Source organism: Chiloscyllium plagiosum, unplaced genomic scaffold (assembly GCF_037043375.1).
Source record: "Chiloscyllium plagiosum isolate Xiang-an unplaced genomic scaffold, Cpla_swu_hap1 HiC_scaffold_45, whole genome shotgun sequence".
Classification (NCBI taxonomy): domain Eukaryota; kingdom Metazoa; phylum Chordata; class Chondrichthyes; order Orectolobiformes; family Hemiscylliidae; genus Chiloscyllium; species Chiloscyllium plagiosum.
In genome coordinates this window covers 24,120,575-24,264,753 of record NW_028270183.1, presented here as the reverse complement: position 1 = coordinate 24,264,753, position 144,179 = coordinate 24,120,575, and the positions used below count along the sequence as shown (strand labels likewise).

The following is a 144,179-nucleotide window of genomic DNA, read 5'->3' as shown; positions in this document are numbered from 1 at the left end:
AATGTGGTGGAGGAACTCGATTGATGTCCAGACAACAGAGTAACGAACAACAATTGTTACATCACAAAACCAGGGAGCATTGAACAAGCCATACACACATCTGAGCATAAAATACCAGAAAATGTTCTTTAAACAGCTAAGCACAGTCACTGCTCCCAGAACCACAGCCACCGTTTTTTCACTGCAATATTTACTTTTCAGGTTTTGGCAACAAATGGCCACAAATCGATCAAAGGTGAAAGTGACGGTGAACCAGACAGAACAGTCAGTGGCTGCATAAAGCAGGACAGCGTGGACATTACACACACAGATGTGTCTCAGGAAATAGAACTGTTCCTCATAAACGATGGGAATGTGTCTCAATATCAGGTCGAGGATGACGACCAGTAGATCCGCAACTGCCATGGACACCAGGTAGCGGCTGACACATGGAGACAATCCACAATCTTTGTAAAGAAGGACGTAGACCGTCACTACGTTAACTGTGAGGAAGGAAGAGAAACAAATTATTCATCAACCTGGAGACAAAGTTACCAGTTTGATTGGGGACATTGTGAGATTTTCTAAGTAGTTGTAGTATTCAGAGATTTGTTGAAATAATCTCTGAAGAGCTGAAGTAACAAATTACGATGTTTGAATTACTAACAAAAATGTGAGCTAAAACACCAGAAACCCTCCCTTCCCAAATACAGAGAGGCGTATCCATAAGAACAGATAATTTCTAGAAAGATCTCGCACACCCGATGACTCGAAAGCAGGCACAGGTCACTCTTTACTTTTCCTAATATGCAGATTGAAAACATTACCCCCCTGAAGAATTTTCACCCAGTACGTTGAGGACAACTGGCGGTTGCCACTTTCTGTCTTTTAGTCCAAATTGTTGTTGATCCTCTACCATGAATAAATGTAAATGGAGTGAAAACGTATTCACCTCCTTAACAACCTGAGGAGACTTCTAAACAGTCTCTCCTTCTGCCTGGAATGGGCTCTCTTCCCTCGGGATCTTATCTTTTATGCAATTAACGGATGCCCGGCTGTTCAGAAGTAATGTCGGTTATAGAATGTTGTATAGAATGTCGGACACAGAATGTTAAAGAGAATGTCGATTATAGAATGTTATGGGCAGTCTCGGTTACAAAATGTTCTGGATAATGTCGCTGTTCGGATGTGATAGAGACATAAATATCTACAGACAAACGATTTTCCATCCATCATACCTTCCCCAGTCAAAAGCACTTACACAACCCTGTCTAATCATCACCCAGGATCAGGAAAATGCCACATGAAGAACAAAGAGGCAAAACGTGAAAATTGCAGATATAGGAGATCAGTGTCCAGAGTGTGGTCCTGGCAAAGCCCAGCCAGTATGTGAGAAGCAGGAGAATCGACGTTTCGAGCACAGGCCCGTCGACCTGATGTACATCGTATGCTCGAAACATCGATTCTCCTGCTCCTCGGATGTTGACTGACTGGCTGTGCTTTTCTGGCACCACACTTTCGACACAAGAAGTGGAGACTTTTTGTTGCAATCACAGGAACATAACGATTGAGTTGCATCAATTGGCCATTCGGCCCTTCAACCCTCCTCAACTATAAAGTCTGGTTATGGCTAATCTGATTGCATCCTGTGCTGCGCATTCCCACTGACTCCTGGATAAACATTGACTTCACTGTTATTCATTAATTTATTTTTCTGTACCCCAAAAGTATCTCAATATTTCTGCTCCCATTCATCGTCTGGCAAGTGAGGTCGACATGCACATAACACTCTGAGAAAATAAGATAAACCTCCTAATCTCTGTAAAGAAATGAAGATGCCTCTTGCAAAACAAGTATTCAATCCCTAGTCGTCTCATCACTTTGTTAGCTTCAGTTTGCGATTGGGAATTCTCCTTGATCACATTTGTGAACCACAAGAGGCTAATATTCTCAGTGAAGTCTTCCTTTCAGACGAGAATAAAGTTTGGGCTGAGTTTAGTGAAATATTTGCTTAACTATCTGTCATCAGACGCTGCATCAGAACATAATTTCAACGAGCCAACACACACACTGCAGCACAGAGGAACTACGCAGAGGAGAGAAAAATCACCTCTACCGTGTGTTCAAAAAAGAATGGTTAACCAATGAACACAGTCCGCCGATTTCTCGGCAACAAACACAAACAAGCAGACAAAACACGGCCAGAACTCTACCCACTCTCCTCTACATCAAAGCCATCCCAGAAATGACTGCCAGACTACTCAGATCTCTGGGCATCGTGGTAGACCACAAACCCACCAACACGCTAAAACAGCAGCTGATGAACTTGAAAGACTCTATACAGACAACCAGCAAAACAAATGCCATCTACAAAATATTGTGCAAGGATTGTAACAAAGACTACATTGGACAAACAGGCAGAAAACTAGCCACCAGGATGCATGAACACCAATTAGCCACAAAAAGATATGACCCTCTCTCATTGGTGTTCTCACATACAGATGAGGAAGAGCACCACTTCGATTGGGACAACACATCCATCCTACGACAAACCAAACACAGTCACGCACGAGAATTCCTAGAAGCATGGCATTCAAACTGGAACTGTATCAACAAACACATCGACTTAGACCCCCATCTATCACCCCCTGAGAGAAGGACCAGGAAGTGTCTGCACCACCGGAAATAGCATCATCACAGGAAATGACATCATCAACCCAAAAGAAACCCAAACATAAAAATAGAAAGCAGGTATTTTCAGCATTGCTTCGCCTGAGGCCCACTGTAGATGTTACCACATACGGTAACGAAACGTCTGGAAATGAACCTTGCAGCTCAGCGAGCAAACCTACATCCAAAACCTCAACCTGACTTACAAATCTTCTCAAAACTCGCTAATATCTGTCACTTTTAATAACTTAAGATACTGGATAAGAATTCAGCCATTCGGCTCCTCAAGGCTATCTCACCATTTGATCATGACTGAGATGCTTTTTAAAAATCACGCTCCTTCCTTCTTCCTGTAACTCCACTGATCTTCTCCTGAGTATATTTTCACAGCTATTTTTAAACAAGATGACAGTCTATAGCTGCAATTTTATTTTGGCTCTTTTCACATCTTCAGTCTGGGCTTCCCTGTGTGGCTGAAGACACGACTAGTTGACAGTGTCTTCCCGTTTCTCTATCTCTATCACATCTATTCAGATGATCGTGAATTCCAGTGGGTAACTCCGACATGACCTCCTTTTCCCTAACACAAAATTTCCACAGTCTCCCGCACCCAACCCGCAAACTATATTGAACAGGTCTTTAAGCTGTGACTGACCCATCTCCTGCAGTTCTGCCCTCATCCCTTTCCCTCCTGTACAGGTCAACTAATATATCAGTACGCAAAATACTTGTCTGTCTAATATAAAACAGTGATTTGGAGATATGGGAGATCTGAAACAAAACCTCTTCTAATGAATATATACCAGATTTGAAGTGTTCCTGTGCTTTCTTGCTGCAGATGCGGCCAGACCCGCTGAGTTTGACTGGCAAAATCTGCACCACGTTACCCTCATTTCTTGTTTTTACAGGCAAATGAATTGTCCTGCAGTTGTGACTTCGCTATGCAACTCCCGCTAACATTGGCTTCTCCTTGCTGTTTCTAAGCTCCAATCAAACGTTTTCTTTGTAATCTGATCGATGTTGGCTGTGGTGAGATTAATAATAGATTTGTCAAGCTGCATCATGAGGTCCATCACCACGCTGCCACTTTTTTTTGTTCTTCTCAGGAGGAATAGTGAGAATCTCACTGGGTCTCCCCAGTGCAGTAACTGAGTGGAGAAGGGCAATGATCTCCTCTGAGCATTCCTCCTGATGGGTGACAAAGCTCTCATCTGGGTGGCAGCTTCAGAGCTGGCTGGCATTGTCTGGTGACACGACCTCAACTACTGTTCCTGGGGAAGAGGACGTTCTGCTTGTGCACCTCGCCACCTAGGAAGAATTCCATCCATACCTGCAAACCGGTAGGACAGCAATTTCCCCAAAATGCCACATGCGTGCTCAATATTTGGAATTATAGAGGGAAGCTGTGCACGGACTGGCCTTGTTGAAGTACACTACGGCCTTTCAAAGTTGGCTCTCGTGCCCGGGAAGCTGGTTAATTCCAGGATTGTCAATGATTGGTAAGTTGCTCTGGGAATAGTGTACAGCAAGAAGTGATAGAAACACAGACAGTTTCTGCGAGGTGTCAAACGCCAATTAATTTGTTGAGATGCACTCAGCCTCATGTTGGAAATCTATCCACAAACTCGACTGAAGTAGCACTTCACACACCAAGTGAATAAGGTAAATACGTTGATCGTTTGACTTAAGAGCAGATGGGAAATGTTTCATGAAGCACCATCATCATCACTGCGCGTGTTCTCTGTCACCGTCAGAACAGGCACACTTGTGCTGGTGATAAAGTGGTGTACAATCAGGAAAGTAGCTCCCCTGCAAGTCCCCAATGCTGATACCAGGACCAAGAAATCTCATCGATGGATTGATTGATTGTCATGTGTACGGAACACATGAAAAACATTGTTTATGAGCAGTACAGGCACAGATATGCAGATCATAGGGTGAGAAAAAAGAATCTTAGAAGCATACAGGTTGGTCCCACAGTTTGTGCACTAGGCGAGATCAACATCAGCACTATCAGAATAACTTTAGGTTTGAATGTCCATTCGTCAGTCTAATATCAGACAGGAAGAAACTGTTCCTGTACTTGCTCGTGCACGTATTCAAGGTTCTGAATTTTCTGCCAGATATAAGAGGTTGTAGGAAAGCATTACCAGGGTGTGTTGTGTCTTTGGTGATTTTGGAAACCTTTCTGCGGCAACGGGCCTTGTAATTTGAGTCCATAGATGGGAGGTTGGCTTCTGTGATGGTCTGGGCTCTGCACACCACATTCAGTAGGTTTTTACGGCCCTGGGCAGAGCAGTTGCCACACCAGGCCTTCATGTATCTGGACAGTATGCTTTCAATGGTACATCTGTCGGATTTGGTGAGCTATTGAATAGGACCAAGCATAGAAGGATATAAGCCCTTCCTGATGAGGGGCTTATGCCCAAAACGTCGATTCTCCTGCTCCTCAGATGCTGCCTGACCGGCTATGTTTTTCCAGCACTACAGTCTTTGAGGGATATGACTTTGTTAACTCTGCTTTATTTTGAATTTTGTAATCCTGTTTATGCCAGAGGTGTTTTTTTTCGGTGGAAGTTGGAATGGGAGGAGCGGCAGTGAGCACCTGAGGGTCGACAGGAAGGTACATTTAAAATATAAATACTTACCTCATGCATAGCTGGAAAGCATGGCGAGCAGGAGAGGACACCAGACTGCTGGGTCAGTGAGGCTTTATATTGCGGCAGTTGCTTTACCTGAGACGCTTCTCGGTCAGTGTCTCACGCCAGTCCTCCTCTCCCAACCAAAAAGAAGGTTCTCTGCAACTGATTGGTAAGGTAGCTAGATTTCTCTTTTTTTTAGTTTTTCTGTCGTCTCGTTGTGAAATTAGAAGAGTGGAAATGGAGGTTAGGGCAGTTAAGTGTTCCTCCTGCAGAATATGTGAGGTGAGGATCACCACTAGTGTCCCTGCCGACTGCCTCTGGAGGAAGTGTACCCAACTCCAGCTCATCGAATACCATGTTAGGGAATTGAAACTGGATGAAGTTCAAATCATTCAGAAGGTGGCGGGGGCTATTCAGAGGAGTTACAGGGAGGTAGTCACACACCTCAAGTAAAAGTGAAAGGTAGATGCGTTACCGTCAGTGGATGGAAATGGAACCAGCGGTCAGTGCAAGCACCCCCTGTGGCCGTTCCCGCAACAAGCATACTGCTTTGGATATTGTTGGGGGAACAACTAATCAGAAGTAAGGAAAGGGGAACTGTTCTCTGGCACTGAGTCTGTCTCTGTTGCTCAGAAGGGAAGAAGGAAGAGGAGCAGAGCATTAGTCATTGGGAATTCCATAGTTAGTGGGAAAGATACGCGATTCTGTGGGATTCATTGTTGGAATGTTGTCTCCCATGTGCCAGGATTTACAATGTCTCTAATCATGATCTCAGGATCCTTCGGGAGGAGTGAGGAGCAGCCCCAAGTTGTGGTCCAGATAGGCACCAACGACATAGATCGGGAAAAGATGCGAATTTAAGGCGGAAAACCAAGGGGATAGAGTAGAAGCTTCGATCTAGAACAAACAGAGTTGTTATCTCTGGGTTTTTGCCCTTGCCATGTGCTGTCGAGGCGAGGAATAGGAAGAGAGATGAGTTGAACACGTGGCTATAGGGATGGTACAGGAGGGAGGTTTTGGATTCCTGGATAATTGGGGCGCTTTCTGGGGTAGTTAGGTCTTCTACAAACCGGACGGTCTTCACCTGAACAAGAGGGGTATCAGTATCCTGTGGGGAAATTTGCTAATCCTACTCCAGAGGGTTTAAGCCAATTCAGCAGGGGGTGGGGAACATAAATTGTCGATTGAGTATGCAGGAGTTTAACAGTAGTGAGGTCAGAAATAAGGTTTCAAGGTCTCAAGAGGGCACCAGCAAGGAAGAGGTTGATTTGAAGTGTGTCTACTTCAACGCCAGGAGCATCCGAATTAAGGTGGGTGAACTTGAAGCAAAGTTTGGTACCTGGGATTCAATGTTGTGGCCATTTCGAAGACATGGGTAGAGGAGGGACAGGAATGCTTGTTTCAGATTCCAGGATTTGCTGGTTCAGTAAGAACAGATGTAACGGCAAAGAGGGTGTTGTGGGATTGTTACTCAAGGACACGATCACAGTTGCAGGAAGGACGTTTGAGGACTGGTGTACTGAGGAATTATGGACTGAGGTGAGAAACAGGAAAGGACAGGTCACCTTGTTGGAAGTTTTCTATCAGCCTCCAATAGTTCCAGAGATGTAAAGGAGAGAATAGTAAAGAAGATCCACAGAAGGACTGAGAGTAACAGGGTAGTTGTTATGGGGGACGTCCCTTTCCAAATATTGACTGGGAATACTGTAGTTCAAGTATTGGTCAATTTTCGTCCAATTTGTGCAGGGGATTTACCTAACACAGTATGCAGACAGGCCAACAAGGGGCTAGTCCACAATTGAATTGCTACTAGGTAATGAAACTGGTCAGATGTTTGATTTGGAGGTAGGTGATCACTTTGGTGATATTAACCGTAATTTGTTTATGTTTCCTTTAGTGATGGAAAGGGCTGGGTGTATACCGCAATGCAACAGTGATTGCTTGGTAAAAGACAATTACAACAGGGTTAGGCAAGATTTCGGATGCATCGGATGGGGAAGTTGAAATGTGGAGCATAGGACTTTCTATAGGAATACCAGGAATAAAAGAATGACCAGAGTAAGGTTAGGGATATTCAAGGACAGTTGTGGGAATCTGTGCGTGGAGTCAGAGGAGATAGGGTTGAGTGATCGCATAAAATGATGTAGTTAACATAACTCGATTGGTTTGTTTAATTTGAATAAAGTGAGGACTGCAGATGCTGGAGATCAGAGCTTAAAAGTGAGTTGCTGGAAAAGCGCAGCAGGTCAGGTAGCATCCAAGGAGCAGGAGAATTGACGTTTCAGGCATAAGCTCTTCTTCAGGAATGAGAAAGGTCTGCCCTTGAACCCCGCCCCTCCAATCGCCACCAGGACAGAACCGCACTCGTCCTCACCTACCACCCCATCAACCTCCAGATACATCGTATCATCCTTCATCATTTCCGCCACCTCCAAACAGACCCCACCACCAAGGATATATTTCCCTCCCCTCCCCTATCAGCATTCCAGAAAGGCCACTCCCTCCTCGACTCCCTCGTCAGGTCCACACCCCCCACCAACCCAACCTCCACTCCCGCACCTTCCCCGCAACTGCAAGAAATGCTAAAACTTGCGCCCACACCTCCCCCCTCACTTCCCTCCAAGGCCCCAAGGGATCCTTCCATATCCATCGCAAATTCACCTGCACCTCCATACATATCATTTACTGCATCCGCTGCACCCGATGTGGCCTCCTTTACATTTGCGGAACATTTCAGAGAACACCTCTGGGACACCCGCACCAACCAACCCAACCACCCCGTGGTGGAACACTTTAACTCCCCCTCCCACTCCGCCAAGGACATGCAGGTCCTTGGTCTCCTCCATCGCCAGACCATGGCAACATGACGCCTGGAGGAAGAGCGCCTCATCTTCCGCCTAGAGACCCTCCAACCACAAGAGATGAATGCAGATTTCTCCACCTTCCTCATTTCTCCTCCCCCCCCACCTTATCTCACTCCCAACCCTCGGAGTCAGCACCGCCTTCTTGACCTGCAATCTTCTTCCGACCTGTCCGCCTCCAACCCCTCTCCGGTCTATCACCCTCACCTTAACCTCCTTCCACCTATCGCATTCCCAACGCCCCTTCCCCAAATCTCTCCTCCCTAGCTTTTATCTTAGCCTGCTTGGCATACCTTCCTCATTCATGAAGAAGCGCTTATGCCCGAAACGTCGATTCTCCTGCTCCTTGGATGCTGCCTGACCTGCTGCGCTTTTCCAGCAACACATTTTTCAGCTCTGGTTTGTTTAATTTGTTAATATGTCATTTTACTTACATGATATAGTAATCTTTTGCGATTTTTTTGTCTTATGGTCCTCCTCCACAATCTCCTGGAGGAACACTAGTACTCCAAAACGTAATGATTCCAAATAAACTTGCTGAACTAAAACATGTTGTTATAACTTTGTCCGCCTCAGTCCAACACTGGCTACTCCACATCATCTGAACGAAAAGGCTGTGGATGCTACCAGGCCAGCAATCAGCAATCAGCAGCATGTAGGCTTCTGCATGGTCACACGACCGCGTTAAATCGAGTGAGAGTTTGGAGCTTCCAATTCTACCAATAAAGCCATGAAATAAAAGTGAGTTGCTGGAAAAGCGCAGCAGGTCAGGTAGCATCCAAGGAGCAGGAGAATTGACGTTTCGGGCATAAGCTCTTCTTCAGGAATGAGAAAGGTCTGCCCTTGAACCCCGCCCCTCCAATCGCCACCAGGACAGAACCCCACTCATCCTCACCTACCACCCCATCAACCTCCAGATACATCGTATCATCCTTCATCATTTCCGCCACCTCCAAACAGACCCCACCACCAAGGATATATTTCCCTCCCCTCCCCTATCAGCATTCCAGAAAGGCCACTCCCTCCTCGACTCCCTCGTCAGGTCCACACTCCCCACCAACCCAACCTCCACTCCCGCACCTTCCCCCTGTTGTCAGAGGAGATAGAATGGTTAGTTACAACATGCTCTCAATCCATCTCACAGAATCAGCCCAGACCACCATAAATCCAGATGAGGTATCTGCTTATAATGAAGTACTGTGCAAATATGGCTAGTGTTCTGCACAATGCAACGTGGCAATCTTCACAGAATCGGAAAATGTGGCGTTGTAAAAGCACAACAGGTCAGGCAGAATACGAGGAGCAGGAGAATCAACGTTTCTGGCATAAGCCCTTCATGAGGAATGTGGAGGTGGGCAAAGGGGGCTGAATGTGGAGGGGGGGGGGGGGGCTGTGGAAAGGTAGCTGAGAAGGAGATAGGCAGATGCAGCTGGCAGTGATGATGATAGGTCAGAGTGGATAAATGGGAAGAAAGATGGACAGATAGGCCAGTTCAAGAGAGCAGTGTTGAATTGGAGGGATGGATGTGGGATGAGGTTGGGGACTGGAGATCAGATTCCATTTCAATGAATGTAATTTCCGCTCCCACGTAGTCAATAATGCCCTCCAGCACATCTTCTCCACTTCCCCGTACCTGCGCCCCTTGAACCACACTCTTGCAACTGCAACAAGGATAGAGCCCATCGCCCACCCCCCAACCACCATACCCTGGTCCTCACATTCCACCTCATCAATCGACGGATCCAGGACATTAGACTCCGCCATTTCCATCCCCCCAGTCAGACCCCACCAGCAGAGATATATTTCCATTTGCAGCCCTATCAGCATTCCATCAAGACCATTCAATCTGTGAGTCTCTCGTTAGGTCCATGCCTGCCACTGACGTGCCTTCTACTCCCAACACCTTCCCATCCTGCCGTAAGAGGTATAAAACCTGCACCCACACCACCCCGCTCACCTCCATTCAAGGTCCCAAAGGATCCTTCCACATCCAGCAGAGACTTTCCTGGACATCTACACACCTCATCTGCTGTATCCGTTTCTGTTGATGTGTTCTGCACATTGGGGAGACAGGACGCCCGCTCACAGAACATATCAGGGAACATCTTTGGGACACATGCAGTAAACAGCCACACTGTCCTGTGGCCGACGACTTTAACTCCACCTCCCACTCTGCCAAGAACATGTATGTCCTCGTCCTTTTCCACCATGAAAACCTAGCCATCCGACGTCTGTAGGAAGAATGACTTATCTTCCACATTTGGACCTTCCATCCTCATGGCATCATCGTTTATGTCACCAGTTTCCTCATCTCACCTCCCCTCACCTCATCCAAGAACCAACCCTCCAACTTAGCGCCACCTTTTTGAACTGTCCTATTTGTCCATCTTCCTTCCCACCTATCCGTTTAAATATCAACAGCTGGGAAATGTTTCGGAGATAGGCAGACAGGAGGAGATTGAGAGACAGTGTCATGGAAGGATGTGTTCTCAGATTTAACAATGTCAATATTGAAACATTTCGAGATTATCTTGCAGCATGGGACATCATTTCCAGGATAGATGTGTGAATAGGTGTTTGGTGTAAGTTCAGATGGAGAATTTTGAATGAGCATTTGTTCTGCAGCTTTGTAACTGGGTGTGGGGTCAGCAGCGTCTTTGACTCATTGGTCTGAATCTTACAATAAGTTGTATCAGTGTCATTTTCATCGAGTGCGATAAAGGAACTATTTGCATGAAGCTGTGCTAGTTTCCTAGTGATATCACATCAAACACAACTTAGTTAACGAATGACCTCACCTCATGGCATCCTTGTTATTCAGTGCACGGCAATTCTCCAACCTAGCATGGCTGGATGCACTCGCCATTGCCCGGTATCCCTGAGTCTGAATATAGACAAGTCCCCTGGCCCAGATGGGATCTATCCTAGGATCCACTGGGAAGCAAGGGAAGAGATTGCCGAGCCTTTGGCATTGATCTTCAAATCATCATTGTCTACAGGAATAGTGCCTGAGGACTGGAGGAGAGCAAATGTGGTTCCCTTGTTCAAAAAGGGTAGTAGAGACAACCCTGGTAATTACAGACCAGTGAGTCTCACTTCAGTTGTTGGTAAAGTGTTGGAAAAGGTTATAAGAGATAGGATTTATAGTTGAAACTTTATTGCTGGAACAGCACAGCAGGTCAGGCAGCATCCAGGGAACAGGAGATTCGACGTTTCGGGCACAGGCCCTTCTTCAGGAATCTTGAAGAAGGGCCTGTGCCCGAAACGTCGAATCTCCTGTTCCCTGGATGCTGCCTGACCTGCTGTGCTGTTCCAGCAATAAAGTTTCAACTTTGATCTCCAGCATCTGCAGACCTCACTTTCTCCCCATAGGATTTATAACCATCTAGAAAAGAATAATCTGATCAGAGACAGTCAGCATGGTTTTGTGAAGGGTAGGTCGTGCCTAACGAAACTTATTGAGTTTTTTGACAAAGTGACCAAACAGATAGATGAGAGTAAACCGGTTGATGGAGTGTATATGGATTTCAGCAAGGCATTCGATAAGGTTCCCCACAGTAGACTATTAAGCAAAATGCAGAAGAATGGGATTGTGGGAGACATAGCAGTTTGGATCAGTAATTGGCTTGCTGAAAGAAAACAGAGAGTTGTGGTCGATGGAACATGTTCACCTTGGTGTCCAGTTACTAGCGGCGTACCGCAATGGTCGGTGTTGGGTCCACTGCTGTTTGTCATTTTTATAAATGACCTGGATGAGGGCTTAGAAGGGTGGGTTAGTAAATTTGCGGACAACACGAAGGTCGGTGGAGTTGTGGATAGTGACAAAGGATATAGTAGGTTGCAGAGAGACATAGATAGGATGCATAGCTGGGCTGAGAGGTGGCAAATAGAGTTTAATGTGGACAAATGTGAAGTGATACACTTTGGACGGAGTAATCAGAATGCAAAGTACTGGGCTAATGGTAAGATTCTTGAAAGTGCAGATGAGCAGAGAGATCTCGGTGTCCATGTACACAACTCCCCGAAAATTGCCACCCAGATTGACAAGGTTGTTAAGAAGGCATACAGCTCCTTGGCCTTTATTAATAGAGAGACTGATTTCCACAACCAGGAGGTTATGCTGCAGCTGTACAAAGCTCTGCGACGGCCACACTTGGAATATTGTGTACAGTTCTGGTCACCGCATTATAAGAAGGATGTGGAAGGTTTGGAAACGGTGCAGAGGAGACTTACAAGGATGTTGCTTGGTACGGAAGGAATGTCTTACAAGGAAAGGCTGAGGGCCTTGAGGCTGTTCTCGTTAGAAAGAAGAAGGTTTAGAGGTGACTTAATAAAGACATGCAAGATAATCAGAGGGTTAGAGAGGGTGGACAGGGAGAGCCTTTTACCAAGTATGGAGATGGCAAACACGAGGGGACACAACTTTGAAGTGAGGGGAGATAGGTATAAGACAGATGTCAGAGGTGGTTTCTTTACTCAGAGAGTAGTAAGGGTATGGAATGCTTTGCCTGCAACGGTAGTAGATTTGCCAAGTTTAAGTGCATTTAAGTCGTCATTGGACAGGCATATGAACGTACATGGAATAGTGTAGGTGGGATGGGCTTCAGATTAGTATGACAGGGCGGCGCAACATCGAGGGCCGAAGGGCCTGTACTGCGCTGTAATGTTCTATGTTTGATACTCCGTGATCCCTGATGCTGATGCAATCTCAAAAGACCAATGACAGCATTGTTGAGCTTTCTCGGTTTGGAGCTGAACTGCACTGTTTATCCCGAGCTTGGAAGATAAGCGGCAACTGCACCATTATGTTTCCACAGACGTCCAAATTCCTGGCAGATAGGCTAGTACAGAGGCCGACCATTCTGTTCCAAGAGTATGCCACATCGTCAGACTCAACGAGCATGATCTGAGCTCACTCCCCAGGTCAGTCCAGTATTAATGGTCTGACGAAATGATCAGCATCATTAACGTTTCCCGCAATGACAGGTTAACTGCCACCGTATTCTGTCTGCTCCCTCACACTCACTGTACATCTGTTACATTACCTACTCCCAAACAAGTCTTCTGCTCCACTACACTCACAGATGCTTGCAGTGGGGATGCTTGCATTCCCCCCCCATTCTCACTTACGTAAAAGATCCACACGGTTATAGAATGTACGGGAAAAAGAAATATACAGCAAGTTCTGGAGTATGGCACTTCCAGACATTTTTTAAATATGATGTCATTTGTTGAATGTTCCAATTAAAGTTTGAACCAATTCCCAGGGTCAGGATAATTCAGTCCTTCAAAATGTGACACTTATGGGCAAGGGTGGGACACTGCAAGAACACAGCAATTCAGGGAGCTTCCGGAGGTGGAGAAGTCGACGTTTTAAGCATCTGTATCTTCCAACTTCCCATCTGTCTACATTGGATTCCAGCATCTGCATCTCTAGCCTCATGCCTGTCTACTTTGGTTTCCAGCATCTACAGTTTTTGATTGTCTGTAACATAGGGGGAATGAGCCAAGATGTATTTTGTTATGAATGAAATACGAATAAACTTCGTCATGAGGCCAGTGAATCCGTCAAACCTTCTCCACCTTTCAATGATGTTGGTGCAGATTTGATTATGTCCTGAGCTCCACATTACAGGAACTTTCAGTCATTCAATCCCTTGTGTGTCTGTCACTGACCAGATGAACTGCAGACACTTTTAACATTGGTTTTCCTCAAGTATGTGATCAGGAGCCATTTCCCATGAGGATGGAGTCTGCAAACAATATATTTTATCAAATGCATGCTCTTACATAATCATAGGGGAATTTTATATAGACGAATCAAAAATACATACTAATGGTTATCAACATCCAATCACAATCAGTTATTTTGTTTATTTGACTTACCTTGCTTTACTACGTTCGGTGAAATTCAGCATCTCAAAACTTGTGTCATCCTCTGTCATTATCTGGAAAGTTATCTGACTTGCACCTTCTTCATTGCTATCAAAGTTTTTTTACTGTATTTTGTCTTTACTATTTCTGTTGATAGCAGTTTCATAGTCTCCCACTCAGTTGGCTGGATGGCTTGATTTTGGTGCAGAGTAAATCCAATAGCACAGGTCCAATCGCTCAACTGACAGAAGTTACCACTAAGGTCTACTTTTCTCAACCGCATCCCTCTTCCGAGATGTGGTGATCCTCAGGTTTATCTAGCAAAAATGGTCCTCTGAGATGGTAGTGACTTTCCTTCGACCACCGTTGGTATTGTTCTCCATTATAATTTTGTTTCCCATTGTATACTTGGGCTTTCTGGGTATCAAAGATATTTTCCCCACAATGCACACACCTTCCCTCTCCCCGATAATACTTGACTTCCTTATTTTTCAGTCATCTGTGCCTCAAACGTATTCAATGTTTCAGTCTCCATGGTCTCGGGGGAAGAGATTTCCAAACACTCAAAACACTCTCAGAAACGAAAATAAACCTCATCTTTGCAATTAGTAGGAAATTATTTTATATGAAAACAAAAGACATGAAATGTGCCCGCTTTCTGTACTTTCAATCAACTTCGTAGGATGGGTGTGATGTTACAGCTGTACCCAGTCTGACCGAGAACACCCCTGGAGGACTGTTTTGAAGATGTATTCATCTGCTTACCTGAGAAAGAATGTAACTGCATTGGACGCCCTTCAGAGATGTTTCACTTATTCATGGGACGAAGGGCTCATAATACATAGTTTTAATAGGTGACACCTGGATTGATAAGTGATGGCATTGCATCATACCAGATCGTGAGGTAAGTGGATCAGATAGATAGTCGATGTGTGTCTGTCTAGTCCAAAGTTGTCATCATTAGGCTTTATCCCTTTGAATTGGAAGCTTAGTTCAGGAATAAACCAGTTACTGGCAGACCACTAAAGAACTTTGCCTGACTTTTTCCTATCATTGAACCTGATCTAGTCTGAGACCAAACACATTGGCCATATTACTGACCTGGTTACATTTAAAACTGTTGTGACCAGTGGAGGAGTGGGACTAGAAAATGAAACCGTGACTCATCCAATCTCGTTCAGAATAAGGATGAGGAGAAATTCACAAAGTGGGAAATTCTTTTCCCAGAAGTTTGTTATTCCTGGATCTTTAAATTATATTTTGTGTCCTTTATTCATTCACTGAATAAGGGAATCGCTACACATGCATCACATATTGCCCATCTCTAATTGCCCAGAAGGCAGTTAAGAGTCAACTACATTGTTGTGGGTCTGGGGTCATATAGAGGCCAGATCGTATAAGGAGGGAAGTTTTCTCCCTGAAAGAACATTAATGAACCAGATGAGTTTTACTTGACAATCAACAATGGATTCACAGTCATCGTGAGGCTCTTTAATTTAAGATATTTGTTGGCTTCAAATTCCACCATCTGCCACGGCGAGATTCACACCCGAGTTTTCAGAACATTATCTGGATTTCTGGGTTAACCATCCAGTGATAATTCCACTTAGCCATCATCTCCCCTTTCGGCAAGGCGGACTTTGTTTGATGTTTGATAGGTAAGTGTATCAGGCATAATGGGTTATTGACGGAAATGTGCTGCTGGGACCAGAATGAGATGAGCCATGATCTTACTTACTGTTGGGTAGTGTCAAAGGTTTGAATGGACCATTCGTGCCCCTGAATCCTCTGCTCTGATGTCCCATTCAGCCCTTTGAGATCGACAGCACTTCAATGGTTAGGTATAGTTTAGGAAAATATACTTGCAAAATCCAGGCTGGATTGGGAAGTAACACTCTCCCCACCCCAATCCCTGTTTCCAGACTTCCCCGCTCTGCAACTTCTGCTCCAGATGTGGTACATGTTCCAGACCCAGATTCACTGTGACTACACCCCTCATACCTCATCGAAGGGTAGCTCAACCAAACCTTCTGCTCTCCCTGTATCCACTTTGCACAACATGACATTAAGAATAATAACCAGTTACTTTCCAATAACAGAACTTAAGAGCATAATAAATTGGAACAGAATTAAGCTGCTCCATCCTTCAATCCTGCCCCGTCTGACTTTTCTGCTCAAACCATCCTGATGACAAATATAAAATAGCTGTTTAATTTACCTGTCATTTCTCTGGTCTCGGCAATAAATTACCCGGTCCCTGCTTTCACTGTTGGACATTTGACTTTGCTTTTATTTTCCTTTCAAATATCGATTGAATTTGTTCAGCAGTTTTGATCTGTCTTATCAGTTTGCTTTCAAATTCTCTTTTCGATTTCCTTATCATTTTCTTACTTTTCCTCAGCTGGGTCTGAATTTCTCTCTGTCCATCGCTTACCACAATATCTGGCATTTTTCTAAGGCACTTGTTTTGATCAAGCACAATCTTTAACTTCTTTTGTGAATCATCACCGAGTCACTTTTCCCTTTTCCTGTTTGAACCTTGGAGGGATATATCTGTATTGTATACCTCACAGTGTTACTATAAATACAAGGCATTGCCTGTTTTCCATCAAAACTATTTCATGTAGGTTTCCAACGCACTCAAGCCAACTTGTCCCTCATACTTTCAAGGCTTGCATGACTGAGGTTTATAACCGTAATTCCAAAAAAAAACACAAAAACCGTTTTGCATTCAAACATCATTTAAATTCAAAATATTATGATCACTATTCTCAAAAACTCCTTTACAGCGAGGTTTTAAATTTAGTATTCTGATCACACAAGCAATTCCAAAATAGCCTGTACGTATTGTTGAAGCAAACCATCTCATATATGCTCATGAAATCTAATTTTCCCAGCATTAGCCTTCACATCCGGAGTAGTGTGTACAAATTTAGTCTCTTCGCTGAAGAAAGCATACGGTTAAATTGGAAGCAGCTCAGTTCACTCAACTGATTCTTGCAATGAAAGCGTCAACTTTCAGGAGGGGATGATCATTTTGATTGAAAACTCATTGGAGTTTATAATAAAGAAAGATGATCTTATTTTTACAATGAAAACCGACAGGAGTCAACAACATAAGCCATCCAGAATGAAATTGGAGTAGTCTGATCCACTTCTCAAGCCTGTAATGCAGGGCGATGCAACTTAACCCCTGGAGCTTGATACATAGTTATAGGAAGTCAAATAGCCTTTCGAGCATTTAACACTGCACCCCGAGTCAGCCATGCAGTGCCTGTATCCTGTTACACAACAGCAGGATGGGGCAATTCACCCTCCAAAAGTCTGTAACACTCAAACTGGAAAAGTCTGCAAAGCGTTTGAGATTGGTACACTGGAATAAGAGGAGACCATTCACACCTGATGTACGGGAACTAGAGTCAGAAAAGAAACAATTTGACACTTTTATGGGAAAGAAGCAGGTCATTCATCAACGTGTCTCTTGCATGCAAATTGAAGAGGACTAATCTCTCCCTCAATCCCATTTCAGGGACGCAGGAGGATACGGTTCAGCATTTCAAGGTTGTTTTCGAGGAATTATAAAGAGGCCGTTCAGCCACTCAAACTGTTCAACAACAAAAGAAGGAGGACAAGCAGATCTTGAGCCTCTTATTCAAGAGCAGGAGCAAGAAATTCAGACCATCTAGATCCCAATCTGAGAGCATCAGGACGACATTCAGCCCATCGAGTTTCTAAACCAGGAACAGAATGAGTTTACTCAGTCACTAATGCGATTTACACAGCAATTGGAGCAGGTCTTTTTAATGTTTTATGTGCACTATACAGGAATTGAAAGGAGACGTAGATGTCATAGAAAGGGGAGAACTTAGATTAAACCTCTTTACGAGGGGATAAAACTTTCTGAGCAAACTATTGTGATTGAAGACAAATTGTTGGAATCTCTTGTCAATGAATTAATAGCAGGAGATTTGCAAAGTTAAACCACAATCCAACAGCGTTGAGCAAGGTTTTATGAAGGATAAATCGTGTTTGAATTATTTACTGAAGTTATTTAACTTGACAAGGTGAATCAAGTTTTGCGTGAAAGTTTGGAGCTCGGGTGCCAATTGTCATAGTTGTGGGCATTATTATGAAGTTTAAGAGAGTTGAATGACTTCGCAAGCACACAGAGTGCTGGAGAATTTACAATGTAGCATTTCATCCAGCAGCAAGTGGTACCTGGGTTGCTATGAGATATAAAAAAAATTCAAGTTTGGCCAATCAGTTTAAAACATGCCCCAAGATACTGAACTGCAATTAAGATTGCATTTGTTTTTTGACAGTATTAAGACCAATGAAACTATCTGATGCTTTGGGGTATAAACATGAAACAAATTGAACAGTTGGGGAAGATCTGCCAAGCCACCAACATATGCAGACTACCCTGAGAATAGCTCTCTTCAAGATACTTTTAGCTCTCAATGACCTGGGAAACAGAAATCTCTAAGAAAAAGAAAGGACAGAGGAAAATACAAAGAAAAGATTCGACAGTGGTTGGTTTTGAAATTTGAACGTTTTGGTAAATCTTAATCAGGGGTTTTATTGGACCAGCGTTCTTTCCTTTATGTTAAACTTAAAGAATAATGTTCTTTGAATTTTTGGACTTTAAATAGCGACTTTTGGGAACAGCTCTTTGCCTCTCGAATTTTAACAGATTACAGCACGGGTTAAATCATTTTCGTGTTGCAGGTTTAAATTAGCGGGCTGAGGGGGAGAGTGTCGGGTTTACCCGGTGAAGTAGCAGTATGTTCTCCGAGCTAGAAGTTAATTTGCAGCCGTTGCGTCCCCTGTAGAACAGACATCTTCAGTGCCTTGGCGCCTCCTTTGAAGCACTGCTGCAATAGACTTGTTTCCGTTCCTGCTGCTACCAATTGCTGGTTGCGATTGTTCGTGGTAGAGGTTGGTACGTTGGGTATAAGTCTATGTGTTTGTTGATGGAGTCCGAGGATGAGTGTCACGCTTCTTTAAGTTATCTGGCTGTCATTTGTTTAGTTTGTCCGATGATCGCTGTGTTATCCCAGTCGAATTTGTGGTCCTTGCCATCTCGGAACTGAAAGCCGAACTTCTCCAACCAGCCAGATTCATGGAAGCCCATTGAACGACAGCCAACAACTCACCAGAATGTTAGACCCATCATGTGCAACACAAACATAATTTACAAGATTCTATGCAAAGACTGTGCCAACCATTATATAGGACAAAGAGGCAGACAATTAGCAATCTCCATCCATGAACAGCCACTAAATTCCACGACCAGCTGTCCCGAGTGACCATGCACACAAATTCGACTGGGACCACATAATGGTCAAAGGACAAGCTAAACAGAGGACAGCCAGAGAATTTCTAGAAACATGGCATCATCTACGGACTCCATCAACAGACAGATAAACCTATACCTAATATATTTTTCATTACAATGGACAACTAAAACTGGCAAATGGAAGCAGCAGGAACAGAGCCAAATAAATTCCAGAAGACACAGTCGAGCAGCGCTTCACATGAAGCTTCAAAGCATTGACGAGGTCACCCAGAAAGTGACGTCTGCAAATCAACTTCCCAACTCGGCCAAATTACCCAAAAGTACGAAAAGTATGGTGGATAATGGGGATCCTGCTGATGTAATATTACTGGCCTTCCAAAAGGCAGAGAATAAAAGGCTGAATAAATGTTTAATCCGTAAAATAAGAGCGCAAGAGGCTCGGAGAAAATTATAAGCTTGGATGGGGTATTGACAAAACTACAAAATGCAGTGACAGAGAGTGGATGGTACGTTTCTGAATGGCAACGTTTGAAGTACCATTAGAACAATCCTTAAGCCCCAACTATTTTAATCTGCATTATTACCTGAATAAAGGGACGGAAGATACCATACCCAAATTTTCACATGACACGAAAATTGGTGATAAAGTAGATTGCAATGAATATGGAAGAGACTTACAAATGGATGAGGATAGCTTTGGTGAATGGACCAAATTTTTAATGATAGCATTTAATTTGGAGGTTATCCATTCTGGTCAGAGGAAAAGGCATGTAATATCTTACCTAAATGGAGAGAAACTTCAGAGCTCTTTGATGCTGAAGGATCTGGATGCTGTCGTACATACCGCAGAAAATCTGCATGCAGATTCCAGGTAATAAGATATGCAAGTGTAATTTCGGCATTTAGTTTTAAAAGAAGAGAGTACAAAAGAAAAGATGTATTGCTTGTCATAAAGCTCGTCCCTTTTTCTTTCTAAAAGCTGCTCCTTGGCTCAAAATATTCTGTCCTTGATTTTTTTTTTCTCTGAAGGTTAATAAACCAGGCTGGGCTCTGATCAGTCTGGTTTCATACAGAGGTGAAAAGAATTTTGAGAGGCCTCTCTTTCTGCTCTTCAACTCCAACCTGTAAGCATGTGTTCCATTTATACAGGTATTCAAAGGGTTTTTGATTATTGGGACTGCAGTGCATATTCAGAACAACATAATTAAGTCTAGTTTGGATAGATGGAGGGCTTCTTGAATCTGTTCTTTGTGTTTCCACCTTACCATACATCAAAGAAGTTTCAGAAATGACAGCCAGACTACTGAGACCCCTCGGAATCCTAGTAGCACACAAACCCACCAACACTCTCAAACAAAAACTAACAAACTTAAAAGACCCAGTACAACCCATGGACAAGACTAACGTCGTCTACAAAACTCCATGCAAGGACTGCCAGAAACACTACGTAGGACAAACAGGAAGAAAGTTAGCCACCAGGATACACGAACACCAGCTAGCCACAAAAAGACACGACCCTCTGTCCCTCGTAGCCCTACACACGGATGAAAAAAAACACCAATTCGACTGTGACAACACATCTATCCTGGGACAGGCTGAGCAAAGACATGCCAGAGAATTCCTAGAGGCCTGGCACTCCAACCACAACGCCATAAACAAACACATAGGTCTAGATACCATCTCTCAACCCCGCAGAAAACGAACAGGAAAAGACATCACCACAAATCTCAGGAACCCCATCCAGGACAAAGATATAAATAGAAAGCAGGAGACAACAGCTTCGCTTCACTTGGAGGTCGCCACTGATCATGTTACCTAGCCAGGTAATGAAACGTCTGGATATCAAACCTACAGGTCAGCGAGCAAACCTACACCCTAAACCTCAACCTGACCTACAAACCTTCACAAACCTTGCAAAAAGTTTCATTGTGCAATTTTGTGAATAAATTTCTGATTGTTTTAAAATCTAGTAGTCAAATCAGCTAACATACTCCAGGTAATTTTCACTGTACACTTACCGCAACAAATTGCAAAGTTATTGTCTGAGCTGCCTGTTAAAGAGCGTTTTTAGTGGTCAGGCTTAGTCAATAACATGCTGTAGCGATGCAAGGCAAAAGTGAGGTTACAACTGGACTAATGTGTACAGTAACAATAAGATGGGTGTAGTTGCTTTGCAGACAGTCAGAAGGCATTCATTTGATTTCAATGATAAGGAGTTTGTCTTATGAAGAGAGATTAAACAGTTCAATCTCTGGAGTTAAGGAGAATGAGAGGAGGTTTCTTTGACGTTTGTAAGGTGCTAAAGCTGACTGACAGTGTAAATGTGGGGTGGATATTCCCTCATGTGGGACAAGAGGTCATACTTTTAGGATGAGGCAGAGCAGAATTAAAACAGGAATGACAAAACGTGCTTCACTCAAAAAGTACTCATTTCTAAAATTTATTACCCCAGTGTGCAGTCGATACTGGGAGCTTGAGTAAACGATAGGTATGGAGAGCGAGCAGGAAAGTGGACTGAGGCCGAGATGACGTCGGCTATGAAGAGTTGGCTTTAAGAGTTGAATTGTCACTTCTCCCCGACTGATGATTCTCACTCTTATTCAGTGCTTCAAATGTGTTAAACAGGAATGGTAGAGGATTGGTTATTAAACAGGAAACAGGCTCTCGGGAGAAGTCAGTCTTGATCAGATTGATAGATCGTAACCAGTGGAGTAACATGGTGTTCAGTACTGAGCCCTCACTATTTGTAATATGTATCAGTGATTTGGAAGTTTGGATTGGTATTGTCACTGTGTTTGATTATGACACGAAGATAAAGAGGAACTGAAATTATCAAGAGAATGAAGAGAGTCTGCAAATGGATATAGTCAGGTAAATTCAATGGATAATAGTTTGAGTGGTGGGATGGAATGTGATATATAACCTTATCACAGGCGGAATAAAAGGCAGTAATGTACTGAAGTTGAGAGGTATTATAGGGTTTAGTGATACACAGTGTCCCGGAGGGTTCACTCTTACCCATTCAGGCATCAGATGTGTTGCTCCCTCTCCCTGATGGTCAGCTCCCTGATGGACACAGTGGCCTCATAGCTCTCAGTGCACACGGGACATTTGATGCGATTGGTTGGCGGTGGGAAGTGGTGACGGGGAGGGTGTTTTGACATGAGTATCAATCGGAGAAACCGTCCTTTCTTTCTGCATGAGGACCAGAAGACAATGTGAATGGCTGGCTGCTTCTGAATGAAGAGGCTGTGGCTGCTGCTAGGATTGTGGGTATTCACCAATACAACATAAGCCGTTTGATCTTTTTTCCCTTTTGTCACAATTATTGCAGGTTTCATCAGTTATGTTTAGCTCCAAACAAAAATTGGTAAAATGAAACAATCTCCTTCAATTATTCCTTCAACTTACACTTGCTGTCTTCATATGTCGGGGAAATTATCTGTGTCTTCTTTTGCGAAGGCAGAACTAATATATTCGATGAAGAGCGCTGACACTTCCTTGTTTTCTATTATCAATTTGCGCCATTTCATCTGTAAACATTAAGAATCTTGGAGAATTTGTTTAAACTATTTCTATTAGATTTAAAATAGTGATGGAAAAGGATTGTCCAGATCTAAAAGTTGAAGTTCTCAATTAGAGAAAGGCCAATTTTGATGGTATTAGGCAAGAACTTTCAAAAGCTGATTGGGGGCAGATGTTCTTAGTTAAAGGGACGGCTGGAAAATGGGAAGTCTTCAGAAATCAGAAAACGAGACTCCAGATAAAACATATTTCTGTTAGGGTGAAAGGAAAGGTTGGTAGGTACAGGTTTTGGTTAAGAAAAGGAAGGAAGCATATGTCCGGTATAAACAGGATAGATCGAGTGAATCCTTAGAAGAGTATAAAGGCAGTAGGAGTCCAGAACTAGAGGGCATAGGTTTAGGGTGAAAGGGGAAAGATATAACAGAGACCTAAGGGGCAACTTTTTTCACGTAGAGGGTGGTACGTGTATGGAATGAGCTGCCAGAGGATGTGGTGGAGGCTGGTACAATTGCAACATTTAAGAGGAATTTGGATGGGCATATGAATAGGAAGGGTTTGGAGAGATATAGGCTGGGTGCTGGCAGGTGGGACTAGATTGGGTTGGGATATCTGGTCGACATGGACGGGTTGGACCGAAGGGTCTGTTTCCATGCTGTACATCTTTATGACTCTATGACTCTATAGTTAAGAGGGATATCAGAAGGGCAAAAAGGGGACACGAGATAGTTTTGGCAAATAAAATTAAGGAGAATCAAAAAGGTTTTTTTTGACAAATACGTTAAGGACAAAGGGTAATTAGGGAGAGAATATGGCCCCTCAAAGATCAGCAAGGTGGCCTTTGTGTTGACCTGCAGAAATTGGGGGAGACACTAAACGTGTATTCTGTAACAGTACTTACTATGGAAAAGGTTCTAAAGACATAGAATGTCGGGAAATGGATGGTGACATCTTGAAAAAATTCAATGTTACAGAGAACGAAGTGCTGGATGTCTTGTAACGCATAAAAATGGATAAATCCCCAGGACCTGATCAGGTGTACCTTAGAACTCTGTGGGAAGCTAGAGAAGTGATTGCTGGGCCTCTTGTTGAGATATTTGTACCATCAACAGTCACAGGTGAGGTGCTGGAAGACTGGAGGTTGGCTAACGTGGTGCCACTGTTTAAGAAGGGTGGTAAGGACAAGTCAGGGAAATATAGAGCAGTGAGCCTGACATCGGTGGTAGGAGGGAATCCTGAGGGACAGGATGTACATGTATTTGGAAAGGCAAGGACTGATTAGAGATAGTCAACATGGCTTCGTGTGTGGGAAATCATGTCTCACAAACTTGATTGAGTTTTCTGAAGAAGAAACAAAGAGGGTTGATGAGGGCAGAGCGGTAGATGTGATCTATATGAACTTCAGTAAGGCGTTCGACAAGGTTCCCAATGGGAGACTGGTTAGCAAAGTTAGATTTCACAGAATACAGAGAGAACTAGCCATTTGGGTACAGAGCTGGCTTAAAGGTAGAAGACAGAGGGTAGTGGTGGAGCATTGTTTTTCAAACTGGAGGCCTGTGACCATCGGAGTGCCACAAGGGTCGGTGCTGGGTCCTCTACTTTTTGCCATTTATATAAATGATTTGGATGCGAGCATACGAGGTACAGTTAGTAAGTTTGCAGATGACATCAATATTGGAGGTGTGGTAGACAGCGAAGAAAGTTACCTCAGAGTAAAAATAGACCTTGATCAGTTTGGGCCAATGGGCTGAGAAGTGGCAGATGGAGTTTAATTCAGATAAATGCGAGGTGCTGCATTTTGGGAAAGCAAATCTTAGCAGGACTTATACACTTAATGGTAAGGTCCTAGGGAGTGTTGCTGAACAAAGAGACCTTGGAGTGCAGGTTCAAAACTCCTTGAAAGTGGAGTCGCAGTAGATAGGATAGTGAAGAAGGCGTTTGGTATGCTTTCCTTTATTGGTCAGAGTATTGAGTACTGTAGTTGGGAGGTCATGTTGCAGCTGTACAGGACATTGGTTAGGCCACTGTTGGAATATTGCGTGCAATTCTGGTCTCCTTCCTATTGGAAAGATGTTGCGAAATGTAAAAGTGTTCAGAAAAGGTTACAAGGATGTTGCCAGGTTTGGAGAATTTGAGCTATAGGGAGAGGCTGAACAGGCTGGGGCTGTTTTCCCTGGAGCGTCAGAGGCTGAGGAGTGACCTTATAGAGGTTACAAAATTATGAGGGTCATGGATTGGGTAAATAAATAAAGTCTTTTCCCTGGGGTTGGGGAGTCCAGAGGCTGGTACAATTGCAACATTTAAGAGGAATTTGGATGGGCATATGAATAGGAAGGGTTTGGAGAGATATAGGCTGGGTGCTGGCAGGTGGGACTAGATTGGGTTGGGATATCTGGTCGACATGGACTGGTTGGACCGAAGGGTCTGTTTCCATGCTGTACATCTCTATGACTCTATAATCATTTATTTTTCACATATGTTACGACACGAAAACCCCCTCTCCCCCCAACCCCCGCTAATTTATGCCAGCAACACAAAAAAGATTTCCCCTTACGGAAATCTGTGAAAATTCGGGAAACCAAGAACTAGTTAAAGTAAAAATGAGCAATTTTGTTTCTTAAATTATAACAGGGAGCAATTAAGTGTACATATATATATATTAAATAAGTACAAATCTTATCTTCTATCAGTCAAAGTTTGTCAGTTAAATCCATAATAACACATCTGTGATTACATTCTTATGACCCACAACATGTACAATTTCTAAATTAAAAGTATGTAACGTAAAACTTCAATGAAATAGTCGTATTTTCCTGTCTTTAAAGCTTTCTAAGAATGTAAGCAAATTGTGCTCCGTGTACGTAACCATCTCTAACACATTGTTCGTGACATGCATATTAAAATGTTGTAAGGCCAGTACCAAACTCAATAGTTCATTTTGATCATGGAGAATTTCCTCTGGCGGATGTTGATCTACTTTGAAAAGTAACCAACTGGCAGCTCAATCCCATCCTCATCTTCCTGTAGAAGTACAGCTCCAACTCCTATGTCACGAGAATTGATGGTGACTTTAAAATGTTTTGAAGAGTTTGTTGTAGCTCACACTGGTTTGGTGGATAATATCCATTTCAAATGTCCGAATGCGCCCTGGCATTGTTCTGTCCACCGAAACTTTGTGTTATTCTTTAGCAAAGTTGTTAACATGATACTACACCGCTGAAGATTGGAACAAAACTACTGATAAAATCCTCAGTGTCCTAAGAATAGAAGCAATTCTTTCTTAGAGGTTGGTTGTGGAAACTCATCCGTGGCCTTCGTCTTTACATTCTGTGGGTTCAACCTTCTATGACCGAGTTGTGTCCTCAGAACTTCACCACTGTTTTTGCGATTTTGATTTTATTAAAGTTTATCACCAGTTTTGCTTCTCATAGTCATTTAAAGAGGTCTGCCAACTGTATCATGTGATCTTTCCAGGACATACGAAAAATCACTACAATCGCCCAAATAGACTGCACAGTGTGTTAACCCAGCCACAACTCTGTTCATGAGTCTTTGGAATGTGCCAGGTCCCTTTTTCATGCCAAAGGGCATCACTGTAAACTGATATATGCCATTGGTGGTTACAAACATAAAGCTTTCTGTTGCCATCTCCTATAAAGGTACTAACCAGTAAACATACATTAAGTCCAACTTGGATTTTTAACTGGCTTGTTTGACTTTCTCGATACAGTCCTCCAATCTAGGAGTTGGATAGGAGTCCAAATTTGTAATGGTGTTGACCTTCTGATAATCCACGCAGAATCGTTGAATCCCATCCTGTTTGGGAACTGAGACGATTGATGAACTCCACTCACTCTTGCTTGGTTCGATGATACCCTCGTCAAACATGGCCTCTACCTCCATTTGTATCTGTCTGGTTTTGAAAGGATTAAGCTGATAGAGTTTTTTTTTAATCAGAACAGTATTCACTATGTCTATTTCATGTACTTTAGTGCTCCCCACCTGATTCTGACATATGTGCTCATACTACAGTAACAAATTTTCCAACTGTGTTCTCTGCTCCTAAGACAGATGGCTTACTAACCTGCCCCATTCCTCAAAGACGTCTTCATTTTAAAATCTATTTTGAGGCATATCAAAATCCACATCATCTGGGTTTGATTTCTCACTCTGTGGAGAAGTAACTAATACCTGTTTCTCCAGTTCTTTCTTTCTAGTATAATGCGGTTTCAACATGTTTACATGACATATCGGATACTTTTTCTTTTCTATCTGGCATTTTTACTGGTTAGTTCACCTGACTCAACTTTTTCTCAGTTTAATAGGGACCACTAAACATGGCTTTGAAGGGATATCTTATCACTGGTAACAGTACTAACACGACGACCCTTCTGGAAAACCTTTGAGTTTCAGAGCTTTTATCTGCCACCTGCTTCATTTTACACAGTGCCCTGTTTCAGTGCTGTTTATCGAAATCACCTACTCTGTTTAATCTCCTCCTTACCTCCAATATATAATCTAAAATTAGAGATCTCCGACTTTGGTGTTGTCAACTTTTCTTCAATTAATTTCAAACGACCTCTCACTTCATGCCCGAATATTACCTCAAAGGGTGTGAACTGGGTAGACTCATTTGGGGCATCTCTAATGGCAAACAATACAAATGAGCTACCTTTATCCCAATCATTTGGGTAATCCTGACAGTGTGCTGTCAACATGGTCTTCAAGGTCTGATGCCAACTTTCTAAAGCTTCCTGGGATTCAGGATGATATGCAATGCACTTAAAGTGCTATTTTCCTAAGATATCTCTTCTCTTTAAGCAGCTTAGCAGTAAAATGCGAATGTTTGACTGACTGAATCTCTCTGGGTTGCCCCAAAATGTGGCATTGTTCAGAACACATGGTGCTGTCAGTTAGTTCCACTAGCTTTTAAATTTCTTAAAGATACTGTACACCTACATCTTCATAACACACATCTCTCGAAGATCCTACAGTCAACCTTTTTTTGTATCCTTGCAAAATTTCTTCTCACGCTTTATTTCCACCATATTAATCAACTACTTGCAACTCCTTTGCGAATTCTACGCTGCTTCTATGCTTCAGGATTGCTCTTGTTATGAAGACAAAAACGTGTATGGTCTTTTTAAGAGAGATCGTGTGCTCTTCAGAAATGAGAGATTTTGAAAATACACGTGTCTGTGAGGAGCTGACAGAGTCACAGATAACACTGTGAATTGAAAGCATGTAACATTTGGTATTAGACTTATTAACATTAAATGGGTTGTTTTTTATACCCCAGATACTAAAAAACAAATTGAATTTAAATGTGATTGTATGGACAACATTGAACCAAAAAGATGGCAGGGATAACTGAGTTTATGAAGTAGGGTACTTTGATAATTGCTCAGAGCTAACTGCCGCCTTAAATACAACTAACATGGAAAGCTATTGAAGAAATCTCTAATCAGCACAATATATTTAAAAGGGACCAGTGAATTCGATAGCTAGAAATACTTGTGGTACAAGTTAAGAAGGAGACCTATACGCAGGGAATAAATATCAGGAAGAAGAGGAACGAACACTGCGTGAAAAAGTGAAGACCATCTGTGTGGACTTTATGAAATTGAGTGCTAATTTACTTTTATTGTTAATTGTGTTATTTGGATATCGTCTTAACTCTATTGTGGTCACCTAAGGGATAATGGTTAAGTAGGAGAAGGAGTGCTAATTTTCTAAATAGTTTTCTTAGTGTTCACTGTCAGGGTTAAATAAGTAAATGTTTACTTTTTATTTATACATTGGAAATCAGGGATTTTCTTTCATTTCTCACAGATGATAAGGCGAGGCAATCTTCTCTGGCTGTGTTCGGTTAATTAATGTTGTGGAAGAATCAGTCAATGTTCGATAAAGAATTTCCAGGAGATGCAGAAAATCCTTCACAAACTTAAACTTTAATCTTGCAAAATCAAAACGGAAAGAACCAGCAAAATGTCTTCCCTGATTCCCTACAATCTCTTTGTTCATCTGCAGTTTATACGAGTTGATGGTCCCACACTTGTCGGATAAAATTAGCATAACCAATCATGCTGGCTTGCATTATCTTTCTAAACTAATCATCATCTGTCACATTGGTTCCCTCCTTCACACTTAACTTATCACATTACAAAACCATCATCTTCAGCATTAGCTCACCTCCCAGTGATTTAACTAACCTATTATTATCTGTTACTGGAGCCCTGTAACATGATACCGGGCATACTTTGCAAATCTAAGTTAACTACATAACTGTCAGAATAACTTCCATATTATCAGAGTGATTTGACATCCACGTCATAACACGACTTTCTCTAACCACATAATATGTGTCCTCTTTGCAGCTAATCTCATCCTCTTTTTTTGTTGGCCATGGTTGGGTGACTTATGTGTTTGTGTTTTTTCATCCAAAAGAAATGCATAGCTGCTGTAATGCATGCAATCATTCGTTAGATTCTGTGGTGTCTTTTAATTAAATTACCTAGTCTATCACAAGCAACTCATGCCTCACATATTTGCAGTTTCATTTCTTGTGAGTTAGCATTTTGACTCGGATTGAATCACGATTAGAGTGGTAGTGGAAATGCACAGCAGTTCAGGCAGCATGCGAGGAGCAGGAAAATTTATGTGTCGGGCCCAAAATGTCGATTTTCCTGCTCCTCGCATGCTTCCTGACATGCTGTGCATTTCCAGCACCACTCTAATCTTGACTCTAATCTCCAGCATCTGCAGTCCTCACTTTTGCCTAGGATTGAACCATGTCAACCTCCTGTCCATGTGAACAATTCTGTTATATTACAGCCACTTTTCACCTCACCACTTCTCACGACAAGACTCATCGCCACTCATCATTATACAGAAGGAAATCTAAGGTAGCCTGCTCTCAAGTTGGGTCCTCAGTATCATGATCAAAACACCCGTCTTGTACACAGTCCAGCAATTCATTGTCACTGTATTATTATGCATGTAGTTTTCCAGTTGACAAATAGTTTGAAATGCTGATTACTGTAGAATATTTATTGTATGCATTTCAAATTTCCTGTCATCTTCTACCTTTTGATTGCTGTTTGGAACCCTATGAAGAACCCTATGAATATTTTCTGCCCCTTTTTGCTTCTAAAGTGGATCCAGACTGATGCCACATCGAAATCTCCTGCTCTAAAGTATTTATTTACAATTTCATTGATTCCATCTTGTTTCGCTGCCTTTTGCTTTCTAATATCCTTTCTTCCATTTCCATCTGTGTTTCCCTGACTCCGGTCCCCCAGCTCTAGTTCCCCTCTCTCATCCACTCTGATTTAAATCCCTTCCTAGAAATAGTCACCTGCTGATGTGGTGCAACCTGTCAATTTTGTACAGATCTGATTTTCTGCAGGATTAGTCCCAGTACTCAAGAATCTAAATCCCTATCCCTATTCAATCGAAGCAAGTGGATAAAGGGGGCGCAGTGGTAGTCTGGCGCACTGACCTCTATACCGCTGAAGCCAGACGCCAACTCGAAGACACCTCCTCCTACCGTCCCTCGACCATGACCCCATCCCATCACCAAACCATCATCTCCCAGACCATAAAGAAACGCATCATCACAGGTGATCTCCCACCTACAGCTTCCAACCTCATCGTCCGGGAACCCCGCACTGCCCGGTTCTACCTCCTTCCCAAGATCCACAAGCCTGACCACCCTGGCCGACCCATTGTCTCAGCATGCTCCTGCTCCACTGAACCCATCTCTACTTACCTCGACACTGTCCTATCCCCCGTAGTCCAGAAACGCCCCACATACATTCGACATGTCACCCATGCCCTCCACCTCCTCCAAGACTTCCGTTTCCCCGCCCACAACGCCTCATCTTCAGCATGGATATCCAATCCCTCTACACCTCCATCCGCCATGACCAGGGCCTCCAAGCCCTCAGTGTCTTCCTCTCCCAACATCCCCAACAGTACCCTTCCACCGACATTCTCATTTGTTTGGCCGAACTGGGCCTCACCCTCAACATTCTCCTTTGAATCCTCCCACTTCCTCCAGACCAAAGAGGTAGCCGTGGGCACCAGTACGGGCCCCAGCAATGCCTGCCTCTCTGTTGGCTATGTAGAACAGTCCATCGTCTGTACTTACACCAGCACCACTCCCCACCCTCTTCCTCTGCTACATTGATGACTGCATTGGCACCACCTCGTGCTCTCGCGAGGAGGTTGAGCAATTCATCAACTTCACCAACACATTCCACCCTGACCTTAAATTTACCTGGACCATCTCTGACACCTCCCTCCCCTTCCAGGACCTCTCCACCTTCATTAGTGACGACCGACTTGACAACGACATTTTTTACGAACCCACCGATTCCCACAGCTACTTAGATTACACCTCTTCCCACCCTACCTCCTATAAAAATGCCATCCCTTTTTCCCAATTCCTCCGCCTCTGCCGTATCTGCTCCCAGGAGGACCAGTTCCACCACAGAACACACCAAATGGCGTCCTTCTTTAGAGACCGCAATTTCCCTTCCCACGTGGTTAAAGATGCCCTCCAATGCATCTCGTCCACATCCTGCACCTCTGCCCTCAGACCCTCCCGTCCAATCGTAACAAGGACAGAACGCCCCTGTTGCTCACCTTCCACCCTACCAAATTTCACATAAAACCAAACTATCCGACAACATTTCCACCACCTCCTAAAAGACTCCACCACCAGGGATATACTTCCCTCCACACCCCTTTCCACATTCTGCAAAGACCATTCCCTCCATGACTACCTGGTCAGGTCCACGCCCCCCAACAACCCACCCTTCCGTCCTGGTACCTTCCCCTGCCACCGCTGGAATTGCAAAACCTGCGCCCACACCACCTCCTTCACCTACATCCAAGGCCCCAAATGCGCCTTCCACATCCATCAAAGTTTTGCCTGCACATCCATCAATATCATTTATTGTATCCGTTGCTTCCGATGCGGTCTCCACTACATTGGGGAGAATGGACATCTCCGAGCAGAGCGCTTTAGGGAACATCTCTGGGACACCTGCACCAATCAACCACACTGCCCTGTGGCCCAACATTTCAACTCCCCCTCCCACTCTGCCGAGGACATGGAGATCCTGGGCCTCCTTCACCGCCACTCCCTCACCACCAAACGCCTGGAGGAAGAACGCCTCACCTTCTGCATTGGAACACTTCAACCCCAGGGCATCAATATGCACTTCACCAGTTTCCTCGTTTCCCCTTCTCCCCCACCTCATCCCAGTTCCAAACTTCCAGATTTGCACTGTCCCCATTACTTGTCCTACCTGCCTATCTTCCTTTCCACCTATCCAATCCACCCTCCTCTCTGACCTATCACCTTGATCCCCACCCCCATTAATCCATTGTGCTCTTTACTACCCTCCCCCACCCTCCACCCTGACCTATCAAGTCCATCCCCACCCCCATTCACCTATTGTACTCTATGCTCCTTTCTCCCCACCCCCACCCTCCTCTCATTTATCTCTCCACCCTGCAGGCTCTCTGCCTCTATTCCTGATGAAGGGCTTTTGCCTGAAACGTCGATTTTCCTGCTCCTTGGATGCTGCCTGAACTGCTGTGCTTTTGTAGCATCACTCGAATCTACGCAAAATCCAAAGTCTCGGAAAGATACAGATAGATTTTCATTAAAGATCGAAATAGACAATCAATTACCTGAGAACATGTTGTGGAAAGGCAGAGGTAAAAAGAAATGTGTGGTAATAATTGGAGGAGGGTCACAGTGGATGGTCCAAATCCCAAGAATTAAAACATTGTATTGCCAGATAAGTGGAAATGCTTACCTGAATTAAATTATGAAACTGCCTTACAGAAACAGCATTGTAATCTTGGCCAGTATATTTGCATTGTATTTGCACAAGATAACTGGCTGATATTTGGAAATTCACAGCCGATGTTTTGTGTGATAGTGAACGTGGCTTTCATGTCGTGTGTGTGTGTGAGAGAGAGAGAGAGAGTGGCGTCGGGAGGCGTTATGTGGTAAAATCATTGTGTGAGGGTGGACACACATGGAGGAAATCGGTTTAAATTTGAACAGCTGTCAGGCGTTCAGGTAATCTACAGAGACAGCCTGAGAGACATGCCTTAGACAGGTGAGATAATGTTTCAGAAAATATTTAAATTACGGCATTTCCACGCACAATAACAATACAGTTCAGTGTGTTCAGGAATGACAAATGTATGGAATTTTGTTCTGAATTCAGATAAAATGGGTCGCGTTTCAACTCAGATTTGCTTCGGCAGATTTGAAGCCAACAGCGACAGATTATTGAGACTGCATTTCTAAATCAAGATTCAAGCAGCAGGTGGATTAAGCCAGTGAAGGATATTATGGTGGAGTTAGTGTCGAAAATTAGGAATGGTCAGGGTATAGTGTCTGGAATCAGGTCATGGCCAACGGCATCACCCACAGCTGTGGCTCGTCTGTTTCAGACTCAGATATTGGCCGGAGATGAGATGGAGCAAGAGGAAGTAAATGCAGTTTATAAACAGAAGACAGTGACCTCCATGATCGCACTATTTAAATAACACAATGAAGTGTGGTTCGCAGCTGAAACAGAACAAGGTGAACATACAGACCCACAAAGGATGCTGCCGGAGAGTGTATAAAGAATTTCCCTGTTGCCGTTAGTAATGGTTTGAAGAGTGAATATCTGAATTCGGAGTCTCAGCAGGAAACATGATGAAAGCAGCGAGTATAGAGTAAATGAGGAGAACTGTAACACATTTATACATGGTTTATAGAAATAATAAATTGACAGTTAGACTTACCAGGGACACCAACGATAGCCAGGATAGGATAATAAAAATATTGAACAAGGTAAAGTGCATATCGGATCCGCCCTGATATTGGCAACAGATCATAATACGTAGAAATATACCAAGCATCCCAGGATAAGCTCCTGTGCATTGTTGGAACATGGCAGTCTAACGTTCTCAGATTTTCTCTCTCCTCCCCCTCTCTCTGGAGCTGCCGATCCCTGTCAGTGCCGTCGGTGATGCTCCTGCTCACACTATAGAATAATACATTGATCGGAGCGCATTTATAATTAAAGGTGGTAACCCTCCACTGGGATACTTAGAATCTATGGAGACTGACATGAATCACAGTCACCAAACACGTTCAGTTAACTCCTTCCTGAAATCACTTTACCGATCGCAATAAAAGGGAACATTTACTCAGTCTGGATAGAATGTATAGGGGTTGCTGAAGGATTAACCATAAATCTTCCAATCTTTTTGGTACTTTGTTTCCTTGTTTGTGGGAGTAGTGCCAGAACACTGCAGGGTTCACGCAGTTCAAAAAAGGAGACAGGGATAAAAATAACTGGTCAGTTGCGTAAAATGACTGGGGCTATTTCTAGAAAACATAAGCCAGGTTAACAATGTGTGTTATCCATTGACTTTGACTAATGCTGATCCTAATTGTCAGTGCCTTGTTTATCTTATAAACATAAGCTATTATCCAGAACATTGCGAAAGCTGCTCAGGAACAAATGGAAGAAACTCTGTCCCCATGTGCCTGTTACTGTGGATGTCATTCAGCCCACTTTCGCTTATTAAACCTTGAAGTGGTGGAAAGCTGGAACGCTGGCAAATTTTGCAAAGGGAATTATTTATAACATAGAGAAGTGTTACTGTAGCTGTACGCGGTGTTACTGAGAGGACATCCAGAGTAACTTGTATTGTTTGCATTTCTGTAACTGAGAAGGGAGGGAGCTCCATCAGATACAGTTTGCCAGTTGCTCATCATCCATGGATTGCTGTAGGATTTAATGCCTCTGGCCGGTTGTGCAGGTACAGGAGGAGGCGACACAACCTCTTTAGTCTGATGAACAGGAACAGCAGGACGGCATTCAGCCTCTCAAGCCTGTTACAGAGGGGTAGGAGGAGGTGTTTCAGATTCGTGAGTCTGATACACAGGAACAGGAAGATATTATCCAATCATTCGAATCTTTTGCACGGGAACATTCAGACTCTCGAGCACGTTACAGAGAAACAGGGGAGGCCATTTCACCTCTCGTCTCTGTTGCATTGCAACAGGAAAAGGCCATGTGGCTTCTCGATCCTGTTACAATGAGCAGGAGGAAGCCAGTCAACTACTGAAATCTGTCATACAAAAGCACAGCTAGTGTTCTTGATTGCTCAATCACTGAGATAAAACAAGCAAATACATCATTCAGATTTTGAGGGAATTTTCCAGGAACAGGAGAAAGGTCTTCAGTCAATACAAGTTGTAAGGAGCATGAAGGAGCCGATTATTTCCTCAATTCCACACCATCGGTAGGGTTTGTGGCTCGGTGGCTAAGTGATTAGAGGTGCTGCCTCATAGCGCCAGGGATCCAAGTTTGATTCCAGCCTCAGCCAACTGTCTGTGTGTGGAGTTTGTGCATTCTCGACATGCCTCCGCGAGTTTCCAAAGATGTGCAGGTTCAGTGAATTGGCCTTGCCAAATTGTTCATTGAGTTCAGGGACGTGGAGGTTGGATGCAATAGTCAGGGGTTAAATATAGGGGAACGAGTCTGTGTGCATTACATATAGGAGGGTCAGTGTGGGCTTGTTTGGTGAAGGACCAGTTTCCTCACTGCAGGGGATTCGATAATTCTAGGATTCATATCCAGAATTGTCCAGGGACAGCCTCGTGCCAGCTTTGAGTACAAGTTCCTCTCTCGGAGGGATTGCTTACTTATGCAGCTGCGAAAAGCAGTTCCCCATTTGTTTAAAATTCCCTCAAGGCGAACCCACCTTCGACCTTCACAATCAGTACAAGCGATGCTGCCCATTTCACAAACTGGACTGATTCTTTCGTGTTTAGGCAATTCTGCATCTGCTTTCGGCTGTCAGCCAAATGACTTTGGACGGGCCTTGGAGAAAAGTGGAATAGTTCCCTGGACAACATGTAAGTTGACCTTGGCTCCTTTTACAGTCGCTTGGCCTCCCGGAAAATTTCCGAGCGTTTTATTATGACTTCACACAACAGTTAATTTCAAGCAATAAAATGTTGAGCCTATCTAGGTGAATCTTTTTCAATGAATCTCACCCCATTAAAGCTGGGGCCCAAGCCTTTTCTACACTCAGCAGGAACGGAAGCAGCGACTTCTGGTAATAGACCAGAACTGAAGTTGTTCCCTTCGTTTGCAAAAATTCCTTGGTGTACGTTCTCAGTCTGGAAGAGGTGCTTTTGCTAACTTAAGTGTTGGAGTGCATAGTCAATTTTGTTAATGACTGATTCTTTGGTCCCTAAAACAGCTTTGCTCGTGTCCGCCTCCATTAGAACTGAACGAACATTTAACGAGACGTTTATTTTTCTTGTTTTTGATTTGGGTATTGTGAAGGAATTTAAATGTTCCAAAACAGATGCCTGTTTACATTCCATGGTGTGCACTATCGTGGGTGCCAGCCTTTGGGTTTCTATAACCAATGTAAGTACAGTGGGACTCTCTCGCGGTCTTGACTCTGCATAATGGCAGCAACTCAAATGGCTTTCTAGACCAGATCCTGTTGAAAATTCCAACAGTTTAGCCGGAGCTTGGTTCTGTTTTGCGGTTTTCCTGAGGGGTGACCTAAGTTTCCTCATTTCTGAGTGAGGGCTATATACAATTGCCTTCACTCAAGTTGTGTTCCCCAAGCACAGTTAGACTGGAGAGTGTGTCCATCTTCATCAGAATACCCTGAAACTCATATGCTGAACTTGCCACATTTCAATGACAACGACAGTTGTGTTGCCCGTCTGAAGTCCAGTTGGTTTTCAGCGAGTAAGCACATCTGCGTGGTTACACCATGTAACTGACATAACACCGGAGAGGTCAGTATCTGCCAAACGATCGCACTTTACTGACATGTGGAGAGTCAGCGACACTGATCCCACTTTGTCAGAGCCAGTTCTCAGAGTGAACAGAACCTGTGACATTCCTTTTTTATTTTTATTTTTTTTTTGTTTTTTTTTAGGAAGAATCCCCTGTTTATTTGTTTTTCTTTTTTTTAATTTAACCCCCACACTACCACCTAACTGCGGTAGTGCTTATTTTTTTCCCCAGCACCCATGGTGTGTGTGTGCAGGTGTGAGACACAGTGAAAGACACAAAGTGCACCAATCTTTATTCAATTTCCACCACCAGGAAGATAGGAAAACACCCGGGTGGCCAGTGACAAAGACATTCCTTTTTTATGCTTGTCAGGCAGAGCCTCATGATTGGATCTGATCAACACCCCAATCAGAGAACTCAGATTCTATGATGTCGACATGGCCGACCTCATGACCATCGTCACACTGTGAGACAGTTTCAGGAGTCTGAATGACGAACTACTCACACAATAGTTAGCGGGAGAAATAAAAATTGCGCCTTATTCCAGCGCCGATTTCTAGTTAGTGTTCAAAAATAAGAGAACTAGAACAAAAAACAATTAAAGTTTGCCCATGAGAGTCTCCATTAGGTTCGGTTTCTCCTCTGAACAGCACAAGTACGATGATTGCAACTCGATGAATAGTCCCTTCTCTGGGACAACTCACCAGTCCCTTCTATTGGACAAAAAGTAAAGCGCCATGGTTTGAAAAGAAATAGCTTAACTTGAACATGAATGTCAAAATGTATCTGGCTTCATTTTGTCTACGAAGAAAGGGCAAATTTTCAACATATTTCAAAGGATAATCCTATGCTGCTTATTTGTTGTTAATTTTCCTTTTATTGATGTAATTCCATTAAAAGCAATTATAATAAATAGAAGGGAGAGAAATGTTTGGCGATTTTTATGAAATGGAAATGAATCAATTGCCTGACAGATGTTCATGACATGAACGAGTTCATGGTCTTTATATTACCGAAGGAACGCACTCTCCAGGCTCTTTCCTGAGAAATGAGGTCAAGAGTCCGCTCACACCGGAAATGGACAAGTGTACAGGCCTGAGGTTAGCCTTGATAAGGAGACGTCGGGTTAGTGATACTGTCGAAGTACTATCAATTCTGAAACTCGCGTAATGCCCTGCGAGTCTGGGTTCGAATCCCGCCACAGCAAATTTTGCAATTTGAATTTATTCAGCATTAAGCGTGGAATAGTGACCATCTGGCTCAGTTCTGCCCTTTAAGGAAGGAAACTGACATCCTTACCTCGATGCAATTCCAGACGTACAGCAATGTGGTTGACTGTTGAATGCCCCCGGGTAATTAGGCTTGAGTGATAAATGCCGATCTAATCAAAGATGCTCAAATCCCCTGAATGAATAAAAATAAAGATGACGAAAGTAGGTTTTGATCTCAAGTCTGCAAAGCACAATGATTTAATAAAGCTGTCCCTTCGTCACAACGAGAGTCTGTACATGGCAAAACCTCAATTTTGCTGCTCCTCGGATGCTGCCTGACCTGCTGTGCTTTTCCAGCACCACTCTAACCATGAATCTAATCGCCAGAATCTGCAGTACCCACTTTCTACATTAGAGTGATGCTGGAAAAGCACAGCAGGTCAGGCAGCATCCGAGGAGCAGGAAAATTGAAGTTTCGGACAAAAACCCTTCATCAGGAATGAGGCAGGGAGCCTCCAGGGTGGAGAGATAAATGAGAGGAGGGTAGGGCTGGGGAGAAGGTATCGAAGAGTACAATAGGTTGGTGGAGGTGGGGATGAAAATGATAGGTCGGAGAGGAGGGTGGAACAGAGAGGTGGGAAGGAATATCGGCAGGTAGGACAGGTCATGAGGATGGTGTTGAGTTGGCAGGTTGGAACTGGGATAAGGTTAGAGGAGAGAAAATGTGGAAACTGGTGAAGTCCACATTGATGCCGTGGGGTTGATGTGTTCTGAGGCAGAAGACGAGGCGTTTTCCTCCAGGCGTCGGATGTGAGGGAGTGACGGTGGAGGAGGCCCAGGACCTGCATGTCCTTTACAGAGTGAGAGGGGGTGTTGAAATGTTTGGCCACGCAGCGGTGGTTGCTTGGTACGGGTGTCCTAGAGATGTTCCCTAAATTGCGCTGCGAGAAGGCATCCAGTGTGCCCAATGTAAAAGAGACCATATTGGGATCAACGGATAGAATAAATGACATTGGTGGATGTGCAGGTGAAACTTTGATGGATGTGGAAGGCTCCATTGGCCCTTGCATGAGGTGAGGGTGGAGGTGTGGGTGCAGGTTTTGCAATTCCTGCAGTAGCAGAGGAAGGTGCCAGGAGGGATGAGTGGTTGTTGGGGAGCGTGGAACTGACCAGGTAGTCATGGACGCAATGGTCTTGCAGAAAGCAGAAAGAGGTGGGAGGGAAATATATCCCTGGTGGTGGGGTCCATTTGGAGGTGGCGGAAATGTTGGTGGATGATGCGGTTTATGTGGAGGTTGGTAGGGTGGAAGGTGAGGATCGAGGGCTTCTGTCCTTGTTGCAGTTGGAGGGGATTGGGGTTTGAGGGCAGAGGTGTGGAATGTGGATGAGATGCGTTGGAGGGCATCTTCAACCACGTGGGAAGGGAAATTATGGTCTTTAAAGAAAGAGGCCATCTGATGTGTTCTGTGGTGAAACTGGTCCTCCTGGGAGCAGATACTGAGGAGGTGGAGGAATTGGAAATACAGGATAGCATTTTTGCATGAGGTAGGCTGGGAAGAGGGGTAAGCCAGGTAGCTGTGGGTGTACCCACTTTCGCCTAGCATAGTTTCTCAGGCTGGCTTAATACAATCAGTGTGTAATCTGAGAACCATTTGAACTGTCATTACACATGATTAGTGATCACAGGACAGACTATTGATCACGAGTGGTTTCGTTTTTTTTTCTGCAAAGAAATTACATTTCTTTACGTGGTTAGTTGTGAAAATTATTGCTTTGGGCTGATCCTAAAGTCGGGAATTCACATGTATTATTGTATTCTTACATGGGGAAAAAAAACCTGGCATCATAATTCAGTTTCTGGCCATTTTGCTTTCGAAGCTTGGAACACATTCTATTCCAAGTAAGCATTATGAGAAAACAACTGTTAAATATATTTGTTCCAATAAATGTAGTGCACAAAACAATTCAAATCAATGTACTTTCTGGAGCAGGACAAGACTTTTAAGTTGAATATTTTCATTGAGCTTGATAACATGCCTGTAGCATCTAATTCAAGTGCATAGCCAATTCAACAGTCTGTTGTTTGTTATGTACTAACTGTTCTTGCAATATTTGGAGCTCTGTGTAGCGTATTTTAGTCTGGAAATTACTGTGTATATTCTTCTTTAGCTGCGTGACATGCCTAGTTTTGTCCACACACAGATTTTCCCATCATCTACTTAATGATAAAATGTTTATTCTTCACTGGTATGAAGTATTTTCTTTAAGTGGCACAACTTATTTTCATTTACAGCATTTTATTCTATTTAATATTATTATTTCAAACATTCTAATTTTTACCGTTTTGGACAGTTTTGCAATTTTGTCTTTTCAAGCCTCGTTAAGCATATTTCATTTAGATTACATGTATAACTTGCCACTTTCAACTGTTTAGTACACTCCTGCAACAGCTAACACATCAGTATTTATTGATATGAAGAACTCTGTATGCCTTAAATCAGAGACAAAGATACATTTTGCCAGTGTGCAAGCTGGCAGTATCCCTGGAGAGAAATCAGAGTTAATATTTCGTGTTACGTGACCCTTCCTCAGAAGGTTTGATTTCTGTTTTTGACAACAGATACTCTGTTGTTCAAGTGTTAATTCAGTTCGATTGATGCATTTACTACAGCAAAATGTGCAAATCATCAAAATAATATTATCACGAAAAAGACGTTTGTTTATGAAAGTGGCATTCTTTTTTTTATCTAACCTGAAACTATTAACGCAGTTGTAATTGAAATCCTGTTATGTACTGCAATCAGAACTGTCGGTATAATGTCACATTTTCACATGGGTTTCTGATGCTGTACCATCGCCTTTTAGCTGCAGCAGAACAATAGTGGAGGTTAGATGGGCTTCAGATTGGTATGATGGTCGGCGGAACATCGAGGGCCGGAGGGTCTGTACTGTGCTGTAATTGTTCTATGTTCTATTTGGAATAGAAGATTCCATGATGGAAAACTTTGGATTTTGAAACATTTTTGATTAATACTATGAATTCATACATTGAAGAGACAGTGTTTGTATTACCAACAATGATACCACTGATCATAACCCTCAGACATTTGTGGAAAAAATTAAGGACAAATATCCCAGATGTTCAAAATGGTTTTGAGTTGCAGCCATTCAATTTGACAATAGCGCATGTAGCAGGTCACGAAAACGCAATGTGCTGGTACGTTATCGAGACGCGAATGAGATATGGGAGCATTCAGTGGCAGCTGTACCACGGCCTAAATGCGCATGTGGTTGTGCATGTTTCCATGTGTACAGTTATTATAGTGCATATGTGCATTTTAGACTACTAACCAGTTTGTTTTTGAAGGTTTTAAACATGAAGTCATCTTTTGATATTGATGGCTCATTTTTATTTAAGGGGGGGGGGGGGAAGTGTCACAAATCTGGCCCTTTTTCTCAAGGCTGTTCCTTTTCTCAAGGATACTGTTTCCTTGATTTTTTTTCAGGGGTTCATTAAATCCTCCTGGTTCCGAGGTGACTAGTTTGGTACAGAAATGTTAAAGGAATTTAAGAGACCTTTTGCTGACATGTAAACAGATTGGACTTCAGGCCAAAGTGGTCATGTTTTAGAAGTGATCTGCTTAACGAAAGGAGAGTTGTCAGCTCACTAGCTGAGCAGTTCAGTCCAGAACTAGTTAGAATTTCAGTTGGGTGGAAACAGGCTCTCTCTCTCTCTCTCTCTCTGTCTCTATCTCTGTCTCTGTCTCTGTCTCTGTCTCTCTCTCTCTCTTTGTCTGCCACTCTCTCTCTCTCTCTGTCTCTCTCTCACTGTGTGTGTATGTCTGTCTCTCTCTCTCTCTCTCCCTTTCTCTCTGTCTCTTTGTCTCTCTCTCTTTCTCTCGGTCTCTGTCACTCTGTCTCTCTGTCTCTCTGTCTCTGTCTCTCTCTCTGTCTCTCTCTCTCTCTCCTATTGCACTTCTAACTTCAACCTGTAAATATTTGTTCTATTTTCACTGTTTATTCGCGGTATTTGCTTAATCAGACCTTTGTGTATATGTGGTACAGCATAATTAAGTCAAGTTTGGATAGGCTGTGTTACGTAGGGGTTCTTTATTATGCTCCTTATGTTTCATTGTGTAATTTTATAAATAGATCTTTATCTGTTTTAAAACCTGGTTGTCAACCGAGCTAACTTACTCCGGGTAATTTTCATGGTACACCTGCCGAAGCAAAAAAAATGCAAAGCTGTTGTCTGAGCTGCCTGCTTAACAATGTTTTGAATGGTCTGGCCCAGTCCATAGCAAGGCAATGGTAGAAAGTAGGCTGAGTGAGAAAGAGTGATGTGAAGTAAATCCATCTGTTTAAGCATATTCAACCATTGCCTAATGTTGATGAGGAGAATGTAGAATGTGTTTTCATGACATTTGAGACGGTGGCTAAGCCAATACAGTGACCAGTGATCATATGAGTCTTGCTGATCTGAAAACGGTGGAAGGTTGTGCTCGTGAGATATTCGCATCACCATCAGAGAAGATATCAGAAGAGTATGAGGAGGTGAAGAAAGCAATCTTTTGTGCATATGATCTTGCGCCAGAAGCCTACAATGTAAATTGAGTTTGAAAGAATCAGTCAAAGCAGTTTTGACAGGTGGATAAGGAGACTGAAGACAGATCAAACATATGACATTGTTCACAAGATGAGTTTTTGGAGGAGTTCCTGATGTAATGAGAAATAATATGGAAGAGCAAAGAGCTAAAACAGCAAAATTAGCAGTTGAAGGTAGCAAAGATTGATGAAAACCTGGCTTCCAATATCAATTTCAATCCGTAAGGGATAGAAATCGGGAAAAGAAAGATACACAGGTCGTAAGAGAAAATAAGATCTCGATGCAGATACTGAAGATTGCTTTCCACAGGATAAAAGAAGGGGAAAGCGAAGTTAGAAGGCTCAGGTGTTTTCACTGAAATAAAGTAGGCCACATGAAGTCAAAGTGTTGGTATTTTTGAAAAAAAAAGGCACAGGGAAGACGAATGTAGAAAAACAGGAAATAGCATTGAATTTAGTTCAACTATTAAAGGAAAGCAAAGTGGAAGTGCAAAACTGCACCAGAATGTATTGCCAGATTGGAGGTTGGTTCAGAAGGAAGAACCAGATCTTCTGAAAACATCTACTTCTGAAGGTAAGGAGCACGCGCAGAGAGCAAGAGCAAAAGGTTGTGAAGATGGAATATTAACAGATGCGGGATCGTGTCAATATTTGATAATGAGAGATGAGGATATATGTAACTCAGAAGGACTATTTACAGAGGGGAAAAAAGGGGTTAATTTTCATTCATAGCGACACAACAAGAGCTCCATTAAGGAGAGCGTGGTTGGAGTATCTGGTGAACAGTGGAGTAGTGGTGGTAGGAGCACTGGAGCAACTATTGTCTTCAGGAATTAAATGTATCCTTTGTAACAATATAGTTGAATCAAAGATAGGAGTGCTGTCTACTGTGTTGGAAAATGCAGTGGAAAAGCAGGCAACTGAGGTATTACAGGAAGTATATCCTGAGACTTCCTTCGACTATGTGATTACAAGGTCACCAAGCCATTCATTGAAACAGGATGAGAATTCAAAGAATACAGGTAAGGAGTTGATGTACAATTAACAGTGGTCATGTTTGATCGAATGTTTGAAACAAAACAAGGACAGTTGGAGGACAAAGTGGTTATATTTAGTTCAGAGAAATTAACTGGGACACTGCACAAAGATGTGTTCTGAACAACTGAAGCAAATTGACTGAAAAGGGTACACAGAGGAGAAATCTGAGTGTATCTCACAATGATAATATCTTCAAAAATTATGTTGTGAAGACGAAATAGAGACCACCACATATTCAAGTCTATGGGAAATGCACTGAAGTTCATGAAGTTGCATTTACAGTGAGTAATTGAAAGGAAATTTTGTGGATAGCACATGAATTATCAATGGGAAGTCACATAGGGAAAAGAAATCTCAAGCAAAAACGCAAAAGCATTTTTTTTTAATTGGCCTAGACTGCATAAGGATGCAATTGAATCTGACGGGACATGTCAGACGTGTTAGGTAATTGGAAAACCTTAAGAAATAATAAAACCGGCATCCTTAATGCCAAAAACTGCATTTGGGAAAAAGTTTTACAAGGGTATTAAATGAATTTGGAAGACACCTACCTCAAAAAAAATGTATTCATCAGTATTCATTCACGATTATGGACATTCCACTGTATTTCCAGAGCCACACTATTACATAGTATCTCAGCAAAAAGGATTCTGGAACAGCTATTCAAATTTTGAGCTCAATACGAACTACCCAGAGATATAGAATCAGATCAACGGTCAGATTTTGCATCAAATTAATTTAGGGAAATTGTTAATTGCTGAGGAATAAAACAATTCAAAGTAACTGCATACCCTGCAGAAGTGCAGGAACCATTAGACAGGTGGCATCAAAGTTTAATAATCATGTTGGGGGCTAATAGCCAAGATTATCCAAATGATTAGGGTGAAGGGATTCCATTCGTACTTTTTGCCATTCGGGGCATACCAAATGACTCGAACAACTTCAACCCATTTGAATTATTTTTTGTGCATCATGTGAAAGGACCACTGAAATTAATTAAAGAGAAGTTAGTGAGTCAGAATTTGGGACCACATATTCAGACTACATAAACAATTTTAGAGAACGATTAAATAGAACGGGGGAGTTGGGCAGTTAATATTTAAAATATCATAGCGCACGTTGAAACAGGAAGCAGACAAGAAATTAGAAACTCGCAATTTTGCTAATGGAGAAAATATGTCAGATTTACTTCCAGTGCTAGGTAAACCTTTTTGAACATATTTTAGTGACTATATCAAGTCAAAAGGAAATTGAGTGATTTGAATTATTTGATAAGAACCCCAGACATAAAGAAATATTGCAGAGTGTGTGATGGCTTCTGTTGAAACAATACTCTGACACAGAAGGAAAAGAAGAGGAGAATGTGTTACTGATTACAACACAGAGTAATGAACCAAGTTCAGAGCATTCTGAATTGGACATTCCTCAAATTAAATTCAAAAATGGGGTGGTTCTCAAAAATAACTGGAATAAGTCGTTCAGTTATCTTCCAGAGGAAAATCAAGATGACATAATAGAGTTAGCGTATGGGGAGATATGTGGGAATACGCTGGGAATTACAACTCTAGTTATGAATGACATAGATACAGGAAATGCTGTTCCAATCATGCAACATCCTTAACCCTCTAAAGTTGGCACAGGTTCAAAAGAGATTGAATGTGTGTTCGAAGGCAATATAATCGAAATTAGTTGCAGTAACTGAAGCTAACCCAAGGTAGTAGTAAAAAGAAACACAATGATACCCCATGGTTATGTGTGCAGTATCACAAAGTCAATGCAGTCACAAAGTTTAATCAATAACTGATTCCTTGTTGAGGAGTTAGTAATACCGTCGATGAAAAGAACTTTGTAACAATTTCTGCAATTGACTGTTTTTTTTAAAACAATCATACTTAATTTTGGCATTATGGATGATCAATTGAACGGTCTATTGTAGACGCGCAAAATATTTCAGTGCATGGCACACTGTCAGAAGACATTTCACAGCCTGAAAGGTGTGTTAACAACTGCTGCAGTGTTTGCCACACCTACATATACAAAATGAATCGAAGTGGCTATCGATGCGAGTGATGTGGATGTCCCTGCTGCAGTCTTGTAAGGGAACGACGAGAAGACAGGAAGATCTATCTGATATTTTTCTAGGAAATTTAATTTTCATCAACAGAAGTATTCCACAATTGAGAAAGACTCCTTGAGTTTGGTGTTGGTGCTGCAAAGTATCAACAATTTTATTGCCAGCAATACTGCTGAGACAATTATATGTACTAATCATGACACATTCAAGGTTTTGCAGTAATTTTAGGAGAAAATATCTTGATTTTAGGAACTTAGCGCTGCAGTCAGTAATTTCAAAATTATAGACGTCAGGATAAGAAAAGGTAATTACTGAAGTGTTGTCAAGACTGGGATGCAAAAAGACAGAGATGTTTATTGGCAGAAGTAAACAGACTGAAATAGAACATAGTGGCAAATGTTTGCACGCTTGGAATCATGTAAATAATAGGTTTGGTAATGCACGAATACAGTATGACTAAGAGTTTTGAAGTGAAGCCATTTTAAATACTAAAGGTTCTTATTTTAAGGGGGTGGTGTGACGATCGTGTCACTTGAAAACAGTTAGTTTGTCCTTAGTTTTTTTTAAAAGAGAGGTTGAGAAGGTAGATATGTCGAACAGTCTAGGGTGTTTACCAGTTTCACAATGAAAGGGGAGTGACTATTTCTCACAATGCAGGATTTATAGATTTTTTTGCTGCAGCAATCACCAGATGTTTGAGCGCTGGAGCTTCAGTAAAGGATTCCACTGTCTCTCTCTGAAATCTGTCTTTGGATGTTGTTCCTTCATACGTGTAACAACGTGTGATTGAATCTATTTTTTTGGCAAGAGGGGTGCTTACTGGATATCACTGCATTGGAATTGTTAATTAGTAATACTGAATCTTAAAAAGTCAGCTAAGTTTTCTAAACGTTTAAACAAGCGCAGAAGGGGGAAGGAACCTTTGGTGCAGTTCCATTGCACAGAGGATGTGAGCATGGAGGACATGGACAGGATTTACTGGGTGTAGGTGTGCCTACTTCAATGCCAGGAATATCCAGTATAACGGAGGTGGTTTTGCAGCATGTATAGGTACCTGGGATTTCGATGTTGTAGCAATTTCGGAGACGTTGGTGGATCAGGGTCAGGAATGAATGTTCCACAGTCCAGGGTTTAAATCTTTCATTAAGATTAGGGAAAGTGGTAAAAGAGGGGGAGGAGTGGCTTTGTTAGTCAAGGACAGTATAACAGTGGGTGAAAGAACATTTGACGAGGACTCATCTAACGAGTTGGTATGGGCTGAGGTTAGAATCAGGAGGCAAGAGATCACACTGCTGAGAGATTTTAATAGGCATCCACAAAGTTCCAGGATTGTGGAGGACAGCATTGCTAAAACGATTCTGGGTCAGAGTGAAAGGAGTCAGATGGATCATTTATTGTCCAATGTGTTCAGGAGGGTTTCCTGACACAATATGTTGAAGATCCAACAAGAAAGTAAGCCACACTGGATCTGGTACTTGGTAATAAACCAGGCCAGGTGTTTGACTTAGTGGCACGTAAGCATCTGCACAGACTGACCATAATTCAGTTACATTCACTTTAGCAATGGAAAGGGATAGGTACATGCCACAGGGCAAGAGTTACAGATGGGAGAAGGGCCATTATAATGCGATTACGCAAGATGTAGGAGGCAAAGAATGGGATTGCAAAATGCATGGAATGGGAATAATTGAAATGTGAAGCTGGCTTAAGGAACAGATATTGTGTGCCGTTGACAGGTACGTCACTGTCAGGCAAGGAGCAAGTGATAAGGTAAGGGAACCGTTGTTTACTAAACAAATGGTGTCGTTTGTTAAGTGGACGACTGAGGCTCATGTGACGTTAAAACGAAATGGTTCAGAAGAGGCGAGGGAGAGTTACAGATTAGCTAGGAAGGATTTATCGAGAGAGTCAAGAAGAGCAAAGAGGGGTCATGAGCAATCTTTAGCAGGTAGAATAAAGAGGAACACTAAAGGTTTCTAGAGGTATGTGAGGAATAAAAGGATGACTAGGGTAGGAATGCGGCCAGTCAAAGATAGAAGTGGGATGTTGTGTGTGGAACATGTGGAGATTGGAGATGTGCTAACTAAATATTTCTTATCTGTTTTCACTCACGAAAAGGAGAATATTGTAGAGGAGAATACTGAGATACAGGCGATTAGACTAGAAAGGATTGAGGTTAGTAAGGAGAAGGTGTTATCAATTGTAGAATATGTGAAAGTAGTTATGTCCGCTGGACCGGATGGATTTATCTGAGGATTCTCTGGGAAGATAGGGACGAAATGGCGGTCCCTTTGATCATTATCTTTGATTCGTCATTTTCTAAAAGGTTTAGTATCAGTGGACTAGAGGATTGAAAATGTTGTGCCCTTGCTCAAGAAGGGCAATAGAGAGAGACCCAGAAAATTATAGACCAGTGAACCTTATGTCTGTTGTCGGAAAAGTTTTGGAAAGGATTATAAGAGATAGCATTTATAATCATCTATCAAGCAACTATTTGATTGGAGATAGTCAACATGGTTTTGTCAAGAGCAGGTCATGTCTCACAAACCTCATTGTGTTTTATGAGAAGGTGGCCAAGCATTTGGATGAGAAGAGGGCAGAGAACATGGTATACAAGGACTTAAGTGAAACCTTTGACAAGGTTACTGTTGGGGAAACGTTAACATTATTTGTCTGGAAGCCATTTTCCTGATTCGGCTGAGAGTTCCATTTTGTGTCCCCAGCCAGAACTTTGCTGGCGATGCATTCCTTATGAGGTAATGTGAACGGTTTTCCTTATCTTCCTTCTCAAGATAGTGTCTCCTCCCTTTGCTGAATGGTCAGCGCAGGCTGTAGAACCAGTCAAGCTGACATAGACTTTCCAATTAGTCCCCTTCCTTCTCTAGTTATTGTCTCATTCAGCCAATTAGGGATATATCTGCTTAGTCTTTGCAATCTGCTTAACTAGAGCAAGTGGTGATACCACTTAATCTGTCCACTTGTGGAATGCATAATAGTGCTTTAGTTTTGAACATAATGACTAACCTCTAATTTAATACCAACTTCTAAGCATGCCAAACTGTGTAATTAACAATCTGCTCCTGTCTGCTTTCTCTACATAATTCTTTAGAATCCTGATGCACTTCGGAATAACACCGAGCCACAGTTAGGACGGTGAATTCCCCATGATATATCCTGTAATAAACTAATCAGTTCGCAAGGTCCAAGTCTCGAGAGCTTTCTTCAACAGTTACACATGGTACATTTTTGGAGAAAATGCAGAGGCATGTGATCGAGGGAGATTTAGCAATTTGGATTAAAAATTGGCTTTCTGTAAGAAGGCAGCGAGTGGTGGTTGATGGAAAATGTTTAGCCTGGAGTCTGGTTACTAATGGGCTGCCACAAGGATCTGTTTTTGGATCACTGTTGTTTGTCATTTTTCGATGCAGGCGTAGGTGGATGGATTAGTAAGTTTGCAGATGACACTAATCTCGGTGGAATAGTGGACAGTGCGGAAGAATGTTGCAGGTCGCAGGGGGACTTGAGTAAACAGCAGAATTTGGCTGAGCGGTGACAAATGGAGTACAATGCAGATCAATGCGAGGTGATCCACTTTGCGAAGAATAACAGGAAGGCAGAAATCTGAGTCAATGGAAAGATTCTTGATAGTGTGGATTTGAAGAGGGCCCTTGGTGTCCATATCCATAGATCCCTGAAAGTTGGCATCCAGATAGATAGTGCTGTCAAGAAGACATATGGTGTGTTAGGTTTTATTGGTAGAAGGATTGAAATCCAGAACCGTAATGTCATGCTGCAATTGTACAAAACGGTCTTGTGGCCTCATTTGGAATATTGTGCACAGTTTTGGTCTCCCCATTACACTAAGGACGTGGAAGCATTGGAAAAGGTGCAGAGGAGATTTACCAGGATGTTGTCTGGTCTGGAGGGAAGGTCTTATGAGCAAAGGCTGAAGGACTTGGTTCTGTTCCCATTGGAGAGAAGAAGGCTGAGAGTGGATTCAATAGAGACATACAAGATGATCAAAGGATTAGATACGGTGGACAGTGACAGTCTTTGTTTCCCGAGGATGATGGCTTTGGTTTGTACGAGAGGGCATGGCTGGAAATTGAGGGATGATAGATTTAAGACAAATGTCAGAGGTGGTATCTTTACTCAGAGAGTTTTAAGGGTGTGGAATGCCCTGCCAGACAATGTACTTAACTCAGCCACATTAGGTCATTTAACCCGTCCTTGAATAAGCAAATTAATGATGATGGAATACTGCAGGGGGATGGGCTTAGATTAGTTCTCAGGTTGGCACAACATCAAGGGCCGAATTGCCTATTCTGTGCTGCATTTTTCTATGTTCTTGATTCTATTTTGCATTTCAATGACTTTTGTGCTGAATACGGAAAAAATGTTACTAAGATTACTTTTAAAGGGAATTTCAAAAATATAATCACATCTCAAACGGTGTACAATGATTTGTTGGCAGGCAGACTTTCCTGTTCTTTTCCTTTCTCATGTGCTTCTTTTGTTTCCTATTCAATTTCTTTTTTTCTCTCTTCCAGTTAACTTGACTGTGATTGTGATCCTTCCTCAAAGGCTTTGTTGTCTCTCAACATGTATCAATATTTATCTGGTCTCCATTGTGATGGCACATCCCTCAGTGATGGCTATCACGCCAGTAATAAGACTCATTATTATTAGTATTCTCAGAAGTATTCTCAGAATAGTAAGTATTTTCAGAACTTACTTTGGACCCAATTTCTTCTATATAACTCCCATTTTCAGGTTCTAGACTGCCTTGATACTGCAGCACTTGATAGTTCAGCTTGGATATTTGTTGCTTTCACAGTTGATCGAATTGTGGCCATTTGTTGCCAGACATTTAAAACTAAATGTTGCACGATCAAAGTAACAATATGGTTTGTATAACATGATTTCACATCAGCCTATCTAAAATTTCTTTGTTATATTTCGCACATGAATCTTTATACATAATTAACAATATGCCCGCTTTCTGTAACGTAAAATCTGTCGTTTATAATTCCCCAACATTGGCTGCGTACTCGTAGATTCAGACCAGTTTATTCCCTTCACTCACATTCATTCTGGGTTTACTGCTCAATGCTCTGAGCAAGAAGCATTTATTCCTCACTGGTCGTCATTTGGAGGCTGAAGTGGTTTATACTAACCATGAAAAGAAAACGTTTTGTGCAGGACGCTTGATCCCCATGCCCATCCTAACCTTTATCATTCAGGCTGAAACACCGTTTTTATCTTTCCAATAAAATTACTTATTGCACCCCATTTCTCCTACCTCAATCTTTATTCATACACTTGAGGATGACAAGAACATCTCCACTCTTTGGCAATTCTTTGAGTTTTCATAAATTTTTCTTCTATCTGAGAGAGAAACTAAATATTTTATTCATCACACATCATCAAAGACAAAGAAGAATCTAAGATTTGTGCAAACTACCTTCCCATTAGTGTGCCACATATTAGTGTAAGTGTCACGCGGTACCTTTGCAGAGAGGCTAACGCATCCCTGAGACTGATTCCGGATGTATGTACAATCTAGTGTTGTGCAGATTCACTTGAAAAATCGTACTTAATGCTGATAGCTGAATATTAAACATCTACAGGAAAATTTATGACACTGAGGAGAATTCACAACACAGCCAAGTAGATGGTTATCACTGTTGTGTTAGCATTGGTTAGAATAGATATAAGAAGTCCCCTGTCTGGTCCACGTTAGGATGAATTCACTTGCTTGGGCAGTGTTCTTGAAGCAACACCGGAAGCTTTATAAATTGTCCTAACTCCCCATGTCATTAGAGACGAGAGGCTGGTTGGGCTATTGTTGTCTCCCAGTGCCAAAGATGTTCATTCGCATCCTCTCGCTACTGGCTCATCTCAACTCCCTGTTGCCCGAGGACTCAATTGCCCCAAATACATTGTTGGCTGCGTTTTGCATTTCAAGTGTTTAGACACAGCTAAAGCCACACTGAGGTGGAGCCATTCTCCTGTCCAATCTGCTATGACTGTTTGGCCTGCTAGTCCCTACTGCATGTGAAACACAGTCCCAAAATTTCCCTGAACTTTGATACCTGACAACTTGATGTCTGGCATTTCAGTCAACAGACCCAAAATGGGGACTTTACTGGCACTCTTCAAGAGCATGAAGCAATTATCCTGTTAATTATACCTGCTGAAACAGCGAAAAATCCACAACATCAGGAGAACGTTCTCATGCTAATTCATTGGAATTTATTCCATTCACTTCCCCTCACAGTGAGACATTAGCATTCATTCATGAAATGTTCAATGGAAAAATGTGTGCTTTTAGTGAAGAATAATTTCAGGTTTGTCGTGACTTCCAGTAGATATATTTCTTTTGGCGAATGTAAAGATGTTTCGAGCTTTAAAATTAATGTACTATCACGTTTATAACTGGGAGACGCAGGTGTTGGACTGGGGTGTACAAAGTTAAAAATCACACAACACCAGGTAATAGTCCTACAGGTTTATTTGGAGGCACTAGCTTTTAGAGCACTGCTCCTTCATCAGGACATGTTGGACAATAACCTGGTATTGTCATGTTAGACAATAACCTGGTGTTGCGTGATTTTCAAGTCAGATTTATGGACCTAATCAAAGTAAAAATGATTGATAAATATATACTATGGACATGGAATATAACAGATTGAGTCTGAAAGTAACATGAATCAAGGTTAATTTGACTCATTGTTTGATATATTGTCACGTGTAGCCATCCAAGGCCCTAAAGGAGCCTTCCACATCCATCAAAGTTTTACCTGCACATCCACCAATAAAATCTATTGTATCCATTGCTCCCGATGCGGTCTCCTCTAGGGAACATCTCCGGGACACCCACACCAATCAACCACACCGCCCTGTGGCCCAACATTTCAACTCTCCCTCCCACTCTGCCGAGGACATGCAGGTCCTGGGCCTCCTTCACCACCGCTCCCTCACCACCAGACGCCTGGAGGAAGAATGCCTCATCTTCCACCTCGGAACACTTCAACCCAGGGCATCAATGTGGACTTCAACAGTTTCCTCATTTCCCCTTCCCCCACCTCACCCCAGTTCCAAACTTCCAGCTCAGCACTGTCCCCATGACTTGTCCTGACTTGTCCTACCTGCCTATCTTCTTTTCCACCTATCTACTCCACCCTCCCCCCGCCCCCGACCTATCACCTTCATCCCCTCCCCCACACTCACCTATTGTACTCTATGCTACTTTCTCCCCACCCCACCCTCCTCTAGATTATCTCTCCACCCTTCTGGCTCTCTGCTTGTATTCCTGATGAAGGGCTTTTGCCCGAAACGTCGATTTTACTGCTCCTCCGATGCTGCCTGAACTGCTGTGCTCTTCCAATTCCTATCCTAATCACTATTTTATTCCTCACAAACCTTTAGAAAGCTTTAGAGTTCTCCTTTATTCTACCTGCTAAAGACTGCTCATATTCCCTCTTTGCTCTTCTTAATTCTTTTTAAAAGTCCTTCCAACTAGTCTGTAACTCTCCATTGCCTCCTCTGAACCATTTTGTCTTAGCGCTCGATATGCCTCCCTTTTAACAAAAGGTACAATTTCTTTAGTAAACCACGTTTTCCTTACCTTATCACTTCCTCCCTGCCTGACAGGGACAGAGCTATCAAGGACACGCAATGTCTGTTCCTTAAGCCAATTTCGCACTTCGACTGTCCCCATTCCCTGCATTTTGCTACCCCATTCTATGCCTCCTAAGTCTTGCCTAATCGCATTACAATTATCATTCACCCATCTATATTTCTTTCCCTGTGGCATGTACCTAACCCTTTCTGTCACTGAACTAAATATAACCAGATTATGGTCAGTCGCTTGAAAGTGCTCACTTACTAAATCAACACCTGGCCTGGTTTATTACAAAGTACCAGATCCAGTGTGGCCTCCCCTCTTGTGGGCCCTTCGACATACTGTGTCAGGAAACCCTCTTACACACAGCTAAAGCCACACTGAGGTGGAGCCATTCTCCTGTCCAATCTGCTATGACTGTTTGGACAAAAAAAAACTTCCATCTGATGTACGAGAGTTATCGCACTTCCTGTGAATGTTGGGGCAAGTTAAACACCCCATAATGACCACCCTGTTCTTTTCACTCCTACTCAGAGTCGTTTTGCCAATGCTCTCCTCCACATCCCTGGTACTTTGCGGAGGCCTATTAAAGTCTCCCAGGGGTGTGATCTCTCCCCTCCTTTTTCTAACCTCAGCCCATACTACCTCAGTTGTCAAAAGTTATTTCACCGACCTTTATACTATCCTTGACTAACAGAGCCACACCTCTCCCTCTTTTAACACCTTCCCTGATCTTAATGAAAGATCTAAATCCTGAATTCTTCAACATCCATTCCAGACCCTGCTCTGTCCAAGTCTCCAAAATGGCCATAGCATAGAAATCCCAGGTACCTATCCATGCTGCAAGCTCACCTACCTTATTCCGGATAATCCTGCGTTGAAGTAGACACACTTCAAACCAGTTTGCTATCTGCCAGCACACTCCTGTGACCGTGAAATCCTGTCCATGTCCTCTGTGCTCACATCCTTTGGGTAATGGAACGACACCAAAGTTTCCCATCCCCTGCTAAGCTAGTTGAATAATTTCGAAAATTTAACCGACCTGATACATTAAAAATTACTAATTAACAATTCCAATGCAGTAACATCCCGTTAACACCCCCTCTTGCCAAAAAGGTAAACTCAATCACACGTTGTTCCACGTATGAAGGAACAACATCCAAAGAGAGATATCAGAGAAAGACAGTAGAATCCTTTACTGAAGCTCCAGCGCTCAAACAAATCGTGACCTGTCCAGCAAAAAAAATCTATAAATCCTGCACTGTGAGAAATGCTCACTCCCCTTTCACTGTGAAACCGGTTAAAAACAGAAACTCTTCGATATCTCTGACTGTGCAACCTCTCGTAAGAAAAACGACAAAATTACCTTTTCCAAGTGACACCATCGTCACACCTTCCCCCTTAAAACTAACAGAATTCATCATTTAAAATGGTTTCATTTCAAAACCCTCAGTCTCACACTATTAAAGCACAACCATGCATAACTATTACATGATTCCAAACAGTTGCCATGATATTGTATTTCAGTCTGTTTACTTCTGCCAAGAAACACCTCTGTATTCTTTTTCATCCCAGTCTTGACAACATTTCAGTAATTCCAATTTCTCATCACGACATGTGCATAATTTTGAAATTAATGACTGTAGTGATAAGTTCCTAAGTTCAAGAGTTTTTGAACTAAAATTAAGCCAAAATAAATGTTAATGGTTCATGATCAGTACATACAATTGTCTCATCAGTATTGCTGGCAAAAATACTGTTAAAACTTTGCAGCACCAACACCAAGCTCGAGGACTCGTTCTCAATTGTGGAATATTTATGTTGATAAATATTTAATTTCCTAGACAGAACTTTATATCTTCTCAAGAATGCATCACTCGCCTCGATAGCGATCTTGATTCACTTCATGAAATTAGGCGTGGCTATCACTGGGGCAGTTGTTAACACACCTTTCAGGTTGTGAAATGACTTCTGACAGTGTGCCATTCACTGAAATATTGTGCACTTCTGCAATAAGTCGTTCAGTCGATTAGTCACAATGCCAACATTAAATATGACTATTTGATAAGCCCACTCAATAGCAGAAATTGTTGTAAGGTTCTGTTCGTCGATGGTCTGACTAACTTTCCAATAAGTAATCAGATATTAATTAAACTTTGTAACTGGATTGCCTTTTTGAATGTGTACACATAACCGTAGGGTACCACTGTGCTTTTTTTTTAAACTATTTCCATGGGTGATCTTCACTTGCTGCAACTTATACTGTCTTTGAACATGCATTCAATCCCTTCTGAACCTGTGCCAACTTTAGAGGGTTAAGGATGTTGCATAACTGAAGCAGCATTTCCTGCATCTACGTATTCATAATTAGATTTGTACTTCCCAGCATATTTCTACATAAGTTCCCATATGATGACTCGTTCATGTCATTTCGATTTTCCTCGGGAAGATAGCTGAACAACTGATTATTTTTATTGAGAACTACCGATTTTTAAAATTTTAATTTGAGGAATGTCCAATTCAAAATCCACTGAACTTGATTCTTCACTCTGTGGTTGCAATCAGGAACACATTCTCCTTTTCATTTCCTTTCATGTCAAAATATCATTTGAGCATATTCACATGACACGCTCTGTAACGTTTCTTTATATCTCGAGTACTTGTCAAATAATTCAAATGACTCAATTTCCTTTCGACTTGATAAAGTCCACTAAAACTTGTTCTAAAACGGTGTACCTATCACTGGAAATAAATCTGACACTTCTGTATTAGCAAAATTGCAAGTTTCTGATTTCTTGTCTGCTTCCTATTTCACCTTACGCTATGACAGTTTAAGTGCTGTCGACCCTACTTGACCACTGTATTTAATCATTCTCTAAAATTGGTTACGTGGTCCAAATATATGGTCCTAAATTCTAACTTATTATGTTATCCTTAATTAATTTCAGTGGTTATCTCACTTCATGCATAAAAGAAATACAAATAGCTTGAAGTTGCTCGATACAGTCGGTGCCTCTCTAATGGTAAAACGCACAAATGGAATCCCTTCATCCCTATCATCTGGATAATCTTTGACTATGAGCCCTCGACATAGTTTTAAATTTTGATGTCACCTGTCTAATGGTCCCTCCATTCTGCGTGGTATGCATTTAATTTGAATTGTTTAATCGAAAACTTATCTGAATTTCTTTGATGTAAAATCTGACCCTTGATCTAATTGTATTTCTGAGTTCGTAGTTCAATAGTTCGCATTGAGCACATAATTTGAGTTGCTAATTTACAATCCTTTTCCCTGCTTTTTAAGATAGTAACATTGTGGGTGCACTCTGATTTCTCCTACGTGTACGCTTTTCAGTACATTTCCTTCAGTTGTTCAGAACGCATCTTTCTGCAGTATCTCAGTTAATTTCTCTGAACTAAATATATCCACTTTATCCTCCACTTTCTCTTGCTATGTTTCAAACATTCGATTAGACATGACCTCTGATATTTCTCCATCAACTCCGTAACTGTATTCTTTGAATTCTCCTCCTGTTTCGATGGATGGCTTGGTGACTTCGTATTCTCACAGTCAAGGAAAGTCTCAGGATACACTTCCTGCAGCACCTCAGTTGCCCGTTGTTACACTGGATTTTCAAACATAGTATTCAGCACGCCGACCTTTGATCCAGCTATATTGTTATAAAATATAAGCTATATTCCTGGAGCAGATAGTTTCTCCAGTATTCCTACCACCACTGCTCCACTCTTCACCAGATCCTTCAACCTCACTCTGCATATTGGAGCTCTCGTTGTCTCAATATGAATTAAACTTAGCTGCATTTATTTTTTCTGGTGATACTCTTTCTGAGTTAAATGTAACCTCATCTGTCATCATCAAATATTGACATGATCCCGGATCTGTTAATATTGTATCTTCTTTACCTGTTGCTCTTGACCTCAGTGTATAAGCCTTACCTACGGAAAGAAATGTTTTCAGAAGGTGTCACACTTCATCTGAACCAGCCTCCGATCAGACAGTACATTCCGGTGGAGCTTTTGAACTTCCACTGGGATTTCCTTTACGATTTTAATGAAATTCACTGGTTTATCCTGTTTTCTTACATTCGTCTTCCCTGTGCCATTTTTCTTAAAGCCAACATCTTGACTTCATGTGGCCTACTTTATTTCAGTGAAACCACCTGAGCCTTTTATCTTCTCTTTCACCTTTATGAGTTTTCCTGTTACCCTGTTGCAAGTGATCTTTATTAGCTTCGCTGTGATCTCCTTTTCCCGCACTAACTGTTATTTTTCTTTTCCCAATTTCTGCCCAATAAACATTGAAATTGATATTGGAAGCCAAAGTTTCATCAGTAATTTCAACTGCCAGTCTTACCGTTTTCACTCTCTGCTCTTCCACATGAGTTCTCATTATCTCAGGAAGCGAATTTTTGAACTCCTCCAAAATATCATCTTGTGAACAACATCATACATTTAATTTGTCTTCAATACCCTTTTCTGCCTATGAAAACGATTGTTTTATTCTTTCAAACTCAATATTCGTTTGACCAGGTTTCCTCCTGATAGTGATGCAAATACCTCACTAGCACTACCTACCACGTTTTTCGGATCGCAATACTCACATGATCACTCGCAACTTTATTAGTTTTGCCACAGTCTCAAGTGAGATGAAAACGTCTTCGAAATTCTTGTCATCAAAATAAGGTAATGGTTGGATATATTTAAAAAGTTGGATTTGCTCATCATCACTATCTTTCTCACTCAGCCTACTTTCTACCTTGCCTTGTTATGGCCTGGGACGGATCACTCAAAACATGCTTAAGCAGGCAGCCCAGAGAATAACTTGATAATTTGTTTCGGCAGATGTACAGTGAAAATTACCTGGAGTAAGTTAGCTGTTTTGACTACCAGGTTTTAAAACAGACAAAAATCTACTCACAAAATTACACAATGCAACACGAAGAACAGAATAAAGAACCCCTACAGAACTCAGTTTATGCAAAGTGAACTTAATTCTGCTATTCTGAATCTACAGAACATTGCCAATAAGTAAATCCCGTGAAAAATAAACAGTGAAAATAGAACAAATGATTATAGATTGAATTTCAAAGACCAGATGGAGAGAGAGAGAGACTTTCACAACCTGTTTCCACACAGCCAACATCCCAACTAGCTCTGGACTGAACTGCTAACATAGAAAGATGACCACATCGCTTTCATTATACAGGTCTCTGCTAAAACATGACCACTTTGGCTAGAAGTCTAATCTGTCTGCATATAAACAAAAGGTCTCTCAAAATCCTTTTTTCATCTCTGTGCCAAACTCGACACCTCAGAGCCAGGAAGGTTTAATGAACCCCTGAAAAAATCAACCACGCAGTATCCTTGAGAAAAGAACAGCTTTGACAAATTAGACCGGCTTAGTGACATCTCCCCCCTTCAAAAAAAGAATAACCAATATCAAAAAATGGCTTTATCTTTAAAACCTTCAAAAACAAAGTGGTTAGTAGTCTAAAACGCACATGTACGCTCTACTAACTATACACATGCAAACATGCACAATCACATGCGAATTCAGACCGTGGCACACCCACCACCAAATGCTCCTGTATCTCATTTGAGTCTCAATAACACATCAGCAGTCACGTTTTCGAAAACTGGCATATGCACAATTGTCACATTGTATGGCTGCAACAAGCTCAACATTTAACAGTCTGGCATTTTTGTTCTTAAATTTTTCCAAAAATGAAGAATTGCTGGTAACATAAACAGTGAAATGTCGTAGTCGCATCATCACTCTTAAAGTCTGTCTCTCCACAGTTGAATATTCCTGTTGATGAATGGTCAACTTTCTGGAAAAATACCCGATGGGTCTTTCTATCCCCATGTCATCCTCCTGCAGGAGCACCGCATCGACACCTACATCACTGGCAATGATAGCCACTTTGAAAGGCTTCATGTAATCAGGAGTGGCTAATAATTGGGCAGTGGTTAACACAGTTTTTCAGACTGTCTAATGCGTTCTGACAGTCCGCTGTCCACTGAAACTTCATGCCCTTATTTTAACAATTCAGTGAGTGGAGCAGCCAGTGTCAACATTCGGCACAAACTTCTGGGAAAAACCCACTCAATCCCAGGAACCGTAATATTGTGTTTGTCATCGACGGTGTACGAAATTCCCCAATTACTTTAGTTTAGGCACCCCTTGGGGCCATTTGTCCATGTCCAATACCATGATCCAGAAAGGTGGCTTGAGCTTTGGCTAATTCACTTTTAGCTAGATTTACCAGCAAGTCTGCCCTCCGAAGTCGATCCAGCAAGTCCGACAAATGATGTAAATGTACCTTTCTCAAGATACTAAAAATCACCAGGTCATGAATGTAAACAACACAATGGGGTAACCGGGCAATGACCCTATTAGTCACTCTCTGAAATATGGCTGGAGCGGTTTACATACCAAATGACATGACTTTGAACTGATACAGTTCATTTGGCATTACGAAAACCAAAATCACCTTTGCTACCTCTGGCAGGTACTTGCCAGTATCATGTGAGCAAGTCTAACTTAGAAAGGTTAGTTGCTTGTTCCACGGTTTTGACACAGTCTTCCAACCGGGAAATTGAATAAGCATCAGCCTTTGAAATTGCCTTGACTTTGTGATAGTCCACATGTAACCATTGGGCAGCAAATTGATTTTGCACCATGACTACGGGTGAGCTGCAGTCACTGTACCTCACTTCAATTCTGCATTCTGGAAGCATGCCCCCTATCTCCTTCTGAACCTGTGCCAACGTTTAAACGGTTATGCTCTGTAAGAATGTTGCTTAATCCGAACAGCATCTTCAATCTCTAAAGCATACAAAATTACGTAAGTACTTTTAAGTTTATTTCCACATATCTCTTTCAGGTCATTTTGATTTTCTTGTGAAATGTAACTCAATAGTTTATTCCAATTTTGACAACTTCCTCATTGCCCAATTTTATTTGAAGTATGTCCAATTCAGAATCCTCTGAAGTTGGTCCTTCCTTCTGTGCTGTAAGCATTTGCCTCATCTCCTCTTGCTTTCCTTCCTTTTCAAAATAGTTTTTGAGCATATTCACATGGCACACTCTGTGAGATTTCTTCCTGTCTGAAGTCATTGTCAAGTCGTTCACGTCACCCAATTTCCTCTCGATTTTATATTGGTTACGAAACATTGCTTTTAAAGGCTCACCTGTTTCTGGAAGTAACACCAATAACTTAAGCCCAACTACAAAACTGGGAAGTAACACCAATAACTTAAGCCCAACTACAAAACTGGGAATTTCTGGTTTCCTCTCCACTTGCTGCTTCATTGTATGCTGTGATACTTCGGAATTATGTCCAGCCAACTCTCCAGCTCTGTTCAATCGTTCTATAAAACTTGACACTTATTCCAAATGTGTCTGAATTCTGACTTATCATTTTCTCTGTAATAAATTTTATTAGTCCTCCTACTTCATGCCCCAAGATTACTTCAAATGGTCTGAATTTGGCAATTAATTTGGCGTATCTCTGATCGCAAAAAAATTGAAACGGAACCCCCTCATCTTCATAATCCAGAACCTATGCCCTCAACGTGGTCATTAGTGTTTGATGCCATTTCTGTTATGCTCTCTGCGATTCTGCATGGTACGCAGAAGATTTGAATGCCTTTAGGCGCATATGATCAATAATCTCCTTGGATAGTTTAGATGTGATGTGTGATCCTTGATTTGACTGGATCTCTATTGGTAATCTCTATTAATAAAGTGACTCTTTTACAATCCTTTTAGCTGTGATGTTGAGCAACGGGATTGACTCTGAAAATCTCATTGATACATCCATCATTGTTAATAAATACTTATGACCACTTTTTGTTAGATGTAGGGGACCAATGCAATCAATCAGGACTCTTGTGAAAGGTTCCTCAAATGCCAGAATAGGTATTAAAGGTGAGGGTTTTATTATTGCATATGGATTTTTGATTAGCAAACATGTATGACACGTCAAGCAAAATTCAATTACATTCTTGTGTAGTCCAGGCCAGTCAAAACATCTTAGTGTTTTAGCCAGTGTTTTCCCTTAATTGACCTCCAAGTGGTGACACATGCACCATTCGCAGCACCTTCTTTCAATGCCCTATCGGCAAAACTATTTAGAGTCATAGAGTCATAGAGATGTACAGCATGGAAACAGACACTTCGGTCAAACCCGTCCATGCCGACCAAATATCCCAAGCCAACCTAGTCCCACCTGCTGGCAACCGGCCCATATCATTCCAAACCCTTCCTATTCATGTTCCCATCCAAATGCCTCTTAAATATTGCAATGTACCAGCCTCCACCACTTCCTCTGGCAGCTCATTCCATACATGTACTACCCTCTGTGTGAAAACGTTGCCCCTTAGGTCACTTATATATCTTTCCCCTCTCACCCTAAATCTATGCCCTCTAGTTCTGGACTCCCCGACCCCAGGGAAAAGATTTTGTCTATTTATCCCGGGAACACTTTGAACCTCTGAATATGCTCCAGGGCCTGTACATACTTTGTGTTATATGGGGCCCAAAATTACACACAATATTCTCAATGTGTTCCGACCAGAGCCTTATAGAGCCTCAAATGTAAATCCCTGCCTTTATATTCAAGTCTTTTTAAAATAAATGACGTCATGGATGTTAGTAAGGCATTTGATAAGGTTCCCCATGGTAGGCTTATGCGGAAAGTCAGGAGGCATGGGATAGAGGGAAATTTGGCCAATTGGATAGAAAACTGGCTAACCGGTCGAAGTCAGAGAGTGGTGGTAGATGGTAAATATTCAGCCTGGAGCTCAGTTACAAGTGGAGTTCCGCAGGGATCAGTTCTGGGTCCTCTGCTGTTCGTAATTTTTATCAATGACTTGGATGAGGGAGTCGAAGGGTGGGTCAGTAAATTTGCAGATGATACGAAGATTGGTGGAGTTGTGGATAGTGAGGAGGGCTGTTGTCAGCTGCAAAGGGACTTAGATATGATGCAGAGCTGGGCTGAGGAGTAGCAGATGGAGTTCAACCCTGCCAAGTGTGAGGTTGTCAATTTTGGAAGGACAAATAAGAATGCGGAATACAGGGTTAACGGTAGGGTTCTTAGTGAGGTGGAGGAACAAAGGGATCTTGGGGTCTATGTTCATAGATCTTTGAAAGTTGCCACTCAGGTGGATAGAGCTTGTAAGAAGGCCTATGGTGTATTAGCGTTCATTAGCAGAGGGATTGAATTCAAGAGTCGTGAAGTGATGTTGCAAATGTACAGGACTTTGGTTAGGCCACATTTGGAGTACTGTGTGCAGTTCTGGTCGCCTCACTTTAGGAAAGATGTGGAAGCTTTGGAGAGGGTGCAGAGAAGATTTACCAGGATGCTGCCTGGAATGGAGAATAGGTCGTACGAGGGTAGGTTGAGCGTGCTAGGCCTTTTCTCGTTGGAACGGCGAAGGATGAGGGGTGACTTGATAGGGGTGTATAAGATGATCAGAGGAATAGATAGAGTAGACAGTCAGAAACGTTTTCCCCGGGTACAACAGAGTGTTACAAGGGGCATAAATTTAAGGTGAAGGGTGGAAGGGAGAGGGGAGATGTCAGGGGTGGGTTCTTTACCCAGAGAGTGGTGGGGCATGGAATGTGCTGCCTGTGGGAGTGGTAGAGTCAGAATCTTTGGTGACCTTTAAGCGGCAGTTGGATAGGTACATGGATGGGTGCTTAAGCTAGGACAAATGTTCGGCACAACATCGTGGGCCGAAGGGCCTGTTCTGTGCTGTATTGTTCTATGTTCTATGTTCTATTGCATTTATCTCCCTACTGACTCAACCCGGATGTTAACGTTGAAAGAATCCTGAACTAGAACTCCCAAATCCCTTTGCACTTCAAACTTCTGAATTGTCTCCCCTTTAGATAATAGTTCATGTTTCTATTTTTCTTACACACAAGGATAAAGATAGATGTGTCCAATAAAGAGTGAGAGAAAGAAACTGCCTACAATTCGTTAACTGAAGGATTCTAAGATTAGGTCTAACCACATAACTTTGTTGGACCTAATGTTATCAAGATTCATTCATATATCCTGTACTGAGCTTAAGAAGGAATTTAAAAGATCCTTAAGTGATAGTTGGCAGTTAATTAATTGGCAGTTAACACTGTGCCTAGAAGAAATCGAGGACTGCAGATGCTGGAGATCAGAGTCGAGAAGTATGATGCAGTAAAAACATAGCAGGTCAGGCAGCATCTGAGGAGCAGTAGAATCAACATTTCAGGCATAAGCCCTTCATCAGGAATTTAGTGGTGGGGAAAGGGGGTTCATTGATAAATCGGTGGGGGTAGGGATGAGGGGAACGTAGCTGCAAAGGTGATGGTGAAAGGTCGGATTGGAGGGTGGAGTGTATTCATGGGAAGAAAGATGGACAGGTAGGACACTCAAGAAGGCGGTGTAAAATTGAATGGTTGAATCTGGGATGAGCTGGGGAGGGCGGGAAGAAGAGAAAACCGCGGTAATCGATCTTGATAGAATGTGGATCTCAGATAAATGCGAGTTGCTGCATTTTGGGAAAGCAAATCTTAGCAGGACTTATACACTTAATGGTAAGGTCCTAGGGAGTGTTGCTGAACAAAGAGACCTTGGAGTGCAGGTTCATAGCTCCTTGAAAGTGGAGTTGCAGGTAGATAGGATAGTGAAGAAGGTGTTTGGTATGCTTTCCTTTATTGATCAGAGTATTGAGTACAGGAGTTGGGAGGTCATGTTGCGGCTGTACAGGACATTGGTTAGGCCACTGTTGGAATATTGTATGCAATTCTGGTCTCCTTCCTATCGGAAAGATGTTGTAAACTTGAAAGCGTTCAGAAAAGATTTACAAGGATGTTGCCAGGGTTGAAGGATTTGAGCTATAGGGAGAGGCTGAACAAGCTGGGGCTGTTTTCCCAGGAGTGTCGCAGGCTGAGGGGTGACCTTATAAAGGTTTACAAAATTATGAGGGGCATGGATAGGATAAATAGACAAAGTCTTTTCCCTGGGATCAGGGAGTCCAGAACGAGAGGGCTTAAGTTTAGGGTAAGAGGGGATATAAAAGAGACCTAAGAAGCAACTTTTTCACGCAGAGGGTGTTACGTGTATGGAATGAGCTGCCAGAGGATGTGGTGGAAGCTGTTACAATTACAACATTTAAGAGGCATTTAGATGGGGACATGAATAGGAAGGGTTTCGAGGGATATGGGCCAGGTGCTGGCAGGTGGGACTAGATTGGGTTGGGATATCTGGTCTGCATGGACCGAAGGGTCTGTTTCCATGCTGTACATCTTTATGATTCTATGACTAGGATTTGACGATGGAGGAAGCCCAGGACTTTCGCATGTCCTTGGCGGAGTGGAGGGCAGTTGACGTGGTCAACCACTTGCTGTTGGAGTTCGTTGGTGTGGATGTCCCAGAGATGCTCTCTGAAATGTTCCATGAGTTGCCATCCGGACACACCAACATAGAGGTTTAAAAGCATCGAGAACAATGGGCACAGTGGATGAGGTGTTGGTAGTATATGAAAATCTCTGTTGGATGCGGAAGGATCCTTTGGGGCATTAGATGGAGTTGGGGGGACGTGTGGGCGCAGGTTTTACACCTCTTATGGTGGCAAGTGGAGGGTGCGTTGATGGGGGCGTGGTCCTAACAAGGGATTCATAGAGGCGATGGTCTCTGCAGAATGCTGATGGGGTGGGGAGGGGAATAAATCTCTGGTGGTGGGATCTGACTGTAAGTGGCGAAAATGTGTGCAATTTGCACATTTCTGGGCAGGAATGTACTTGAATGCAGTATCCTTTGCAAAAAGCCCCTAGAACGGAGATAAGATAATCAGTGAAACATCATGAAACAGTACAATATCAAGGGTTGACCACAAGCCTGTTTGTGTCTGGTTTTGCAGTCATACAGTTAGCTGAAATGCAAAAAATAGGAATAATCCATTAATATTATTGGTTTGCAAATGATTTCAAGTGCAATGAAACAGACATTAAAATATATGATTTCTTCATCTGGAGGCTCCCTATAGATGTTACCGAATATGGTGATGAAAAGTCTGACAATGAACCTTCCAGCTCAGCGAGCAAACCTACATCCAGAACCTCAACCTGAGCTACAAATCTTCTCAAATTACGAATGGTTTCTTTGTTTGGTGAAGACCGGTTTGGATTTTCACAGGGTTTCTTCCCATTGGTGTCATTTTAATAAACTCCTTGATGCTGGAAGTGAACTCCTCGGCGTTGATCGAATCATTTGGTTATTCTACCCCAACCATCACTAACTAATGTTCTCTGTCCCATTTTCTAAGCAGAATATGAAATATCTAAACCTACACTTTAGTTTCCATTTCCCAGTCATGCTACTTTTAAACGTCATCGCAAAAATCACAAATGAATATTCAACTCTTCCGAGGTGCAACTTATTCTGTTTATATATAAACCCCAGAAACCGAACCAAACTTTCAGAATCGTAGCCCCATTCAGTACAGCATTTCACCAGTCAGAATCTAACCTGATCTATTATCTTATTCTTCTCTCACTAACACGTGACGCTGGGAATAAATGCTGAGATTACTACATTTGAGGCCCTTCATTTTAATTTCTCTCCCAATTCTAGATTAGAGTGGTGCTGGAAAAGTACAGCAGTTCAGGCAGCATCCGAGGAGCACTAAAATCGACGTTTTGGGCAAAAGCCCTTCATCAGAAATACAGTATTCCTGATGAGGGGCTTTTGCCCGAAACGTCGATTGTACTGCTCCTTGGATGCTGCCTGAACTGCTGTGCTTTTACAGCACCACTCTAATCTAGACTCTGGTTTCCAGATCTGCAGTCATTGTTTTTACCTTTTCTCTCCCAATTGCCGATGTTCAACTTTTGGATTACTATCCCTTTGTTCACTTATGTCATTTGATGTCTATGCGCACTATGACAACGGGCTGTTCACCCTATTTCTCTAGAATGTCTTGCAGCCACTCTGTGTCATCCCTGACCTTGGCATCAGGGAGAGAATATACTAGCCAGGAGTCACTTCAGCAGGACAGAAACGCCTACCTGTACACTTTAATTTTGATTCTCCTATCAATATAGTCCTGCTGCTCGTTTTCTATACTTTCTGTGCAACCAAATGGAGCAGCCTTTAGTGACTAGGTATAAAATAAAACTATTGTAACTTTAAAATTAGGCCTAATATTAAGCAACCCCTTCATCCTTACAATTCACTCCTCAAAATGTCTCTTTTCACAGATATGGGCTCTCACCCATACTTGGAATGCTGAAGCCAGTTTCATTCTCTATTGATGTGAACTTGTGGAAACTAGATATTGCCATTCTCAAACTGTGATATTCCTCAGCTTTGAGTGTGTAACAATACGTTTTCAAAGATCAGTCTTGTTGTGATGAGAGCAGGTACACGAACCCTTGCCAAAGTTGGAGTCCAATGGGTAATGCCATTACTGATCAGTGTTTGGTCATTTTCTTAAGAGATCAGAGACAAGCGCTATTTGGATTTTTCTTTCACCTTTAGATAATTGCATATGCTCATGTTCTCGCTCCTAAACAGCTCTAGGATTTTGCGGAATACTGCCTTCCTCTTTTTTTTCTAAATTATGTTTAATCTGGGAAGTATCTGTTCATCCCAATTACTTGCTGCGTTTGATTGTTATGATCCTGATAGCTGCTCAGAATACCCTGTCACATTTAAAAGTTATGACATCTGCTTTATATATATGTACATTGCAAGAGCAGTGTTTCTCATGTGAAATCCAGAAAACAAAATCACTAGGTAACTAATGTCAACCTAACTAAGTAAACTCTCCACTCTTCCCTTCCTTGTGCCCTATAGCAAATGTAACCTGAACAGCGAGACACTTCCATTTGATATGGATTTATTATCCTCTAGAATTTTTATTTTGCATTACTCGATTCCACTCTGTAAAGAAGAATACAGGTGCATTCATAATCAATCCTCTCAGATTTGACAATAAACCGTCAGGACACAAACGTAACAAATGATTTATCATGACCGTTTCTGTGATGCTTCCTTCTTTATTATCTTGTAACTTTTCCTGCATCATGTTCTCGCATATTTTCACCGTCACTGACATCAGGCAGACTTTTTATATTCTAGATTTTAATCTCACTTTCGCTTTTTCTATTAAAACAGAGAACAGGTGATGCACTCTAACTAGATAGAATTAAATCTGTATAGTTTTACCAAAAAATGCTTCAACTTTAATCGATAGCGCTCCCAACACTTGCACCATTCCTTACACTGTTCTAAGCTGCGCACGGAACAAGTCAATACTGCAGTTTGTCTGGGTACAAAATTGCTTGATTTGAAAGGGTTAACCCAAAACTGCTTGTTCAATGTGGAGAGATAATCTAAGTAACTGGAATTAATTGCATCTCTGAGGAGCTGTGGCGTTGCTTTTGTTGCTTATGTAGTTAGGGATTTCCTTCAATTGGTTATCCCAGAACAACTGCTGAAACAATCAATCTGCGATGGCCAGAGATCAACAACTGAGTAGATGAGGAGGGATGAGATCGGATTCTGAGAATAATGGCGTGGAATATTACTGCAAGCGCAGACACTCAGAGAGAAAATGATTTGGATAATCCAATGATGGGAGCGGATATTTCTGGTTGGCTTTACCATCTTAACAGTGACGATGATTCATTCAAGTTAACATTAACACCTCTGGGACACCCGGACCAACCAACCAAACCACCCCGTGGCTCAATACTTCAACTCCCCCTCCCACTCCACCAAGGACATGCAGGTCCTTGGACTCCTCCATCGCCAGACCATAGCAACACGACGGCTGGAGGAAGTGCGCCTCATCTTCCGCCTAGGAACCCTCCAACCACAAGGGATGAACTCCGATTTCTCCAGTTTCCTCATTTCCCCTCCCCCCATCTTGTCTCAGTCCCAACCCTCGAACTCAGCACCACCTTTCAAACTTGCAATCTTCTTCCCGACCTCTCCGCCCCCCACCCCCACTCCGGCCTATCACCCTCACCTTAACCTCCTTCCACCATTCGCATTTCCAACGCCCCTCCCCCAAGTCCCTCCTCCCTACCTTTTATCTTAGCCTGCTGAGCACACTTTCCTCATTCCTGAAGAAGGGCTCATGCCCGAAACGTCGATTCTCTTGCTCCTTGGATGCTGCCTGACCTGCTGCGCTTTTCCAGCAACACATTTCCAGCTCTGATCTCCAGCATCTGCAGTCCTCACTTTCTCCTCAAGTTAACATATCCAATCCAGGGCGTTCTTCATATTTTTGCTGAAAGATAAATCTTACTATTCCATCCTTGACAGTGTTGGTCGCCCTGTAAGTCTGTGCCACACAGTAAATTATGTAAGCCATGCTGACCAGCCTGACTGTTCTTTCCGTTTATTCTGCACATTGTGAGGATGCACTTGTCATTTACAATTCACTTGATGTGACTGTTTGCTGTGCAGAAATCGTTAATTTATCAACATAGTTGTTATTTCTTCCTAACTATTTTTTGGATTTAGTGCAACTTAAATATAGAAATCCAGGCATTTGTGACGAAGCTGCTCCTTTAACAAGGTGATGCTGTACTTGGCTTTATTTTCAGAAAGGTCATGAACTACACAGACTCCGAAAATTCTGTTGGTTGAGGGCTTTCGATCCAATTTGATAATAGCTAACGTATACTCCTTCAAACATGAGGTTTTCAAGTAAAATATAAGAATAATATGCAATGAAAGAAGAGTGGCCAGTTCTCGCAGATCATCTTTACACTTTTTGTCGCAGTAATGTCGAAAAGCTGCTGGACCCAGAAGCAGGTTCAGGTTGGTAATGTCTCCCTGGCTTTCATCCTGGAGCACTTGTTTGAATTTACCTTTTCTGCCAAAGAATGTTTCTGGGGATTGTTGCAAGTATCATTAACAGCATCATGAAGTTGGAATAGTCTGTTGGGTTTTTAGATAGGATAGGTTATTTGGTATTCTGTTTTATGTTTCACTCAGTAATCTTGTAAATTAATTCTGTTTTGTTTATAATTAAGTGGTTTGACCAACTGATTCTCGCCTAGAATACATGCTTAACACCTGCTTAAAACAGTGAGCAAAGATAGCGTCTATGCCACCTCCTTGAAACGTATGAAGAGATTTGGCCTGGTCCACAACACATTGGAGGCTCTGTGTGGCATTTGTCCTGGCGTTCCAAATTAAAATTAGAGTTGTTGGACTCAAAGGCAGCGAATGTTGGTGCTAGTGTCTTTTGATTTGGTTTGGTTTTAGCAGTGCTTGTGATAATAATGGCCCTTTCAGTCACCAAAGGTTTTCTGGTGTTGTAAGAAGTGACCTTGGAGGTTTTCCAAAAGGTGATTAAAGCCAAGCAGCTGAAACTAGCAGACAAGGTGGAGTTGGAGCTGCCTCCTTCCATGAGGAAAGGAGAGATAATTGCAGCAGTAGTTGAGCATTTAAATCTGCGGGCAACAACATCAGAATCTTTAGAGATGGCTAAAATTCAATTGAAAATGAATATGCAAGCTGGTCGGAGGTTCGATAAGGAGGAAGTACCTATTCACATAGGCAAAGAGCAGCAAGTAAAGAGGTTACAATATGAAGGGACACGGGATCCTCTCAGTCTGTGATGCTGGAATATGAGGAGATATGTATTTCTGAAGGACTATTGCCAGAAAAGGAACAAGTTACGGGAATTAACTATGAGACAAAAACAAAAAAAGACAGTGAAAAGACAGTGGAATCTCAGGCAACTGACCTATTTCGTAAACATTTCGAAGAATTTTTCCTGACTGTGTAGTAACGAGGACGCAAAGTCACCAGATGAAACAGAAGACATGAAAGAGTATAGATAAGAACGTTGAAGTGGAATTAGCAGAGAACTATTCAATCAGATGGTTGGCATTAACCAGGAGCAGATAGATGACAATGCAGACATCTTTAGCTCATATAAGTTAACTGAGTTACAGCAGAAAGATGAAGATTTAAAGTCGTAATATCAAAACGCATACATAGAAAAGGAACTGAGTGTATCCCTGAATGTTATTATTTTTAAAATGATACCTTTATGTTCAAATATAAAGCATCACATATTCAGGCAGATGAGCAATAGGCAGCTGCTCACTAAATCGTTTTACCAGTGAGGTGTACAAATGAAGTTTTGTGACTGGCGTATGAGATACCACTTAGGGGGCATTTAAGACTGAGGAAAATATAAGTGAAGACATTTTTAGTGGGCACAAGGATGCATTTCTATTTTGCCAGATTGGTCATACATGTCAGTTAATTGGAAAGCCATACGCAGTAATAATATGCACACATTTAATAGGTATTCCTGAATTTGAAGAACCTTTTGCAAGAGTTTTAATTGATTGCACTTAAACAAAAAGTGGGAATTAGTATTTTCTAACGGTAACAGATGTGTCGATGATATTTCCAGAGGCCCTCACGTTACTCAATGTTACAGCTATAAGGATTGTAGAGGGATTTTTCAATAGGTACAGACTACCAAAAGGCTTATAGTCAAGATTCTCTAGATGATTGGGATAAACTAATTCTGCTGGAGCTTTTTTTGCAATTAGAGATGCACGAAATGAATGGGCCAAATTCAGGCCGTTTGAATTAGTTTTTGGGCATGGAGTGTGAGGACTGTCAAAATTGATTAAGGAGAAATTGATAAGTCAGAATTCTGGACTATATGTCAAATTTTAGAGAATAATTAAATAGAGCTGAGAGTTGCTCCACAGCATTAAAACGTGTCACAGCAGACAACGAAACATAAAGCAGACAAAAAACAAAAATTCGCAATTTTGCGATTGGGGATAAAGGATTGATGTTACAACCAGTGATAGGTGAACTTTTAATAGCAAAGTTTAGTGGACCTTATCAAGTTGAAAGGAAATTGAGTGAAGTGGACTACTTGATAGGCACTCCAGACAGAAAGAAATATGACTGAGTGTGTGATGTGAATGTGCTCGAAAAGTATTTTGACAGTATAGGAATTCGAGAGGAGAATATGTTTTTGATTACAACACAGGTGGGAAAACTAATTTCAGAGGATTCTGAATTGAATATTCCTCAAATTAATTGGACAATAAGGACGTTGTCAAAAATTTCGATAAATGGTTGAGTTACCTTCCAGAGAAAAATCAAAATGGCCCAAAAGAGTTATTATATTCACATGGGGAGATAAGTGGAAATAAACTGGGAAGTAGTAAACTAGTAATGCATGATTATAGATGTAGGAGGTGTTATTCTGATTAAGCAACATCCTTTTAGGCATAACCTTCTCAAGTTAGCACAGGTTGAAAAGGAAATTGCACATATGTTCCAAGATAACACAATCAAAGTGAGTTACAGTGACATGAGTTAACTCATAACAATAGTGCCAAAACCAGATGATACCTGATGGTTATGTGTGGAATATTGCAAAGTCAATGCAGTTACAAATGCATAACCCATTCCGCATTTTACAGACTGTGTTGAGAAGGTAGATAACCAATTGTTGAGAAGGTAGATAACCTAATGTCTCCTTATTCAGAGGATACTGGCAGATACCTGGCAGAAAGAATCAATGTAATTTCGGCGTTCCTAACGGTGAATGGACTGGATCAATATAAAGTCATGCCATTTGGCACAAAAAATGCGCCATCCACATTTCCGAGACTAACTAATAAGGTCATTGCCGGATTACCCATCTGTGTCATTTATATCGATGGGTGGTCATTTTAAGTCACACATGGAAGGAACATTTGCAACATTTATCAGGCTTTTTTTGTTCGACTTCGGAAGGTGGGCTTGGTGATAAAATGGCTAAAAATGGATTGCCAAAGCTCAAGTCACCTTCCTGAGCCACGGTTCTGTACATGGACAAACAGCTCCATGGCATGAAAAAACAAAGGTAATTGAAGAGCATCCTATACCATCGACAAAAAGAGCAAACCTACCATTCCTGGAATTGAGTGTTTTATCGAACATTTGTGCCAAATTTAAGCAGTTTAGCTGCTCCACTCACCGAATTACTAAAGAAAGGCAAAATGTTTCAGTGGACAGTGAACTGTCCGAAGGCTCCAAAATATTCCATCTCTATAAAGAAATACCCCAGCAAGTCCAATCTATTATAGCTTTAAGCCACTGTTGTATGGATCGTGCTTTTACTCCACATCTCTCCGACCCTAAGACATTAAGCCACACATTTTTTTTCTTCATCTGTTGCATACAGTAAGGCAAGTATTGTCTTAGGCTGTATTTGCCAGACCTTTGGCATGAGAGTGTGGATTTCCCTTTGTATCAGGCAGATTCTGTCAATGGATTTAAGGTTCAGTACCGGTCAGTTTGTTTTATTCCAAAGTGGGTTTCTTCTGTTTCTGAGAACAGAAATCTGCAGTATAGGAAAAGACACTTTGGCTCATTGATTTTGACCAGCACTGATTCAATCAGCACTAAATAGAGACAATGTTCTTGCCAGCAAGCAGGATAGTTTCCCTGGTTGTGGAGTCTTGAACCAGGGTCAAGTTTCAGGGTTGTGCGGTGGAAGGTTTTGGACTGAGATAAGGAAGTCATTCCATCTCAGCGGATCTGATACTTGTGAAATTATCTACCACAGAAGGATATGGAGACCTAGTCATTGAATAGATTCAAAAAAAGAGCTGCACAAATCTTTCAGTTTTCAAGGCGTCACAGGGTATGGTAAGAAAGTGAAAACTGAAATAGAGTATCAACCATAATCATATTCAATTGCAGAACAGGTCAAACGGGCCAAATTGTCTCGTTCCTGCTCTTAGTTTTGGTGTAACCTTCGAACAGCAGATTTGGCTTGCTTCTAAATCTCCCAATCTCACCTTTGTTGCACTGGATCAGTAATTAACAGGTTCATTACTTAAGGGGTCTTTTAAATGTTACCTGCCACTTCCTGGTAGGGCCTGACAGATTTAAGCTATGGATTTCAGGGAATAGAAAGACTTTCAATTTTTACTCTATTTCCGAACCCATGCAATGTCGTATTTTCTATGCAGCTTTGTCAGGTTCTTGTAAAAGAAGTTTCACCCATCTTTGAATAAGAGTTTACATTTTGAAGCATACAGGATTTTAAGGGAACTGGACAAGGTACTGGGGAAAACTGGATTTCGCATTGAGGGAGAGTATAAGACTAAAGAATATGAACACAGCTTAGGGGATTACACAATTAAGGTAGAGATGAGGAGGAATCTTTTTCTCTGAGAGGAGCACTTCTGTGGAACATTTTAACACAAACAGCAGTCGTATGTGTTAAATGCATTTCAGTTTGAGACAGACAGATTTTTAATCAGTCAAAAAATTCAAGGCTTTTGGGAAAGTGCAAGAAAGATGAATTGAGGAGTACCAGATCAGCCACGACTATATTGAATGGCGTAACAGACCTAATGGGCTGAATAAGCTACTTCGGCTCCTATCTCCTATGGTCTTATATCCCTTTGGATACACGTTTATTTCCAACCACTATTTTACATTTTCTGTTCTGAATCAGCAGTCATTATTCTTAACCTCACAGGCGCTTGTTACTATACCCTTCATTTTGCAACCGTTTGTCAGTGTTTGGAAATTCGCTTAATGCCTATCTACTCTTCCTTGCTATTTTAATAACTGTGCTTTATTCACTGTTTAGTTATCAATTTATGTTCTGACACTGAAACTTTGAGTTTCACTTAAACGCCAATATGTTTGGTGAAAGGGATTTTCTTTTTTTTAACTGTTACATATATTATGGTACAAAGCTGGAGGGAAGGGTGAATTTCGAGGAGGATGCAGAGATGCTTCAATCTATATTGGACAGTTTCAGTGAGTGTGTCATTCCATGACAGACATAAAATGTCGATAAATGAGAAGTTATTTACTTCAAAGAGGAAAATAAGAAAGAAGGCAGGTTATCTGAATGACAATAGATTGAGAAAGGATGTGGTAGAATGAAACTTGGATGTAATTATAAGGAATGCTGAATATCGATAGAAATCGATGTTTTGGTTAAGAAAAAGCACAAAACGTATGTTGGTGGCTCAATGGTTAGCATGTGGACTCACAGCGCCAGGGACCGGGGTTCGATTACCACCTCGGGCGACAGTCTGTGTGGAGTTTGCACATTCTCCCCGTGTCTGCGTGGGTTTCCTCCAGATGCTGCGGTTTCCTCCCACAGTCCAAGATGCGCAGGTCAGGTGAATTGGCCATGCTAAATTGCCCATAGTGTTAGGTGCATTCGTCAGTCGTAAAATATAGGGTAGTTGGATGGTTTTGTGTGAGTTACTCTTCAGAGCGTCCGTGTGGACATTTTGGGCCAAAGGGTCTGGTTCCATACTGTAGAGAATCTTATCTAAATGTAAATGTCAGGTACATACAACAGAGATCGTGTGAATCCTTAGATGATTATAAAAGCAGCAGAAGTACGCTGAAGAGGGAAGTCAGGAGAGCGAAAATGCGACATGAGATAGCTTTGGCAAATAGCATTCAGGAGAATCTAAATGCGCTGTACCAATTCATTAAGCACAAACGAGAGAATAATGCCCCTTAAAGATCAGCAAAGCAACGTTTGTGTGGAAGTGCAGGAGATGGGGAAAATACTAAACAATCATTTTGCATAAGCATTTACTGTGGAGAAGGACATGGAACGTAGAGAACGTGAGGAAATAAATAGCAACATTTCAACAAATGTCTATTATAGAGAAGGTGGTGTTTGAAGTTGTAACATGCTTAAAGATGGATACATCTCCGGGATCTGATCAGGTGTACCATAGAAGGCTGTGTGAAGCTAGGGAAGTGATTGCTGGACACCTTGCTGAATTATTTGTATCATTGATAGCCACAGGTGAAATACAGGAAGACTGGTGGTTGGCTAACTTGATGCAACAATTTAAGGAAGATAGTAAGGAAAAGCCAGGAAAAACAGAGCAGTTAGCCTGATATTATTGGAGGGCGTATTGTTGGAAGAAAGATTGAAGGACAGGATTTACACCTGTTTGGAAAGACCAGGGTTGATTAGGTATAGTCAATCTGACTTTGTGCATGGGAAATCGTGACTTCCTAATTGAGTTTTTGGAAGGAATAATAAAGATGAGTGATGAAGATTTCGACACGATTCCACAAGGTAGACTGGTTTTTAGATTAGACGCTCTACAGTGTTGAAACAGGCCATTCGGCCCAACAAATCTACACCCACTCTCCAAAGAGTAACCTACCCAGACCCATTTTCCTCTGATTACTGCACCTAACACCATGGGCAATTCAGCATGATCATTTCACCTGACCGGAACATCTTTGGACTGTGGGAGAAAACGGGAGAACCCGGAGGGAACCCACACAGACACGGGGAGAATGTGCAAATTCCACATCGACAGTCACCCGAGACAGGAATCGAACCCGGATCCCTGGTGCTGTGAGGCAACAGTACTAACCATTGACCCACTGAGGCGGAAGGCTGCTTTTCGGCGGGTGGTGGTGGTGGCTGTGACCAATGATATCCAGTGATATGCCACATGGATCAGTGCTGGGTCCGCTACATTTTATCACTTACATAACTGATCATGATAGGTCCCACAACGCTCTTGTGCACTTTCTTGCATTTACCAAATTATACTTGATCAAGAATCTATCTATCTCATCCTTCAACATATACAAGGAGTTTGGTCCCCCCACTCTCTGTCGAAGGAGCTCCAAAGATTTATAACCCTCCTGTTAGAAAAAACAAGTCCACTTCATCTCAGCCTTAATTAGTGGTCCCATATTCTGAGACAATGTCTTCCAGTCCAAGACTCTTCCCTGAGGGGAAAGATATTCTAAGTATTTACCCTTTGATGCCACTTAGAAATCTTCCATGTTTCAATTACAACACTTCTCATCCTTCAAAACTGCAGCGAGTCCCAGCAGATTTAACTTTTGTTCACAAGACAATCCCTCCATAGTTGGGATCATCTGAGAGAATATTTTCCGAACTCGCTCCAATGAAATGATACATCTCCTTCAATAAACACAATGGAACTGCTTGCAGTTCTTGAGATACAGTTTCACCAGCATGTTGTAAGTTGTAGTAAGACATCAGCCCTCTTCAGCCACTCCAACCCCTCAAAATAAGGTTCAACATTCCAATAGCCTTCTCGATTACCTGTTGTACCTGTGTGACAGCATTATTTTACAAAAAAAACAGAGAAATTAAAACTCAACATCAAATCTTTAAATTGTATCTCAACTGATTTGCCATACTTTTCTTGTAAGGTATGCAATTTTTGTTCATGAATATTCTTATGATTTCGAGCTGAAACATTTTATGATTCTAATACCCTTCAGACCTCAAATCAAACTCGCTTTATTGGGAAGTTTCACAAACTACACTATTCTAGTGAGGTGAGTGTTTTTCAATGAATTGTACTGAGCTCCATGAAGTAGAAAAATTAAACTTGATCTTCAACCCAGTCAGATCGCCTTCAAACCAAACAAATAATTTATGGTATTTTGAACTGATAACAAGATAATGTCAGTCACCTGTTGTAAACAGCAGAATCTTAATAGCTTCCCATTAACTCCACAGGGGGCTCCACAGCCACTTGCTTTCTGACCAATATTGGAGGAAGGTCACATAAAGACTCACACTTTATGTTTAAGACAACCTTCTGAAAAAAGATGGCTCACATTCATTGCCTTGCTTATAAAAGTCATCTTTCAAAACTGGTATTTATATAAATTATACAGCTTTCCTGGATTCATAAAGTCATTGAGATATACAGAACGGAACCACCCTTCAGTCCAACTCGTCCATGCTGACAAGATATCTTCGCCTAATCTAGTCCCATTTGCCAGCAAGTGGCCCATATCCCTCTAAAAACTCCCTATTCATATATCTGTCCAGATGTCTATTAGATGCTGCAATTGTACCAGCCTACACCACTTCCTCTGGAAGCTCATTTCATGCACACACAACGCTCTGCATGAAAAGGTTGTTCCTTACATCCCTTTTATATCTTTCCCCTCTCACTCTAAACTTATGTCCTACAATTCTGGACAACCACAACCAAGGGAAAATATTTTGTCGCTTTATGCATCCATGCCCCTGATGATTTCATAAACTCTATAAGATCACGCCTCAGCCTCCGACATTCCAGAGAAAACAGCAACAGACTATGCAGCCTCTCTCTATAGCTCAAATCCTCCAACCCTGCCAACATCCTTGCAAATCTTTTTTGAACGCTGTCAAGTTTCGCAACATTTGCCCAATGGTTAGGAGACCAGAATTGCACGCACTATTTCAAAAGTGGCCTAACCAATGTCCTGTGCAGCCGCAACATGACCTCCCAACTCCAATACTCAATATTCTGACCACTAAAGGAAACATACCACATACCTTATTCACTATCCTATCTATCCTCGACTCTACTTTCAAGGACAGTTGAACCTGCAATCCAAGGTATCTTTGTTCAGCAACACTCCCGAGGACCTACCATTAATTTATAAGTCCTGCTCTGTTTTGCTTTTCCAAAATGCGGCACCTTGCATTTATCTAAATTAAACTCAATCTGCCACTCCTCAACCCATAGTCCCACCTGATTCATGGACCTGTTCTATCCTGAGGAACGTTCTTTGCTTTCAACCACACCTCCAGTTTTGGTGTCATCTGCAAAATTATTAACTATACCTCCTATGTTTACATCAAATCGTTTACATAAATGACAAAACATAGTCACCCCAGTTACTCAGGAACGCACTGAGATTTCAGCAGTTTGCATGTCTCAATTAATCCCTTCTCCTCGACAGAGATGGTGAACAACCTCTCCCAAGTGTGAACTCACTGATGTAGACTGGGGGGAGTTTCTCACCTGAACTGATTCTTGCAGGAAGGGCATCTGAATGAACTCAGGGTTAGTGTTAATATTTGGATGGCACGTCAACTCCCAAAAACGTGTCAAAGACTTCCCACGTTTTGGATATTGAAAAAGTTCGTCCCCAGTTTAATCACAAGAGATTCTCAGTTGGCTGGTGACTGAGTGGATTCTTTTGAACATTCAGAATGTAAGTAAATTATTGCCACGATGTTTTCACTGGCAATTCAGCAAGCTGGACCACTGAGTGAATCTGTCCAGCGGTTGGCACAGGGGACCAGCCTCTCCCTAGTGTGAAATATCCACAAGGTATTTGATTCAGTGGATCCCCACGCTCAGCTTCTTCACTGTGAGTCTGTTTGTGTGCAAGTGAGTTGAGACGTACACCTGAACCAGGTGCTGCAGTGGAAACAGCTTCTCATAAGTGTGAACTCGTCGGTGTTACAACAAATGAATGAGTCAGAGAATACTCCTCCCACACCTGGAGCTGGTGAATTGGCTGTCCCCAGTGTGCTGATGCGTCTGGAAGTTGGATGCCAAAGTGAATGCTTTCTCACACGTACAGTGGACATATGGCCTCTCTCCAGTGTTGAGTCGTTGGTATACGAGCAGGTTAGAGGAATTGGTGAATCCCTGACACGCTCAGAGCAGGAAAACCGCCTCCCCCCAGTGTGAACTCGCTGGTGTTTCAGCATGTCTGAGAAATTAGTAATCCCTGCCTACACTTAAGCTGGGAGAACCGTCTCTCCCCAGTGTGAACTCGCTGCTGTCTCAGCATTTGAGATTTCTGAGTGAATCCCTTTCCACAATCAAAGCAAGAAAATGGCTTTTCCGCAGCTTGTCTTCAACGATACGTCTCCAGTTCATTTTAATAGATTTGACCCTTATGGAGTTTAATTTCCCTTAATAATCTCTTGTGTGGAACGTGGACAAAAGGCTTTGAAAGTCCAGCAAGCGCATAGAATGAGTAATCAACAGTAACATCATCCGAGAGGATAGGCGCTATGTTATTCAAAGTAAAACCTGACTGCACAAATTAATTGCATAGTGAGACCAAATGAACCTCAGTAGAGAAAGGGAGTGTAATGTAAGAGACCACCAGGAACATCAGCATAGTGATCGAGATAGACCATGTGATGATGTTCCTCTTTTAACAAGGTTATGTGATCTCTGGATTTTTGTTTACAAACGGGTTTGGAAACTGCAGAGGTTCTGATTTGGCTGGAAAAGTCCATTGAATATGGTTAACAGAAACTACCTCACTTGCAAAATTAAAGAGGAGCGGCCAGTTCTTTCAGCTCAGGATACAGAAAGCAGTCTGTTCAAAGCTGCTGGTCAAGTTTTAGCTGGGGACCCAAAGGATTAGCTCTGTGCTGATCCTCTCTCTCTCTCTGCAATCTCTCCCCTGTAAGAACCTCTGTTTGAATCTACCTTTTGCCAAGGAGTGTATTGCGGGGATGTTGCAGATATTTGGAAATGTGTAATTAATTTGTGATAAGAATCAATTGGGTTCTGGAGGTTATATTACTCTAAATTCAGTTTCTTTTTTTTTCGTGTGTCAATAAATTCTGTTTTGTTTAAAACCAGATGATTAACCAAATCCGTCGCTCCTGGAATATTCAACTTATGTCTGCTTTAAACAACTCGAAAAATCGGGGTCTGGGCGAGATTCTTAAGATGTTTTAAGGGTTCCATAACAAGCGAGAGAGAGCATCAGGAACATTAGCTCGTGGAATTGACAGTAAGACGGGTGGCAAATAGGGATAACGCAACAAAGCTATGAAGGGAGGGCAAATTTGGAGATGAACAGACTGCATGAGGCGTCAGTGAAAGTTCCAGAGGAACATCATTAAAAACCAAAGGTGCAAAACGCATATCATGAGATGAACTAGCTGAACCAGTTACCATGGAGCCAAAGACTCTCCTTTGGGCAGAGAGAGTGAGTGCGAAATAAGTGGCGAGATAAATCATCAATGAGAATGACTCAGCAGTGGGGGACCAAAAAAGCAACTTTCACATCAAAAAAGAGTTCAGGTTGAGATCAGGAGGAAAATCAGCAGAGAGTTGGTGCAGAGGGAGAAACGAAGGAACCACACTCAGATGCAGTCACTAACATTAGCAGGGGGAGAGAGAGAGGGACAGAGAGAGTAGCGAACGGTTAGTGACCGAAAATTACATTCACCGAATGAATGAATCAGTTTTGCGAGACCAATGCGAAAATTAGCAGGGTGTGACCATGACTGTGTGATCAAGATAAAAATTAGAAGGGGCATGGAATGTGAGAGAATGAGAAGAAGATGACACGCTGTGTGACTATAGAATGATTGGTCAAGAGCAACATGAGCAAAGACAGTGAGTGCAAAATAACAGAAGAAAAGGATCATTACCAGAGATACTGGGTGAATAACGATTGATATTATCATACAGAATAAGGGTTGAGGGCAAGCAAGGGGAACAAGAACAGCGAGACAGATAATTGTGTCAAAGAACAGGAGGGATCTCAGCAGGAAGAGTGACTGTCGAGTGAGAAACCAAGAGTGTAAGAAGCAGAAAATATAAACTTGGTTTGAGAGGCAGCACCAATCTCAGCAGAGTGAGCGAACATAGAGCGGAATACCAGGATGAAAATCGAACCCAAGACTGAGTGCATGCCGAAATACCAAAAGGAACTGCAGAGTTTGACGCCCAGGAAACAACAATAGAGATGTGGAGCATATAATGAAAGAAAGAGGCACATGAGCAGAGATTGAGTGTTATGTAAGAGAAAGAGTAAACTTGGTTTTGACAGTAAGTGCACCAAGAGGAATATCAGCACAGAGAGTAAAATGTCGAATAATGCCCTGAACACCGAGAAAGCAAAATGGCAGTGGAGACAGTAAGCCCCTGGGATATGGAGAACTCAGCAGAAAGATAATGTAACAAAGAGATTCAGCTCAGTAGAGCTGTGAATCCCAAAGGCACATTGAAAACCACAAAATATAAATTGGGTATGAAGAGTGGTGCTAAATGGGACAAACTTTCAACAGGTTCATCAACTCAAGACCAGGCATCCATGAGGGAGATAAACAGAACTTTGCTCCAATGCAATCTGCAATCTCAGGATCTGGCATAACCCGCATTCAACCCATTATTGTCAGGCCAGGCATCAAACCTAGTGCAAAGGAGAAGTCAGGAGGGCAAGCTAGGAGCTGCACTAGGCTGACGTAAAAATTAAGTGTCAACCTTCTGATGCTACTAAACAGGAGTAATTACACATTGATGCGCATTACAGACCTTTCAGCACTCTATGTTGTGAAACCACAGTGAATCCCACCCAACATACACCATTTCATTCTCGTCCAAATGTCTGTCCAATGACCATTTAAGTGCCCTTAAAGTTAGCGAGTCTATCACTGTTTCACTCCCCTACTACACTCTGAATAAAGAAACTACCTCTGGCATCTGTCCTATATCTATCACCCCTCAGTTAAAAGCTATGTCCCCTCGTGCTGGCTATCAAAATCCAAGGAAAAGGCTCTCACTGTCTACCCTAACTAACCTTCTGGTTATCTTGGAAGTCTCAATTAAATCACACGGTGGCTCAGCGGTTAGCACTGCTGCCTCACAGCACTGAGGTCCCAGGTTCGATTCCAGACTCGGGTGACTGTCTGTGTGGAGTTTGCACATTCTCCCCGTGTGGGTTTCCTCTGGGTGCTCCAGATTCCTCCCACAGCCCACAGATGTGCCAGTCTGGTGTAATTGGCCAAGCTAAATTGCCCATAGTGTTAGGTGCATTAGTCAGAAGGAAATGGGTCTGGGTGGACTACTCTTCGGAAGGTGGGTGTGGACTGATTGGGCCGAAGGGCCTATTTCCACACTGTAACTAATCTAATTATTCTCTCTAACAAAAACAACCTCGATTCCCTCAGCCTATCCTCGTAAGAACTTCACTCCATACCAAGCAACATCCAAGTAAATGTCCTCTGAATCCTTTTCAAAGCTTCCAAATCCTTCATATAATGTGGTGACCAAAATTGTACACAATAATCCACGTGCGGCCGTACCAGAGTTATACACGGCTGCAGCGTGACGTCATGGTTCCAAAACTCAATTTGTCTCCTAATAAAACCTAACCCACCGTATGCCTTCTTAACTAACCTACCAACCTGGGTGTCAACTTGAGAAGATCTATGTATGTGGACGCTGAGATTTCTCTGCTCATCTACACGACTGCGCATCTTACCATTAGCCTACTACTCTGCATTCCTATTACTCCTTTCAAAGTGAATCACCTCACACATTTTTTGCATAAAACTCTGTTTGCCACGTCTCCTGGCAAATACTATAGGCAGCAAGTGACTTAAGTGAACCTACAACAAACAGACGAAACCTAAAGTCTGCTAAGCAGCCGTACCACATCCAGTTCTGAGATGTGGTGAACAATTTAAATAAAAAACTGGAAGGAAAGGCTCCACAAATGTCCTTATCCTCAAGGATGCAACAGCCGTGCACATCAAGACAAAAATATAATACTGAAGGTTTTGCAGTAATATTCAGCCAACATTTTCCAGTAAATGATCCATCCCAACCTTCACCCGTGGTCCCGAACATCACAACCAATTTAATTCACTCCATGTGATGTCAAGAAACGGTTGGCAATACTGGATACTGCAAATGCTACTGGTCCTGAAAACATTCAGGCAATAGTAATGAAACCTTGCGTTCCAGAACATTCTCCACCCCGAGCCAATCTGTTCCAGTGCAGCTATAACATCGACAGCGGCTCACCAATATGGAAAATTGCCCAGGTATGCCCAAGACACAAAAGAGATTATAAATCCAACCCAGCGAATCACCACCACATCACTGTACTCTCTGTCATCTGTAAGCTGGTAAAGGTGCACCAACAGTGTTATTATCAATATTTAATCAGCAATAACCCGCTTAGTGACGTCCAATGTGGGTTCCACCAGGCCCACGCAGACCCTGACCTGATTGTAGCCTTGGTTCAAACGTGAAATAGAATTCCAGAGGGAGGTGATAATGACAGTCCTTGACAGCAAGGCATATTTTAACGAGTGTAGCATCAAGGGAGACCAGGCACACTGGGACTAACGGGTTCTGTGGGGTACTGTCTGCATCGGTTGGGGTCATACCGAGCTGTAGGAAGATGATTGCAAATTTGCAAGTTAGTTTTTCACAGCTCCAGGGCATTTTTGCAGAAGTTCTTCGGGATAGTGTCCCAGCCCAACCATCTTCAGCTGCTTCATTAATGTTCTCCCCTCCACCAATAGGTCAGAATTGGTGACTTTCGTCAATAATTGCACAACGCTCGGTATCATTCATGAATCTCGGATACCAAAGGACACCATGTTCAAAATCAACAAGATCGGGATAATATCCAAGCTTCCCTGACAATTCACAAGTAACATTCATGTCACATTAGTGGGCATTCATGTCACACAGTGGTTAGAACTGCTGCCTCACAGCGCCTGAGACCCGGGTTCAATTCCCGCCTCAGGCGACTGACTGTGTGGAGTTTGCACGTTCTCCCCATGTCTGCGTGGGTTTCCTCCGGGTGCTCCGGTTTCCTCCCACAGTCCAAAGATGTGCAGGTCAGGTGAATTGGCCATGCTAAATTGCCCGTAGTGTTAGGTAAGGGGTAAATATCGGTGGCTTGCGGGTCGGTGTGGACTTGTAGGGCCGAAGGGCCTGTTTCCACGCTGTAATGTAATCTAAACTAAATCTAATCTAATCACACAAAGGGCAGGCAATTTCCATCTCCAATTTGACTCAATTTAACCATTTCTACTTGACGTTCAAGGCATTACCATCACCATATCTCCAGTATAAACATCATTGGGGTTACAATTGATCAGAAACTCAGTTGAACTTTTGACATAAACAAACCAGATAGAAGAGCTGGTCAGATGCTAGGAAAGCTGCAACAAGTTACTTACCTTCTGACTCCCAAAGTCTGCTCACATCACATCAGGAAGTAATCAGGATTGGATGAAATACTCCCCCTTGCGTGGATTTGTGCAGCTCCAACAGCACTCCAGAAGCTTGACACCACCAAGGATAAAGCAGCCTGTGTGATTGTAAAACTACAAGTGTTCATTTCCTCCACTACCAACACTCAGTAGCAGCAAGGTGTTCTATTTACAATTTCAGTTTATTCGTCAAAGGATTTTAGACAACACGTTCAAAACACATGACCATTTTCCATCCAGAAGGACGAGGATGGATGATGCTTGTGAACATCATCCCTTGAAAGTTGCCCATTGAATCACTCACCATCCTGACATGGAAACTTCTCACCATTCCTTCACTGTCTATGGGTCATATGCCTCGGATTCTTTACCCGAGGGCAATGTGAGTCAATCTGCAGCATGTGAACTGCTTTGAATCAAGATGCCAGCTCACCGCCATATTTTCAAGGGCAACTGGTGATGGTCAATAAATACTGTCCTGTCGGCAATGCCTAAGTCCCATGAATGACTAAAAAATGAGTCATACAGGGCATTTCAACAATTGTTGCACCCATCGAGAGGAAAGCAGAAAGATACAACGAAAGAGGAGGCCAGGAATTGCGAGTTGAAGATGACAAAGGTTTGCAAAAATCCAGGGAAGAAACTATTGAAAAGTGCAATACAAGAGAGAGAGAGAGAGAGGGAGAGCGATAGTTAGATAAAGAGATTGATGATAGTAAGTTGTGGAAAAGTAATGATTTGGAGAGGGGATCTCCAGCTTCTGTCGCGACACTACGGATTTCTTACAAAAACTCGGCATGCATGGGCCAGTCGAACCAGGAGCATTCTTCGTCACAGTGGACGTTTCCACACTCTACACCAGCATCCCCCACAATGATGGCATCGCGGCAACAGCCTCAGTATTCAACACCAACAACTGCCAATCTCCAAACACCATCCTACAACTCATCCGCTTTATCCTTGATCACAATGTCTTCACCTTTGACAACCAGTTCTTCATCCAGACACATGGAACAGCCATGGGGACTAAATTTGCACCCCAATATGCCAACATTTTCATGCACAGATTCGAACAAGATTTCTTCTCTATGCAGGATCGCCAACCAACATTATACACCAAGTACATGACGACATTTTCTTCCTCTGGACCCATGGTGAGGAGTCACTGATAAAACTACACAGTGACATCAACACGTTTCACCCCACCATCAAACTTACTATGGACTACTCTCGACTATCTGTCTCATTTTTGGATATATGCATCTCCATCAAGGATGGACACCTCAGCACCACACTCTACCGCAAACCCACAGACAACCTCCCAATGCTACACTTCTCCAGCTTCCACCCAAAACATATTAAAACAGCCATTCCCGGTGGACAAGCCCAATGCGTACATCGGATCAGCTCAGATGAGGAAGAATGTGACGGACACCTGGAAGTACTCTGGGATGCCCTCACAAAAACAGGGTATGATGGCCAACTCATCGACCGCCAGTTCCGACGTGCCACAGCAAGGAACCGTAATGACCTCCTCAAGAGACAGACACGTGCTGCAACCGGCAGGGTCCCTTTCGTTGTTCAGTATTTCACAGGAGCTGAAAAACTACACCATGTTCTTCGTGACCTGCAACACAGTATCAATGAGGATGAGCACCTCACCAAGACCTTCCCCACACCTCCACTACTTGCCTTTAAACAAACGCCAAACCTCAAACAGACCGTTGTTCGTAGCAAGCTACCCTGCTGTCAGGACAACTCCATACAACCCTAACATGGTAGGCGCTGCAAGACGTGTCAGAGTGTGGACATAGATACCACCATTACACGTGGGGACATCTCCCACCTTGTACATGGTAGGTACTCATGTGATTCAGCTAACGTTGTCTATCTTATACTTTGCAAGCAAGGATGCCCGGAGGCATGGTGCATTGGGGAAACCAAGCAAAGGCTACGATAACGGGTGAATGGGCACCACACATCAATCAACAGACAGGAGTGTTCCCTCTCAGTTGGGGAACACTTTAGTGGCCCAGGACGTTCGACCTCGGACCTTCGGATGACTATCCTCCAAGGTGGACTTGGGGACAGGCAGCAGAAAAAAGTGGCCGAGCAGAGGCTGATAGCTCGGTTCGGTACCCACAGGGAGGGCCTCAACCGGGACCTTGGGTTCATGTCACATCACAGGTGACCACCAATGCACTATACACACACATAGATACTCCTACACACACACACTCTCTCACACACACAGACACTCCTATACACACATACACATGGACACACATATACACAGATGCGCACACAGACACCTACACACACCCTTACGGACACACACACTCCCACACTCACACATGTACCCCCTCACAGTCTTAAGACACTTTGCACTCACTACACACACACATACGCTTTCTCACACTCACAACACCCAACCCAGACAGACACACACACACAGACAGACAAAGATCCACATGCACACATACATTTTGTGGGGTGAATTTGTACTTGCAGGGTTACATTGTACTTTGCTCAAAAACTGCCTGCATTCATGTAGAACTCTGAGCTCAAAAACTGCATGAATTCATGTAAAACTCCGTTATCTCACATTTTAGATGAGAATCAATCTAAACATCAGGTCATAGACAGAGAGCACAGGGGGCTAACACCTTCAACATATTGTCTAGTTATCACCATTGTTAACAGATAACCTGAGAATGCAACTTTTTAAAACAAGGGTTTGTGATTTACACATGAAAGAAGTGAAACTATCATGGTATTCTAACAGCTGAAAGGCTTAACAGACAATCAATTTTTCAATGTATAATTTCAGTTACATCACACTGTAAATTTTTTGCTATAAATTCTGTGTGTTAGGATTGAGCCCTCCACTACCACCTGATGAAGGAGCGACGCTCAGAAAGCTAGTGTGCTTCCAATTAAACCTGTTGGACTATAACCTGGTGTTGTGTGGAAAGATAAAGCTGATAATGGGGATCATACACGGATGACAAAGGGTTGGCTATGTTGAAATCAATCCGTGTCATGCAGGATATAGAGTGCGTGGGTGGATAAAGCACATGAAATGTGTTGCTGAGTTTCGAAAATTATTGATCTCAATATTGAGTGCTGAAGACTTGCATAGTCCCCAGACGAATAATGAGATGTTGTCTTTAGTGCTTTCACTGTGCCTTGCTGGAGCACGGCAGCATGATCGACAGAAACCTTGAACGCAGAACACAAAAGATGTTCTGAAGTGACAAGCATCTCGGAGCCTAAAGTCATTTTACAAACAGAGCAAAAGTATTTCACAAAGTAATCCTGCATGTCTGTATTTCATGCCTCCAATGCAGAGGAGACCACATTTGGAGCAGTGGTTTGATTTGTCGTGGTCGCACGTACGGAGAAACAATGAAAAGTGATATTTTTCACGCTCTATAGGCAGATCATATCATACAAGGTGTAAAGAGGTTACAAAACAGATTTCAGAATACAGTGCTACAGCCACAGAGAAGGTGCAGAGAGTGTTCAAGATTGTTTAATTGTAACATTATATCCTGCACTCTGCTCTGTTACCCTGATGAAGTTTCATCGTAGAATCTGCCTGTAAAACTAATAAGATGACACTTTTCACTGAACTATAAAAGTGATAAACCAAATTAAGTAATTTAAGAAGTCGGTTTAAAATTCTGATAGCAGCAGAGAAGCAGCTGTTCCTAAATCTGTTCGTATGTTTTCAAATTTTATATCTTCTACCCAACGGGAGAGGTTCAAAGAGTATGACCAGAGTGGGACGGTCTTTAATTTTATTGGTGCCTTCTCAATGTAGCAGTAGGAACAGTTGCAGACAATAGATTAAAGGCTGGTTGACACAATGGACAAGGATGTGATCACGAATACAGTAGACTAGATTGATTGAAGTGTAGCTAAACTGCTGCCTCACCCGAACGTTTGCCTGGAGCTTTGGATAGTGACAAGTGAGAAGTTAAAATCTTGATCCCCCTTTCCCCACAGAAGGTGACATCCTCAGAACAGATGCGATGGAGAGAGAGTGAAACTGGGAGAATGCAAGTGAATCCTTCCTGGAATCAAGATGAGAGGATGCACTATTCAGATTCTCTGGAAGTTTGTAGATTTCTGAAATAATAAGTGCCCAGCCTATTTCCAGTCATCGAAACAGAAACGTCTAAAACAGAGAGGGTGGTAGCACTGACTTTGACGACAATGTGTTGGACAAAGAAGGATCAGAGTAGGAGTGAACAAGGAATGATTTACACGCATTACATAGCGTCAAGCATAACTTCAGCCCATGCAGATACCTAAGATCACAATGTGGAACTGACGAAAGTAAGAGGTCTTAGAAAAGAAGATGGTCAAAGTGAAGATGAGCTTGGCAAGGTGGAGGGGGATAGCGGATATAACCAGTCCATGTTTACTTTACACGAAAAAGCAAATTTGCTTTCGACCATCCTGATGCAGATTGGGCATGTTAAAAAAAAAGGCCATGGTAAAGAGGAGGAGCATTGTACCCACAAAGTGAACATTTGGAATCTGACATAAAACATCAGAGAAATCACAGATTTGGATGGGAAGGGAGTTGGAAAAGGAGAAAAAAATGTATGTCAAGCAAGTAAAATAAGTCATGTGAGGCAGGAAGAAGCAGAGCCAACGTTTGTGGATTTGGGGAAAAAGGTAGAAACGGACTGTTTGGGTTTGGGGATTATGAGGTTGGAGATTGCTTAGGGTGTGCGGGAGATCTCCCGATTGTATGTGATTAGTGTATGTCATGGACACAATAATCTGATGTTAGATTGTGGGGCCATGTTCTGGGACGATGGAATAGGTATGAGAGTGCTAGCACTCTTCCTCCACAATGTAGAGGTCATCATGTCAGTCAACAGCACCATCCCTGCCAGCAAGTTTAAAGACACAGTCAGGATTGGACTTTAAGCACAGATAAGAGTTAGTTCAGTGGGATAAGGCAGGGTACACAGCAATTTAGGTGAATAATACAATGTAGATAATTCTGAAAACAAAAGAAAACCGTGCCTCGTGATGTCAACAAACAGATGGAGAAAGCGAAGTGGAGGGAGAGGGTTGGACGTGGGTGAAGGGGCCTGAAGCGTGCGAAGAGGATTATGAATTCAAGATAGTGGCACAGAAGTGAATGTGATGGAACGAGGGTTCAGCATCATGTCATGCCCAAAATTAATTCCAAGGAGGGGATATTGGGTGGAGCATGGGTTGGGGGTTATTGGGAAGAGAGGAATAAAACCAGGGCATTTGCTCAATTCAAAACGTTATTTATCAGAAAGGGATGTTACAATTTTCAGTATTATGTATTTATGGATGACGAGCGTTAGCACTGACAGAAAGTGTTGGTTGCTACTTGCAGAGAAATAAGGAGTGTTCATATTGTAGTCACAATTTTAACGGTCTGCTCAGGACAAAACGAAAGTGAAGAACATATTGGAGATTGGTAGTGAATGCGAGAGTAGGTCAGAATGTCTTAAGTTTCAGAGCAGCAACAGAGGAAGTCGGCAGGATGAACATGGAAAGGAAAGTGAGGTGAACCATCTCGAAGTGAGTTTAAGACGACAAGCAGATAAAAATGCATTATATTTAACAAATCTAATACATGGATTTCTATACATAGCTGTTAAATAAAACTGGAAAAGATATATGAAGCAATAACAAGATATGCAATCAATTACTGCATTTACGCAGTGAACAGGCGCATCAACAAAAATAGCAATATAAATGACAAGATGAGTTAGTCTGTTCAACATGGCTTACAGAACTCATTGTGAGGCACAGATTTACCAGGGACATCAACAATGCCAAGTGTGGGATAGTTAATATAAGCACAAATCCAAAGTCGGCCTCGATTCGATATGTTAACTTTATACAGTCATCATCGCTTTTAAGAAAGTTAAGCCAGCAAGAGTTAGTCATTCGCATCATTGAATTATTCACATCATTTTCCCTCTGAATGTCACCAATTGCAGTGATATCCCCATCCATTGTTCTCAATACTCTGTTCACACATATGGATGTTCTCATCTGTGACTGGTGCAGATATATTGCTCCTGCTGTCTTTCTGTGAGAAACAATTGAAGAGAATCATTTAATATGTGGTTGATGAAGAAGTCCACAACTTCCCGGTGACACAATTTATTTAAATTAGTCAGCCATTAATTCCAGTCAGTGAACAAACAATTGGTGTTAAAACCTTTGAGTCAAAGAAATTTTGCAACAAAATAGATCAGAACTTTTTCCTGGTCCGTGTAGAATTTCAGTGCGATTAAACATGGAGGAAATTAATCAAAAAAGTGTAAAGCTCTTTTTGTATAATTATGCAGATATAATCGCACAAGGTCTGTACTTATTATCGTGCAAAAGAGAGTAAAGTTATCTTACGGAAACTGTCCAAGGAAAGTTATGCCTGGAGTCAGAGAAAATGGGTGAGATTCTTAATGTGAACTTTGCATCGGTGTTCACCAAGGAAATGGAGATGATGGATGTTGATTTAGGGATGGATGTTTAATTACTCCAGGTCAACTTGGCATAAGGAGGGAGGAAGTGTTAGGTATTCTCAAAGGCATTAAGGTGGACAAGTCCCCAGGTCCAGATGGGATCTATCCCAGGTTACGGAGGGCATTGAGAGTGGAAATAGCTTGAGCATTAACAGATACCTTGGCAGCAGACTTGAACACGGGTGAGGTCTGGACTGGAGAATCGCTATTTTTGTCCCTTTGTTTCAGAAGGGTCACAGAGAAAGTGCAGATAATTATGTACTGGTGAACCTGTTTCAGTGGCAAGAAAGCTACTTGAGAGGATACTGAGTGATACTATCTTTGCCATTAGGAAGAAAATAGGCTTATGATTGATCGGCGACATAGTTTGTACAGGGAAAGTCATGTCTTACCGACTTAACAGAATTATTTGAAGAAGTGACAAAGCTGATTAATGAGGGAAGGGCAGAAGATGTCAGACACACGAACTTCAGTAAGGCGTTCGGTAAGTTTTCCCATGGTAGGCATAGAGAAAGTTAAGTTGCATGGGGCCGAGAGTGTACAAGATATATGAATAGAGAATTGGCTGGGCAAAAGGAGACAGAACGTAGTATTGGAAGAGAGTTTCTCAAAGTAGAGTATGGTATCCAACGGTGTTCCCAAGGGATTCATGTTGGACTACTGTTGTTTGTGATATACGTAATTGATCTTGAGGATGATATAGGTGGCCTGATGAGCAAGTTCGCAGATGGCACGAAGATTGGTGGAGTAACAGATACTGAAGGGAATACAGCAGAATATAGATAGATTATAGAGTAGGAGAGAGAAATGGCAGATGGAATTCCAATGAGCAAATAAGAGCTTATGCATTTTGGAAGATCGAATTCAAGATCAAACTATACTGTAAATGGAAAGGCCATGGGGAAAGTAATGTGCAGAGAGATCTGGGTACCAAAGTACCATGAAGCTGGCATTGCAGGTCAATAGAATGGTCAAAAATATATGGCATTCTTTCCATCATCAGAAGGCGTATGGAGCAGAAGACTTGGCAGGTCACGTTACCGTTGTATAAAACTTTAGTTTGGCCACATTTGGAATGCTGCATACTGTTCTGCTCACCACATTAACAAGACAATGTGGATTACTTGGAGAGGGTGCACAGGAGTTTCGCCAGGATGTTGCCTGGCATGGAGTGCGCTGATTAGGAAGGAAGGTTTAGTAGATTATGAATATTTTCATTGGAAAGTCAAAGGTTGAGGGTGAACCTGATAGAGATCTACAAAAGGTATAATCTGGGTGGATCACAAGAAGCGTTTTTCCAGAGTAGGGGGCTCATTCACTAGGCATCACGAGTTCAAAGTGAGCAGAGAAATTTTAGAGGATATGTGCGTGGAACATCCTTTATGAAGAAAGGATGGTGGGAAGGTGGTGGGTGTCTGGTATGCGTTACCAGTAGATATGGTAGATGCGGTCAAGATGAGTCATGTAAGATGTATCCTTCAGATGCAAGAATTAGCAGGGAGCAGAGGGATTGAGAAAATAGGCGAGAGGTTTAGATAGAGTATCTGGATCGGCACAAACTTGGAGGGCCGAAGGACCTGTTCGTGTGCTACAATTCTCTTTGTTATAACGGGCAGATGCAGAAAAAGTTGTTCCCATTGTCATATTTATTAGGAGGGAAGGATGAAGTGACATAATTTCTGGTTGCACATTTAAGGCAGAGATGCGAGGATTGGATCACAAAATGTGTGAATCCGTAGAATTCTTCACTACAGAGGCTATCAAAGCTTGGTCATTAAGTATAATCAAGAAATGTACAATTTTCCTTTTTATTAATGAGCAATTCAAATGTCAACGGTAAAATGTAGTAAAGTGGAATCGAGAATGATTAGGTAAGCCAGGATGTCAATTAATAATGGATCAGATCAGTGAGTTGATGGCCTTCTGTTTGCTCGCGTGTACTCTGGTCTTTATGAACGGACGTTATGCTGTATTGAGAACTGTGATCTGTTGCCAGTTATTTGGACAGTCCACAGATTTGTCTAAATGATATAGAGGAGCCAATCATTTCTGGAGGACAGATTGCGCAGGAAATCAAGATGAATGGGACTTGAATAACATCAGAATGTAACCAATGATGTGGGACTAAAACAATTCTGATACAGATCTGGAAAGATCAAATTTGACAACAAACAAACTTTGTTGGATTTATCTGTTCTTTGCCCACCGGGAGAGTATGACGACTTTTTCCCCTCTGGATAGATTTTGCTGCTGCTAGCCAATTCCTTGTCCTTTAAGTGTCACCTCGCGTCTATCCATTCCCTCTTTGTCTGTCCTTTGTCCTCGGGCCCTCACAGCGGCTACCATGTTGGAGTGACACCACCATCATTTCATATCTTCCTCAAAACTCTGCATCTCCGAAACCAAGAAGTAACACTTCTGCATGAAAAGGGGATGGAGGATATGAACATATTTGAATTAATAAAATATAATGAAAGAAGAGGCTGTGGAATGATCTGTTCCTTTTCCACCTTCCGACCACTTAATGCTGTCTGGCTTGCTGTGTTCTTCCAGACTCTACCCTTGTCTACCTTGGATTCCATCATTTAATGTTATTTTATAACAATTGCCGTCTTTTCGCCTTCTCCGCCCTAAACCTGCAACTACACATCGAAATAGTTGCACACGTGTATATGAGAAACATTCATCTCATAAAATGACACACCCGTGAAATATATCGAAGTGCATTAAATGATTATTACAAATTATCACCTGCACCTCACATGGCGCTATTAGAAGTCACTGAGTGACACAGATTTACATGTACACTCTGTTCGACACCTGTAATCTTCCACCTTGGCACATGACATATTTGTCGATATCACCTGTTTCCTCATGTCCCCTTCTTCCACCTTATAACAGTTCAAATCTTCAATTTGGCACCACCCTGTTGAACTGCTTTCCCTATCCATCTTCCTTCTTAAAACCTTCTCCATCCTCCCCTCCAACTTATCACTATCACCCCGCACCTGCATCTACCTATCACATTCAAGGCTACCTTTCCCCCAGCCCCAGCCTCATCCCCCATCGTAATTATCTCTGAGCGCACATGGCCACCACCACCACACTTTCCTGATGAAGGGCTTATGTCTGAAACATCAATTATTCTGCTACTTGGATGCTGGCTGGCCTTTGTGCTTTTGCAGCATCAAACTTTTCGACCATGATCTCCAGCATTTGCTGTCCTCACTTTCTCCTGTGGACTGCCAAACTCATTGCATTCGAAGCTGCTGTATACACAGTGAGACTATCACTTTCAGTTATCTGCTGGATTTTCTCTGTGCCTCACACATGCAGTTCTACTTTATGTCTCTCAGCTGGGAACTGTTATAATAACACACAAACAAAAAAAAGGGAAGATCTGTGGTGGGAATGTTCCTGGAGAAGGTACTGCGGGATAATGTCTATTTATATTTGGAAACGAATGGGCTTAACAGTGATAGGCAACATGGTTGTACGGTGCAGATCGTACATTACCAACTTAATAGAGGTTGTTGAGGAAGTGACCAAGTTGATAGATGAAGGAAGGGCTGTCGATGTCATTGGCATGGACATATGTAAGGCGTTTGACAAGGTTCCACATGGTAAGGTACTGGAGAAATTAAAGTTACATGGTGTGCAGAATGTTGTCGTGAGGTGGGTAAAGAATTGGTTGAGCAACAGGAGACAGAGAGTAGTACTTGAAGGGAGTTTCTTGAAATGGAGAAAGGTGACCAGTGGTGTTCCACAGGGATCAGTGCTGGGGCCATTGTTGTTTGTAATATACATAAATGATCTGGAAGAGGGCATCGTTGGTCTGATCGGTAAGTTTGCAGATGGCACGAAGAATTGTGGACTAGCAGAAAGCATAGTGGACTGTCAAAGAAAACAGGAGAATATAGATAGTTTGGAGATTAGGTCGGAGAAGTGGCAGATGGAGTTCAATCCAGGCAATTATGAACTGAAGCATTTTGGAAAGTCTAATTCACTAGTTAATTATATTGTAAACGGAAGAGCCTTAGGTAAAGTTGATGAGCAGAGAGATCTGGGAGTTCAGGTCCATTCCACCCTGAAGATGACTGCACAGGTGGATAGAGTGGTCAAGAAGGCATGTGGTATATGTGGGCGGCACGGTGGCACAGTGGTTAGCACTGCTGCCTCACAGCGCCAGAGACCCGGTTCAATTCCCGCCTCAGGCGACTGACTGCGTGGAGTTTGCACATTCTCCCCGTGTCTGCGTGGGCACCCTCCGGGTGCTCCGGTTTCCTCCCACAGTCCAAAGATGTGCAGGTCAGGTGAATTGGCCATACTAAATTGCCCGTAGTGTTAGGTAAAGGGTAAATGTCGGGGTATGGGTGGGTTACGCTTCGGCGGGTCGGTGTGGACTTGTTGGGCCGAAGGGCCTGTTTCCACACTGTAATCTAATCTAATCTAATAATGACTTGCCTTCATCCGATGGGGTATTGAGTATAAGAGCTGGCAGCTCATGTTACAATTATACAAGACTTTGGTTCAGCTGTAATTCGAACTCTGTGGACAGTTCTGGTCGCTACATTCCCAAAAGGACGTGGACACTTTGGAGAGGGTGCTTCGAGATCAAGAATTTATCAATCTCTGCCTTGAAGACACCCAACGTCCCGGCCTCCACTGCGCTCCATGGCAATCAATTCCACAGGCTGAAGAAATGTCGCCTCATTTCCATTCTAAATTGATTCCCTCTAAAGTGAAGGCTGTGCCTACGGATCCTAGTCTCCTCGCCTCAGGGAAACAACATCCCGATCCACTCTTTCTAAGTCGTGCATTATCGTATAAGTTTCTGTTGGATATTCCCTCAATCTTCTGAACTCTAATGAATACAATTACAGGATCCTCAGCCGATCATCATATGTTAGGCCTACCATTCCAGGGATCATCCGTACGAATCTCTGTTAGGCATGCTCCAGTGCCAGAATGTCCTTCCTGAGGTGTGGGACCCAGAACTGGACAGATTATTCTAAATGGGGCTTAACTAGATCTTTATAAATCTAAGAAGCACGTCGCTGCTTTTATATTCCAACTCTCTTGAGATAAATGACAATATTACCTTCGCTTTCTTAATCATGCAGTCAACCTGCAAATCAAACTATAGAGTATCCTGAACTAGCACTCCCAAATCCTTTTGTACTTTGTCTTTCTGAATTTTCTCGCTGTTTAAAAAATAGTCCAAGACCATGCATTTGTTCATGTGGAATTTCATCAATCATTTCCTGGACCACTCTCCTAAACTGTCTAAATCTTTTTGCAGCCTCCCCACCTCCTCTGTAATACCTGCCTGTCCGCCTAATTGTGTATCATCACCAAAATCCGCCAGAATGTCCCCAGTCCCTTCATCCAGATCATTAAAATATAAAGTGAACAGCTGTGGTACCAAAACTGAACCCTGCGGGACCCCAATTGTCACCAGTTGCCATTCCAAAAAGAACCTTTTATCCCATCTCTCTGCCTTCTGTCAGACAGCCAATCCTCAATACATGCCAGTAGCTCCTCTAGAACACTATGGGCCCTCACCTTACTCAACAGCCTCCAGTGAGGTTATTATCAAAGGCCTTTTGGACGTCTAGATGGATAATATCCACTGGGTTTTCCCGGTCTAATCTGCTTGATATCACTTCAAAGAATTCTAGCAGGTTTGTCAGGCACGAACTCCCCTTACTAAATCCATGCTGACTTGATCTAATCTGCACTTCGAAGAATTTAGAAATCTCATCCTTAATGATGGATTCTAGAAATTTACCTAAAACTGAGGTTAGGCTAATTGGCCTATAATTTTCCATCTTTTGTCTTGATCCTTTCTTGAACAAGGGGGTTACAACAGCAATTTTCCAATCATCCGGGACTTTCCCTGACTCCAGTGATTTTTGAAAGATCACAGTCAGCATCTCCGCTATTTATTCATCCACCTCTCTCAGAACTCTAGGATGTAACCAATCGGGGCCAGGAGATTTATCAATTTTTAAATCTTTAGCTTTTCAAGTACTTTCTCTTTTGTAATGGCTACCATACTAAACTCTGCCCCCGACTCATGTTGGGATATTACTGTCTTCCACTGTGAAGACTGACACAAAGCACTTATTAAGTTCTTCAGCTATTTCCTTATCTCCCAGCACTGGATTTCCAGCATCAATTTGGAGTGGCCCAATCTCTACTTTTGCCTCTCCTTTATTTCTTTAGCTCCATTGAGGAAAGCCCGAGCTCCCCCAACTTTTCTTCTTAATTTACCCTCTAGTCCAGGCGGCATTCTGGTAAATCTCCGCTGCATCTTCTGTAAAGCTTCCACACTTTTTCAATGATAAATCGACCAGAATGGAACACAATATTACAACTGTGGTCTAACCAGGGCTTTTTTTGATCTGCAGTCGAAAAGTGTGGTGCTGGAAAAGCACAGCAGGGCAGGCAGCATCCGAGTTGCAGAAGAATCTGCTCCTGACCAGCTGGGCATTTCTATCACCACACTCTTTGATGCTGATCTTCAGCATCTACAGTCCTCACTTTCTCCACTATGGAGTTGCAGCATAACCTCGCAATTCTTAAACTGAATCAACCTACGAATAAAAGTCAACACCTGATATGCCTTCTTAACAAACCTCTCAACCTGGGTGGTGGCTTTGAAGGAACCATCTCTGTATTCAGCATTCAATTTCGACCTTCCAAAACGAAGCACTTCACACTTTCCGAGGTTGAAATCCATCTTCCACTTCTCAGCCCTGTTCTACTTCCTGTCAATGTCCTGTTGCAAACTATGGCAGCCCTCCACACTATCCTCAACTCTACCGACCTTCGCGTCATCAGCAAATTTACTCCACATTCTCATCCAATCATTTATAAAAATCACAAACAGCAGAGGTCCAAGAAAGATCACCTGCGGAACACCTCTGGTCACTGAGCTCCAGGATAAATACCTTCCATCTACCACCACCCTCTGTATCCTATGGGTCAGCCAATTCTGTATCCAGACAGCCAGATTTCCCTGAATACTATGCGTGCTTAGTTTCTGAATTAGCCTACCATGGGGAACCTTACCAAACGGTTCACTGAAAGCCATGTACACTATTCCACCTTCATCAACGTCATGTCCTCAAAGGATTCAATTTGGTTTTTGAGGTATGACCTGTCCCTCATAAAGCTGTGCTAACGCTAATCGAGTTAGGGGCGGCATGGTGGGTTCGTTGTTAGCTTTGATACTTCACAGCACAAGGGTCCCAGATTTGATTCCAGCCTCGGGCTACTGTCTGTGTGGAGTTTGCACGTTCTCCCTGTGTCTGCGTGGGTTTTCACCCATAGTCCAAAGATCCGTAATTTAGGTGAATTGGCCATGCTAACCCGCCCATACTGTTCGGTGCATTAGTCAGAGGAAAATGGGCCTGGGTGGGTTACTCTTCACAGGGTCGGTGTGGACATGTTGGGCCGATGGGCCTCTTCCCATACTGTAGGGAATCTAATCAGCAATGGTTTTCCAAGTAGTCATAAATCCTGTCTCTCAGAATCCTTCCCAATATTTTGCACACCACTGACATAAGACTAATTGGTTTGTAATTCCCAGGATTACCCCTGATCCCTTTCATAAACAAGAGAATAACTTTCGCCACCCTCCAATCATCTGGTATTACTCCAGTTAGGTTGCAAAGATCATCGCCACGGTGCAGCATTCTCTTCCCTTGATTTCTGTCATAACCTATGTTTAACCTCTGATCTATTCTGTCGTAATCCTTAAAACCTGCTCTGCTATTCAACAGGATCATGGCAGTTCCAACATAACTCAAATTCACGGCCCTTTCTCTGTGACCATTTTATTCGCTGAGTGGTGACGAATCTATCTCAGAATTAAATGTAAACAAGGATTCGACCTCCACTCCACTCCACTTTGGTTAAACCAGCACCTGTTGTCTCCCGATTGATTACACATTTTAAAAATACATTTTGTTGTTTTCATCAATGTTTATCTCTGAAGCAGAACCAGTCACCATCCTGTCTGACTTTCTGCCCCAATCTGCTTGGAATCGATGTCCTCATTGTCAGCCAGCCTTTTGCTCACTGCTTGACTTGCAGCACGCCATGAGAAAGGCAAATTATTGTGTAAGCTTTCATTACAGGACGAACTGGAGTTCGCAAATCACGAAACCGGACTGAAATTTTATAGGATCTTGGTGAGATTTTGTTTCCCTACCTCAAAAGTAGCATGATCACCAGAGATGGACTGTTCATCAATACAGCTCAGCCCCCCAGTGAGGTCATAGCTCATTTAAGCATCCTCAACTTAATATGCATTTGTGAAGTTGAGGCATACGATGCAGTGACCCAAGAAAAGGACTGTACTTAGGGAGCACATTCCAGGGAATACATTCAGGAAAGCTATTACGACTGTACTAAGAGAAGATAATCCTGGGAATACATCCAAGGGAAGTTATTTCAGTGGAACTTAGAATTAAGGGATTACCATGTCATTGGGATTTATTACAGACATCCCCCAATATTCAGTCGGAAATTTAGAAACAAATCTGAAACAGATTGCAGTAAACATGTATATCCTGTCCGGCTTAGGGGATTCATCGATCTTTTCAATATGTTCAGCACATCCCCCTTTCTAATATCAACCTGTTCCAGCTTATCAGTTTGTTCCACACTGTCCTTAGAAACGTCAAGGTCCCTCTCAGTGGTGAATACTGAAGCAAAGTATGAAGGACTTCCGGTCATTCCTCTCACTTCAGGCACAAGCTCCCTCCACTATCCTTGATCGAACCTACCCTCACTCTGGCCATCCTCTTATTGCTCTCATGAGTGTAGAATGCCTTAGGGTTTTCCCTAATCCTAACCGCTACGCCGTTCTCGTGCCCCCTTCTAGCTCTCCTATGACATTCTTCTATTCCTTCCTGGCTACTTTGTAACCATCCAAAGCCCTGTCTGATCCTTACCTCCTCAACCTTAAGTAAGCTTCTTTCTTCTTCTGTACTAGATGTTCCATATCACTTGGGACAAACCTGTTCCACACTATTAGCAGGTGCTCTGAAACAAACTCTACATTTCTGTTACACATTTCCCTGAGAACATCTGTTTCCAATTTAGACACACCAGTTCATCCTCTCCCCCAACCAAAACCTCTCCCAAACCGTCTGCTCCTATCCCTCTCCCTGAGTACAGTGAAGGTCAAGGAGTTGTGATCACCATCGCCAAAATGCTCTATCACCGAGAGATCTGAAACATGAAGTGGTTATTTGCCAAGTACCCAAATAAAAAAACTGGCCCCCCCTCCAGTCGGCCTATCTGCGTATTACATTAGAAACCCCACCTGGACACACCTGAAGAAAAGCTACTTAATTAAGAGTGCTTGAACTAAGGAGGTTTCAACCAAAACCAATTCGGGAAGTTAAAGTCACCCATCACAACAACCCTATTAATTCTGCACCTTTCCAAAAACTGTTTCCCAATCTGCTCCTCCGTGTCTCTGTTGCCATCGGGGAGCCTGTAGAAAACTCCTCATGAAGTAACTGCTCGCTTCCTGTTTCTCACTTCCACCCATACTCACTCTGTGGACAAACTCTCCTTGACGAGCTCCCTTTCTGCAGATCTGATACTATCCCTGATTAGCAATGCCACTCCTCCACCTCTTTTACTTCCACCATGACCCCTATTCCTTTTGAAAAGTCTAAACCCTGGAACACCCAAAAAACATTCCTGCACCTGTGATATCCAAGTGTTTGTAATGGTCACAATATCATAGTCCCAAGTACTGTTCCATTCTCTGGTATCGTCTCCTCTACTCCTGATATGTCTTGCATTATAATAGACACGATTCAACGCATTACACCGGTTGGAACTTTCCTTCCTCACAATCCCTCTGCACACTGTATCTAGCTGTTCACTACTTAATTCATCATCTGATCCTTCACTTCGGTTCCCTCGCCCATGCCAAACTATTTTAAATTCTGCCAAAGATCTCTATCAAACCTCCCGCCCAGGATGTTGGTGCCCTTCCAGTTCAGGTGCAACTTAACTTTTTTTTTATGGGTCCCACCTTCCCCAAATGTATCTTAATGGTCCACATATCTGAAACCTTACTTCCTACACCAGCCACGTGTTCATCTGCACTCATTCTTTATTCCAAGCCCTAGTAGCACGTAGCACTGGAAGCAATCCTCGATTACTGCTCTGCTCGTTCTGCCTTCTAGCTTCCAACCTAACTCCCTATATTCTCTTATCAGGTCCTCCTTCTTTTCCAGACCTATGTCTTTGTTACTGATGTGCACTTCGACTTCTGGCTGCTTTCCCTCTCCCTTAAGAATTCTGTAGACTCCATCGAAGACTTCCCTGATACTGACACTTGAGAGGCAATATGCCACATGGGAATCTTTCTCACGCTCACAGAATCTCCTGTCTGTTTCTCTCACGATTGAATCACTTGCTATTATTGCTCTCCTATCTTCCTACATTTCCTTCTGAGCCAGAGAGCAAAGCTCAGTATCAGAAACCTGGCAGCTATGGATTTCCCTGGTTGGTCACCACACACACACGCCCCCGAACAGTATCCAAAATAGTATACATCTTATTGAGGGGAAGTCCACAGGGTGTCCCTGCTCTATCTCCCTATTCCTTTTGGCTCTTCTGACGGTCACCCAGGTACCTTCATCCTCTAACGTAAGTGTGACTAACTAGCTATAACTCCTATCACCTCCTTAGCCTCATGAATGTTTAAAAGTTCATTTAGCTCCACCTCTCGTTCCATAATGCAGTCTGTGAGGAGGTGGAATTGGATGGTGACACTTATCTCCCACATCCTGCAAGAGCAGCATGCAAACACCCTTGACGCCATCCCCTCTGCTCTAAATAAAACAAGATATGGACGCTTGGCAGTTTGTGAAGTGTCCTGTTACAGTCATACAATATCTATAGTGTGGGACAACTGCAGTTGGACACTCATCTAGGTGCAGCTTCAATATTGAACATCCAAGTGCACAATGAGATGCTGTATCCTTTCCTTCTCTACACGGGTCAATGCACCTTTTGCTGAATTCGGAGTGATTGAATAGAGCCTGGTGGTCGGTGAGATCCGTGTCAGTGGCAAACATTTAACAGAACAATCCACTGTCCAAAATGATCAGAGATTATTTCCCCTCACATCCCTGAAATGGAAGTATTTCAAGCAATTCTCATCCTGAACCATGATAAGAGATTCGTTTCCAGCTGATTCTTTGCCAATGGGTTACTCTTAAAGGTCTAACAACATCAGGCAAACTACCAAGGTCCCTTGTGGTGCCATGGACATGTCCCTGTCTCTGATCCAAGAGGTCTGAGCTCATATCACACATCGCCTCATCAGACCTAGGACGGACAAAACCAAACTTAAACTGAGAGCAATGTGTTAATTGTAATGAAGAATGTTTGCTGTTTGTTCACGGCTCTATCAGCATGGGGGAAAGGAACAACAGTCTGTGTTTAAACCGCTGCAATTCGGCAGAGAATGGTGCATTTAGATCTTTGAATGGGGCGGGCAGATTATGCCTACATCCTTTCTGTTTTCCCCAATCATTCTGCTGTGTTCAAAGTTTGTGAGAAGATTTGTAGCTCGGGTGCTCGTTGCTGTGGTTCTGTTCGCCGAGCTGGAAGTTTTTGTTGCAAACGTTTTGTCCCCTGTCTAGGTGACATCCTCAGTGCTTGGGAGCCTCCTGTGAAGCACTTCTGTGGTGTTTCCTCCGGCATTTATAGTGGCCTGTCCCTGCCGCTTCCGGTTGTCAGTTTCAGCTGTCCGCTGTAGTGGCCGGTATATTGGGTCCAGGTCTATGTGTTTGTTGATGGAGTTTGTGGATGAGTGCCATGCTTCTAGGAATTCCCTGGCTGTTCTTAGTTTCGCTTGCCCTATAATGGTAGTGTTGTCCCAGTCAAATTCATGTTGCTTGTCGTCTGCGTGTGTGGCTACTAGGGATAGCTGGTCGTGTCGTTTCGTGGCTAGTTGATGTTCGTGGATGCGGATCGTTAGCTGTCTTCCTGTTTGTCCTATATAGTGTCACTACCAGGGACACCATCACACAAACTGGCGAAAGAACTACAGCAGAAACTGAAACACTTGATCAGCGGATCCAGACACTCTATACAATCAACACAGGAATTCTTGGACATCATCAGAAATATACACATAGACAAGGAAGAAACCATGGTCGCATTTGACGTAACGGCACTGTTCACGTCTATTGACAAAGCCCTAGCCAGAGAAACAATAGCCAACCTGCTGAATAGACATAACAGACAACAGGACGTTGAACCCATCAACAAAGATGGCATACTTAAACTACTGGACTTGTGCCGCACAACACACTTCACATTCAACAACCAGATATACGGACAAAGCAACTCACCGATCTCGGGACTCATAGCAGAAGCAGTAATGCAAAGGTTAGAACAATAGTCTTACCACAAATTCAACCCAAACTCTGGGTCAGATACGTTGATGACACCTTTGTAATAATTAAAAACACGGAAATAGAGAATACACATCGGATCATCAACTCCACACTCACAGGAATCCGATTCACGAGAGAGGAAGAAAAGGACAACCAACTCCCATCCCTAGACGTGAGGGTACAGAGAACACCAAATGGAGAATTCACCACTAAGGTACACAGGAAAGCCACACACACAGACCAAGTCCTGAACTATGAAAGCAACCACCACAATACACACAAACGAAGTTGCATCAAGGCACTATTCAAAAGGGCCACAACACACTGCAGCACACCAGAACTGCAAAAAGAGGAAGAGGAACACACTATCAAACACATCGACCTGGACCCAATATACCGGCCACTACAGCGGACAGCTGAAACTGACAACCGGAAGCGGCAGGGACAGGCCACTATAAATGCAGGAGGAAACACCACAGAAGCGCTTCACAGGAGGCTCCCAAGCACTGAGGATGTCACCTAGACAGGGGACGAAACGTTTGCAACAAAAACTTCCAGCTCGGCGAACAAAGTATTCGCAAAAAACGGATATCCTCGCAATTTCATCAACAGATGCCTAAGGGAAAGACAACAGAACGAGGACATGCCGCAACCCAAAGGACTAGCCACACTACCATACATCAAGAACATCTCTGAAATGACAGCCAGACTACTGCGACCACTAGGACTTATAACAGCACACAAACCAACAGCCACTCTCAGACAACAACTCACCAAAACTAAGGACCCGATACCCAGCATGAGCAAAACTAATGTAATGTACAAAATCCCATGCAAGGACTGCACAAAACACTATATAGGACAAACAGGAAGACAGCTAACGATCCGCATCCACGAACACCAACTAGCCACGAAACGACACGACCAGCTATCCCTAGTAGCCACACACGCAGATGACAAGCAACATGAATTTGACTGGGACAACACTACCATTATAGGGCAAGTGAAACTAAGAACAGCCAGGGAATTCCTAGAAGCATGGCACTCATCCACAAACTCCATCAACAAACACATAGACCTGGACCCAATATACCGGCCACTACAGTGGACAGCTGAAACTGACAACCGGAAGCGGCAGGGACAGGCCACTATAAATGCCGGAGGAAACACCACAGAAGTGCTTCACAGGAGGCTCCCAAGCACTGAGGATGTCACCTAGACAGGGGACGAAACGTTTGCAACAAAAACTTCCAGCTCGGCGAACAGAACCACAGCAATTCTGCTGTGTCTTTCCTTTCCGATTACATGCTGCATTGCGTGACTGAGTGAGCTTCCAGCTCCCCTTCATTTGTCAAGTCACAGTTAACCAGCCTTGAAAGCAATTTATCGCATTCTCCAACTCAACACTCTCTCAGTTTCCATCGATGTATCTCTACCACTGAACGAACGTCCACTAACCTCAAACATTTCTTTGAAGCAGACCTTGAGAATTCGTCCCGTGCTCTGGAATTAATGACCACATTCAACCAGACCGGCTGATATTTTGTTGCTGACATTGGGAATTGACTGCATGCATTTTGGGTGCATTGTTACCATATTAAACCAGTGACAGCATTCGTGAGGCCTTACATATCTGTCTAATACTCTGAGAGGTCCTGGCATCCTGGAAGGTGTCAGTTATTTCTTTAAATTCTGCAATAACTCTTTGAATCTCTCTCTCTCTCTCTCTCTCCATGTACCCTGCTGCATTTCGCACAGTCTCTTCTGTTGTTTCGGAATTAGTTTCCTTGGTTCCACCTTGCTCTATTTCTATGCATGAAAGATATACAATGTGGCGAAATAGGTGTTCACATCTTGAAAAATGTCAATATTACAGAGGAGGAGATGTTGGCCGGCTTTCCTCAACCTCTGTGTGAAGCTGGAAAATTGATTGCTGGGGCCCTTTGTTGAGATGTTTGTATCATCAATAGCCACTGCTGAGGTACTGGAAAACTGGAGTTTGGCTAACTTGGTGCCATTATTTGATAGAGGTGGTAAGGAAAACCAGGGAAATGTAGACCGGTGAGCCTGGCATAAGTGGTCAGCGATTTTTAGGAGAGAATCCTGAGGAAAAGAATTTCCATGTATTTGGACAGGCAAGGACTGATTAGGAATAGTCAACATGGACTTGAGCGTGCGATATCATGTCTCATGGACTTGGGTTTTTGAAGAGGGAAAGAAGAGGATTAATGGGGAAGAATGGAGGAAGTATTAATGTAGACTTTAGTAAGGAATTCGATATGGTACCACGTGGTAGACTGGTTAACAAGGTTAAGTCTCATGAAATAGAGGGAAGACTAACCTTTGGATACAGAACCTGCTGCAGGGTAGAAAACTGGAGGCCCGTGGCAGTAGTTTGTCAAAAGAATTGGTGCTGGGTCCACAGATTTTTTTTGTCGTTTATATAAATGATTTAGATGCGAACATGGGAGGTAGAGTTAGTGAGTTTTGCCGATGACAACAAATTGGAGTGTTGTGAACAGCGAAGAAGGCTATCTCAGAGTCTAATAAGATCTTGATCAATGGGTTGTGGTGTGATAGATGAAGAATAATTTAGATAAGCATGAGGAGTTGTATTTTGGAAAGGCAAATCAGGGCAGGACTTTTGCACTTAAGAATACGGTCCTGGGGGGTGTTGCTGAACAAAAGATTTTGCCGTGCTTGTTGAAAATTCCTTGAAAGTAGAAAGTCGAAGGTCGATAGCTTAAAGAAGATGACGTTTTCTACGCTTTCCTTTGTTGGTGAGAGCATTGAGTACAAGAGTTGGGAGGTCATGTTTTGACTGTACAGAACATTGGTTAAGGCACTTCTGCAATATGGTGTGCAATTCTGGTCTCCCTCCTAGTGGAAGGATATTGTGAGACTTGAAAGGGTACAGAAAAGGTTTGCAAGTATGTTGCCTGGGTTATAGTTCAAATTGAGCTATACGGAGAGGTTGAATAGGCTGGGGCGATTTTTTTTTTCCCTGGAGCGTCAGAGGCTAAGGGGTGACCTTATAAAGGTTTTCAAAATAATGAGGGACATGGAAAAGGTAAATAAGCAAGGTCTTTTCTTTGGTATGGGAGTGTCAAAACCAGAGGGCAAAGGTTTGAAGTGAGAGGTGAAAAATTTAAAAGGGACCTAAGGGTCAAACCTTTCACGCAGAGCTGCCAAAGCACATGGTGCAGGTGGGTACAATTACTTTATTTAAAGGCACCCGGATGGAACGTGAATGAGAAGGGTCGAGAGTGATATTATCCAAACCGGAAAAAATGACGAGATTAGAATCGGACATCTGAGCAACATTGATGATTTGAACCAAAGGGTCCGTTTCCATGCTACACATCTCTATGAATCTAAATTATGGAAAATGCGATTAGAATGGGGTTATATTATTTGGGAGGTAAGGGTCTAATAGTATCATTCCTACATTTTTCATCCAGAGCCCAAGTGGCATTCTGGGGAAGGTGGGTCTGCCATCCCAGTAGGTGGAATAGGAATTCGATAATTTAAAAGAATAGGAATGAAGAGTCTAATGATGACTAAGAAACTCTTGTCACTTCTTCCTGAAGATATCCATTTGTTTCACTGCTTCTCTTTTGGGAAATCTGCAATCCATGTGACTAAAACACATTGGTGATATTGTTGTCTTAGAACTTTCTTCTGTGTAATTAAGGGAAATGTTAAATGCTGGCTGAGCTAGTGACACCAAATCCTGTGGCTGAATAAAAACAAAAGTTAGTGTGTAACTTTAGAGTGCCACAAGTTTGATGCCATCGTTATTTGTGCTGTGTTCCTGTATTACTGTGTTCTCGATGCTGAATCTTTCGATATTTAGTGTCTTCGTGTCCCTCTTTGCACTGTGTGTGTTAAATCATGTGACAGGGACAGGGTTGTGTAGACTTGAATCTCTGCCAAATGCTCTCGTTTTCTGTGTTCGAACTGATGCTTTGAAGCAGAGATGGACTGGGAAGAATGGAATGTATTGTATGGAATGTGTTTGTCGCTGGTTGCTCAGCACATGTCACCTGTCCTGAGTTGCCCCTGAGACGTTAGTGGTGCGCTGACCTCTTGGACCACTGTAGATCATGTGTTGTAAGTTGACTCATAATTCCATTGTAGAGAATCCCACTATGTTTATCAAGCAACAGTGAAGAAATGTTGATATCCTTCCAAATTATGGTGTGTGAGTTGGAGGCGGACTTGCACGGGGCGGTGCTCCAATGTACCTGCTACATAAGTCCTTCTCGATGGGAGTGGGCTTGCAATTGGAGCGTGCTCAGAGGGTGTTTTGCAATTCATCGTGTGGATATTACATTGCTGAGACTGAGTATCGGTTGTGGAGGATGTTTTTTTGGATGAGGTACAGGTAAAGTTAGTCCGTGGAAGATATCCAACTTGAAGTGTTGTTGGGAGGGCATTCGTCCAGGCAAATGGGGAACATTCCATCACAATCCTAACTTGTGTCTTGATGGTGGACAGGCTTTGGTGATTCAGGTGAGTTACTCAGATTCCTTGCCTCTGACCTGTTCCTACAGGTTTATGTGGTGAGTCCAGTTGAGTGTCTGGTCAATTGCAAGCCCAAAGATGTTCTTAATGGGGTACAGTGATGGTAACACCATTGAATGTCATGGGGCAGTAGTTAGATTGTCTCTTATTGGTGATGGTCATTGCCTGGCATTTATGTGGCATGAATTGTATTTTCCCACTTGTCTTCCCAAGCCTGGATATTACCCAGAGTTTGCTGCACCTGAATATGGGCTACTTTAGTATTAGAGGATCACAAATATTGATGAACATTGTCCAATCGTTAACGAACCAACCCCACCAACCCCAGTTCTGACATGATCATGGATATCAGGCTGATCTCAGGAATGGAGAGACTTCCTTATGAGGAGAGGGTGACTAGCTTTGGGCATGTCCTCATTGGAGTTTAGAACAATGAGATGACCCCTCATGAAATATACGGTGCTTAGGGGATTTGACAAGGTAGATATGGAGAGGTTACTTTCCCTTCTGGCAGAGTCTAGATTAAGGCAATCACTATGTCAGATACAAGCTTAATTCAAAGATGGACTTGAAGATTCAGGGCCAGTCCTATTTTTTAATCATGACAATTGGAGCTTGTTGCATCTTCATGCTCATCTGCGTGAGCTTTTATTTGTTTCTTATGTATGCACCATTTATGAATAACCTCATTCCTTTCAATAATGTTCATCCAATCTTCTGTGAAGTGTGGAATAGATGGAAATTCTCTAGGTTCAAATTGTCACATATCTCCATTGATGTCATTTCGATAGATGGACAACGTTACATACAGTTTCTTGTTAGGCTTAATCAAAACTTGTTTGCCAATGGCTAAATCAGAAGAAATATTACCAATCGACACATTATATCCATTCAAAGCATACCTTTTCTGTCCGTTTGGTATACTGAGCTACTGTGGCAACACAACAGGCATTTCCTGCAAGAGCTTACTTCAGAAAAACTTCACTGGCAAAACAGATAATAAACAATTTTCATGAGAAGCAAATCCACAGATGAGCAAGTCTCTCATTGGTCATTGTTTATGGACATGCCCTTTTATTGCCCCTTGATGGCAATGGGAAAGGTCTACCTTAACAACTTTGTCTCTGAAGTGCTGTCAGGCTGTACAATCACACCAAGACGCTAACTGTACATCCATCAAGTTAAACACTATCTGTATGTATCTATATCCTGACACTAAATGAGAAGTTTCTTCCAAACCTCAACCAATTATTCCTGCATTTCAGATTCGCAACATTGTGGCTCTGTTGTGGTATAAGCTGTCATGGTGGTAAGCTGTAATAGTAGGTCGGTCCTTCCTATAGAGCCTGAAAAAGGATCCTGTTAATGGACACAGACCTAAACTTTCCTCAATCTCTGAATTTTTAGAGAATCCCAGACCTACATTCCACCGTTATAATTCTCTATATAAACGTCTTCCGTTTCTCCATCTGTACAGATGAAGAGCTGTCAACAAAAATGCAAGCATGTTTGTTTTTTCATTTGCTATGTTCTATTCACCAGTCCTCCCTAATTTTTTTCATTGATACAAATGCTTTCTTAGCATCATTTGTTATTATTATATGGCAATAATGAGATGTTCCCTGGTAAATTAAATTACGTGCTAACATGGTGGAACGTTTAATTATAACCTTTTAAGTTCCTGTCTTGTCACAGCAACATCCATTTGGGAATCCTATTCTGACTCACTGGGCCATCATTAATACATCCGTGCAGCAGCATCTGAATGGATTTATCTTCCAGCAAAATTGGCAACAGGTTCAAACCTAAAATCCAGATAAAACCGTCAAAAAATGTCCTTCATCTGTAATGCACTCCTGCTTTACTTGCATAAGCATGCATGAGGCACAGGCAACTGGTCTGCAATAAGATTGCCGATATTGTGGTCTGTTGCAGCTATGACCAAATGGAATTGTTCAGCTGAGTGTGGGCTTTTCAGAGAAGTATTACTCGGCATGCCCTGTTTCAAAATTATCATTGCATGTGTTCTAGTTCCATTCCCATGGAGTATTATTCTTTAATACAGTCATTACTATCGCTTCCTTTATGGCAAAGGCATCATTATGTCTCATTAATTAAACTCCTAAGCAATCTTAATACCTATTTATGTCTGTGCATGGTCATGGTTTAAAATGACCATCAAGCGCACTTTCTCTGCGGGTAGGATACGATGATTTTATCATTTTTAGTCCTTCTAGTGCTTTCCTTTCTTGTGTATTCAGTGTGTTTCTTTACTTTTTCCTACTTTATGTTGGTGACTGGTTGTGTGATGGTTTGCTGGTTTTCTTCTGTGAGTTCACTATCTTGCTGTGTTGTTTCTAATGCTGCCAAGGTATCCTTCTAGTCTGCATCCCAGAAGCTGTAATTTAATGCTGTTACTACGACAGCTTTGTCAGTCTCTGTTAAGAGACAATACATCCATCCTAGTAAAAGCCAATCAGAGACATGCACGAGAATTCCTTGAGGCATGACATTCCAAACAAAACTCTGTCAACAAACACATTGATTTAGATCCCATCTATCTCCACCAGAGAAAAAAAGAGCAGGAAATAGCATCACCCAGACAGGAAATGAAATCACCACAGGAAATGATATCACCAACCCACAGAAATTTAAACACATAAATAGCGAATAGGACAAAGCCCAGCGTTTCCCTGGAGGCTCACTGAAAGTGTTAATTAGCATAGTGATGAAACGACTGAAAATGAACCTTCCAGCTCACTGAGCAAATGTATATCCAGAAAGTCAACCTGAGCTACAAATTTTCTCACAACTCACTTGATTTAACACTTTTCAGGCCGGGCCAACAATGTTTTTTACCTGGATTTAGTGTGGCACTTGATAAGGTCCCAATTGTAAAAATAGTCCAAAATTTCAGGATGCATGAGGTCCAAGGCAAATTGGCTCACAGTTAGCTGGCTAGTGGGATAGAAAAACACAGCCAGTCATTAAGCATCCGAGTTGCAGGAGAATCGATATTTTGAGCATAAGCTCTTGATCAGGAATGTTGATGAAGAGCTAATGCTCAAAACGTTGATTATATTGCTCTTTGGATGCGAGCTGACTGACTGTGCTTTTCCAGCTCCACACTTTTTGACACCGGTCTCCAGTATCTGCTGTCCTTGGGTGGCATGGTGGCTAAGTGGTTAGCATTGCTGCATCACAGCACCACGGATGCGGGTTCGATTGCCACCTCGGGCAACTATCTGTGCGGAGTTTGCACATTCTCCTCTTGGTGGGTTTCCTTCCACAATCCAAAGATGTGCAGGTTCGGTGAATTGGCAATGTTAAATTTCCCATAGTGTCAGGTGCGTTAGTTAGATGGAAATGGGTCTGGGTGAGTTAATCTTCGTGGGGCCGATGCGGAGTTGTTGGGCCGAAGGGCCTGTTTCCTTTTTGTCGGGGATCTAATCTAATCTTATCTCACCTTTTTTCCTGGCAAATTGGATAGTCGAGGGCTGTTTTCATGACTGGCAGGCTGCAACCAGTTGTGTACCAGAGTTTTATGCTGCTGGTTATACAAATATGGCATATATATCTAGTAAGCTTGCAGATGACATGAAAATTGGTGGTGCTGGATACAACTGGGAGTAAGGTCTCAGGTCAATTTTCTCAATCCAATATTGATTAACTGTTAGACTGGGAATAGCAACGGCAGGTGGAAGTTAATCCTGAGAAATATGAGGCGATGCAAGTTGGGAGGTCTTATAAAAACAAAGAGGCAACCTTCACCGGAACAGACCAAATCAATGGGGGAGGGGGAAACCAAGGACGTTGGGGAATGGATAACGATGGAAAACAACTGGAAAACGCAAACACGTCTTACCCCCTCAAAGCCCTACACTGAAACTGAGAAAGGCTGCTGCATGCTGGCTACACCAGCAGCTTCTCTGAAGCCGAAGTTGTATGGAGGAGGTCATCAACAAAAAAAAGAGGTAGACACTACGGGGGAGAAGGAGAGTAGTACTCCGCCGACATGCTTGTGCTGGATTCACTGACTAGCCTGTTGAAGACTAATCTCTAACTGGTTAGAGCTCAAGGGTAGCCACTGCACCACAGCTCAAGTTAACTAAGAGTCGCGAACTCTGACAGCTCCTCTGCCAAACACAGAACTGGACCTTGGTCGCTTAATTCTCACGCCGAGAGAGACACTAGAGCAAGGCAATCCCTCCAGCGAAGAACAGGACAGCTACCACATGCGGAGAAAATCCAATAGTTTGCCCACACTGCAGTGGATGCAGTTAGTCCCCCAGTGATAAGACTGTGGCTGACTGGACTTTGGGAAATTGTACAAGATGTTAAAACGTCTGTTACAATGCAAATATGAATGTTTGCAGTATTAAAATAACAATGTGATGTGCTTCCACTTTGGCTAACCAGGTCAACGACAAAGCTGATCTCCTTTTTCTGCAAACGTGTGGGATTACACTCCTCACATGCAACAGGAGGCCCTTGAGCCTTCTATTTGGTCAAGGGGACAGATAGTTGTTTCTCCAGCTTGTGTATTCAGCTGCAAGGAGATACCTTCACCATCACCGAGGTTAAGGAGGTGGTGGGTGGATGCCTCATTGCAGCAGACGTTACGTACAGGTATATTCCACTGAGATTAATTAAAGTATACCACCCAGCTGTACAGGATGAAGTGTTCGCCATCCTTCACCAGCTTCCACTGCTGCTGGCAATAACTAGGCCGGTCATTCTGGCCAGACACGTCAACTGCATCAGCAATTCTGATGGACGATCCAGAAGAGCTGACAGCAAACCGAACACTATGGAAAGGAAATGATTTGGATGAGGAGGTTGGGAGTAGGTTAGCAAATTTGCCGATTACACAAAATTTGGAGATACCATTGATAACATCGAGGGCTATTGCAGACTGTAGTGCGACATAGACAGGATGCAGAGCTGGGCTGAGAAATGGCAGATGGAGTTCAAACTGAATAACCGCGAAACGATGCATTTTGGAAGGTTGAACTTGAATGCTGAATATAGAATTAAAGACAGGATTCTTGGCAGTGTGGAGGAACAGCGGGATCTCTGTGTTAAAGTGCATAGATCCCTCAAAGTTGCCACCCAGGTGGATAGGGTTGTTTAGAAAGCATGTGATGTTTGGCTTTCATTAACGGGGTATCGAGCTTAAGAGCCACGAGGTTTTGCTGCAATTCTACGAAACCCTGGTGAGACCACACTTGGATTATTGTGTCCAGTTCTGCTTGCCCTATTGCAGGAAAGATATGGAGGCTTTGGAGAGGGTGCAACGAAGGTTTACCAGGATGTTACCTGGACTGTAAGCCTTGTCTTACGACGGGAACTTGTCTCAGCATGGACTTTTCTCTCTGGAGAGAAGGAGAAAGAGAGGTGACCTGGTCACATGTATACAAGGTAATGAGAGGCATGGATAGAGTCGGTAGCCAGAGACATTTTCCCAGGTCAGGATTGCCTGGCACAAGGGGTCATAGTTTTAAGGAGTTAGGAGGAAGGTACAGAGGAGACGTCAGAGGTAGGTTCTTTACACAGAGAGTTGTGATTACACGGAATGCCTTGCCAGCAATTTTGGTGGAAGCAGAGTCTTTAGGGGCATTTAAACGACTGCTGGACATGCACATGTATAGCTGTGTATTGAGGGGTGCATCGGTTAGGTAATTTTATTTTTGATTAGGAATAATCCGTGGCACAACATTGTGAGCCGAAGTGCCTGTTCTGTGCTGTACTTTCGTATGTTCTGCATTCTATTACACACATTATTTAGAGTTGGGGATCAAGCGCAGTGCATCAAAATTTGCGGATGTCACTAACATGAGTTGTAGAGCAGTCTTCAGAGGGCACTGGGAGTCTGTAGAGGATTGTTGGCAGGTTAAATGAGTGGGCAATGCTGGTAAATGTGTTATCATCCAATTTGGCAGGAATAACAGCAAAAGTGGCTATTTGTTAAGCAGCGAAAATTTGTAGCATGTGCAGAGGGATCTGGGTGTATGTTGGGTTTCTAAGAAATGAGCAACGAGATCACAATCTTTTCACATATCCAGGTTTATTTCTTCTTGTAAGTGGATTACATGGTTGCCAGTTCAGAACTCCAACCGCAGCAGGTTCTATTTATACATTTTCTTCCTTGACCATCCCGAAACAGTAAATAATGGTCTCGACCTTCTGTTAATCTGTTCCATCGTATCGTTCCTTGACATTCTACGGTAAACTCCTGGAAACTGTTCCCCACACCCGAACTACAAGACCTAGGCTGCAGACTGGTTTGCATGCACTTTTCTGTTTCTGAAACGATTCCCTCATTTCGAGGGCATTCACAAGTCAGCTGTTTGCAATAACATTTGTATTTTTACCCCTTTTATGCTGTCGTTCAATCACACAATTTTCAATAAACTCCATAACTCCATGCTTTGATTCTTTCCAAACAGAATTACACAAGCAAAACAAGCTAATAATCATGTGTAGATTGCCTACGGTATTGAAGAGCAGTAAAATGTCGATCGCTCATCATCAATATTTTCTGAATACAACATTCAAGCAACATAAACAAGAAATACAGAAATACAAATCACAACAATAAAAAAGTCATATTCGTTGAATTACTGATGTCTGCAATGGTCTCAACAAACCGATAGACCAACTCCACAAAGTGGAACTCATTGGTTGCTTAATGTGTCCACGTCTTTGTGGATATGTTCAGCCAAGTTGATGATTTCCTCCTATTCAGCACCTATGTGCGTGCAACATTCCTGAACGATAACGGCACAGTTGCCACCTTTCTCAGCTAAGGACCACAGCTGTGCAATTCACCATCGCGGTGCTCGTAGAGCAACCATTTCAGCATTCATCTTACCAAGTGTCCAAGTGGTACCATTGGCTATCTGTTCGAGGAAAACTGACAAATTAATAAGCTCCCCAAAATTCCGACGTGCTGCATATGAAGGAAATACAATCATCCAGAACATGGCCCACTCAGCGATGGAGAGTTTGAACACTTTGAATGGATTTCAGAGCTGTTATAGGTATGACGTGTAAGTAGGACCATGAAAGCAAGGCAACAGGAGCCTGTCCATGAAGGAGACAAACAGGCATTTGCCTTGTGTCCAGAAAGAAAATATATGCTATTGCATGAGACAAATCGAGTCATAGAGTAAGAAAACCAGCCATGGTCAAAACTTCTGGTTGACGTGAGGTTAGTAAAATCAAGTTGAGTTGGAGGACAAGCGTCATCCGTGACATTAAACCATTGGCTGCAATTACACTGAGCCGCAGACCAACCCTCAGGCCCATGCCAAATGAGGCAAATATGTTGGTAAGGGCAACAAATGGTGATGTAAGGAAGATTTTAAATTTGGTGTTGATGCAAATCTTCAATAACAAAAACATTTGTACCCTGCCGATTCCCACTTGTCTCTGTGCCTTTAATGTCGACCAAATATATCCCTCTCTCTGCAGACGATGTGGTATCCATTCAAGCCCCAATCATTATGGATTCGTCCTGTTAAATCACTCATTATACCACATCAGATATTATTTAAAATGAATGGTTCTCAGGGGTATACAGCCCTTTGAATGGATGGAAATGTGTGAGCAAACCCAGCAATTGAAGACCTTGGTACATTTGGCGTAAGTGTGAGACATATATAAAAAGCAACTGACATTGAGTTCACATTTTACGATAAATCCTCCCGCAACAAGGGGGATGAGTATACTTGAGTTCAAAATTGACAGCATCTTAATAATGGATCAGGAGCAATGGTTCTCCTGATGTGAGACTCATGCATTCAAGCCTACTTGCCTTGTACCTTGACAGCTGATGCCGTTGTAAGCAGGATTTGATATGGGCTTTCCCACTTGGCAATGGCTCTTTGCATGTTTTCTTCAGATACACCCAAGTGCCTGTGTCTGTATCGTGTCCACCTTCAGGGAATCTCGCCAAGTCGCTGATATCTGTTGAGAGACGGAGTTGACAGCATTGGTTAGATCCTGACAATATTTTAACAGTGAGTCATTTAGCAGACGATAAATGGCTGTTCTGAGATCTATTGTACCAGGCAAGGACATGGGTCAAACAGTTATAAAAACAAAATGAATCAGGCCAGTCGTCCCTTTTGGGGAAACACGGATGCTTCAATGGACCACAGGTTAAACTGAAGGCCAGGACAATTCCTCCACATGATACTTGGTCAGACGCTTTTACAGAGTACGATTTATTCGTTCCCAGTGACCACTGGGGCTGAAGAGGCCAGTGTAGATTCAACTGAATACTTAGCAGTCTGCACACTTATTGGCATACTGCTCTGATTAATTGAGTTCCCTGATAAGCCTCTATACTCCTCGGGATTCCCCATTGAAGTATGTATTCCTTGCATAAGAATTTGGCAGCATGCTTTTCCATGGATTATCAAGCAGGGGATGCTTCCACCCAATCAGTGAATTTTTTTTTCAACAACGCCTAAGACATCTGCATATCTTTGGCATTCTGAGAGATATATAGTCCAACTGAAGATCCGGAAAGTGCAGGGGGTCTTAGTTGGGGAGTTACTATGGTGGGTCCGGGATTGTTCTTTTCACACATGAGACGACGGCCTGATACCAGGTATGCATATTTCTTAAGACCTCATCCCCACCAACTCTCTTGGAATCTAGCCATCATACTTCACGGGGCCAGATTTTCCCATGAGTGGGTTTGTTGTAGTGCAATTCATTTATCTATGTCTCTTTGTTTCCAGAACCGTCTTTGCATAGTTTAATTCCTGCTACAATGCACATCAACTTCTTCTTTGGAGAGCATCGCTCTCGCATGGTCTTCAAATCCTGGAGCCAGCTGAGCTTAAGTGCCTTCAGGCAAACTTCCTTGTGGTATTACTTCATACAGGCTGGTAACAGCCCAGCTCACTTTTTGGATGCCATTCTGAACGAAATAAAATTCATATGTAAAGAGGACAAGATCCGGGTATTGCATGGGCTCTTCTGCTGGCCAAGCCATTTCATTTAATTGCTACAAAACTATAAACAATGATGTTCGTCTTCAGCTTCACTAGTCTTTTCCCCCTCCCGCCCCCCAACTGTGGAATCGGGAGCAAAGTAGCTGGATTTTATTGGGCTAGCACAGACATGGGGGTGGTTGGGATCGTCTAAAACACTTCGCCAATACATCCATCATGCTCCTGTAACGTGAGAGATTTTATTCATGAACAACATGCTGTGGACTGTGTGAGACCACTTAACAGCAAAATTCTGATCAAGTGCAATGGGGCCAGTGCCCATCACAGCTCGATGTGCAACCTCCAAAACTCTTGTCATGAAGTTAGTGTGCAAAAATGGTAAAATGGGAGAAAGCATTGTGACATCCCTTTGAGAGATGATGTTTTTTCCGATGCCTAAAAATGGGTGTCTGAACAGCAATTTAAAGTGAAGGTGCACAGGATGCACCTGATTAAAACATTTTGTATCAAAGAGCCAAGCAGCATACTTTAACCCCGAACAATACTTTCAATTCAGCCAATTAATTTAAAAAGGCAGTTGGAGACTAAGGAGCAATTTCACACACGGAAGCCAATCAAATTATTAGATATGTAATCACGGGGATTAAAGTTGCGGGCATTTGAAACTGAAGAGAGAGCCAAACTCAAGCTGCAGTGAGAGCATGTCTGCCATCTGAGAGAACAAAAAGCAGTCTTTCACTCAAAATTGTTACATTCTCTACAAATTCACGTCAACTGTTCCACAGTATTTCCAGTTCCAAATTCCTCACAGAGAAAGCATCGGGGAAAAATGCGTTTGTGACGTGAGATCAGCAGAAGGTAGATTGGAGGTAAAGCAGAGATAACATAGACAGTGTAAACTTCGAGAGATTAAGTTTGAATTTGTTGTTTTCTTATTAATTGGATTTATATAAAGGGGGATTGCGTTTATATGATAAGCATTCATTCCACTGGAATTTAATTCAGTTTGGGATTAGTTAGTATCTAGGGAAAATTGTTCAGTTTGATAGCAATTCGGCGAATCTGTTCATAGTTGGAGTAAGATAAATACATTGTTATTGCCAATTGCAGAGTGAATGAAAGGATTTCATTTCATTTACCCACTCCTTTACAACAGTTTGGGGGTTGAGGGGTAGGTTCCAACCCTTGTATCACTTCTTCATCAGGTTACAAAGCAAGGTGATTTTCCCTGGGTGTTTTGCTTTTAATTATCAGAGTGATGTCAGACTCTCAGTCAGCTGCCCAAACACAGGGCCACTGTCGAGCGCAATCGTGGCCAATGAGTTGCTCTTGGTCAAAATGCTCTTGGGTGAGTATATTCTTCATGTAACCGTCCTTCCCGTGTACATGCAGAGTAAACGGTTTCCCGTTGTCAGGGATACGCAAAACTGGACCTGACCACAGAGCCTACTTTAATTTTCGAAACATGTGGCTCTGGAATAGCACAGCAGGTTATGCAGAATCCGAGCAGCAGGAGAATCAACGCTTGGAAAGCGGAACAGCTTCCTTCTGGATATCATTTAACGGCTGAGCCAACTGCGTATAACCATCGATTCTGTTTCGGTTAAAACTGAAGAGGGCCAGAAAATATCTAATTTCCCATATTGTCATGGTCTCATTGGCCATTCGAATAGCAGCGATGCTTTCCTGAGTCATTTAATGTTTTCTCACTGATATCCTTCATCCCAGGTATACCGCCTGTTCTAGGGCAATGTGAACCTTTTTAAAATTGGTCTTATGGCCAAGGGAGTGTAAATGAACAAGGATAATACCCTGATCTTCCCCTGTGTTGCTCTTCCATCTGGAATGCTGCCAGAATATCATCCACGTATAAGGCAATTTCGAAAATGATTCTGCAGAGCTTTATGGCAGACGGCCTGGCGACTGTGGCAGACATGGTACTCTGTACCAACGAGTAAACGTGTACCATTGTTGTACCTCAGGGGCCGGAGGGACTGACCAAACTCCTTTGACTTTCTCTATTACCAAAAAGTACTTGTGCTTAGCTAAGAGGGAAAAAAAACAGGTGGCGAGATCATTCTGATCAATACATTGATTTGATTTCCCATGAACCCGTGTCAAAGGTGAATTCCATCTGGGTTTTTGACTAGCCACACTAGACTATTAGATGAGCTATAAATTTTTAACTAGGGTGCACTGTTGTTCAATTCTCTCAATAACAGGCAAGATGCCAGTAATAGAGACCGGCGTAATGGGGTATTGTTTAGTGCCTTGAGGAGCTACTTTGATTAAAAACGACGGGTTTCCTCTGCAACGGGGCAGACCATTCTTGTCCCTTTTCCAAATTGGACAATCTTGACATTCCTTCTTTTTCAGCTGTCGTATCGACTGTATAACATCACCATTATGAAAATATTTTTCTGAGTTAACACATCCACCTTCAGTAGAAGGTGTTGCTTACGTCCAACCACACAGATGCCAGTATTTCATGTGACCCTAATCGTATTGGCAATGGTTTTGGTTTGTTCATTTTTAGAGTTAATCACTCCCCCCCCCCCCCCCCCCACCCCACCCACTTCGACTTCAGTCCTCTGTTTAACACCAAAAGCAAATTATGTAGACTAAGCAAAGGTCAACATGTAAATTCCACACCAATGTCAAAAAACAATCATTTTCATTGTCACCCCATTAGACAGAAACACCATCACCCATTTTATCAAGTAATGCTTTGAGAGAGGAGGCGAGCTAGTCTAGCTTTTTATGATAGCCAGGAGCGCCTTCTGTTTTTCAGGGGATATGCCATTCAGCCCAGATGGTTACAATTCCTTTCTTGGATTAAGTTTAGGATCACCTGCAGCCTTTGTCTTATCCCTGTCGCTCTTTGCCCGGTGTCATTTTCATTCAAATTTGTGGCATTTACCTGGAAATTTATCTGTCGATGTTATACTGCCATCGCTCTCGCCTGGATGGCTTTAAAGTTTGATTCCATATTTCTTTCCCAGTGGTCAGACTCCTCAAGGTGTTCGCCATACGTTATGTGGTTGATCTCCCAATCAGGATGATGACTTTCAACACCTTAGCTGTGTCAGTTATTAGCCTCACAACAAAAGTGGACTTGAATGGTTCTTAATTATTAATATCAATTTCGTCCAATGTTCCATCTAAGAAGATAAATATTGTTGTTGTTGGGGATAGTATATTTAGAAGCATAGATACTTGTCTGTGACCGGGATTGAGAATCCTGGAGATTATGTTGCCTACCTGGTTCTCGGGTTGGAATATCTCATCTGGGCTGCTAAAGGACTTGGAGTGGAAGGATAAAGATCTGGTGGTCGTGGCCCACGTAGGCACAAAACAATGTAGATAAAACCAGGGAGAATGAACATCTAGAATCTAAATTAAAAAGAAGAAGCAAAAATGTAATGATTTCTGACTTACTATGTGAGCCATGAGCTTTTTTGGCAGAGGGTAAATAATATAAAATGTGTGGCGCAAAGATTGGTGGGGAGAAATGAGTTTGAATTCATGTGGAATTAGCACCAATACTGGGGAAGAAAGGAACTGTTCTGTTCGGACGGTCTTCATCAGAACCATGCAATGACCAACGTCCTAGCAAATCGCATAACCAGTGTTGCAGAGAAACTTTTCAAATAAATGAGGGGGTGAGTATGTGTTTTAAAAAATTCTCAAGGTCAGGTTCGTAGGAGAGTAGTCTGACACAGAACAAACGACCAAGAGGCGAGTCTGCTAGAATATGAGCATTTTATTCCCCGCAGCGTCGCCACAACCAGGTCTCATACTTACAACGGGTCTGGCTTATACTCACTCTACATGTTACCGGAACTGGGAGCCGTCAGTTCTCGTAGAGCGGTTGCCAACAACCCACGCTCGGCGGTTAAACGTAACCCCGGAGCAGACTCCCGGGTCTGGCTTATACTCACTCTACATGTTACCGGAACTGGGAGCCGTCAGTTCTCGTAGAGCGGTTGCCAACAACCCACGCTCGGCGGTTAAACGTAACCCCGGAGCAGACTCACCGAACTGGAGACTTTTCCAGCTGATATACTCTTTTCCAGATATAAACATTCATGTGAACAGCAGAGCAAGGCTAAAAAACACATTCCATTCTGGTTACATACAGATAAGAAGATTCACACGGGGAGGTGTGTAATAAGATTCACACGGGACTAAGCAACACCTCCATTCCGGTTAGATTCACACATGTATTGGGACATAATTTTTAACCGTTTCACCACAGTATGGGGGTAGGGTTTGGGGAGGATCAGTTGTAGGGGAAATTAGAGTGACCGAATAAAGGAGGAGATGGAAGTGCAGAACTCAGAAAAGGTTATTAAAATCTCCAGCACACACACAAACAGAGCAGAGTGGAAAGTGTTAGCAATCAAACTTCAAGCACACTGAACAAACGAATGACAATGTGAAAAGGCACAGTTAATACAGGACTGAAATTGTTATATTTGCATGCACGCAGTAGGAGGAATAATTCAATGTGTTTGTGACTCAGATCAAAATTGGCAGGTATGACGTGGAGGCATCACGGGGAATCGTCTGCAAGGGGATCAGGACTGGGATCTGAATGTTCAAGGATATGCGTCCTATCGAAAATAAAAAGGTGGGCAGACGGGGTGAGGTTGCCTTACTTGTAAGAAATGAAATAAAATTAAAAGGATAAAATTAAACACGGGCAGATGGTGTAGAGTCTGCGTGAGTAGAATTGATGCAGCACAAAGGGAAAACAGAAAGTACAGAGTTGGCATTATGTACAGGTCTCCAAACAGTAGACAGCAGTGGGGGGCGCTAGGTACACCAGGAAATAGAAACGACGTTGCAGTGATCATGGGGATTTCAATATGCAGGTGGACTGGGAATATCAGTTTGGCAGTGGATTGCAGGAAAAGCAATTTATGGAATGTCGATGAGATGGATTTTTGGAACACCTTGTGGTGGAGCCCATTAGGTAACAGACAATACTGCAGTGAGTGCTGTGCAATGAGGCTGATTTGATAAGGTAGCTTAAGGTGAAGGAATGCCAAGGAGGCAGTGATCATAATATGATTGAATTTACTCTGCAGTTTGAGAGGGAGAAGATATACTCAGTGGCAACGGCATTACAGCTGAACAAAGGCAATTACAGAGGCATGAGCGAGGGGCTGGGTAGAACTGACGGGGAAAGAGACTAGCAGGGAAAAATACAAACAAACAGCGTAACAGCAATGGCAGGAGTTTCTGGGATTAATTCAGGAGATAGAGCAGAGAGTCATCCGAAGGAAAAAGGCACATGGTACAAAGAGGATGAGGCAACCATGGCTGACTGGGAAAGTCATAGGTAGCATTAAATCAATAGCGCAAGAATATATTGTAGCAGAGGGCATTGGGAAACCAAAGGATTGAGAAGCTTACAAAGGCCAAGAGAGGGCAACAAAAAAGAAATAAGGAGGTAGAAAATGGAATATGAAGGTAGTCTAGCCGGTAATATTAAAGAAGCATGTAAGAGTTTCTTTTGATATTTAATGGGGAATGGAAAGGCAACAGTACCTATTGGGCCACTGAAAAATGATGCTGGCGAGTTAGTAGTGGGGGACAAGGAAACAGTTGAAGAACTGATTAATTACTTTGCGTCAGTCTTTACTGTGGAATGCACCAGTAATAGGTGGCAGAGCTGAGTATATTGACCATCACCAAGGTGAATGTGCTAGAAAAACAGAATGATCTGAAAGTGGATAAATCAGCTGGACCAGATGGAGTACACATCCCAGAGTTCACGGAAAATAGATGAAGAGATAATGGAGGCATTTGTGGTGATCTTTCAGGAATTGCTAAAGTCAGGGAGGGTCCAAGAGGACTGGAAAATTGCTAACATGAATGCCCCTGTTTAAAATGGGAATAAGGACAAAGACGAAAAATTACAGGCATAATAGCCCAACTTCAGCCATTGGTAACATCCTGGAAACCATTGTGAGGAACTACCTTTCTCAGTACTTGGAAGTGTATGGTTAAAGTCAGCATAGTTTCCTCGTACCTGATGAAGGGCTTATGCCCAAAACATCGATTCTCCTGCTCCTTGGATGCTGTCTGACATGCTGTGATTTTCCAGCACCACACTCTCGACATATGTTCATCAAGGGGAGGTCATGCCTGAGAAATCTGTTAGAATTCTTTGAGGATGTAATGGGTAGGTTAGACTAAGGAGAACCAACAGCCTGGACTTCAAGAAGGCTTTTGAGAACGTGCTGCACAGGATGCTGCTAAGTAAGGTAGAGGCCCACAGTGTGAAAGGCAAGATGCTAGCATGGATAGACGCCTGACTGACTGGAAAAAGCAGAGAGTGGGAATAAATGCATCTTCCTAAGGAACAAAACCGGTGAAAATAGATATTCTGCAAAACTCAGTGGAGGATCTCGAGGCATTATGGCTATCTTTGCAGATGATATAAAGATAGGTAGAGATTATAGGTCGAACTGACTAATTGGAGGAACTGCAGAGGGATTTGAACAGATTAAGGGAATGAGCAAAGAAGTGGCAGATGGAGTAGATCATGAGAAAGGGTGAGGTCATACACTTTGCTAGGGAGAACAGAGGCATGGACAACGTTCCAAATAGGGAGAAAATTTACAAGACTGAAATGCAAAGAGACTTCAACATTCTAGTCCAGGATTCTCGCAAGGTCAGCATGCAGTTTGTGTAAGTAGTTAGGATGGAAAATGCAATGATAGCATTTATTTTGAGAACACTTGAACATAAAGTGGGGATGCACTTCTGAACCTGGGTAAGGCTTTAGTCAGTGCGCATTTGGAGTATTGTGAGGAGTTTTGGGCAGTGTATCTCAGGGAGGATGTTCTGGTCCTGGATCCTGTTCATAGGAGGTTCCCGAGAATGGTCCCAGGTATGAAGGGCTAAACATATGAGGAACGTTTGAGGACTCTGGGACAACACAAGATGGAGTTTGCAAGGATGATGAGGGACTTGATTGAAACTTCCAAATGCTGAATGGCCTGGATAGGATGGATGTTGACAAGATGTTTCCATTGGTAGAAGCGACGACGACCTGAGGACACAGCCTCAGGGAAGATCTTTTGGAACGGAGGTAAGAAGAACGTGTTCAGCCGCAGTCTGGTAAATCTTTAGAATTCTTTGCCCCAGAAAGCTGTGGAGGGCATGTCATTGAATATACTTACGACTGAGTTAGATAGGTTCTTGATTATCAATGAGATCACGTTTTACTGGGAGAAGGCGGGAGAATAGGATTGAGAAACCTATCAGCCATGATTAATTGGCAGAGCAGACTCAATGGGCTGAATGAAAAAAGTCTGTTCCTATGCCTGATAGTCTTATGCAATTAAGTCATCACGAATCTCTCCATATGCTCCTGCACTACTTCATTTCCATTCTGCTGACATTACGCAGTCTTAGTCCAGTCTGTTTCAGCAGGGCCATAGTCCTGCAGCCCAACCTTCAATAATAATCTTGGCCATGATTGACATTCCTGGTCAGTTTCGTTCCTAAATTGTCTCCAAATATATTAGACAATACCTGTACTCCATCCAAAGAATGCAAACCATATGTTATCTTTAGCTGTTTCACTTCATCACATCTTTTCATACCTGCGGTTATGGGTGAGACAGTTCTTTGGACAATCTTCTTCCACAAGTTTGAGATTTGCCGACATATGTGTCATCCATTATAAATACTTACATTTTGCATCAGGACGATCACTTTGGGTTTTTTTTCCCCATGCGGTTTCATCCATATCCCTACAAATCTCAACCGAAGTGTTCATTCCCGTCCATAAACATTCGAGAGTCCGAGCTGCAATTGACCAGTTCAGCCCCTTCACTCTAGAATTCGTACTTTATCTTGGACGGACATCAGCGATGAGAAAAGGGATTAAAATCGGACTGCTCATGCAAGGTAAGTGCAAATTGTCTTCCAAAAATTGGGTCTTCTCTTTCTCTCCGAAACTGTTAAGCAATTTTAAATTCTTAACAGTCAAGCTTTTAATTAATATTTTAAACGGTTAACTTTACGGTAATGCTTAGTTTTCTTGATGGTTTCTTGTTGCTGTCTAATTGTTGTCTTACCCAATAGACCAGTGAATGCCTTCTTTACCTCTACAATGGGTGGTTTTGCCTGAAACACGTTTGTTATCATGCAAGTACCCTTTTTCTAAAGGAGATTCCAGGTTTTTTTTTTACAGTTTTCTGTCAAGGTTTTCGAGAGCTCAAATTGTTGCTCACTGTGTTCCAGAGACTTTTGGCGGGGCCTTCCCTCCTTTTTACTGTTGCAGGAAGGTCCTGTTTCTTTTCTCCTGTAGTAATTTGTTATGAGTTTCTGTTACAATTGATCTCGAGTCTAAGGCTAAGCAGGTTGCCGTGGTTTGGCGGGGGCAGGGTGTATAGGGGCAGACTTACATGTCTATTCGGGGACTCGAGCTGTATACCACTCTCAGAATTTCAAAATTACTTGAAAGATTGTTTATGGATTATTAGTTGGACTGAGGGCTGATGAGACTCAATGAGCCGTAGGCCAGAGATTGCACTCTCTTTCTGCCAAGTGCAGACTTCCAAATGACATGGGCTCAAGTAGGAGACCACGGGCATGGTCTGGATCGCGTTGGTTGAAGTGGGTCTGAGCTTTGACCTTTTAAACAAGAGGGAGTCCTTACATTTGGGCGCCGCTCAAATGTAGGGAGCCTTCTGTGTTCCAACGTTCACCTCTGTGATCCTATTGACGACACCAGGAATTTGCATTCCTAAGAAATAATGGATAAGTCTGTGATCTTTTCAAATATCTTGCTTTATTTGTTCTTGCGTGGACACTACATGGCTGCCTGATGAGAACTCTGCCGCTGTAGCTTTTCTCATGCACTTTATTGATATATTTTCACTTGATCCTCCAGAAACTGCAGGTAACGGTGAGTACCTTCAATTAATCTATTCCACGATATCTTTCCCCGACATACAACACTAAGTTTTGCAAACACTTCCCCACACATGAACCACAAGACACAGGCAACAGTCGCTTTCTCTCATACTTCTTATCTGCTTCAAACCGATTCTCTTCATGTCACACGTGAACGTATTGCAATAGGACCTTGAAGTCTAAACTTTGGGTTTGCAGTAGTTTAACACACGATTTTCCATATGCTCCACACCATGCCCAATGTCTTCCCCTTTCAATGACCTGTGATTCCGCCCGCACTCTGTTGCCTGATCAATGGAATTTATGATGAATGTGAAGGGAAGTGTGTGACAGGGCCACATGGAGGGAGAGAGAAAAGGAGAATGATGCAGAGGGGGGCTGCAAAAAAAGTGTGAGACAAAAGGAGGAGGAGAAACGACAGGGGATATTGTGAGAGTCGGAGGGAGGTACGGAGGGAGTGGGAGCAAGGGAGAGAGTTGAATTCTGCTGAGGCCAGACTGGAGTTAATGACTGAGCGTTGAAAACAAGGACCAGGCGAACTAAAACCAGCAGGAGAACCAAGGTGCCAAGCAGCAAAGATAAATATATACTTTTTGTGTATTTGTGAAGAAGCTGGGTTGGAGCGAGGCGGATTCAGCCCCAAATCCTGGTCCTCAGTGATGGGGAGGGGAATGTGGCCAAGTCTCTTGCCAAGTTTGCCTTTGTTCACACCAAGACAAATAAAATATAGTTAAACTCTGCTGCGTGGCACATCTTATTGCTGAAACCTTGAACTGAAATGAGAAATTTCTGGACGGATTGATTAATGGGTGAAATTGATTGATTGATAAATTTGGGTGAAGGGATATTTCAGCACATTCTTCAGCTGGTGCCTGAACTTAGTCTGGGTCACGGCATAAATCGCGGTGTTTGTGCAGCAACCCAGGAGCTGCAGCATGAAGCCCAATTCCCGCACAAACGGATCTATATACACAGACTCATACCCAACCCACCACATCCGGTACGATATAGAATACAGCATTATCGTTGACCATAACAGGATGAAATTGGCTGAGATCACAAACAGTAAAATTATGGATTTTTTTCGATTTTGCATTTCTGTGTCACACTGAACATCCGCATTGGTGTGAGCCCATAATCTCCTGCGGGCTTTGCTGGTCACTAAAATGTGACGGTGAAAACATTGAACAGCAGAATCAGGAGAAATGGGAGAGCTGGAGTTAAAATGTGGTGGAGGAACTCGATTGATGTCCAGACAACAGAGTAACGAACAACAATTGTTACATCACAAAACCAGGGAGCATTGGAAAAGCCATACACGCAGCTGAGCATAAAATACCAGAAAATGTTCTTTAAACAGCTAAGCACAGTCACTGTTCCCAGAACCACAGCCACCGTTTTCTCACTGCAATATGTACTTTTCAGGTTTTGGCAACAAATGGCCACAAATCGATCAAAGGTGAAAGTGACGGTGAACCAGACAGAACAGTCAGTGGCTGCATAAAGCAGGACAGCGTGGACATTACAGACACAGATGTGTCTCAGGAAATAGAACTGTTCCTCATAAACGATGGGAATGTGTCTCAATATCAGGTCGAGGATGACGACCAGTAGATCCGCAATTGCCATGGACACCAGGTAGCGGCTGACACATGGAGACAATCCACAATCTTTGTAAAGAAGGACGTAGACCGTCACTACGTTAACTGTGAGGAAGGAAGAGAAACAAATTATTCATCAGCCTGGAGACAAAGTTACCAGTTTGATTGGGGACATTGTGAGATTTTCAAACTAGTTGTAGTATTCAGAGATTTGTTGAAATATTGAGAGCTGAAGTAACAAATTAGGATGTTTGAATTACTTACAAAAATGTGATCTAAAACACCAGAAACCCTCTCTTCCCAAATACAGAGAGGCACATCCATACGAACAGATAATTTCTAGAAAGATCTCGCACACCCGATGACTCGAAAGCAGGCACAGGTCACTCTTTACTTTTCCTAATATGCAGATTGAAAACATTACCCCCCTGAAGAATTTTCACCCAGTACGTTGAGGACAACTGGCGGTTGCCACTTTCTGTCTTTTAGTCCAAATTGTTGTTGATCCTCTACCATGAATAAATGTAAATGGAGGGAAAATGTATTCACCTCCTTAACTACCTGAGGAGACTTCGAAACAGTCTCTCCTTCTGCCTGGAATGGGCTCTCTTCCCTCGGGATCTTATCTTTTATGCAATTAACGGATGCCCGGCTGTTCAGAAGTAATGTCAGTTATAGAATGTTGTATAGAATGTCGGACACAGAATGTTAAAGTGAATGTCGTTTATAGAATGTTATGGGCAGTCTCGGTTACAAAGTGTTCTGGATAATGTCGCTGTTTGGATGTGATAGAGACACAAATGTCTACAGACAAACGATCTTCCATCCATCATAACTTTCCGAGTCAAAAGCACTTACACAACCCTGTCTAATCATCACCCAGGATCAGGAAAATGTCACATGAAGAACAAAGAGGCAAAACGTGAAAATTGCAGATATAGGAGATCAGTGTCCAGAGTGTGGTCCTGGCAAAGCCCAGCCGGGCAGACAGCATTCAAGAAGTTGCAGAATCGATGTTTCAGCATAAGCTAGTCATCCTGATAGACAGTTTATGCTCGAAACGTCGATTCTCCTGCTCCTCGGATGTTGGCTAACTGGCTGTGCTTTTCTGGCACCACACATTCGACTCAAGAAGCCTGAGGGACAGGATGTACATGTAAAGGCAAGGATTGATGGACAGGATGTAAAGGCAAGGATTGATTCGGGATAGTCAACATGGCTTTGTGCGTGGGAAATCATGTCTCACAAACTTGATTGAGTTTTTTGAAGATGTAACAAATAAGATTGATGAGGGCAGAGCAGTAGATGTGATCTCTATGGACTTCGGTAAGGTGTTCGACAAGGTTCCCCATGGGAGACTGATTAGCAAGGTTAGATCTCATGGAATACAGGGAGAACTAGCCATTTGGATACAGAACTGGCTCAAAGGTAGAAGACAGAGGGTGGTGGTGGATGATTGTTTTTCAGACTGGAGGCATGTGACCAGTGGAGTGCCACAAGGTTCAGTGCTGGGCCCTCTACTTTTTGTCATTTACATAAATGATTTGGATGCAAGCATAAGAGGTACTGTTAGTAAGTTTGCAGATGACAACAAAATTGAAGGTGTAATGGACATCGAAGAGGGTTACCGCAGATTACAACAGGATCTGGACCAGATGGGCCAATGGGCTGAGAATGGCAGATGGAGTTTAATTCAGATAAATGCGAGGTGCTGCATTTTGGGAAAGCAAATCTTAGCAGGACTGATACACTCAATGGTAAGATCCTAGGGAGTGTTGCTGAACAAAGAGACCTTGGAGTGCAGGTCCATAGCTCCTTGAAAGTGGAATCGCAGGTAGATAGGATAGTGAAGAAGGCGTTTGGTATGCTTTCCTTTATTGGTCAGAATATTGAGTACAGAGTACAGGGGTTGGGAGGTCATGTTGCGGCTGTACAGGACATTGGTTAGGCCACTGTTGGAATATTGTGTGCAATTCTGGTCTCCTTCCTATCAGAAAGATGTTGTGAAACTTGAAAAGGTTTAGGAAAGATTTACAAGGATGTTGCCAGGGTTGGAGGATTTGAGCTACAGGGAGAGGCTGAACAGGCTGGGGTTGTTTTCCCTGGAGCGTCGGAGGCTGAGGGGTGACCTTATAGAGGTTTACAAAATTATGACGGGCATGGATAGGATAAATAGGGCAAAGTCTTTTCCCTGGGGTCGGTGAGTCCAGAACTAGAGGGCATAGGCTTAGAGTTAGAGGGGAAAGATATAAAATGGACCTAAGGGGCAACTTTTTCATGCAGAGGGTGGTACGTGTATGGAATGAGCTGCCAGAGGAAGTGGTGGAGGCTGGTACAATTGCAACATTTAAGAGGCATTTGGATGGGTATATGAATAGGAAGGGTTTGGAGGGATGTGGGCTGGTTTCTGGCAGGTGGTACTAGATTGGGCTGGGATGTCTGGTCGGCATGGACGGGTTGGACCGAAGGGTCTGTTTCCGTGCTGTACATCTCTATGACTCTGTGACTCTAAGCGGAGACTTTTTGTTGCAATCACAGGAACATAACGATTGAGTTGTATCAATTGACCATTCGGCCCTTCAATCCTCCTCAACTGTAAAGTCTGATTATGGTTAATCTGATTGCGTCCTGTGCTGCGCATTCCCACTGACTCCTGGATAAACATTGACTTCACTGTTATTCATTAATTTATTTTTCTGTCCCTCAAAGGTATCTAAATATTTCTGTTTCCATCATCGTCTGGCAAGTGAGATCGAAATGCACATAACACTCTTTAAATTAGATTGTCTCTTTAAAATATTGAAGATGCCTCCTGCAAAACACGTATGCATTCCCTCGTTGTCTCATCACTTTGTTAGCTTCAGTTTGTGATTGGAAGTTTTCCTTGATCACCTTTGTGAACCACAAGAGGTTAATCTTCTCAGTAAGGTCTTCCTCTCAAATGAGAATAAAGTTTGGCTCAGCTTAGTGAACGATTTGCATAAATATCTGTCATCAGAACTGCATCAGACCATTATTTCAACGAGCCAACACACACTGCTGCACAAAGAACGATGCAGAGCAGAGAAAAATCACCTATACCATGTATTCAAAAAGAATGGGTACCCAATGAACACAGTCCACCGATTTCTCAGCAACAAAACCAAACTAGCAGACAAAACACATCCAAAAACCCTAGCCACTCTCCCCTACATCAAAGACATCTCGGAGATGACTGCCAGATTACTCAGATCCCTGGGCATCATGGTTGTCCACAAACCCTCCAATACACTAAAACAGCAGCTGATGAGCTTGAAAGATCCTGTACAAACAACGAGCAAAACTACTGCCATCCAAAAAATACAGTGCGAGGATTGTAGCAGACACTACGTTTGGCAAACAGGCCGAAAAATAGCTACCAGGATACATGAACCCCAATTAGCCACAAAAAGACATGACCCTCTCTCACTGGTATCCTCACATACAGATGATGAAGGACACCACTTCAACTGGGACAACACATGCATCCTAGGACAAGCCAAACAAAGACACACACGAGAATTCCTAGAAGCATGGCATTCAAACCGGAACTCTATCAACAAACACATCGAGTTAGACCCCATCTACCACCCCCTGAGAAAAGGAACAGGAAGTGACTTCACTGCAGGAAATAACATTACCACAGGAAATGACATCACCAATCCAAAAGAAACCTAAACATATAAATAGAAAGCAGGAATTTGCAGCCTTGCTTCGCTTAAGTCCCACTGAAGATGTTACCTAGTCGGGTAACGAAACGTCTGGAAAAGAACCTTGCAGCTCAGTGAGAAAACCTACATCCAAAATCTCAACCTGAGCTACAAATCTTGTCAAAACTCGCTAATATTGTCACTTTAAATGACTTAAGATGCTAGAGATGAATTCAGCAAGGTTATTTCGCCATTCGATCATGGCTGAGATGTTTTTTAAGCATCATTCTCCTGCCTTCTTCCTGTACCTCCATTGATCTTCTCCTGAGTATATCTTCAAAACCAGCTTTAAACGAGACGACAGTCTATAGCTGCAATTTTATTTTGGTTCTTTTCAAGCCTTCAGTCTGGACTTCCCTGTGTGGCTGAACACACGAACTGTTGAGAGTGACTGCATTCTTCCAGTTTCTCTATTTCCATCACATATATTCAGATGATCGCGAATTCCAGTGGGTAACTCCGACATGATCTCCTTTTCCCTCACCCAAGATTTCTACAGTCTCCCGCACCCACCCGCAAACTGTATCAAACAGGTCTTTAAGCTGTGACTGACCCATCGCCTGCAGTTCTGCCCTCATCCCTTTCCCTCCTGTACAAATCAATCAACTAATATTGCAGTACGCAAATACTTGCCTGTCTAATGTAAAACAATGGGTTGGAGATACTGCAGATCTGAAACAAAAGATCTTCTTCTGAATAAGTACCAGATTTGAAGTGTTCCTGTGCTTTCTTGTTGAAGATGCCGCCAGACCCGCTGAATTTCACTGGCAAAATCTGCACTCCCTCACCGAATTTCTTGTTTTTACAGGCAAAAGAATTGTCCTGTAGTTCTGACTTCGCTATACCACTCCCGCTAACATTGACTTTTCCTTGCTGTTTCGAAGCTCCAGTCAAACTTTTTTTTGTGTGTAATCTGATCGATGTTGGCTATGGTGAGATTAATAACAGATTTGTCAAGCTCTATCATTAGGTCCATCCCCACACCGAGGATATCTCGCTGCCACTTTTTTTGTTCTTCTCAGCAGGAATAGTGAGAATCTCACTGGGTCTCCCCGGTGCGGTAACTGAGTGGAGAAGGGCAATGGTCTCCTCTGAGCATTCGTCGTGATGAGTGACAAAGCTCTAACCTGAGTGGCAACTTCAGAGCTGGCTGGCATTGTCTGGTGACACGACCTCAACTACTGTTCCTGGGCAAGAGGATGTTCTGCTTGTGCACCTCGCCACCTAGGAGGAATTCCATCCATACCTGCAAACCGGTAGGACAGCAATTTCCCCAAAATGCCACGTGCGTGCTCAATATTTGGAATTGTACAGGGAAGCTGTGCATGGACTGGCCTTGTTGAGGTGCATTACGGCCTTTTAAAGTTGACCTCATGCCATTCCTGAAGAAGGGCTTATGCCCGAAACGTCGATTCTCCTGCTCCTTGGATGCTGCCTGACCTGCTGCGCTTTTCCAGCAACACATTTTCAGCTCATGCCAGTCTACTTTGGATTCCAGCATGTACAGTTTTGTTTTGTCTGTAACGTAAGGGGAATGAGCCAAGTTGTATTTTGTCATAAATAAAATACGAATAAACTTCGTCACGAGGCCAGTGAATCTGTCAAACCTTCTCCAACTTTCAATAAAGTCGGTGCAGATTTGCTTATGTCCTGAGCTCCACGTTACAGGAACTTTCAGTCATTAAACCACTTGTGTACCTGTCACTGACCAGACAATCCTCAGATACTTTTGAGATTGGTTTTCCTCAAGTATGTGATCAGGAGACATTTCCCATGAGGACAGAGTCTGCAAACAATATGCTACATCAAATTTATGCTCTTGCGTAATTGTATGGGCATTTTATATAGGCGATTCAAAAATATAAAACTAATGGTTATCAACATCCGATCACAATTAGTTATTTTGAATATTTCACTTGCCTTGCGTTACTACATTCGGTGAAATTCAGCATCTTGAAACTTATCTCATCCTCAGCCATTATCTTGAAAGTTATCTGACTTGCACCTTCTTCATTGTTATCAAAGATTTTACTCTATTTTGTCTTTGACTATTTCTGTCGATTGCAGTTTCATAGTTTCCCATTTAGTTGGCTGGCTGGCTCGTTTTGGTGCAGAGGGAAGCCAATCGCTCAACTGACAGAAGTAACCACTAAGGTCTCCCTTTCTCAACCGCATCCCTCTTCCGAGATGTGGTGACCCTTAGGTTTAAGTAGCAAAAGTGGTCTCTTCCTCGTGGTCCTCTGAGATGGTAGTGACTTTTTTTCTACCACCGTTAGTATTGTTCTCCATTATCATTTCGTTTTCCATTGTATTTCTGGGTATTCAAAGATGTTTTCCCCACACTGCACACACCTTCCCTCTGCCCAATAATCCTTGACTTTCTTATTTTTCATGCATCTGTGCCTCAAACATATTCAATGTTTCAGTCTCCATGGTCTCGGGGGACGAGAGTTCCAAACACTCACAACACCCTCAGAAAAGAAAATAAACCTCATGTTTACAATAAATAGGAAGTGATTTTATGTGAAAACAAAAGACATGAAATGTGCCCGCTTTCTGTACTTTCAATCAACTTCGTAGGATGGATGTGATGATACAGCTGTACTTAGTCTGACTGAGAACACCCCCAGAGGACTGTTTTGAAGATGTATTCATCTGCTTACCTGAGAAAGAATGTAACTGCATTGGACGCCCTTCAGAGATGTTCCACTTATTCATGGGGCGAAGGACTCATATTACGTAGTTTTAATAGGTGACACCTGGATTAATAAGCGATCGTATTGCATAATACAAGATCGTGAGAAAAGTGGATTAGATAGATAGTCGATGTGTGTCTGTCTAGTCCAAAGTTGTCGTTATTAGGCTTTACCCCTTTGAATTGGGACATTAATTCAGGAATAAACCAGTTACTCCGGACTCCGAAAGAAATTTGCCTGACTTGTTCCTATCACTGAACCTGACCCAGTCTGAGACCAAACACATTGGCCATATTACCGACCTGGTTGCATTTAAAGCACGTTGTGACCAGTGGAGGAGTGGGGCAAAAAAAAAAAATTAAACCGTGACTCATCCAATCTCGGTCAGAATAAGGATGAGGAGAAATTCACAAAGTGTGAAATTCCTTTCCCAGAAGTTTGTGATTCCTGGATCTTTAAATTATATTTTGTGTCCTTTATTCATTCACCGAATAAGAGAATCGCTATACATGCAGCACTTATTACCCATCTCTAATTGCCCATAATGCAGTTAAGAGTCAACCACATTGTTGTGGGTCGGGGTCAAATAGAGGCCAGATCGTATAAGGAGGGAAGTTTTCTCCCTGAAAGAACATTAATGAACCAGATGAGTTTTACTTGACAATCAACAATGGATTCACAGTCATCGTGAGGCTCTTTAATTTAAGATATTTATTGGCTTCAAATTCCACCATCTGCCACGGCGAGATTCACACCCGAGTTTTCAGAACATTATCTGGATTTCTGGGTTAACCGTCCAGTGATAATTCCACTTAGCCATCATCTCCCCTTTCGGCAAGGCGGACTTTGTTTGATGTTTGATAGGTAAGTGTATCAGGCATAATGGGTTATTGACGGAAATGTGCTGCTGGGACCAGAATGAGATGAGCCATGATCTTATTTACTCTTGGGTAGTGTCAAAGGTTTGAATGGACCATTCGTGCCCCTGAATCCTCTGCTCTGATGTCCCATTCAGCCCTTTGAGATCGACAGCACTTCAATGGTTAGGTATAGTTTAGGAAAATATACTTGCAAAATCCAGGCTGGGTTGGGAAGTAACACTCTCCCCACCCCAATCCCTGTTTCCAGACTTCCCCTCTCTGCAACTTCTGCTCCAGTTGTGGGTCATGTTCCAGATCCAGATTCACTGTGACTACACCCCTCATACCTCTCCGAAGGGTGGCTCATCCAAATCTTCTGCTCTCCCTGAATGCCACTTTGCACAACACAACATCCAGGAAAATAACCAGTTACTTTCCAATAACAGAACTTTAAAACATAATAAATTGGAACAGAATTAAGCTGCTCCATCCTTCAATCCTGTCCCGTCTGACTTTTCTGCTCAAACAATCCTGACGACGAACATAAAATAGCTGTTTAATTTGCCTGACATTTCTCTGGTCTCGACAATAAATTACCCTGTCCCCACATTCACTGTTGGATATTTGACTTTTCTATTATTTTCCTTTCAAATATCGATTGAATTTGTTCAGCAGTCTTGATTTGTCTTATCAGTTTGCTTTCAAGTTCTCGTTTCGATTTCCTTATCATTTTCTTCGCTTTCCTTAGCTGGGTCTAAGTATCCATCGCTTACCACAATATCTGGCATTTTTCTAAGGCACTTGTTTTGATCGAGCACAATCTTTAACTTGTTTTGTGAATCATCACCGAGTCACTTTTCCCTTTTCCTGTTTGAACCTTGGAGGGGTATATCTGTATTAATACCTTACAGTGTTATTATAAATACAAGGCATTGCCTGTTTTCCATCAAAACTATTTCATGTAGGTTTCCAACGCACTCAATCCAACTTGCCCCTCATAATTTCAAGGCTTGCATAACCGAGATTTATAACCGTAATTTTAAAAAAAATTACAAAAAACCGTATTGCATTCAAATCCGATATATTATGATCACTGTTCTCAAAAACTCCTTTTTAGCGAGGTTTTAAATTATGTATTCTGATAACACAACAGCAATTCCAAAATAGCCTGATTTCCATATCTGTGCTGAACATATTGTTGAAGCAAACCATCTCATATACGCTCATGAAATCTAATTTTCCCAGCATTAGCCTTCACATCCGGGGTAGTGTGTACAAATTTAGTCTCTTCGCTGAAGAAAGCATATGGTTAAATTGGATGCAGCTCAGTTCACTCAACTGATTCCTGCAATGGATCAGTTAACTTCCAGGAAGGGATGATCATTTTGATTGAATACTCATTGGAGTTTATAATAATGAAAGATTATCTTATTTTTACGGTGAAAACCGACAGGTGTCAACAACAGAAGCCAAATACAATGAAAGTGGAGGAGTCTGATCCACTTCTCGAGCCTGTATATTCAGGCTTTAAATCCTGTCACACCAGACAGGGCGATGTGACTTAGCTCCTGGAGCCTGATATATAGTTATAGGAAGTCAAATAGCCTTTCGAGCCTATATCACTGCACCCCGAGTAAGCCATGCCGCACCTGTATCCTGTTACACAACAGCAGGATGGGCCGATTCAGCCTCCAAAACTCTGTAACACCCAAACTGGAAAAGCGATAGAGATCGCTACACTGGAATAAGAGGAGACCATTCATGCCTGATGTACGGGAACTAGAATCGGAGAAGAATCAATTTGACACTTTTACGGTGAAGCAGCAGGTAATTCAGCAACGTGTCTCTTGCATGCAAATTGAAGAGGACTAATCTCTCCCTCAATCCCATTTCAGGGACGCAGGAGGATACGGTTCACCATTTGAAAGTTATTTTCGAGGAATTATAAAGAGGCCGTTCAGCCACTCAAACTGTTCAACAACAAAAGAAGGAGGACAAGCAGATCTTGACCTTCTTATTCAAGAACACGAGCAATAAATTCAGCCCATCGAGATCCCATTGTGGCATCATCAGGACGACATTCAGCCCATCGAGATCCCATTGTGGCATCATCAGGACGACATTCAGCCCATCGAGATCCCATTGTGGCATCATCAGGACGACATTCAGCCCATCGAGATCCCATTGTGGCATAATCAGAACGACATTCAGCCCATCGAGATCCCATTGTGGCATCATCAGGATGACATTCAGCCCATCGAGATCCCATTGTGGCATCATCAGGACGACATTCAGCCCATCGAGATCCCATTGTGGCATCATCAGGACGACATTCAGCCCATCGAGATCCCATTGTGGCATAATCAGAACGACATTCAGCCCATCGAGATCCCATTGTGGCATCATCAGGATGACATTCAGCCCATCGAGATCCCATTGTGGCATCATCAGGACGACGTTCAGCCCATCAAGTTTGTCAACCACGAACAGAATGAGTTTACTCAGTCACTAATGCGATTTACACAGCAATTGGAGCAGGTCTTTTTAATGTTTTATGTGCACTATACAGGAATTGAAAGGAGACGTAGATGTCATAGAAAGGGGAGAACTTAGATTAACCCTGTTCATGAGGGAATAAATCTTTCTGAGCAAACTATTGTGATGAAAGCAAATTGTTAGAATCTGTTGTCAATGAATTAATAGCAGGACATTTGCAAAGTTAAACCACAATCCAACAGCGTTGAGCAAGGTTTTATGAAGGATAAATCGTGTTTGAATTATTTACCAAAGTTATTTAACTTGACAAACAAGGTGAATCAAGTTGTCCATGAAAATTTGGAGCTTGGGTGCCAATTGTCATAGTTGTGGGTATTATTATAAAGGTGTACCTTTAAGAAAGTTGAATGACTTCGCAAGCACACAGAGTGCTGGAGAATTTACAATGTAGCATTTCATCCAGCAGCTAGCGGTACCTGGGTTGCTATGAGATAAAAAAAAATCAAATTTGGCCAATCAGTTTAAATCATGCCCCAAGATACAGAACTCCAATTAATATTGAATTTGCTTTTTGACAATATTAAGACTAATGAAACGATCCGGTTCTTTGGGTATAAACATTAAAAAAAGTACATTTGGGGAAGATCTGCCGAGCCACCAACACATGCAGACTGCCCCGAGAATAGCTCTCTTCAAGATGCCTTTACCTGCCAATGACCTGTGAAACAGAAATCTCTAAGAAGAAGAAAAGAAGACAGAGGAAAATACAAAGAGAAGATTCGACAGTGGTTGGTTTTGAAATTTGAATTTTTTGGTAAATCTAAATCAGGGGATTTATTGGACCACTGTTCTTTATTTTATCTTGGACTTAAAGAATAAAGTTCTTTGAACTTTTGGACTTTAAATAGCGAATTTTGGGAACAGCTCTTTGCCTCTCGAATTTTAACAGATTACAGCGCGGGTTAAATCATTTTCGTGTTGCAGGTTTAACTTAGCGGGCTGGGATGGCGGGGGTGGGGGAGGGGGAGGGGGAGGGGGGTTTGGGTTTACCCGGTGCAGTAGCAGTATGTTCTCCAAGCTGGGAAGTTAATTTGTAGACGTTGTGTCCCCTGTATAACAGACATCTTCAGTGCTTTGGCGCCTCCCTTGAGGCGCTGCTGTACAGTGTCTTTTGCAATAGACTTGTTACCGTTCCTGCTGCTGCCGGGTGCTGGTTGTAGGGGCTGGTACATTGGGTGTCAGTCTATGTGTTTGTTGATGGAGTCCGAGGATGATTGCCATGCTTCTATAAATTCTCTGGTTGTCATTTTCTTAGCTTGTCCGATGATCATCGTGTTATCCCAGACGACTTTGTGGTGCTTGCCATCTCGGAACTGACAGCCGAACTTTTCCAACCACTCAGATTCATGACAGCAACGCTTAGTCAATAACTCACCAGAACAAAGTACCCATCATGTGCAACACTAACATAATTTACATGATTCTCTGCAAGGACTGTGCCAACCATTATATAGGACAAAGAGGCAGACAATTGGCAGACAACGTGCATTCATGAACACCAATCAGCCACTAAATTCCACGACCAGCTGTCCCGAGTGACCATGCACACAAATTCGACTGGGACCACATAACGGTCAAAGGACAAGCTAAACAGAGGACAGCCAGAGAATTTCTAGAAACATGGCATCATCTACGGACTCCATCAACAAACACATCGACCTATACCCAATATATTTTTCATTACAATGGACAACTAAAACTGGCAAATGGAAGCAGCAGGAACAGAGCCAAATAAATTCCAGAAGACACAGTCGAGCAGCGCTTCACATGAAGCTTCAAAGCATTGACGAGGTCACCCAGAAAGTGGACGTCTGCGAATCAACTTCCCAACTGGGCCAAATTACCCAAAAGTACGAAAAGTATGGTGGATAATGGGGATCCTGCTGATGTAATATTACTGGCCTTCCAGAAGGCATAGAATAAAGGGCTTACAAATGTTTAATCCGTAAAATAAGAGCGCAAGAGGCTCGGAGTAAATTATAAGCTTCGGATGGGGGTTTGACAAAACTATAAAATGCAGCAACAGAGAGTGGATAGTACGTTTTCTGAATGGCAACTGTTGAAGTACCATTAGTACAATCCTTAAGCCCCATCCATTTTAATCTGCATTATTACCTGAATGAAGGGACAGAAGATACCATACCAAATTTTCACATGACACGAAAATTGGTGACAAAGTAGATTGCAATGAAGATGTAAGAGACTTACAAATGGATATGGATAGGTTTGGTGAATGGACCAACTTTTGAATGATGGTATTTAGTGTGGATAAGTGTGAGGTTATCCATTCTGATCAGAGGAAAAGACATACTATATCTTACCTAAATGGAGAGAAACTTCAGAGCACTTCGACACAGAAGAATCTGGGCGTTGCTGTATATGTTGCAGAAAATCTACATACAGATTCCAGGTAATAAGATGTGCAAGTGTAATTTCGGCATTTAGTTTTAAAAGAAGAGAGTACAAAAATAAAGATGTATTGCTTGTCATAAAGCTCGTCCCTTTTCCTTTCTAAAAGCTGCTCCTTGGCTCAAAATATTCTGTCCTTGATTTAGTTTTACTGGAGGGTAATCAACCAGGCTGGGATCAGTCTGGTTTGATAAAGAGATGAAAAGAATTTTGAGAGGCCTCTCTTTCTGCTCTTCAACTTCCACCTACAAGCATGAGTTCCAATTCTACTGGTTTTTAAAGGGAATTTGCTTAATGGGACTTTTGTGTATATTCAGAACAGCATAATTAAGTCTAGTTTGGATAGACTGAGGACTTCTTGAATCTGTTCTTTGTGTTTCATTGTGCAATTTTGTGAATACATTTCTGACTGTTTTTATATCTAGTAGTCAAATTAGCTAACTTACTGTGAGTAATTTTCATTGTACACTTATCGCAACAAATTGCAAAGTTATTGTCTGAGTTGCCTGTTTAAGAGTGTTTTTAACTGGTCTGCCTTAGTCAATAACATGCTGTAGCTATGAGAGGCAGAAGTGAGGTTGCAACTGGACTAATGTGTACTGTATTGGTACCCTAGCTATAAGACGGATGTAGTTGCATTGCAGACAGTCGGAAGTCATTCATTTGATTCCAACGATAAGGAGTTTGTCTTATGAAGGGAGATTAAGCAGTTCAATCTATGGATTTAAGAAGAATGAGAGGTTATTTCATTGAAGTTTGTCAGGTGCTAAAGCTGACTGACAGTGTAGATGTGGGGTGGATATTTCCTCATGTGGGGTAAGAGGTCATACTTTTAGGATGAGGCAGAGCAGACTTAAAACAGGAGTGACAAAACGTACTTCACTCAAAGAGTACTAATTTCTAAAATTTACTACCCCTGTGTGCAGTCGATACTTGGAAATTGAGTAAACGATGGGCTATGGAGAACGGGGAAGGAAAGTGGACTGAGGCCGAGATGTCATTGGCGATCAAGATGAGAAATGGAAGAGCAGGTTTGAAGAGCTGATTTGTCACTCCTCCTCGACTGATGCTTCTCACTCTTATTCAGCGCTTCAAATGTGCTACACAGGGATGGTGGAGGATTGGTTATTAAACAGGAAGCAGGCTCTCGGGAGAAGTCAGTCTTGATCAGATTGATAGCGGAGTAACGTGGTGTGCTGTACTGGGTCCTCACTATTTGTAATATATATCAGTGATTTGGAGGAGTGGATTGGCATTGTGACTGAGTTTGATTATGACACGAAGATAACCAGAAACTGAAATTATCAAGAGAATGCAGAGAGTCTGCAAATGGATATAGTCAGGTAAAATCAATGGATAATAGTTTGAGGGGTGGGAAGTAATGTGATATATAACCTTTTTTTACTGGCAGAATAAAAGGCAGTAATATACTAAAATGGAGAGTTATTACAGGGTTTAATGTCCCGGAGGATTCACTCTTACTCATTTAGGCGTCAGATGTGTTGCTCCCTGATGGTCCCAGTGGCCTCATTGCTCTCAGTACACACGGGACATTTTGATTCGGTTGGTTGGCGGTGGGGAGTGGTGACGGGGAGGGTAATTTGACTTGTGTATCAATCCGAGAAGCCACGCTTTCTTTCTGCATGAGGACCAGAAGATAATGGGAATGGCTGGCTGCTTCTGTATGAAGAGGCTGTGGCTGCTGCTAGGATTGTGGGTATTCACCAATACAACAAAATTGTTTGATCTTTTTTCCCTTTTGTCACAAGTTATTTCAGGTTTCATCAGTTATGTTTAGCTCCAAACAAACATTAGTAAAATAAAACATAATCTCCTTCAATTCTTCCTTCGACTTACACTTGCTGTCTTCGTATGTCGGGGAAATTATCTGTGTCTTCTTTTGCGAAGGCAGAACTAATATATTCGATGAAGAGCTCTGATACTTCCTTGTTTTGTATTATCAATTTGCGCCAATTCTTCTGGAAGCATTAAGAATCTTGGAGAATTTGTTAAAACTAATTCTATTAGATTTAAAATAGTGATGGAAAAGGATTGCCCAGATCTAAGAGTTGAAGTTCTAAATGAGAGAAAGGCCAATTTTGACAGGATTAGGCAAGAACTTTCAAAAGCTGATTGGGGGCAGATGTTCTTAGCTAAAGGGACAGCTGGAAAATGGGAAGCCTTCAGAAATGAGATAACGAGAATCTAGATAAAATATATTCCTATTAGGGTGAAAGGAAAGGCTTGTAGGTATAGGGTTTAGTGAGGAAAAAGAAGGAAGCATATGTCAGGTATAAACAGGATAGATCGAGTGAACCATTAGAAGAGTATAAAGGCAGTAGGACTATACTCAAGAGGGAAATCAGGAGGGCAAAAAGGCGACATGAGATAGCTTTTCCAAATAGAATTAGGGAGAATCCAAAGGGTTTTTACAAATTATATTAAGGACAAAGGGTAACTAGGGAGAGAATAAGGCCACTCAAATACCAGCAAGGCAGCTTTTGTGTGGAGATGCAGAAAATGGGGGAGACACTAAACGTGTATTTTTCATCAGTTTTACTGTGGAAAAGGATATGAAAGATGTAGAATATAGGGAAATAGATGGTGACACCTTGAAAAATATCCATATTACAGAGGTGGAAGTGCTGGATGTCTTGACATGCATAAAGGTGGATAAATCCCCAGGACCTGATCAGGTGTACCCTAGAACTCTGTGGGAAGCTAGAGAAGTGATTGCTGGGCCTCTTGCTGAGATATTTGTACCATCAATAGTCACAGGTGAGGCGCCAGAAGACTGGAGGTTGGATACTGTGGTGGTACTGTTTAAGAAGGGTGGTAAGGACAAGCCAGGGAACTATAGTCCGGTGAGCCTGACGTCGGTGGTGGACAAGTTGTTGGAGGGAATCCTGAGGGACAGGATGTACATGTATTTAGAAAGGCAAGGACTGATTAGGGGTAGTCAACATGATTTGTGTGTGGGAAACCATGTCTCACAGACTTGATTGAGTTTTTTTAAGAAGTAACAAAGAGGATTGAGGAGGGCAGAGCAGTAGATATGATCTAAATGGACTTGAGTAAGGCGTTGGACAAGGTTCCCCATGGGAGACTGATTAGCAAGGTTAGATCTCACGGAATGCAGGGAGAACTAGCCATTTGGATACAGAAGTGGCTCAAAGGTAGAAGACAGATGATGGTGGTGGAGGGTTGGTTTTCAGAATGGAGGCCTGTGACCCGTGGAGTGCCACAAGGATCGGTGCTGGGTTCTCCACTTTTTGTCATTTATATAAATGATTTGGATGCGAGCATAAGAGGTACGGTTTAGTAAGTTTGCAGGTGACACCAAAATTGGAGGTGTGGTGGACAGCGAAGAAAGTTACCTCAGATTACCTCAGACCTCAGATAGGTCAGGTGAATTGGCCATGCTAAATTGCCCGTAGTGTTAGGTATAGGGGTAAATGTAGGGGTATGGGTGTGTTGCGCTTCGGTGGGTCGGTGTGGACTTGTTGGGCCGAAGGGCCTGTTTCCACACTGTAATGTAAACTAATCTAATGTAATCTAATCAAATTACAACAGGATCTTGACCAGATGGGCCAATGGGCAAAGAAGTGGCAGGTGGAGTTTAATTCAGATAAATGCGAGGTGCTGCATTTTGGGAAAGCAAATCTTAGCAGGACGTATACTTAATGGTAAGGTCCTCGGGAGTGTTGCTGAACAAAGAGACTTTGGAGTTCAGGTTCATAGCTCCTTGAAAGTGGAGTCGCAGGTAGGTCAGATAGTAAAGACGTCGTTTGGTATGCTTTCCTTTATTGGCCAGAGTTTTGAGTACAGGAGTTGGGAGTCATGTTGCGGCTGTACAGGACATTGGTTATGCCATTGTTGGAATATTGCATGCAATTATGGTCTCCTTCCTATCGGAAAGATGTTGTGAAACTTTGAAAGGGTTCAGAAAAGATTTACAAGGATGTTGCCAGGATTGGAAGATTTGAGCTATAAGGAGAGGCTGAACAGGCTGGGGCTGATTTCCCTATAGCGTCGGAGGCTAAGGGGTGACCTTATAGAGGTTTACATAATTATGAAGGCCATGGATAAGGTAAATAGACAATGTCTTTTCCCTGTTGTCGGGGAGTCCAGAACTAGAGGGCATAGGTTTAGGGTGAGAAGGGAAAGATATAAAAGAAACCTAAGGGGCAACTTTTTTACACACAGAGGGTGGTACATGTATGGAATGAGCTGCCAGAAAAAGTGGTGGAGGCTGGTACAATTACAACATTTAAGAGGCATTTGGATGGATATATGAATAGGAAGGGTTTGGAGGGATATGGGCCGGGTACTGGCAGTTGGGACTAGATTAGGTTGGGATATCTGGTCTGCATGGCCGGGTTGGACCGAAGGGTGTGTATCAGTGCTGTACATCTCTATGAATCCATGTTCATATATTTTTCACATATGTTACGACACGGAGTAACCACACCCTTCCAACCCCGGCTAATTTATTTCAGCAACACGGAAAAGATATATCCCTTGCGGAAATCTGTGAAAATTAGGGAGACCAAGAACTAGTTAAAGAAAAAATTAGCAATTTTGTTTCTTAAATTATAACAGAGAGTAATTAAGTAACGACAACTTACAATTCGTTCCTGTAACTTGCCGTTTATTTTACCTTCGATAATATTAGTCCAATCAAACCCCCAATTAGGATTTGCTAAAATTTATTTTTGAAAATTAGCGAGCTATCGAACCTTCTTTTGGTATCTTCCTCTGTAGATTTTATTCTTCTGAGAGACTTCAGTTTCACAGGTCCGTGATCAATAAAGGGACCTTTATCAGAGCT

General features: G+C 42.5%; 1 pseudogene; it reads left to right on the top strand.

Moving 5' to 3' along the window:
• Window positions 1–42,378: 42,378 nt before the first annotated feature.
• Window positions 42,379–118,516, top strand: LOC148136413 (uncharacterized; annotated as a pseudogene).
• The last annotated feature ends 25,663 nt before the right edge of the window (window positions 118,517–144,179 follow it).